The sequence below is a fragment of the Nyctibius grandis genome, chromosome 7 (assembly GCF_013368605.1).
Source record: "Nyctibius grandis isolate bNycGra1 chromosome 7, bNycGra1.pri, whole genome shotgun sequence".
NCBI classification, from domain to species: Eukaryota; Metazoa; Chordata; class Aves; order Nyctibiiformes; family Nyctibiidae; genus Nyctibius; species Nyctibius grandis.
The window spans coordinates 53113316-53257096 of NC_090664.1; the positions used below are offsets into that span (position 1 = coordinate 53113316).

At 44.7% G+C, this 143781-nt stretch overlaps 2 protein-coding genes across 2 annotated transcripts; both read left to right on the forward strand.

Annotated features, from left to right (window-relative positions):
* Nucleotides 1–10246: 10246 nt before the first annotated feature.
* ACVR2B (activin A receptor type 2B) lies at nt 10247–68662 on the forward strand. Its single transcript, XM_068405210.1, is given in 11 exon segments — nt 10247–10343; nt 48481–48688; nt 52381–52490; nt 53840–53991; nt 55127–55270; nt 56361–56504; nt 57399–57547; nt 62008–62122; nt 64012–64150; nt 66558–66688; nt 68468–68662. Coding segments are annotated over 11 exon segments (1584 nt in total).
* A 12392-nt stretch (nt 68663–81054) lies between these two features.
* EXOG (exo/endonuclease G) lies at nt 81055–107499 on the forward strand. Its single transcript, XM_068405073.1, has 6 exons — nt 81055–81202; nt 82547–82696; nt 86201–86340; nt 88102–88178; nt 91742–91856; nt 104948–107499. Exons 1-6 carry the CDS (start codon nt 81055–81057, stop codon nt 105407–105409), a joined length of 1092 nt encoding a protein of 363 aa, XP_068261174.1. The 3' UTR covers nt 105410–107499.
* Nucleotides 107500–143781: the final 36282 nt, after the last annotated feature.

Below are 143781 nucleotides of genomic sequence, written 5' to 3' on the forward strand. Positions count from 1 at the left end.
CTCCTGCTTCTGCCACACTCTTGCTCGTGGCTGATGCTGGAATCAAATACTGTCTCTGGTATTCTGGTGTGTGTCTGCTTTTGGTGCGTGGGTGCATGCAGTGAGTCTGCAGCGCTGGAAACTGTCATCTTTGATTTCTACAAGACATGTTTGAAATGCTTCTGGAGATGTTGTGTGGACTTCCTTTTCCGTCATCCGCTTCATGCATGAAAAATAGTCGTTTCTCCTTACCATACAGCTGTCCCTATTAAAGATGCTTGTTAACTATTTCCTGCTGGTCAATCCCAATGGATACGTGAATCTGAACATCCCCATCTGTGGTGAGCAAATGCCAGCAGGTACTTCTGATGTTGACTTTGACCCGCTTCGATATTTTAAGATGCGGCATGTTGCTAGCTGTCTGCGGTCCTCCTCTTTGCGCTGGTGTAGTGTGTGAGGAAGCTGGAGCAGTAGGCAAGCTGGAGTCTAGACTTTGAATTTTAAATGCTCGAGTGTGAGTTGTTTTGTTGCTGTTTGGGTTGCGCCTACCGCTTTTATACCCTAGTGCTACCCTGCCAGGATAAATCACTCTTGAGGTGACCACGCATTTCCCGAGAAATACTGTTAACTTAAGCAAGCAAACGAATGACCTGGCAAATTGCCGTGCGATGTTGGGCACTGATGATGGAGCCTTTGATTCTGCAACCCGGTGAATGTTCCTCTTCCTTTTCCAGGGCTCTAGTAAAGCTCTGTGATTGTGGTACCCAAAAAAAGGATGGCTAGATTTACATGCTACCAGAAATAGAGAGTGTCATGGGAGAAACATATGCCTTGATTCCTAAATGGGGGAAAAAGAAAATATTTAGGAAGGAAAAACAGTTCCGTGACTAATTATTTTTAATTGTTTTCTTTATGAAAAAAAAGATCAAGATTGTTAGAGTGCTTCTTCCCCTCCAAAACATCTACAAGTGATCAGGCTACCAAACAGACTAATTAGATGTCAAATAGACTTCAGTTCTTAAATTGGTTTAGTTACACAATGAAAAACATCACATTGGGAAGCAGATGGCGTGTCATTTTTAATATGTCTTGTAACTTGCCTGAAACCACTTCAAAGTTTCCTTAAAGAAAATGTTGCTACTACTGACCAAATGAGATGCCACTGAATATCTCAGCATAACAGCAAGATGTTGGGCCGGTCTCTTGCAAATATTGTCGGTGCCTTCAGAGGCTTAGGAGGAGAGGTATGTTTTTAAAGGGGCTTATAGTCATTGGATAAAGAGATGGTGCTGTCTTAGAAAATTGGGACCCTTTAAGACTGGACAAATTGGACACCAAAAAAATCAAAGCTATAATACAATTAGTTTTGAAAAATTCTTTCTCCATGCCCAGACTACGTAGTTCAATTGGAAAGCCTGTTGGGCCATGCCTTCCTTAGAAATGCCTGTGTTGCGCTGGAATCTAACAGATACATTGAATAGGAATCTGGAGACCCAGAAACCCCTCAGCAGTGGGGGGAACTGTTAGCCTCCTTTGCAAAAACATGAAAATGGCTCAATATCTTGTAACTTGAGTCATTGTGGCATTAATAAAAACAGCATTAAGTACTGCCAAGCTCTTCCATTGCAACCTCAATTACTGAAATAGAAGAAAATGTGTGTTTGGGTGAAAAACAGGTTTAGGATTGTGGTGGAGATTAAGTAATCCCAAAGTGGAGGAAGAGCTGTGCTTGAGTGATCAAAACTAGGAGGTAACCTCAGTTATATTTTGAATCCCTACCCAAATAATACTTCAGTGGCTTTGGAGGGTGTATTTGTTGCATAGGTGGAAAAGGCCATGAGATGCTGACAATGGCAATGAAAACGAAGTTGGTAGTAGCTGGAGAGATGAGATTTTTTTGATAGGCTCTGGTGTATATAAAAGGTCAGTTTAAGTATCCTCAGAGGATTTAATGCTTGAAGAAACACATCTTCGCATTACAGGTTTCATTAAATATTATTAGAAGAGTATTGGTTTGGGCTGGGGTGAAAACCACAAAATAAATCAGTAGAGGTAAAATAAGGTGGAGGGTTTAATTTCTCTCTAATATTCTTCATTCATACACAGCATTAGTTTTTTTTACTTAAAATTCCTGTTTCTAAAGGAAAGTGATAAATGCAAAGGATTAGTTCCAAAATAATATTTTAACCTGTTGTGCAAACTTTGGAAATTTCTTCTTCTTTTATCACAACATAATCCAAAATAGTGGAGTTCCCTCCCTCCCTTCCTGAGCTCATAAGCATCAGGAGGAGCAGGGTAAGCTTTGCCAAGGGGCATCCTCTTGTCAAAGATGCTTAATTGCCTCCAAGTCTACTAATCTAATATATGAACAAATACCAAAGCAATTAATTGTGTTGATTTAAAACCCGTTTCCTCTCTTTTATTTCCTCTTCCCCCTCCCCAAATCTCTTTCCATATTCATCCTCTTGGTGACAGACCATGAGTTGTGAAATTGGATAATGTATTGACTTTTTTGGGTTGGAAAGCTGTGCCTTGCAGGGTAAGTGCTATTTTAGAAGGGAAGGAAGAGATGGAAGAGTTGGTTTGGATGTGTTGGTGGTGGGGGATGCTTTCTGCTGGGATGAAGGGTGGTCCAAAACTGCTGTTGGATGTGGGACTTTTGGTCATCCTCATGGAGAAAAAGGAAAACCAAGCTGTATTACCCTTTCCCTCCCACTTCCCTGGGCAGGGAAGAGGGGAGCTGGCCCTTTTGAGTTGTTTTCGCACCCGTTAGTCCTCCTGCTGGTAACAGAATTTATAATTAACCTCATTAATATGGTATAAAGGACTTCAATCAATCTCTGGGAGATTGCTCCCAATGATATCTTGCTAAAGGACTATACAATAAACGTGTTTGGCACCAGAACGTGCTGAAAATCTTTGTCCATGGTGCTAATTGCTTTTGTCATTCTTCTCCCCGCTGCCAGCTACACACAGGTCTGGAAATTTTCCTGAACGGCAGAGAGTTTCCTTGGAAAGGAAAACAACCTTGACTGTATTTTTGATCATGTTGTACCTCAGTGGTTGGTTTTCAGTGCTGCTCTGGGGGATTTGAGGAGATGGAGGCAGTTTGGAGGGGGACTCCATGTGAACCCAGTGGAGAGCTGAGTGGTTTTGAAAGGTTCTTTTCATTTTTGGGTGCTTTAGAAAAATCTGTTTCTCAAAGGAAAGAAATTCTAAAGTGAAGGTGTAAAACAAAAGAAGCAAGGAGCAGAATCACTTGCCCTTATCTTTTTTCTTGCTTCCCCAAAATGGGAGTGCACGACAGTGTCGAGCTGCATCAAGGTCATGAAGTTTGTAGGATAGCAACCAGGTGGAGGAGAAGGGAAGAGTGAACACAAAAAGGCTGGGATTAGTTTGGGGTTTTGGGGGAAAGTGGTTGTCTGGGGTGTTTCTGTGGTAGGCTGCTTTCTGATGAGTGCAAATTAAGTCATCTCATCTCATTCAGCTCTTGGCATGACTTTGTTTTTTGGTACCCGGTGGGGTTTCATCCTATGTGGCTTTGTGTGGACCCATCCACGTTTTTACCGAGGATTTACAGATCTTGAGGAACACCTTTTAGTAGTATTATCAATAGAGTTGCTTTTATTTGTTTCTTTCCTAGACCCTTCACAAGTAGTCCTGGGATCCTTAAGAGTCTGTGCATCAGTAGCTTGAAATTCCTCGTCCCTTGAGTTAACGGTAGTGCTTCAGCTGATGGACTGTTCAACTCTTTTTTTTTTTTTTTTTTTTTTTTCTAAAAGGCAGAGCAAGGCTGGAAACTTTATTTTGTTATTTTGTTGCAAAGGAGTTACAGAAACTTTCAGCATGACCACACTTTTTATCTCGCAGTGGGAGTGAAGATGCTGGAGCATTTAAGAGAAATCTGCTGGCGGGGGAGGTGGGTTCTGGGGTGCCTTTGCTGATGGGTGGTTGTGGGTGTTTGCTTACCTTCCTGGTGGTGCTGGATTATTGGCTTTGTGTGATCCTGGAGTGGAAAACTGTGTCGGAGGAGGAAGGGAGGAGCAGCTCTTCTGCCCATCTTGGACACTGATCCTGCCTTGCTTGTTTTTTAATTTTAATTACAAATGTTTTACTCATCATTTTGTTTGCATAGGGGCTGGACTCTAGCACTACACCCTTGACCAGATACTCAAACGAACAAGAATGACCCAAGAAATCGGACTTACTGTTGTCTTTCATTCTCAAAGCTATTTTCAGTAACTGTAGTTCTTTGTTTGTGCTACATCTACAGAAAAAAACCTTTTAGCAGCCTCAACTGGTGAACTGCAGGAGGATGGGAAGGCTCTGTAACCATTTCCCCCCTTTTATTTTCCATAAAGTGTGAGCATTTTAAACAGAAAATCTGACAAGTCGTTTCCTATCATGCATTGTAATTATCTATTATAATAGGGAATAAAGGATTAATGAGTTTTCAAGCTGCAGATATGATTTAATTAGTTTTCAAGCTGTATCTGAAACACCTGTCTCGACAAAATAAAAATGGAAGAAAAATAGGGGAGAAGGAGAGAGTAAGTTCAGGGTTGCTGACGTTTGCTGACCCTCAGGGTTGCTCCCCCATTTTATACCCTCAGCAAGGTGTAAGGCATTTTTTCTTTTTAACTGTCCAATTTATGGCAAGTGTCTAATTGCAGGGATGTGCGCACGCGTGCTCAAGACGTGTCATCGCCAGTTTGTGCCACTGCTCCCCAAGATCTAAGAAATTTTGATTGTCCTCTGTAAGATGCATGTGCTGACCCCAGGGAGGTCATGGCGGAAGGGAAAGGACCAAAAAAAGACTGTTTTTTAGTGAAAATCTCAGCTCCAGTCGCTTTGCTGGGGGCGGGCAAAGCGGTGGCCTTGAAAGTCTCCTCTGGTCATTGATTTGGGGACAGTTCAGTGCTGAGTGGTCAATTTAGGTCAAAGGATGTTTTTGCCGTATGTGAGCAGCAGCTGAAGTCTCCGTCGCGGGCAGCAGCATCTTTCCATTGGGATTAAATGTGGTTTGGGAGGAAAACGCTGTAAACCAGGAGGACTGAGGGGTGGGTTTTACTGTGGCATCGCCGCTAGCTCCTGGCACGTGTGGGAAGATGAACTCCCTGGCTGTGGCTTTGTCTGGGGGGCAGCTCTGCCTGTGAGTGAAACTGCATCCTCTTGACTATCTTTTCCTTCCATAATAATGACGATAATAATAATAATAATATGCAAGAAACTAAGCAGCTTATTCCTCTCCCCCCCTATTTCAGGGTCACTCCCTGGGAAGAGGTTTCCAAAGGGACGAGAGTTTTGCTTTTTGGAGGTGGGAAAAGTGGACCGTTCCTGAAAAAAGCATGTGTGTTTGTTTTTTGTTTTTTGGTTTTTGGTTTTTTTTGCAATATCTAAAGATTTTTCTTGACGCGTATTTTTCCCCTCCATCTCCCTTTCTCCCCACTACTTTTAGCTTGAATTCTGCCTTACAAAGCAGAGCTGCCTACCCAGGCAGAGGCAGGGTGCAGCGTGCTTTCTTCCTGTAGTAGTGGTAAAGGTCACGCTTCCCTGCAGTGGCTTTTTTGGCTGGGTTATTTTTAACTCAGAACAGCCCATCCGCGCTTCTCTTCTCCCTCGCCGTCGTGTTCGCACGCGACGGGGTCTGCAGGAGCAGAACAACAAACCGATTGCGCTTGAGTTTATTTTCTCGTTGTTATTATTTTGGCGTGTTTTTTTATTTTATTTTATTTTATTTTTTTTGGAACCGCTGGGGCTCTGCGGTTGGGTTATGCCTGGTTGCTCGCCAGCAGCTATAAATAGCGTTGTGTACAAGCAAGAAGTGCCTGAATGAGGTTGAGCGGCAGGAAAGGAAAAGCCCCTTTTGGCTTCCAGCTGGCTGGCGGCCAAGCAGCGCATTGCTTCAGCAGATGAGTGTTTGGAGGTAGCGTGGGAAGGAGAGAGCAGTGAGTAAGATGGTCTTTCTCTGGTTAGAGGTGTGTGTGGATGTCTGCGTGCATGTCTTTTGTTGGGGTTTTGTTTTTATGAATGGCTGCCTGCGGGTAAGACGGTGCTGCCGGCGGGGATGCTGCGGGCTGGGAGCGGCTTCCTACCGAGGTTGGATCCTTCGAGGTGTTAATGAGCGAGTCTTGGGATGGACACAGCGGTGAGGATGCTCTGGAGGATCCCTGGTGGTGCTGGGTTGGGAATCAGGTGGGTTTCGGTTGTGGTTTCGCCTCTGCTGCTGATGTGTTTAACGTCAGTCAAGTTTCTTCTCCCTTTTTTCTGGCCTGGAAACGTGCCATCACATTTGAATTGGGGTGTTGCTTGTGTTTATGGGTGTCCCATCTCCAGCACTTCTCAGGACAGGTTGTGATCCTTGGTGGGTTTTGGGACTTTCAACCTCGGGAATGGTCCCTCTGCAACGGGAGGGATGGGACCGTCGTGCATCGCTCCCTGCGCCCCCATAATCTCAGCGGCTGAGCCGCCAGTTGGGCACCCCAAAGGGCACCTATGACCCCGAACCCACTTCCTTGCACCCAGGCTCTTCCTTCCCGGGGGGTGGTGATGATTTCTTGCATTACTCTAGCACTGAGCAGACCCCGGTGCAACTGGGGCTGTGCAAATAGACTAGAAGGAAACACTCAAAATCAACCCTTTATATATTTTTTTCCCTTCAATGCACAGATAACTTAATTTTAATCAAGGACTTTGCTTGAAAAGTCTTTTGTCTATACATATATTAAAAAAAGTGCCTTTAAGTGCTGTATATAGAAGCACAGATTAAATGGCAACGTTACTGTCAAATTAAATGAGTTTTTATCAGAACACTTAGAGACAGTTTTTCAGTAAAACCTGAATTGGACTGGGGAAAACCTGACTTTTCTCTGTCCAGTTATTTCGCTTCACAGAAAGGCTTTCTAGGAAGAGCCGCAGCTCAGCCTGGAGATCATGCCAGGTTTGTGGGCAGGAAAGAGGATAAGGGGAGAGTTTGCTGTCTTTGGCTTTCAGTTTTAAAAAGAAAAACAATAAAAAACCCCACTGAATTTCCTCTTTGAGTATAGTCTGAATTTGCTAAATTTTAGTCTGAAACTTGGGTATTTCAATGAGTTGTGAGATACTAAAAACAAGAGTGAGAAGTAGAAATATTTATGGAATTTATTCTCTCATCTCTCTCCCTATTATAATTTGTTTTCAAACTCAGAGACATTTATGCTAAAAATATATATTTTTTTAAGAAGTGCAATTAACAATTTACTTAACTGGGTAAGATTTCTTAAAACTCCAGAACTGATGAGTTATCACTACAAAAAAGTAAGCAGGATGTTCGGGGTCGACTGATGTGCTGATGAGGCAGCATTAGTTTTTAATAGTGATGGTAATGAGTTAATGACTGCTTATATGGCAGAACGATATATTCAGATGTTTATGGTTGTCTATGCTGTGTCGTGCTATGGGTTAGCAGTTACTGGAACCATCGCTGCCCAGAATAACCTCAGACCTGCACAGTCTGCTTCAGAAAAGCCGTATACTGTGACATTTGCTCTCTTACATGTTTTGGGGACTTTTTCCTTCTTGGAAGCTTTGGGCTAATTGTGTTGATTATCTTGCAATACAGATAATGCAGTATTAATTTAATAAATAAATAAAATCTCCCTCTTTTTGGTTTCATAGCTATTCAAATGCTATAGCTGCATGATACTGCTGGATGTTTTCCTTTCTGTAATTGAATAGTCCCAAATGCAGAAATGGCAGTCTATTTATTTGAACTGTTTAGAGGAAAATTAATTGGGCTATTTTTATGATTGGTCTTTTGTGTCACGGTCTTATGTTTCCCTGTATGATTTATGTAGCTAGATTAAAAAAGGACCAAAAAAAAAAACCTGCCTCATTTGAATTGCTGAGATTTCTTTTACTGAGGTTTAGGGTGGGATTTTGTAATTTCTGCTTTCGGAGCAGGAGACTGAGAGCTCGTGCAGGAGAACCCAAAATCCGAAATTTCTGTTGTGATATTGTGGCTGCTTTGATCTCCCATGATGAAATGTAAGATTCTGCAAAACGAAGGGCTGCTTGAGAGACCCAGGAGGATGTTTTTTCCCCCTTAAATTCTTCAGGCGGCTGGATCAGAGAGGGACCCTCCGGAGGGAGCGGGACGGGATGGGGGCCGCAGGCTGGAAATGCCATTAGGGGAGTTTGGGCGACGAAGGTCAGAAGAGCCCTTCCTTAAACCCAAGCAAAGGTTGCGACCCCCAAGTCCTGGTGCGTCACCGTCCCCTTTGAGGCTGCAGGATCGCTCCCGGATGAAACCAGGAGATACGGAGGGTCGGCTTTTCCCTTTTCCAAAGCAGACAATTTGTTCTGCTGGGTGGTGTTTGCTAACCCAGGTCAGAGAGCAGAGCCAGGCTGAGCGGGGAGGTTGCACGCGATAGTTTGGGAAGCCTACAGAGAAGTGGACATGGGAGCACCACCTTCAGTACCAGGTTGGAAGCCTTCTCCTGAGCTGTGTTTTCTCCCTGGTGATGGCACTGTGCGCGGTTGTGGGAGGTTTCTGGAGGTGCTGCTGCATTTACTTGAGCAAACCCAAACTTAGCGGGAGGTGGTTTGGTAGCTGGCAATCAGTGACTGCCTGACCATGTGTGTCCCCCCGATTGCTTGCAATGCCAAGAAAGCAAGGTGGTTTGAAGCCCTGGAAGGAGACACGGGGCTGATGTATCTGCCTGCGCTAAGGAGCAGGCGACTCCTCAAACCCAGCCCTGGCTCAGCTGCACCTGGGCAGGTTTTGGGGTTGAAACCCCCTTGGGATCGTCTGTCATTTCTCTGTCTCTGCCCAGCCGGGGAAGGGGCTCCCGGCCGTGCTGTCTGCACAGGCAATGTTAGAGGAGAACTGGGTGCTGCCTGCACCGTGCCCTGCCAGTGCGGCTGGGAGCAGCGAGCCCGCGGCAGCTGGACCCCGGTGTAACCACTGCCGTGGGTGCACGGTGTCCCATGCTGCCAGGTAAGTCACATCTGTAGTGATTTTCCTTCCTGTTGTGCTGTGACTTTAAGAATCCTGCTCTTGACTGATTCCCTCAGAATGTTTGCTAAAATATATATAAATCTGTGGTCTGCCATCTGGCAGGGTGACCTGTGCCAAGAGCTGGGGCTGGATCAGAGGCTGTGGCCCCATAGTGAGCAGCTCTGGTTTGATATAATCCATTTAAAATGTTAAAAGTTTCTTTTTTTTTTTTTCCTTTGTGATTGTCATGTAGACTATTTGAAGCAGATAATTATCACCAATCTGTGGTTCTGTCCCTTTCCTCCCCTTTCCTTGTGTGAAGGTCTCTAAGGACTTGAGCTGGGGTGCAAAGGGACGATGCTGAGCCGCTTCGGGACGTCACCGGAGGAGCCTTTTCTGACAGCAAGAACTTGCTGTCCAGGGAAACGCTGTTATCTTTGCGATAAAATGCTGTTTATGTTTTTTTTGGCGAATAGCCTTCTCCCCTTACAGTCACAACTACCGGAGGAGTTAAAATCATCCAGCTTTAAGGAGGCTGAACCAAGCGAGGCTCTTGGATTGCTGCTGCCTGGTCCCTCTCCTTAGCGGCCTTTGGTCATTTGTGGCAGGGGAGCTTGTTGATAGGGAAGTGTTGTTCTCTAATAAATGAGAGATAGCGGATAAGGACATGTTAATAGGGGAAGGTGCTGCATGAGAAACAAACACCAAAAGCCCTTTGGGGGCTGTTGGTGGTGTTTCCCTTCCCGTGCGGACTTCGGTGCGCTCCTGGGCTTGCACAGTTCATAGACAGCGTAAGGGTTCTTGGGAAGTTACTCTTAGCTCTAGAATCTACTTTGGCTAATTATGGTGCAATACCTCTACAGTTTACACTGAGGTTTTTTTTTAAACTATATTAAGTGTATTTTCTAGTTAAAACATCTCCTGGCCTGACATAGTTTTTTGTTCTCTAAGCACCTAATGGTTGTATTTATCGAAGGGAGTCAGAAGACCTTCTGCTTGTGGTGATGCCATGTACCACAATGGCCAAGTTTCACCAATCCAGAAGGGATTCACATCTCCCGGTGCAGCTGAGAAGGTTGTGCATCAATGGAGGAGCTCGATCGAAACCACACTGCTTGTTTGAACTTCAGGCAAAATAAAGTGTGAGACTTCATGCTTTAACTCCTCTGCTCAGTCAGAAAAAAAGGAGGATGACAAGATAAGCTCGTTCCTATTAGAAAAACCTATACCCATATGGGTTCTATAGCCATTATAGTCATCGTTGAGGGCCACCTCTGCTTCGTCCTGTTGATGAGAGGAAGGATGGAGTAGACATCAGAGCTCTGGGCACGTGGGAAATCCTGGGTTGATCGCCTGCTCTCTCACAGGCTTTCCCTGGTGGTCCTTGGTAAGTCACTTTGCCTTTCGAAGTCCCAGCCCCCAGTCTGTAAGCACAGAAAATCACAGAATCACAGAATGGTTAAGGCTTGGAAGGGACCTCTGGAGATCATCTAGTCCAACCCCCTGCTAAAGCAGGATCACCCAGAGCACGTGGCACAGGGTCGCATCCAGGCGGGTTTTGAATATCTCCAGAGGACACTCCCCACCTTCCCTGGGCAGCCTGTTCCAGTGCTCTGTCACCCTCAAAGTAAATAAGTTCCTCCTCATATTCAGATGCTGCGAGGCTGAAAATAACGTCATCGTGTGTAGGGTACTCAAACTATCAAGTGGAGGTTATGTATGCACGCAGCATGTGTGTGCTGAAATTGTCTCCTGGTTATGTGTACAAGAAATTGCTGTTGCAATAAATCCATGTGTGTATAGCGCCTATGCGATCAGGTGGTATCAGTTTGGGTTGGACTGAAGGACTACCAGGTCATGACAATGTGTTCAGTATGAGAAGAACAAGATGTGTCATCCCTGACCAGCAAATCTCTTATTTGTTACTACCGTTATGTATTTCTTGTGTTTACTTACATGTATGTGCATTGGAATCATGAAGAAGGTTTTTGCAGGGTTATTTCATGAGCAGAACACCGTAAGTGATCTGGATACCTGTAGTTGCTGTAGAGAGTGGGTTGCAAGCATTGCTAGATCACATTTTCTTTCTCTGTTTGAAACTTTGGAGAATGAGATTGTTCAAAGTTGTGTTTTTGAGACCTGCAAAGCAGCGTATTTGAGTGTACAGTGTAATTAGCAGTGTAATTAGCCTTCTAATTAATGAAAGCCTTGATTTTGACTTCCAAAATAGTGTCCTGGTGGTTGGGAAGAATCCATATCGATGCGATGGGGTCGCATGGTGTCCCTAATGACTGCACTGAGAACTGCAGGTCCAGGGCACTCCAGCTGAGCTGCCATCCGGATCCCAATGAAATATGTAGGGCAGGGATGTGTGCTATTAGGAGAATGATGCAGGCACACTGTCACGGAGATGGAGGTTAAATCACTGCGGCCTAATGCAGATTGGCACTAAACCTTGACAAATTAAATGTTCAACCTTTCCTCTGTCAGAGGTTGCATTAACCAATGGTGTAATTAAGAAAAAAACAGGACTTTTACTCTGAGAGAGAGTTGAGAGGGGTCTTGTATCCTGAGTTGCAACAGTGAATAATGCGGATGTCTGTCGAATTCAAGTGTTCATGCTAACGGTTTTTTACCAAAAATGAGTCAGTAGGGAGAATTAATTGTAGTGCCAAGCAGAAGTTCTTGCAGCAAAATACCGTGGCCTAAAGAAATTGAGAAGATGGAGTATGGTTAAAAGGAAAGGTAAAAACGCTCTTTTTGTTAGTGGACTGTCAATGATCATTGGGTGTTCGGTGGTCGCTCGCTGTGGCTCAGCGCTTCAGCTGTATCGAATGGGCATAGGGTCAGACTGTGCCTTCTCGTTATTTGTTTTTATAAACTATAACAAAAAACCCACTGATTTTAACCAGTTGAGCCATTTAAATTAGATTTTGATTTTGCTTGTTTCTTTGGGTCTGCATCATTCATTTGCACCAGTGAAGTCTACTGCTCTGGAGAGGGCAGGAGCTCTGCAGGAGCAATCGTGCTGCTGTTGTGGCCCAGACCTTCACTGGATTTTATGTTCCTCCTGATGATGCTATTTTTCAATTTTTTTTTGAAAGCTCCTTTCTGCTGTAGCTATTTGGTGTCATCTCAGCAAACTGTGCAAAACTGAGCGCCTTGGCTGTGGTGACTTTGCAAAGCTGGAAGGAAACGGTTTGGGTTTTGTGTTGGGATGAGCTGTTGAGTACCTGATCCTTTCTCTGCTTGGTGAGAAAACAGAGCTGTCCCATTGCAACTGATACTTTCCATGGTGGAAATAACACAAGTGCATGCATGGGGATATGGAGGAGGAGAACACCCATTTTCTTGGGCTAGAGAACCAGTGTCAGGGGGAGAAAAAAAAAAAAGATTTTCTTGGGCTGGAGGACCAGTGTGACGGGGAGTGAACCTATTTTTTGGGGCAATGCAGACTCAGTGGAGGTGGTGATCTGCTAGTGAGGTTACAATCAGCCAGTCTGCAAGAAATCTTCCAAGTGGAGCGAGACTCCCAGGAGCCACGTAGTTACTGATAATCAAGCCCAGGCTCCATGAAGATGGTCTCAGTAGCTGTGCTGGTCCTTTCGTCTTTCCAAGATGACCTGAGCACTGTCACGGTTGGTCAGGTATCATGAAAAATTCCTGGTTTAACGGCATGGTCCTGACGGCTGCAGCATCAACCCAAGCTCTGCCAGGACCAGCCCCTGTGGGTGTTGTTTGACTTGACAGATTGAAGGTGCTCGTTCAATTAATGCTGCATCATGGTTCGCTTTCAGTAACGCCGAAGGTGTCAGCAGTTTTGTATACGAGCCTCTGTGCTCTCCCGGTTTAAGTCATTCCTGACAAAAGGAAGTTTAAATGCTTGCATTGATTCCTGGCTCCGCAGCACAAAATATCCACACGTGGCGAAGACGCGGAGATTTTTCAAAGCAGCCTAAAGGATTTAAAGTGCTTTTAACATCTCAGGCACTGAGCTCTCAGGCCTTGGACCACTGCTTTTAAGCATCTGTAAGTCACAAATAGATTTAGAAGATAAAATGCTGGAGGCTTTTAGTTCTCTCAGTGTGTCCTTTAGTTATTGTTTCTTTTGAGGAGAGCATGCTTACTAAATTTATCCTTTGTAATGTTTAGAGATTGATATTCACAGGTTTGGCCTTTCTAAAAAGCGTGTTGGGTTTTGTAAAGAACATTATGGCTTAGAAGCAAGATTTCTGGAGACTTTTTCATAGTCTCCTCCCTGTCACTGAATAAACTACCCAAAAATATAGTCCTTAAAAATTTAATATGTGATACATGTAAGAAACTAAGATGCTTTTTAGTTTTCAAGTAAAAGCTGGAAAATAGTAGGGGGTTTTGTGGGGGGTCGTTTTTTTGGTTGGTTTTGGGGTTTTTTTTTTTGGAAACCCAAATTTTTAACAAAGTGATTAATTTTTCCCACTTCGTAATGGAGTTAAAATGTTCCATACTTGAATGCTTCCTTTGAAATTTTTTTGAAAAGGCTAATTCCATGTTTGCTGAAAAAAAAAATTGGAATATCATCTATTAAGAAATCCCAGTGTTTGGGGGAAAATGTGGAAGAAAAAAAAAATAATTTCCATTTGAAACTATTTTACATGTCAGATATATTGGAGTTAATTGGCTTTTATATCATGTTCATCTGCAGTGGATCTACCAAAATAGCCTAGATGATTGCTTTGCTCCATCTGGTTATTATCTTGCTTCTTGTGATATCCTTGTGCCATGCTGTTGTGGCCGGCCGTGGCTGAGAAAAAGCTTGCTGGAGATTCCTGAAGATCTGTTCTGTTACACGTTACCAACTTGTCAGGGACTCACTTGACAAATTGAAAATTAGCCAAATGCTTTTGCAAGCCAAAAGTAGCCTGAGATGTTGTCTATGCATCATACCAAAGAGCTCTTTTTAGTTCCTTAAGGTGACTGACTCCAAATACTCCTTGGATTATTAATAGTGCCCTAATAAACCTGGAGAGCGATCCTATAAATTTCTACACGTTCGGGGGTCAAGCGGTGAAGTCAATATTAATTAATAGTCAAATGCAGTGTTTTATTTCATGTAATCAGCCTCCTGACAGTCTGAGCAGTCTGGGAGGTTAGTTACGCTCAAAGAGTGGGAGCGATGCCAGAGCATCCTGTGCTCTGTTGCTATAAAATAGCAAATAATCTCGAGCTGTTGCATGTAATAGCTGCAGATTTGATACATCGCCTGAAATGCTCTGTGCCCCTTCGTAAGGGGTGGTAGGAGTGATGTTCTGGTGGACCTCGTGGTGGTTTCTCCTTGCCCTCTCCACCAGCTTTCAGTGCAGGAGCATTACATAGCAATGGAGAAAGTTGGCTTTATGATGAGGGTAGGAGAGGGCTGCAAAGACGGGGGTGTCAGGGCAACCTGGGGTGGGTGGTAGCTTCAGTGGCTTCATGGGGGCAGGTCCAAGGCCAAAGGAAGGACACGTGGAGAATCTCCGCACTCGTAGCACAGATGGAAAAGGAGAGGGACTCCAGAGAGAGAGAGAAGAGGGTGCCCCTCAGGATACCCCTGATGTCAACTCTTATTATAAACTAAATGACCTCAAAATTGTTTAACGTGCACTACTGGGAATATTTAAAGGATTAAAATTCTTTTTGAGGGGGAGTTGTGTTTGTGTACCAGGACTGTCAGATTACTCTGCTCAAAAGCAAATCCATTTATTTGAAGGAGTGATTTACAGATTATTCTGCCTTTCAATAGCTGATCTGCAGCTCCTAGAAATTCTTCATAAACTCTTCTTCTTTGCCTGGCTGGCAGTTGGCATCTCACCTGGATTTGGCTGTGGTTTAAAGACACCTTTGGTGGACAAGGGTGGGCGATACCTAAAGCTCGTTGTTGGACATATGATAATGTAAAGCCCATCTTATCCAAAAGTTCTGCCTTCGCTCATTTTCATGCTAGCTTGAAACTGTAACATGCCCCAGATGCTACCCTTCACCCCCCAAAAAGGGGCTGAGAGGTAAGAAAGAGGGGAAAAAGGACAGTATTTTCCAGGCAGATGCACAGATTCCTCTGAGCTGAGGATATTTGACAGTACAAAGATGGATGCTTCATCCAGGTATTTGTATTTTCTCTGCAATCCATTATTAGAGTGAATTAGGATACCTTTTGGCTACCATCTCTTCTCCAAGTGACAGGCTTCTCATAAGTTATTTATGTGGGATATGTCACCTTATTAATTATATTCCTATACAGCCTTATGAGGCTGATGCAAAGCGTTCCCCAGCATGAGGAGGATTCATGTGTGATGGAGCTGAGCTGGATCCACGGCGCTCATCTCTGAACCTGTGCCATACTTTATTCTTGGGGAATAAAAATAAAGAATTTTGCTGAGATTTGTGGCCAGTTAACCCAGGCAATACTTCATTTTTGTGGAAGAAAAAAAGAGATTTGTCACCAGTGAAATGTTTACTATTGAATTTTTAAAATATCATGTATATACACATGCATGAATAAATAAAGTATGTGAATATAAAATAAACATATATTCACTGCCAGTGCTACTGATGGTACATTAGTGTTTTAATTCGATTTAAATGCATTTCGCCTGCCATCCCATTGCAGCTGGAGTTGCAGTCTCCAGGTTGCAGTGTCCTCAGTGAAGTCCCTCACCGTAGGGCAGCCGGGTGGTGGCCCTGCAGCGTAGAGCCAAGCGTGTTTGCTGTTTCCAAAGCAAAACTCCTTTTTTTTTTTCCTTTTTTTTTTTCACTATTGAATCTGATTGGTTCATTCAGAGAAAATGAACTTTTCAATGAAGTCTTCCCATGTCCCAGTTTTGGCCCCTGTTCAGTAGAAAACATCTTGTGATTCTAGTTCAGACCTATCGTATGTTTATATACATTGTCCTAATGTCGTGTTTAAGGCCTTTGCTGAAAGATTTGGACTAAAGCACGTTATGTGAATGCTCTCTGAATCGAGGTCTTTAATAACGTTAACCAGATGTTAGGCAGCCTATTTTGGGGGGAGATATGTAGATGGAGGGTAGGAGTTGCAGCTCTTTCTATCATGCTCTGCTTTTCTAATGCTTAAGGACACAGTTGTTCGTCATCCACATTTCTATATCCAGATGAAAATAAATGTTCCTGGTTTTAACCATTTTTCAACAAAATTGTTTAAATCCTTTCTGCAAAACTCGAGGTTTCCTTCCATGACCTCTTCTTATCCCAAGAAGGTTCCTAAAGGAGATGTTAGGCGATAGCGTTACGTGTCTGCCCGCTCTGCTCCTGCTCAGCCTTTTGACGTTGGTGCCATCTCGATGGATGAAGATCCCAAAGGTGACGCATATTTCTACACCTATCCCAAGAACAGGCTGCTGAATTGAAAGAGTTGTGCTTCTTCTATCTTCTTGGCCAGGTGTTTTCTCCCATCTGGACTGTTTTTGGGTGCAAACCCCAGCTGTGGATGGAGCTGCAGAGGGATTGCCCCATGGTTCAGCAAGCCTCTGGCCGATGGGGCATCCCAGCGCTGGTGCAATCCTGCATACTTTTACAGTCACTACCTTTTTCCGCATTTTTTTTTTAATAGTGTTTTGGCTTCATCTCTAGCTGTAATGGATTTTGTGCAGTTGAGGAGATAAACTGAGAAGCTCCACTCGAAGGTACCTCGTTGGCAGCCTCTCCTCCGCTGCAGGAGTGCTTTCCCTTTTTGGCCATGTGTGGTTTTTAGCCGTAGCGGCCAAGTTTCGAGTGCGTAGTGTTGAGCACGTCACAAGCCTTTTCAGTAAGCAAAACAGTTTTCCTTTAATGCCAGCAACATCAAAACAGTTTAGCTAGATCCCTTCTTTCTACATTAGTGCAAAAGCAGGATAAATAACCGGAGATTGATTGATTTGGGAGACGGGCTTTCTGGGGGAAATTTTTTCTTCTAATCCATGGGGCTGAAAATTGGTCTTGGCTTCATGGGGATGACGATGTGTTCCTGTGGTGTGGATTTAGATTTAGCTGCAATCTGGTATGTCTTCTCCTAATGAGAAAGCTGGCTACCTCCTCTCCCCTGTAGCATTTCTTGCTCCATTTCTTGTCTTTTTTCTTTTTTTGTTTGTTTAAGTGTGCGCCTTCCATAAAGCCCAGCAGCTTGAGCATCTTTTAGTCTCAGTTTAAGCAAGTGCTTATGCCCTGCCTTGGATAGGGGAGGATTTAAGTCCTGAATTGCCACTTTCTACGTTGCCTGTTCCCTGAGGATCTGTCTAAAAAATTAACGCAAACCTCTAGCTTTTTTCAGATATGCTCCTGACATGAGTAAATAAACAGCTCAGTGTTTTCCTAAAGGACAAAATATATCCGTAACTATACCCAATAACTCTCATTGTGCAGACAGAGGTATTTCGGATGAGACCATCCAACCAGCTGGTATTTTTTTCACTGATATCGCTGTGCCAAAACTCAAGCTTTTATTGCCGTAGCTACATCAGCCAGGGTTTGGGCAGCTACAACACCGGGGGAAGCACCACATCAGATGTTTAAATAGCTGCTTTGGGAACTAGTTCCTCTGTCGTGGGATAGGTCTGAGTGGATGGAGGCTGATGAATGCCTATCGTTGAGTTTGGGCATTCGTGCCTGCACTCCAAGTATCGTTTTTATGATGAGGGAGGCAAAAAAGCATCTGTGTGAGCTGGTTTAACTGGTGAAGTGTTGGTTTTGTGTGGAAGTAAGGGGCATGGCAGCCAAGAGACTGGGGTGCCCACCTCAGCTGCACTTTGTTCTCTGGGGTAGGAAAGAAGTTGTAGTCCACAGCCATAAAAATATATATATATATATATATGCTTAAGCATCTCAATATCTTGGCAGGTCTGAGCCTTAGAGCTGGTTTTCCAAAGGGTGTCGGACCCCTTGTGTGTTTGTTGGGTTTAGGTGATACCTGCCCAGGCATGTCTAAGTTTGCAAGCAGGTATTGAAGTTTCGTCCTCCATCTTCATGCTTGTTTTTTTCCCAAGTGCTAAGAGGCTTTGGGTGGGATGCTGAGACACCCTTTCTCCAAATGGGTCCCTCCTGTATTTGCAGGGGAGCTTGAGTGCATGTGCAGAGACAGGATTTAATGCGAATGTGTCCTCCGTCAAAATCTGTATTAAGTGGAAATAGGGCTTGTTGGACTCTTCTAGTCTCTGGTTTGCGTGGCTGAGTGATGGAGAGAGTCTTGGCCTACTTTGATGTGAGAGAAAGGGAATTTGTAAGGGGAAGCAGGAGCGGGAGTTGCTAGGGAAACGCGAGCGGGGATGCTTGCATGGCTCTCACCTGATCCCTGCCGCAGCACCTCCGCGGCCCAGGTTCCCTTTCATACAAGTGTCATGTAGCCTCCTGGGTGAATTCACGGTCACAGAAATCTGCTTGAATTGTCTGCTCTGGGAGCATTTCTCCCCTGAGGCTCAAGGGGCAGCAGCGGTGCCCAGCAGGACCCCCAAGGAGATGGAGGACACATAGTGAGCCCCTGGGCTGCTCTGGGGATGTGCTGCCCATCGGCATTGTAACCAGTCCTCGAGGGTTGCCCTGAGGAATGAGGCAAATAGGGATTTTTCTCCTTCTGGGATCGCTTTTGGGAAATTGCCAGCTCTCCCTCATTAGGAAGAAACACAGCAGGTTCGGCGGTTTCTCCACTTGTGCCTGTATTGTGGGACATGGGGACAATGCTGGACCCATCTGGGTTTGTCCCCATTTTCATTGCTCTTAAAATTCTTGTTCCCATTTGTCCTTCTGGACTACGAGTCCCAAAGTACTTTGCTATTTGAAGAATTTTTGCCAGGCCGTGTACCTAGTGCTTAGAACACCCCATACCACGAAAGATGACTTTCATCGAATTTATGATTATGCAGGTATTTCCTTTCCTGCAAATGTTTTATTTAGTGCAGTGGTTATTGATAGCTGCACTTACCAATTCTGTTTGTTGAGGCAAAATAACCTTCTACAACTGCTTTTTTTTTTTTTTTTTTTTGGTGTGTGTGATAAAAATCAATCCTGGCAAAAATCTGAATATCTGGATTCCTCTTGGCTTCCCCACGCTTTGTAAGATTTAATAATATCTTGTAAATGTTTTCATCAGCTGCTCCTGCGTTCTTTAATTGAGCGCAGATGAATGAATGGGTTTTGTATGACCGGGTTGGTTTTTATTTTTCATGTTTGAGCAACGATCTGTTCAGTTTAAGTGGTGAGCACTTTTCAGGGATGGATGTGGGACTGTTTGGAGTGTGATTATTTTCTTAAGGTTAGAATTAAACAGTTGAGGAGAAAAGCAATTGAAACTTTCCTGTGCTGGCTGGTTCCTTGGGAAGCAGCCTGTACCGTGCAGGAATTGGAAGCAGCTGGCTTTGCTTTATAATTAATCAAGGCAGAGATTATCTTGCGATAATCTTGCCCCCTTCATCTCCTGTTGCATAAGTAAACACAACCTCAGCTTGTATAAACTGAGTTTTGGCCTTCCACCTGTTACTACCAGAGATGAAAATTCAGGCCGTGATGCCCCTCCAGCTCGTCATTCCCATCGCCCCGGGACGGTACAAGAAGGGGCTGAGCTGGGCTGGCCCTGCCAAGAGCAGCGATGGAGCCCAGTGCCAGCTCATGGTGGCCGTGAGTGAGCTGTCCCCGACTCGGTCAAGCAGGGACCATGTTTCGCCGCCAAACAGCCACATGAGGAGAAGGCGTTCGTGGGTGCTGTGGGGCTTCGGCTGCGTTCCAGTAGCTGGTTTTTTTTTTTCAAATGAAGCATTTCTGGCCAGAGGCTGTTGCTTTGAGCTTCAAACAGAAGGAAGGGACCAATTACCGCATCCTGAGCTGCATCAAAAGCAGCGTGGCCAGCAGGTTGAGGGAGGGGATTCTGCCCCTTTACTCCACTCTCGTGAGACCCCTGCCGCAGTGCTGCATCCAGCTCTGGGGCCCCCAACATAAGAAGGACATGGAGCTGTTGGAGCGAGTCCGGAGGAGGCCATGGAGATGATCAGAGGGCTGGAGCACCTCTGCTATGAAGAGAGGCTGAGAGAGTTGGGGCTGTTCAGCCTGGAGAAGAGAAGGCTCCAGGGAGACCTAGCAGCCTTCCACTACCAAAGGGGGCCTCCAGGAAAGCTGGAGAGGGACTTTTTACAAGGGCAAGTAGTGACAGGACAAGGGGGAATGGTTTTAAACTGAAAGAGGGGAGATTTAGTTTAGATCTGAGGAAGAAATTCTTGACTGTGAGGGTGGTGAGACACTGGCACAGGGGGAAGCTGTGGTTGCCCCCTCCCTGGCAGTGTTCAAGGCCAGGTTGGATGGGCTTTGAGCAACCTAGTCTAGTGGAAGGTGTCCCTGCCTGTGGCAGGGGGTTGGAACTAGGTGATCTTTAAGGTCCCTTCCAACCCAAACCATTCTGTGATTCTATGATTCCATGATTAAAAACCAAAAGGCACCTGCTAAGGGGTGAACGTGGGGCTGGTGCTGTGGAGTCAGTGTCTTCATGTCAGTGGGGTGGTGCTGGGTGAGGTTTGCTCAGATTAGCTGAACTCGTGTTCTTAAGAGCCTTGGTAACATCCAAACTCGTGATGGACTGGAGAGGCGGTTGGCACGCACATGGCCGGCTTTGGGGCAAAGCCTCAAATGTCTTTTGGCCAGCTTGTCTGAGTGCTGCCAGGGGTTTGGCATTGCCACTTCTGGAGAGCCCAGCACCCCAGGCTAGGGCTTTGCCTTTCCAGGCTGCTCTCAGGTCCCATTTAAAAGGAAGGAGAAGGCACGTCTGAGTAGCAGGCTCTGCATTCGTCTCTGGTTCTATTCATTACCATTCCCCTGCGATATCTTCCCACTGGGAAGATGAAACCATGAGCTGGAAGGAACCGGCTCCTTGCTTGTCAGTGGCGCCAGCATGGCCCGTGTGCTCGCCCAGAGGCGGGGTATGCTCAGTGCCAGCTCCCGGTCAAAATACATTTGGTTTCTAAATTAAGACGGGGATTCTGCAGAAACACTTGGCATAGGTGAGTTGGAAAAAGGTTTTAAGGGTAAGCAAGTTATTTGTACTCTGCTTTGCATGTCCAGCCTGTATTTGTGCTGCTAAGTCATTTATGTTTATTTTAAGGAGAAAGACCTCTGCCATAAATACTTCTCTAACCATCAGTCAGCAGCAAGCGCAGAGTGGCCGTAGGGCACAGTGTCCAGGTTGGATGGAGGAGTCTGACTGGGAAGAGGGGTTTAGGTGGGATACAACCCCTTCCCAAGGACCGTACCCTGCACCGTATGGCAATTAAGAGGGAGCAGCAGGCTCCCTGATGGTGAGGAGACAAGTGGTCCTGCTCTGGGTTAGAGGTTAGGGCATCCATGTGCACACATGTATGGGTGTCCTCAGCGTCCCTCCTCCGTCCCTGAGCAACTTAATTTTAAACACCGGAAAGATTTTCAGGCTCCTTGGGCTGGGAGCAATCACAGGTTCATGCATATGATAATTTTTTAGCAGGGTTTGGTGTGTTTATATGAACCCTGCTACGCTATGGCAATCACAGAATCATGGAATCATTTTGGTTGGAAAGGACCTTTAAGATCATCAAGTCCAACCATTAACCTAACACTGCCAAGTCCACCACTAAACCAGGTCCCTAAGCACCACATCTACAGATCTTTTAAATACCTCTAGGGATGGTGACTCCACCACTTCCCTGGGCAGCCTGTTCCAGTGTTTCATAACCCTTTAGGTGAAGAAATTTTCCTGATATCCAATCTAAACCTCCCCTGGTGCAACTTGAGGCGGTTTCCTCTCATCCTATTACTTGTTACATGGGAGAAGAGACCAACACCCACCTCACTACAACCTCCTTTCAGGTAGTTGCAGAGAGTGATAAGGTCTCCCCTCAGCCTCCTTTTCTCCAGGCTAAACAACCCCAGTTCCCTCAGCTGCTCCTCATAAGACTTGTGCTCTAGAAGTGATCCCGCTTGTGAAGTCCCTGGAAAGTAATGTTTAATACACATTTTCCTCCTCTGGACATAGGTATGAACTGGCCACTGGGCACTCAGTCTAGTAAAAGGGGTTTGGAGGTGCCTCTTGGTTCAGGGGTGGAGGAAAAGGGTGTGGCAGGAGCTGAAACCCGCAGGGTATTAAAGAAGATCCCCGTCTTCCCATAAAATGTCTGCAGGGACATTTATTCTCACATTTGTCTCATGGACTCTTTAGTGGGAAAGAGTTAAATGTCTGCTCACATGTGTTCTTCACCACAGCCTTGAGGACATTTCTCTTCTTCAAGAAATAAATGTCGCACGTGTTTAGCTAAAAATATTGCAGGAGGAATCCTTCCTTGGCCACAGCCCCAATAAGAGAGAGCAGCTGTGAGTTGTGGGGGTTTTGTTTGTTTTTAAACTTTATCTGTCTTCAAAGTGATGCTATGGCGGTCATGAGGCAGTAGAAGAGCCAAAGTCCCCATTGACCTTCTTTTGCATCTGAGGGTAGACACGGACTAGAACTTCTTGGCAGGTGTTTGCAGTGTGGGTTGGAGGAGGCTGTTGGTTTTGTTTGCAGTTACCTGCAAAAGCAGCAAAACTGGAGGTGACTGGGATGAGATGTGCTTAGGTGGCTGCAGGATGGAGCACCTTTGAGGTTGCTCATCAGTGTGATGACCTGCTGCTGCACAGAGGTGGAGGGTGAGGAGAGGCATCTCAGCCTAACTTTTTGCAGGAGTCAATCTGACACCAAACCTTCCTCATCAAGCAAGGCACCCAGTTCACTGTGTTAACAGATGAAATGGTTATTGACCCCGCGAACTGACTGTCTTCCTCTAACTGTGTGTACCTTTGATCAGTTCACTGTATTTGAAAAGTCAAACTGCTCCCATTCGTCTTACATTGGGCTTAACCTTCTTCTACTTTAGGGCCTTTTACCCCTGCAGGTAGTTTCAGCTTAGTGTTTCCATTTTTAAACCCATAGTGTGGGGTTATTGCTGCCTTGATACATTCATGGTGTGGGATGGGACTTCCTTGCCAGCTGTATTAACACTGCGGGTGGATGCTGCTGCTCATCATGAAAATGATCAGAGAGCTGGAGCCCCTCTGCTATGAAGACAGGCTGAGAGACTTGGGGCTGTTCAACCTGGAGAAGAGAAGGCTCCGGGGAGACCTTCTAGCAGCCTTCCAGTCGCTGAAGGGGCTACAGGAAAGCTGGAGAGGGACTTTTTACAAGGGCATGTAGTGATAGGATGAGGGGGAATGGTTTTAAACTGCAAGAGGGTAGATTTAGATTAGGTATTAGGAAGAAATTCTTTCCTGTGAGGGTGGTAAGACACTGGCCCAGGTTTCCCAGAGAAGCTGTGGCTGCCCCCTCCCTGGCAGTGTTTAAGGCCAGGTTGGATGAGGGTTTGGGCAACATGGTCTTGTGGAAGGTGTCCCTGCCCATGGCAGGGGGGTTGGAACTAGATGGTCTTTAAGGTCCCTTCCAACCCAAACCATTCTATGATTCTGTGATCATCATGAAGGTGCTGGGAAGCTGGTGTCAAGGACTGTCATGCCCTGTGCTATCTGCTCCCACTCTGAGACAGATCATTTTAGATTGTGCCTTACTTTGCATTGCAAAAGTAACCCTTCCCTCTTTTTTTTTTTTTTTTGTTGTGTTTTTTTTTTTTTGCATTGCTGGCCAGTCGCTCACCCACCACCCTAAATCCCAATTGAGGCCTGATGCTGAGGGGCAGATGAGGCAGCGAGTGTATTCAGCCCGATGATTTCCACATGAGCAGGGCCCTGTGCGGGTGAAAGACGTGAACTCATTGCAGAAACCTCCCAAGAACAAAGCTTTGGAGAAAGGATCAACCTTATTAGCACATTTAAGGAGAAAGGGGGTTTGTCACTGTATCAGTTTATGCTTCAGCACATTAGCGTTGTAAATCTCTTTGTGGAGGTATTGATTAAAAAACTGTATTTACTTTTCACCCTAAAAATCCAGAAAGAAAAAATTAAATCCCCAGCACACTAGATTGCTGTAACTCTTTTAAACAAAGTTTATGGGGTTTGATGGTTTGAAGCTTCCTGCAAGTTAAAATGTGGTTTGTTTCTTTTTTTTTTTCAAGCAATCTTTTGGTTTCCCAAGTATTCTTCTGGCCTTTTCACTTGAAAAGGAAAGGCAAACTTTCATGAATTGAGCAGGGGCACACTCTGAATGAAGCGGGGGTCAGTGCTTCTCCAGGCTTTTCTTCCCATTGTTTGAAGGATACACTGAGGATGGTAGGAGCAGATGTGCTGCTTCTATCCGGGCTTATTCTGCCCCTAGTATGGATATAAGCTGCCTTTGCATTAATTCCTTTGATGGTTGTTGCGGTTTAGTCTACATTACCTAATGTATCGAGGCTGTTTGTAAGCACAGGATGAGGCTCTTCTGATAAAGAGTTGGTGCTTTACATTAACACCATCCCATTTGAAAACAACAAGATGGAAAATACCAGTAGAAGGAAAAATCAGCAGAAATCTTTCGGTTTTGTGATTTATGTCGCGGGATGTATACCCTGTGCTTGTGACCCCTCATAGAGGTGTATCTGCCATACAGTCCTGCCTCAGCTGGGATCGGCAAACGTAGCCAGCTGTGTTAGCGACGGAGGGTGGACTAATGCGGCATCCAGCCCTTGACTGGTGAATGTGTAATGTTGTTTGTAATAGTACCTGCCACTGGGATTTAATTCCAGGAAAAAAAATGTGGAAGGTGGAGGAGATGATTGCATTTAAAATAAGTGTATGAGAATGATTTATCTGTATTTCATAATATACAGAAAGATTAGCCATGTTTTAAGCGCTACGCTACTAATGGCTTTTGTTTTGCCAGTGACTCTCAATTTAACTATGCTGTAAATGAAATGGAGAATGGGCGCTCGTGGTCACAAATGTTTTAATGTTAACAAAAAAAAGTATGGTTTTTTATTAGAGCAGAGGTTAAGCGGAGTCTGGCTTTGGAGCAGAGATGCTGCATTAATGAAAGGCAGCCAGAAACGTGGCAGATGTTTTGCTTTTGGGAGGGAATCCTCCAAAGAGGGGCTTGCTTCTGACTATTCAAATTGACATGAAAATCTTTGCCTTGTGTTAGTTACAGACATTGCATCCTTGCTTGGGCTCTGTCCCGTCATGGAAATACTGTTATATCCTTGCATGTTACTAGCTGGGGTACCACTGTTATGATGTCTTTTAATGTAGGTTTTTTCTTGTGGGCACACGTCATTGCAACCACTGTTTCAAGGACAGTGTCTCTTTCACAAGGACCATATCTCTTTCACCTTCTGAATCTCTCATCCTCTTGAAACAGAACAATTGTTCAGTGAAGAATGTAAAGTACATCCTCATCCCTACCTGTCACTAATGATGGAGGTGGTTTGTTTTGGTTGGGGGAAAAAATATAAAATACATATAATTACTCATCTATTCATCTCCCTTTTTGTCCTAGTCTCTTACCTTGTTCACGCGCACGTGTGGGATGTGGTTTGCCCAGAGGAGAGGGCAGAGCTGGGCTCGGGGCATGAGGCAGCTGTGGGAAATCCTGCTTGCGTGAGCGATGGCTCCAAAGAAGAGGGTCATGGTCTGTTTGTCCCCTTGTAGCGGGCGAGGAACGATCTTTACCCCATGAGATGCCCACATGGAGAGTCTGCAACGTGTGTCCCTCTTCACTAGAGGGGGGATGCACTGGGAAGAAATCCCACTCTGCTCCACCGGTGCTGCCTTTGCTGCAGCCCCCTCCTAAATCCGCCTCGTCTGGAGGAAATTACTGGTTTGTGCTTGGTTCATTATCAAAAAATATCCACTTGTTATGCGGCTGGATTAACTGTGGTATTTTACAAGGCCAGCTGGAAGAAATGCTTCATGATTAAGTGAAGCTAGTTTCTACCTGAGCCATATGCTTTACTCTCCAAAATGCCTCATTTTTGGAGGGCAGGGTGCATATTTCTCTCTTTCTGACAAGCACATTTTAAAAACAGGACTTAACTGCAACCAGTCAAACTTACTCCATCCCCTGGTCAAAAAGAGTTGAAGAGATGCTATCTTCACCAGCATTTATGATGCATTTGTGTGCTTGGAAGATGCTATGTGGTACCCAGACATAAGTTGACCATTCAGGAAAGCGGTCGGATGACGAATGGAGTCACCCAGCAGAAGGTTACTGTGATGGGCTTGAGATTTTGTAGACATTAAGATTGTTGAAGAGGACTGTGATGCACTAATTTAAACTTCTACATAGCATGGACAGAGGAACTTTATCTTCTGATACCCACAGCCTGTCTTTTTTCTACTGGCTACTCTTCAGGCTTAAAATCCATTCCAAGATAAGAGTCTACTTAAGCCTCTAAGGTTGCTTAGCAGTCAGTAGAGCTGGAAACAGCACGTCGGCTGAGAAGCAAAATGATACTAGGTATATCAGTTCCAAATCCTGTGAGGACACCCATGATATGGCAGAGGCTGTTGCTACTGATGGAAAGCTCTGCTGAAGGAATGGGACCAAGAAATCTGATTGTAATGAAAGCTGATATCCACGCTGATGTTTGAGTTGAAACCCATATGCTTGAGTTCTCCTGCTAGTCCCGCATGAGAAGTTTGTATGCTTCCAAGAGGAACTGTGGAGAAGTTGTGTCCTTCGTCTATAAGTGGAAGATGGAAGTAAGAATTAGGAGATAGAAATCTTCCATTCTAGGATACTGAGATGAGAGAATATTGCATCAGGAGAATATACCTGGAAGGCACATTTGGCTGATGCAGATGACTCCTCTGAAAAAAAAATTGTCAATCCTTAATCTCCTACAGAGGATGCCCTGAATTTGGGATTCCTGTTGTGCTCCAGAAAACATCTTGCGGATTCATCGGGCTTCCCTGTGCGTTGAAATGCATGAGGAAGAGTCGCTTGTGGCGTGCTCTGTTCTTGCCATCCCTCAGGTGGATGGTTTGAAAGGTGGAATTTCTCAAAAGCACTTGGTGTTGACTCAGCCCTACTTCCAGAAGCCAAGGGAAGTATCTGCTGAGGCACTTGGAAGCCCCTCCTGGAGTTGCTCAGGTCTGTGGGGACTTCCACATGTGCTTTGATCTTGCTGTCTGCTGCTCTTTGAAACAAAGATTTTGCGGAGAGCAGATAGTTGGGATTCCTGAAGACTTTTAACTTCTGTTCTGCAGCAGCTCTCAGTATGTCTTGCCTTTACGGTGACGATCCCCCACCCAATGCAACTTTGGCGCTGACTTTGGTGTATGCTGGGAAGACACAGAGGGCATCCCTGGAGCTGTGAAGGGGGGTTTTCGATATGGACAGACTCAGGACAGTGGCTTTCTGGGTTGCAGACTCTCCTACTTGATGAGCAAGAGGACACCGTGCAGAAGAGGACAAGAATTTGAGGGAAGTTGGATGCAGCCAGCAAGTCTTGGCACCAAAACACTGGGTGCAGTGGGGAAGATGTCCTCCTCTGAGTGCTGTGCTCTTCGAGTCCTCGAGTGACTTCGAGCCTCTGCGGGGAAGGTGGGTTGCTCTGTCCTTCACCAGTGAAATCGCATCCACGTGAGGCTTTTCTCCAGTGGCACAAACCTGCCTCGCACTGCTGCCAACAGCTCCTTGGATGCTGTGTGGGGAAGAGCTCTTTGGACTGCTGTTGTAATGCTCTCGCTCGACATACCTCGTGTTTGCCTACCCGGTTTAAAGTGTTACTAGTTCCTGAATACAGAAACTATTTGCAGGAACTCATTAGCTTCCCTGCTCTTGAGCGCTGCAGCTTTTAAGAAGTAGCTGCTAAAGATGTGATCAGATGTGCAACTGAAATTAAAACACAACACGAATTTAGTGTGAAATAGCTGCTCCTAAATGGCTACATGCACGTAGATATTCCTAATCTGGAGGGGAGATTAATTTTTAATCTGTTTTATTTCATTGCAGTATATCCACGAGGCTAAATTGAAACAAAACCAATATTATTCCAGGATAAACACGCTCGCTTGCGGGTATGCAGGAGGAACGGGAGCCTGAACAGCTCTGCTGGAACAGCTCCGTGTGCACCCAAGTCGCAAACTGATTGCAGGCAGCAATCGTCTGCTGAGATTTTGAGAGGGAACCCATGGTGTGGAAAATCCTTTGCAGCTGATACGTCAGTCATACCTGAGGATCAGCCAGGAGGGAGGGATAACAGCACATTTGCTTCCCAGTTGAGGGAGAGCAGCTTGCAAAAAACTCACGTGAAGCTGGAAACAAGCTGCTGGGACTTAATGGGAAATGGCAGTGCGGTGTGTAAGCAGGTATGATGTTGGAGAACAAAAAGTAAAAACACTTGGGGAAAAAAATGGAGCTGGTGTTCCTGATCTTGATCAATGTCTTAAAAGCAGTAAGGTTGATCAAAATTTCCTGCAAACCACCATTTTCTGGGGCGTTCAGCTCTAGGTTAGCTGGCTCTGCGGGAGGTGTCTCTGCAGGAGCCATTTGCACCGAGGGTCCTGCGAGGGGACAGGGGAATTTTCAAGGTGGTTCTGGGAACTCATTAGGCTAAAAAAAAATATTAATCTGTGGTGGGTGTAACTGGTCACTGTATTTTCCTTGTTTAACATGCCTGAGACGAGCTCCCCCACCCCTCCATCACCCTCTCCTCTTTTGGTGCTTGCCTGCGTGCGCGGCTCTGGACGTGCCAAACCAGAAACGTTCCTCCATCCCTTCAGCCAGATTTTGAGGTAGGGAAAGAAGTTCCTGTCTTGCAGGAGCTGAGATGCCTTTGGGATGCCTTTGCTCTGGCAGAGATTTCCACACACTGGGCTGCCTCCTCATCCTCTCCCTGCCTGTGCTGCAGGCCATGGAGGCTCCTCTGGCGACCGTGCTCCCCCAGGTCTGCTGGTTGGAAGCAGTGCAGGGTGCCACATTTTCCTTGATAGAGTTAAATAATGCTTTTTTTCTTCTTTTTTTCCTTTTCTTTTCTTTTTTTTCTTCTCTTTTCATGGGGTATTGGGACACTTTTCCACTTCAGCTATTTGCACATCCAGGCAGCCCTGCCCACTATTGCCAGTCCGTATTTTAGCACAGCCCAGCTCCTTCCTTTGAGGTTGCCCTCACTTGGTTTATTTTGTGATAAAACGAGCCCATCTTCACCCTGGCTTTAACTTCAGGGCTGTGAGTTACCCGAGCTAAGAGCTGTGGTATTTTTCTCTTAGTCATATAGAGATGCTCCAAGCCCTGTTGCTAAACAGCATCGATCCAAGCACCGGCTGCCTGGGGTTGTGGGCGCCTGTGGGAATTGGGTGAAACATCCCTTTGCTTTTTGGGTTTTTGTATAAATTGGTTGTGCAAATTGGAAGAAGCTCTAAAAAATTATTTCCTTGTTTTATTGCTTAAAAACCCACAAAGCTACCGCTTCAAAAGGGTGAAGAGGGACAGGTACAGGGCTGCAGCTGAAATTGCGGGTGGCGGTAGCAAAGCAGTGAAATGCTGTGGGATCCTGGACCGTCGAGGGTCTTCACACCCCTGTGGCATCGTCTTGTCATAGAGAAACAGTTGATTTCATCTTAGCAAAACCCGCCGAGTGGTTTGTGCTGGGATGGCACTGGTAGCACACCAGGTATATTCCTTGTATTTGATACTGTGCTGTTTCACCTCCCATAGAAATGGGATGCTTTTCATCTAGCCCCAACATCATCTGTGCTAAAATGGTTGAGGATTCATGTGATTTTTCCCCTAAATTCAGGGAAGTCTCAGCAGAAGGTTGGAGCAGAGCAGGAAGCAGCAGCAAATGCCATCTCTCCCTCATGGGAAAAGATCCTCTTCCTTCCATATTAAAAAATTAACAATAATGAAATAGTTCCTTTATACTTATAGCTGGTCAGAAATAACTTGCCCATCTCAGGAGTCTCCTTATGTGTTTGCTGAAAATCTTTTTCAAGATGTACGGCTCACTTTTTTCTGGTTCAAGAAAATTGTATCCTCGCTGGGAGCGATGCTGTAATAGTGTGTTGATGGAAAGGCGATCCGGGCACTTTGGTTTTCTCTCGTATTAAACCTTACAGCAGGTTTACCTGCTGGAATCGAGAGGATTTAAAATGAAAGCGGAGACGTTCAAATGAAGATAGCGCGCTGAGTGTGACGGTGATGGGAAATGGTAGTAAAACGTTAGGGATGGTAGCCTGAAATCTCAGGCAGTCAGAAGGCAAATGAAAAGTAAAGATAAAAAGTTCCTCAGAGGTGTTTGCTTAAAAAAAATTAAAAAAAAAAAAATCTTGTGGAAGCAGTTTGGTGCTCACGTGCACCCGAAAGATTTGGTAATTCAAAGAAAGAAAATGGTAAAAAAGGAAATTAAAATTCCTTATATTGTTTGAAAGGCAAGAGGCTGCTGCCTTAGAAGAAGCGCCATTGGCACGTGTGGTATGTTGTGAAATTGCTTGGGAGAGAATATTGAACTGGGGGGGGGCAGGTAGAATGGAGGGAGAGACTAATTATATATAATCTTAAAACGAATGAGGTGATATAAATGTAATGAAGGCAAATCCTGTTCCTGGAGAGACTTTTCAGTTTGCATTTTGATATCCTAGGGCAATGGCATGTTGCTCTCTGACAGACAACCATTTGATTTGGAAATATGTGAATAATTGGGAAGTGGAACCTCTTTGAATTTGTTACTTTCCCCTCTAGCGTTTGAAGGACTAATTATAGGAAGAGCTGCAGAATGCCCTATGCGGGCACGCATGCAGCCAATTTTGTACTGTGCCCGTTGCATGAGTCACTGCTCTGCATCCTGTGCTCTTTGATATGTGTCCTTGCTTAAAAAATTATATATTTATTTTATAGGTGGAGAGAGAAGCGCGTTGTACTCTGTGTCACTGAGCCCTTGCTAAAGATACCTACGGCAAAAAAATGCACATCAGCTCTGTGGTCAAGGCTGGGGATGGGCTGGGACGTGCAGGTGGTTGGGTAGGAGTAAATACACCTGCGGCTGATATGCAAAGTGAGTGGCTGAAAGCTTAAGCATCTTGGCAAGGCTTGTGCTGCCTGCTCGATGGAGAGGTACCGCCCTATTTATATATCTTTACAATGATCTGGACCAGGGGATCGAGTGCACCCTCAGTAAGTTCGCAGATGACACCAAGTTGGGCGGGACTGTTGATCTGCTTGAGGGTAGGAAGGCTCTGCAGAGGGATCTGGACAGGCTGGATCGATGGGCCGGGGCCAACTGTGTGAAGTTCAACAAGGCCGAGTGTCGGGTCCTGCACTTGAGGCACAACAGCCCCACACGCTGCTACAGGCTTGGGGAAGAGTGGCTGGAAAGCTGCCTGGTGGGAAAGGACCTGGGGGTGTTGGTCGATGGCCAGCTGAATATGAGCCAGCAGTGTGCCCAGGTGGCCAAGTAGGCCAACAGTATCCTGGCTTGTATCAGAAATAGTGGGGCCAGCAGGACTAGGGCAGGGATCATCCCCCTGTACTCCGCACTGGTGAGGCCGCACCTCGAATCCTGTGTTCGGTTTTGGGCCCCTCACTACAAGACAGACATTGAGGTGCTGGAGCGAGTCCAGAGAAGGGCACCAAAGCAGGTGAAGGGTCTGGAGCACAAGTGTGATGCAGCTGAGGGAACTGGGGGTGTTCAGAGAAAAGGAGGCTGAGGGGAGACCTTATCGCTCTCTACAAGTACCTGAAAGAAGGTTTAGCGAGGAGGGTGTTAGTCTCTTCTCCCAGGTAACAAGTGATAGGATAAGAGGAAATGGCCTCAAGTTGTGCCAGGGGAGGTTTAGATTGGATATCAGGAAAAATTTCTTCACCTAAAGTGTTACAAAACACTGGAACAGGCTGCCCAGGGAAGTGGTGGAGTCACCATCCCTGGAGCTATTTAAAAGATCTGTAGATGTGGTGCTTAGGGATATTGTTTAGTGGTGGACTTGGCAGTGTTAGGTTAATGGTTGGACTTGATGATCTTAAAGGTCCTTTCCAGCCAAAACAATTCTATGATTCTATTTTAAGATGATTTTAAAATGGGTCTGAGGATCCTCCTGTGTGCAGTTCTCTGCCTACCAGCAGCCGGGGGCTGACCATGCGCTGGGCAGGAGGAACCATCTCCCTGTGCCCAGTGCAGCCACTGCCAATCCCCAGATGGCACGAGCAAAATCAATGTGACTGACCCAAGCTCTCCAAGGAGGAGAGAGGGTTAATCAGCTGTGCGGCTCGTCTGGGGCACTTGATGCTTATTTATCATCTCTTGCCTGTGCCCAGCCCCAGGATGGTGGGTTTGAAGGGAGGGGATTAGGGCCAGCATCAGGGTGGTAGACACCGAGTGTGTGAATAAAAGTACTTCTCAATCTGGAAAAGCCAGTATTTCGCTACTTGGAATAGCTCAGAAATCCTAAATAATAATCCTGTTTAAATGTATGAATGTCTTAAAAATACATGAAGTCCTTCTCTCCCACTGAAGGTAACATTCATGATGTGAACAGAACCACTGCTGGGTTGGGCTGTGCAGGGGAGGAGAGAGGGGCGCTTACAGTGAGGTGATGGATATAAAGCCACAAGCCTGTGTGTGAGATCTGCAGTTCCCAGGCTGTGCTCTGCAGAGCCGTTATAGTGTCTTACGTTAAGCTTTTGTTGTTTAGGTAACAGAAAGTTTGGGATCTTCTGACACCAATGAGTCAAATATTCCCAGTGGCTTGTTCCTGACCCGATGTATAACCTTGGTCTTGGAGCTGTGCCTCCTCCTCCGGCTCTCCCCACCTGTGATAACTGGGATAATGACATTTGCTACTGTTTGTAAAGCAGTGCTGACATGGAGAGCTGCAGAGTAAACCGGAATGCTTCGCTGGGCTGGGATGTGGGAGGCTCTGCTCACGGTTTCGGCCGAGAGCTGATGTGTGAGGTTGCTCAAGACACGGCGCATCCTTTGTCTCACCTTCTTAGGCAGTATCCTCATTCGGAAGAGAGTAGCGCAGTGAGGACCAGATGTATGTTAAGCCCTTGAGGCTATGTTGAAATGCAAATGGAAATGAAATAGCGTATTACTTCCAAGAGCAGTAATGGTGGTATAAAGATGAAAACGCCGTGTTGGTAGACTGTGCCTCAAAAGGGGATAGCTGGGTATCAGCCCTGACAATGCTTTGTGCTGTTGGGAAACCTGTGTGCAATGCGATGTTGTATTCAGGGTTTTGAGGTCATTGTTACACAGATTATTTAAGCCTGGATGCATTTTTAGCTGGACTTTGTCTAAAGAATAAACATAGCCAGGGCTGTTTCCCAGTCATCAGCTAAACAGCCAGATCGAGGGCTTGAGTCAGCGATCCTTGCAAAACGTTACTGGCTGTCTTCAAAAAAATTTCCTAACACTTTTTGCTTTTGAAAATGTAATCGTGCGTAAAGTGATGCATGTTATTTTTATTTCGCAACCGATTCTGGTGCCTGGATTCTGTGTGTGTGTGTGTGTTGGCTCTGGTTCTCACTTGTGTGTATGGTGCTCTGCTTCCTACATGCATCCATGTATGCCTGAGATGGCAACCTAAAGATGGGACTAGTCCTCTTCCAAGAATAAAAGAGCTTAATTATCTCCTTCTGAAAAAACAGTGGCATAGGGACAGGAGTTATATTTTTGCTATGCTAGGGACGTGTGGCTTGTATGAGCATAACTAACATGTAGTCGCTATCCCACTAGAAAAGCCTGCTGTAAACAAGGGACTCCAGCTCTTGCTGCAAGGCTTATAGGTCTGCCCTTGCTTTTGATTCTATCCATAGAAATGCTTTTCAGTAGAAACACCAGTACCATTCAGATTTCACGGTGAGATAGCTAATGCCTATTAGTTATCCCATGCTAGAAATGTACCTTTTAGGGCAAGGAAGACAATATGTTAATTCCTCGTTATGCTGAGATCAAAGGTGGTTGTGAGATACCAGCTTGGACTGAGCACTATGGTGACTTCTTCTCTCTGCTTAGATTTTTCAAAACTGTGTAGTGACTTGTGGATACTTAATTTGAGACATTTTAAACATTTTTTTGTCCCTTCAAGAGCCAGGCACCCTTTCAAGATAGCTTAAGCTGGTACCCTGCATGAAAATCTTTACTCCCTTTGAAACTCTTGGCCCACATGTTCTTCCAAATACAGGCGGACAGGCACGGTGGCTTCCTCTGCTTCAGCGTAAAGGTCACTTAAGATGTGACAACACTACATGTTGTTCATTAATGATTACTACAGCATGTTTCCCTCTTTAAATGGCAGGGGCATCCTTGCTACATAAGACATTAAAAAGTTGTTAAGATGGAAAATACCAATGAACAGATGAAAACCACATGCAGAATCTCTGCCCATTGGGAAACGGTTGCAAGTGTTGATCGAAGGGGAGCAGCGATGGGCTCTGGCAGGGAGGAGCTTGTCGGGTGTTGTGTCCTTCTTCCAGCAGCTGTTGGCTCCAAATGGCACTTCTGGGCTCGGGGCAGTTGTTCGAAGGGATTGGGTTCCTCGAATCCCAACATGAAAGGAAATGCGGACTGTCTGGATAGGTCAAATGGAAATCAAGAACGAAGTGGCAGTCAATAACATGCTGTGTATGGTTTACCAGTAGCTGCTTGGGTCTTGCAACATTTGAAGTATTTTTAAATGGTGTTTTTTAGTTTGAAGACATTTAACATAGGAACTGGACAATGGCCAGACTGAGTCAGACCAAAAGCCCACCCAGCCTGGTGGCCTGACTCCATCTGTTGCCAAAAGATGCCTGGGGAGGAATGGAAGAACAAGCAAGAGCACATGGTTCTTAAACATTATGGGACATCTTCTGAGAAGGGGTTCCCCATGTCACTTGCGCTTTGCGTGAGGAACCACTTTCTCCAGGTTTGTTTTGGACCTGAATCCCACCAGCTGTGATTGTTTCACCCTTCATCACTTGTTGTTCATCGCGTGTTGTTCATCACTCATTTCACCGTTCATCAGTTGTCTCACCCTTGCAAAGTAGGGGCCATCTTAGAGATAGAGGAGATTGATCAGCGATATTATTCCCCAGTCTTAAGGTAGTGTTAAGAAGAGTGCATCTCTTAGTGCTCACCAGAGGTCCCAAGATAGCTAGAATAGTAGGTTATGTTTTGCAGGAGTTATTAAAGAAAGTGAATCCTGTACTAGAGTATTTGTACTGAAAAGCTTGAACTGTGACATGGTATCCAGGGGAAATGTGTACCTGTAGCGGTGGGCTAAAACTCTCCTATAGTCTTGTCTTTGCTCCGACCTTAAAAAGAAAGATATAAAAGGTGAAATTTTCCATCCTTGTTGCTGCTTGCCTGGGGCATGTGCATTCACCTGCTTGTCGGTGTGGAAACAGATGGACGGTCCTGCGCTCTCCGAAAAGTTATCGAAAGCTTTGTTTGCTCTTCTGGGATAGCTGCAACGCCTTACCAAAGTTCAGGAAAATTGGCTGAGGAGCGCTGAGACCCGTGTGTTCAAACCTAGTGGGTAGCTTAGTGGTTTTATTGCTCAACTGGGTGCTGTCTCAGTGAAACTTTTCACGTTGCCTTGTAATTTTTTTTGTTGTTTTATTTAGAGAAAAATGGAATTTATTGGTGGTATGTCTTCCATTTCTGTTCCTGCTGATTAACAGGAGTGTACAGTAATGTCACATATGATACTTTTTTCTTAGAGATATGGGAGTAATTTGCACGCCTGTGTCCCTGAGTACATCTGAGCAGGCGAGGCAGTGAGAAGATGTGTTCAGGGTTGCAGTTTACTCATCTCTGTGTGTATGTTCCTGTAGGCACTTCTCTCATCTTACAACTCATGGACGTGGAGGTAAACAAATGATTATTGCGTCTTGCTGCTGAAGCTTTTCAGGAGAAAGGAATGGGTTTGACTCCAGCCTAAAATGATCATGTTGCAGGTTATGGAGGGAATATTTCAAAGATTTTTTGCAAAGTGGTTTAAACAAGGATGAATTGATCCTTGGTTGCCCTCTTACTGAAATCTGGAGGAGAAAGAAATGAAGAAACATAAAGTATCTTCAAGTTTTGAAATGGTTGGTCTGTTGAGGTCAATGTTTGACCTACTCTCTGGTATCAGGAAAGGTCTCTCCACTGAGTGTTCAGGTTAGTAGAGGGGGGATTTATATAAAATGATTGCTTAGAAATTCAGCTAGATCTTACATAGTGCTTCAGACGTTGATGCCTGTTGATAGTCCTTTTTATCTACAGGGAAACCAAGGCATGGCAAGTCAGGGAGTGACCTGGGGCCTTGTGGTGGAATCAGAATGGTGACTTTGGCAGAAGAGCAGTGCTGCGCGGTCTGGGTCACAGCTGGTAATGCTCAGCATGATGAGAATCACCAGGGATCAAACGTCCTCTTGTCACCACAACAATTGTGTAATCAAGGCTGACAACCATATACTATTGTTTTTCTTTCAGAGACCCAACTGTTTCCATTATAGAATCACAGAATAGTTTGGGTTGGAAGGGACCTTTAAAGATCATCTAGTCAACCCCGCCTGCCATTGACAGGGACGTCTTTCACCCGATCAGATCGCTCAAAGGCCCATCCAGCCTGGCCTTGAACACTTGCAGTGATGCAGCAAACTGTTCCAGTGTGTCACCACCCTCATAAAAAATTTTTTCCTTATGTCCAATCTAAACTTACCCTCTTTCAGTTTAAAACCATCGCTCCTTGTCCTGTCACTGCGGGCCTTGGTAAAAAGTCTCTTTCAGTCTTTCCCATAAGCCTCCTTTATAAATTGAAAGGCTGCAATAAGGTCTCCCTGGAGCTTTCTCTTCTCTTAGATTCTCATTGCATTTCCAGTGATAAATCCCTTTAAATAAATACTTGTGGTGTCCCTGAAAGTGCCCAGACAAGGGCACCTCCATCTCCTTATTCTCATACATCAGCATCTGAATATGTGGGAGTGGCATCAGAGATGGGGCTTGTGGAGATTCCCACCTATCCAAGGTTAGGAAATTGGCTAGGGGTACAGTACTGAATCTTAGAATATTGCTTTATGTCATTTTACATAATATTGGAGCCTGGTCACCATGGGAACAGGCATCTAAATAGAAAGTTGAACTGGAAGGGGATGTACCCAGTTTCTGGGGTGGAGCTGTGGACCTCATGTCATCCAGAAAGCTTGGACACGGATGGAGGGTAAGTGCTTCTCCTTCCATGCCATGTGCGCGCTGTGGTCCAAAGTGGTTTAGTCTTCCTTATGGCTTGATAAAACTATAGAACACCAGGAAGGAGAATTGTCCAAGACCACACAATTATTTTATTGCTTTCCGCCTGTGTAACAGGCAGAGTTTCAACTCTGGGACAATCTGCACAGAAACATTTTTATTTCAAAGTGGAATCCGGACGCTGATGAGTGCCATGTAATCAAGATGAGAGCTAATAAGGTGACTTAATTTCCGCCCCCCCGGCCTTTACATAATATCTCTTCAGCATCTCTTTTATAACTTGGCTTTAGAGAAGCACTGTAGTTATCCAGCCGTTTCTTCCATGCCTTTCATTATTGTAATAGAAACAATCACTGGAAGTTGCATGATGGTATTGGATTGTGCTGCATTCCTTCCTCAGGTCATTTGACAGTAGCTTTTTTTCAATAGACCCAAAGGAGTAAGGTACATTTCTGTAAACACAAGACAAGTTCTAGATATGCTGTAGCCACTTGGGAGAAAACTCCATTGTAAAAGAGGCTTTTAAAATTGCTCATATGGGATGTGTCATTAAGAGCATAAAGACGGGAGAAATGGACTTCTGATTCAGCTGACAACTTGCTTCTCATCCTCCGAAGAATTTTAGGAATGTCTTTACTTCCTTTTGGAGAGCTTAAGGCTAGTGTGCGATTGCAAGGGCTGGAGAGTTGCTTTTCTTCCTGCCTCCCTTCTCTTTCAGGCTAGGTTCAGCCACCTTCTCTGCCTTCGAAAGCTTCGACTGAAGCTTGTTAACTCTTGAAATACCGGCGTACGCTGGGAAAGAGGCTTTTAAAAGTCAGTGGTTTCTTCTTTTGCAAAACTTGAATGATCTGAAGATCTAGGATGTAATGTAAAAGGTGTTGCTTGCTTTAAGGAGTTATGAAGCATTTTCATACATACTACAGTGGGCTGAACTGAGGAAACTCTGACTGGGATGTGGTAATGCATGCTTGTCTTTCATCAGTGTAATACTGGCTATAAATTGTACTAATGCTTGTTTGTGCACTGTACTTCGACCATATTCTTACTCTTTGAGCTAAAGTGCACCAGGGCATCAGAACATTGGCGATTGCTCATGAGCTGGGGAACACAGGTTGGACTGGCAGATAAAATTTGTGCATTTTATTTCCTAGAACATAGGGAAATATCGGAATTTTGTCATACTGTATTTTGGTGAGAATGGTCTTTGCCCAAAAGGATTTAATTACCCATCAAAACATTGAACCCTCAAGCATGCTGTAGGGATCCATGGTCTTTGCTGCAACTCAGGGCTCTATGTAAAGACCTGGGAGAGCATCCTTCGCATGGTCCTGCAGTGTTTCTGCTTGCTGAAGCCCTTGGTTCCTCTGAAGCAGAAGTTTGCTTTTCTCAGGTGAACGAAGTAGAGACCCCAGTTGGGATCAGCAGCAAACATCCATCATCACACTGGAAATGAGGTTTGAACTTACAGATCTGGTAGGATTTTCTCTGTGCCACTGCCTCCTCTTCAACTGGCTGGCAAGGAGATGCTCAGTGCCTGTAAAGCGACGGAGTAGCAGAAAGGTAGTCTTAGAAATGTGATTTCTAGATAGAGAGAATCTTCTTGTACTGACAGAGTTATCAAATTAATTCTTCCCTGAGTTTCCCAGTTGCTCATGTAATCTGCTGATTAAGTGAGTCATCTCTGTGGTGTATTTGAATTTTGGTCAATGATGGAGTTTAAAAGGGTGATTTTGAACCTGTCCCACAGTTTAGAGTGATTGTGCTTTTTTATTTCCTTTCTTCCTCCATCCTACTGAGAAAGCTGCCCAGCTCTGAGCTTTGATTATTCAAGTGGAAGAGGGTGACAAGAAGACAAACAAACATCATTTAGTTCTTGGGGGCATGCTTTCCTGATGCTTGACCTTTTGGACTTCCAACATCATCTTGTCCATTTACATGCATTACAGTTTTTCCAATTACCAGTGAATTAAATTTGGAATTGTGGTATTTGGAAATGTCAAGAAGAATCAATAGAAAAGCACTTGGGGCCCAATCTTAGTAGACTCAGCACATTTTAAAGCATATTTGAAATGTCCCTGCTGGTAAATCTCAGAGGACCATGTGTAGATTATGAATTGAGGTGCTGCTGTTTGGGTACCGAAGCTCTTTGTGGCTTGCCAGGTGGGCTGTTTCACCATTATTTTAGGTGCGTGGGGTGTGTTAGACACATATCAGTCTCTCCCTGGAGAAGACCTTTGAAATCAGGAGCTCTGAGAAGCATTTCCGCTGGTGGCAGTGGCATGGGAGGATGAGGGTGGTGGGATGGAGCAAGTACACGTGAAAGAGATGGGAAAGGTATCGCCATGTGGTTATGGCTGTTCCTTAAATCTCTGCGCTCCACAAGGAGATGCTCCCGTATCCTCATCCCTTTGCCGGGAAGGAAATTTCTTTTGTAGGCTTTTTTTGAAAGCTTTTCAAAACTTTCCTCTGTGGGGGGAAAATATTTACGAACATACATGATTTCATTTCCTCCTCCCATGCTCTTTAGAGACCTCATGCTGGCTCCTGAGGAGAACGGGAGAGAACAAATGATTGTGTTTTAAATGTCATTTCAGAATTTGCTGCATATTTTACTGAGTGATTTGTGGTGTCTGGTCAAAATCTGCCCTCTATTTGATTTTTAGGAGTGTAGTTGGAAATATCTTAATCTTGTAATTAATCTCTAGTATTTTTTGTCACTGAGGCTGCAAAGTTTGGGGGCTGAGACAACCTTCTTGGTAGATTATTTGCACGGTGCTTAGCCCACAAGGGTCCATTTTTCATGCCAGAGAGTAGTCGTTGCTGTTACAAGCCAAATAAATGGTCTGCTTAATGCTTTTATAAATGCACACTTAAAATTTAAAGGAAAAAAATAATCACAATAATTATAGGCTTGTTTGAAAACTCGTGGTCTGAGGAGAAAACACAACCTCTCCTCTATGGAAATCCTATATGGAGCGAGGCATTTCCTTGGTGTAGTGGTGCAAAGGAAGGTGGGAGGTGTCTCCTAATGAGCAGGGCCGATGGAGGAGCAGTTGGCCTTCGCCTGCTCGGCTTGTGACAGAGGTCCTGTACGAGGTGGCATCCTTGAGGATGGTCCCACGTGGATAGGCAGCAGCTCAGCATCTCGGGAAGCTGGGATGGGTGGTCTGCAGCTTCATGCTTTCTCCTCCACCCCGCGCCGCGTGCAGGCAGGGGCCCTTTCTGGTGACTTTCTGTTCACTAAGGCTGATTTGATTTTGTTTTTATCTTTTTGGATGTTGCGGAGGAGTGTGTATCTATTAAAAAAAAAAAAAAGAATTTAGGCCTTTTTTGTGTGTTATTACTAACCCAGTTTGAGCTCTGCTGTCCAAATTGCCTCGTTTGTGACCCAAAGTGCATTTAAACATGAACTGCAGAAGCGCCATGGCATTAAATGCTTTTGATTGATCTCCCTGATGGTTTTATTAAAGAACTAAAACCTTTTTTGGGGAGACAGATACAGTTAGCGATGTGAAGGGAGAAATCTAATTACATTTTGGCTTTGTCCTTAACTGAAATGCTACAAAATAGGATTTTTCTAATGGATAACTAAAATGATCTCTTCTTTAAATAAAATATAGAAATGACCAGCTGAGTTCAAGTCAAAAATGCACTGCTTCCAAAAATTGATTAACTGCTGGCAACGTTTGTGTCCTGCCGCACACCAGTCCAGCTGCTGATCTGGCCAAACCTCCTTGGATCGCTCTGCCTGGCCAGAGGAATGATTTACTAAACCTTTTCCTGATCCTCCCCTTTGGGCCAAGAGATTAATCTCATCAGCTGTGTGTGTGTATGTACACTCAGTATTTCACTAAATCGAATAACGCTGTCATCTCACTCAGCTCCGTCTTCCCTAAACAGGAATCTGCCTGGTTTTATGGACTTGTAAGGAGCTGGGATGCTGCATGTCCTTCTCCGGATCCTTCTTCTATGCACCCTATTTGACTTAAAATACCAGGGAAATTATTCAGAGGAATTAAATCTTTATTGCATCCTTTCCCTGAGCTGGTAGTAATGACTCTTAAAACATGCTCCCTATATTTTACAAAACAGATTTTACTAGGAGTTTGGGGGAAAATTCTAATAAAGATCTAATTCTTTTGAATAATTTCCTTGTTATCTTTTACTGACTTAAGCCCAGTTAAAAAAGAGATATACAGGGGGATATTGCTACACAGATGTCCGTGGAAGCTGTGAAGCGTGAGTCATGGTGTGAATATAGAAGCCCTGAGTTGTCATCCCTGGTGAGCAGGGAGGATGTATTTCTTAATATTAAAGTTCCTTTTTTAATTTTAAAAGAAAATGACTTAAAGCCTCCTGTCCTTTTGAGACTGGTTGTCAATGGCATCATTGCAGGTTACCATGGCAATATACGCTGAGATAATAGATTAACAGCCATTGATTGACTACGAAACTTAGAGCTCTTTTATCATGGGATATGCCAAATGTATTGATAGAAAACAAAATTCAAAGTAATATCCTCCCTTGGCGTTACACCTGTGCCGTTCTTGGTGCTGCATGGACCCGGTTTTACCTGATCTGGCTTAAGAGCCAAAACATTTTGAAATAGGTGATGCTTTACCAGGTTTTTTAATAAGTCAGGGCACTGCCTATCCCTCCACCTGGCCAGCTGGAAGGGGCAAGCCCTGGGTATTTGGTGGCTCCGTGCCTGGGTGTACGTTGGCCACGGGGGTGTCCAAAGGTGGGGTGAAGTTTTGGCTTGAGAAAGGGGCCCTGCAGAGTTAATGGGGCTCGTTTCTGTTACGTGGGGCTCCGCCGATTCAAGGCTTTTGTGAAAGGATGGGAGATACAAGCAACGAGTCTTTAAATCCTCATGTACGGTTACGTACTTGACCACAGATGTCATCGCTAGTTTGATGCTTTGCCTAAAACCGTATTTAGACCCTATTATTTAAGTACAGCAGGAACATAATCGCCCCGCTTGGGGAATAAGTGCTGGAGCAACACTTACTAATTGCAGATTCATTATCAGCTCTGTAGAGATGCAACTGGGTGGTCTTGCTAGAGCAACATTTTCCAAACTTTCCCAGTTGCAAGCCTTCCTCTGGCTTGATTTTGGGATCCGAAATGCTAGCAATAACTGTTTGAGTTTCTTTAATTTGCAGTGCTACACATAACTTCTGGGCAGGTGTCTGGGAGAGGGAGAGCTGGGGGGCAGCAGCCCTCTTTCCCTGCCTTTCCCTCCTCACCAGTGCCTCCCAGTGTGCTCTACACATGCTTAGTTCATGGTTCCCCCACTGAAAGATGTCCCAAAATGCAGCCCTGGGTTCAGAGGTGGCTGGTTTAGCATCCCTGCAGGCACTGAGCAATGGAAAGTGGTGGGTCTGAAGTGGCTCATCCCAGCAGATGCTGGGCTGCAAGGTGAGTGCCCAGCAGCGTTTTATTTCCCAGCTCTGCTCAACCATGCCATGGTTTGAGGGATAGCTCTTGAAAACAAACCCAAACCTCAAACAAAGGGCCCGACTTTCATAATCACACATGCAAGAATGCATCCGCAGTTGCTTAATTGCTACATGCAATTACCCTCCAAATTAGAGGGCAATTACCCCAATTCAGTATACAATCTCTGTCATTTTATATTATAAAATTACATGTACAAATAGCTATACAGGGACATAACCAAGTGTTTGCAAATAACTTCAGTTGCATCCAGAGTTTCATGTCTAAAGCCCGGTGGTTTTGACAGTTAGGCAAACAGACTGTCTGGTAAATCACTCAGTGTTTATGCAGACTATTTTGACACATCCCATCTTTTCGTATTTACTTTCATTTTAGGTTTTAAAAAGGGGACAGGCAGAGAGAAAGAGCTGAGATGTATAGCAGCCTTCAGCCTTGGGGAAGATATTCCCTATGTATCTAATTATGAGTTAGGAGCCCAGCAACTGCTAACACCTAGACCCAGAGTCGCTACACTGGATCTTGGCTATAATTTAGCAGCTGTTGGATAATGACACAGCCTCAGTGATCTGTCGGCAGCTCCAAATTAGGAGAGCAGAATTTAGTGGCAGATCAGCAGCGAGGTCCCATGCCTCAGCAGGCTGAAGTCCTTCAGTTCAAGAGGACCCTTTTTAATGAGCTCCCTCTGTGCATTGCAACTCCCAAGTAGAGGAGAGAGGTCTTCCCATGTCACACGGTGTTTCGACTGCTCTTCCCATCATTACGTGCCTCGGATAGGTGCTGGGGGTCTTGCTTGGCAAAATCCTAGTGATGTGTCAGTCATCTGGAGCAGAAAATTGACCCAAGGGAATCAACGTAATGATAGTTTCTCAGGACTGAGGTCAATAAGTTGTCTTCCACCCCAAAAATGGGTGATGATGGGTAGTCTCCCTCTGCGTTCATGATGTGTTGGGAGTTATTTGGGCTTGGTGGTGTTTTGTATAAAGGTATTTGTGTACGACTTTTGTTCGAGGAAGGTGTTGGGAGAAGCCACTCTGTGTCATCCCCGAAGTGCTGTGTGGATGCAGTGGGATGCCAGAAACCCATCTGCTCCTGCAAAGCCTAATTCTTCCTTAGACTTCGATTTCAAACGGGACTTCAGACTTTATTTCTTAAATGACTATTTGTGGATCGTGGTATTAAAATGTTTATCGGTTTTGCTTGGCTGCTGACACAAAGCTCTTTTCCATGGAGAGAACTGGGGCTGATAGCAGGCTGCGCTGCTGGAGATGCCATGCTCCTGCCCGACGTACGTGCTTCTGCTTTGCTTGCTCAGCGTTTTCTGCAAAGCGCTGCCTGTGCAGCGAGGCGGTTCTGGCTGTGGTAGTTTCTGCAGACATGGTTGAAACATTTCCCCTGCAAAATGCATACGTGTGGCACGGGCCAGCAGATCCCACCTGTGTTTGTGCCCCTTGCCTTTACCTCATGGGAGTCCCTGCTGGGTAGGAAACACTTTTTTTCCAACTTTTGCTTTGTGGCTGGTGAGTTGGGTTAGGTGGGAGGGAAATGGGGACCCAATGAATTAAACCAAGTTCTGACAGCAATCTTCCAACACTTGCTTAGCAAATGTTGTATATCTTATGTCCAAGTCCCACTGACTTTCTGGCAAAAGCTGGGCGTGGCGTTCTTACCAGGCAACGCCACCAAATGAAGGAGGTCAGGAGCTTTCCCACCACACACCAATGCTGGCATGAGGGAGACGGCAAAAGCCTCGTGGGGAGGGGAGGGCAGGACCGGGGGGACACAGCCCCTTTAGTCCATCTCAAGCTGTGGTTTCTGACTGCACCCAAAGGCTTTTGTTTCAGGAAAAGCTTTTGTTGCCAAAATTAATCCTGTCCCTTCCCTCAGCTGCTCAGATTTGGTTCCTTGAGCCAGGTTGTGCTGCTATAGGTTGAGGGAAGCCCACTCAAGTCCAACCCAACCCTTGTTGCACTAATGCATCAGCTGTGTCCAGTGGAAGGAGACAAGTGCCTCCTGTACCTGTTTTGGAGCAATACCCTCCAACTTTTCTTGCAGCTTGAAGTGAGAAGCAGGACATGGTTGATCTCTGCCTCTCCCACCTTTGTTGCTCTGCAGAAGCATCCAGCTCGGTGTTCCTTACAGACCTCCAGTGGCCTTGGGGGAACAGGTACTTCCATCCCCATTGCCAAGGGGGAAAGAAGAGGCAGGAAGACATGGCTTCCCAGAGATGCAGGAGCCAGAGCTCAGATTTCCTCCTTTTAGTCACTACAACCCCACTGTTCTCCCTCAAAGGGGCAAAGCCCTGTTTCAATGTCCCCTCCCTCCGTTCCGTTGAGGTTTTTAACACAGCGAGTGCAGATAAGGCAGTTAGGTACAGACTTTAGTCTCTGCGTGTTCCATTACAGAGCAAGGTGTGAGTGTTTCTTGATGAGCTAAAGCAGCAGGTAGATTAACACCCAGTCCTGGAGCCGTGCCCCTTCCTGCTGAGACCCTCTTGGGCCCAAACAAAAGGGTTTCTCGCAGTCCTCAGCACCCAGCGGGATGAGGATCCTTATCAAACAGCTTTTTAAAAAGATCTGAAAGCAGGTAGCAAACACACAGGTTTTTAAAGCGTCTGCTTAATTCAAGCATCCTTAGGAGCTGTTTTAAGGAAAACATACATATATTTAGTCATCCAAAACTTTATACGTGCTTTTGTTCAACTCATCTAAACCTTGACAGCGGAAAAAAAAAACCTGCGAAAGGCCTTTTTCCTGGCGCAGTTGCTGTTTGCAGAGTTTGGTTTGCGTGTTTGCAGGCAGATCTTAGTCTTCAGCTGAAACTTGTTCCAGAAAAGACGACTGTCTTGGGGGAAGGGAGCCTGGGCTCAGCGCAGGATTTAGCAGCCTCAGTTTGCGGGTCCCAGAGACGATATAGCTCCTGCTTCACATCTTTTTAACATTCCCTTTTCAAAGCACAGCGGAACCATCAAATCTCACTGCAGCTTTGTGCGTTGCATTGGTCTTCATTGCAGGTGGAGAAAACAGAGGCTACACAATATTGCTCGAGGTTATGGATAGAGGTGGCTGAGCCAGGATTAGATTTTGGGGGTGCTTCCCAGGCAAATGGTTCATTAAACCTTGCTGCTTTCTGGGAGATGGGGTTGGAGAGGGAGAGGATATTTCCATCTAGAGCAAAAGCAGGATTTGGTTTGGGAAATGAATATTAAAAAATGTATTTCAAGGACTGGCCCAGAAGGTCATAGTGAGTATTAGCTATCAGGTATCAGCTGGAAGCCATGTGAAGTATTACAATGAAGCTAAGATATTTACTCATTCCTTTATAAATAAAAAGATATCACCCTCCCTGCACACAGGACAATGCTCCTTTGCTTTCCTGCTGATTTAACCAGTATTTAGCAAAAATGCTTAATCTGCCCTAACAAAGTGCGGTGTAAGTATCAAGAGAACAAATATCAAGGCTTTAACAAGGAGTGTCAATATTGACACTGTTCTGTGTTGAGGGATATTGGTAGGTTGTTTTTATTACAGTAAGCAACTTGTCAGAGGGAAACTCAGATGGAGCTTTGCAAGTGCCGATAAAACCTGCAGGTGCTATTGAAGTTGAGCTCTTGTTTGTTGTGCTTTGAATATAATTTCCAGTTTCAGAAGTCAGCTTTATGACTTTCTCATACCCCTCCTCCCTTGCAGTCTCTCCCACAACACAGATTAAACATTTTTCACAAAAAAGAATTATTGAAGGATTGAACACCTCTTCAACTTGCAAAGAGATCTTCCAAGTCTGATGAGTTTGCTCTGTACCATGAAAATTGCCCATCACTGAGTCTAGGTGTCAGTATCAGGAGCAGGTTGGATACATCACCCCTAGCTTGTGCAGAAACCATGGTTTCTCCTGCAATCTTCTTGCAGTTCCGCTTCCACTCCGTGCCAGGTCATCTGCACTCCTTGCTTGATGCCTGTTGGCAGCAGAAGGGTGATTCCCTACAGCAGATCAAGCTACGCTGAATAGCTTGAATGCAATCTCTAGCTCAAGTGCCATCTCTAAAGGGCTCTCCATGGACTGCAGAATGGGAGGTGAATCCTGCCACCAGCTAACAGCTTGGAGACTTGGCAACTTGAGGAGTTCCAGGCTGTGGAAAGGCAGGTCAGGCTTCCCCAGGCATCCTGCTCACTTGGCACAAGTCGTTTAATCTTGGCGTGTTGGATCTTCAGTTGGGAGTAATGCTCCCTTCTCTGGCTGGGTGTTGTGAAGGTCCTTACATCGGTGGTGGGTACGTGTTCAGGTATGGAAATGATGAAGCTACGGAAGGTATCCTGGGCCTGGAGCTGGTGCCTGTATCCAGGCTGGGTGTTTTCTCTGCTGGCTGTAAGCCACTCACTGCTCAGTCTCTTATGAAGATTGAATTGCATCACCTTGTAGAGACCTTTCAGAAGTGGCTGGTTTGCCACGTTGAGTGGGAATCACAGGCTGGGTTGCATTTAGGTTGTCCGGACATGGCCTTGACTGCCTTAATCTCAACATTAAATGTTGCACGGCCTTTGGAGAAGATAAGAGTCATGAAAGCACCGCGAAATTTTCTAGCCAGAAACTTCATCCTGTGTTTTGCAAAGATGTGGCTATTCTGGGAGCACTGCACTTTCATTTCACCATCCTGCGGGACACATTCATGTTTTCTACCCAGTTGTCAGCACGTTTTATTGGGATACCTACATTTTCCATGAATTGCAATCCATCAAAACAATGGCCAGGTCCGACCTTGCTTTGGGTTGGGTAATCCCAAGGAGAGATGGCTGCAGGGCATCTCAGGATTTACGAAATCACGAGCTTCGTGGTACCTTTTCTGTGTGTCTGCTTACATGTCATGTGTGTGTTTCATTCTTCTCATTTTAAACTAATCCTCAAAATGCCACAAAACAGAATATTTCCAAATGAAGAGAGGATTTCTAAGGTTTAGGACAAAACAGGTCACCTGCAGACATCACTGTTCCCTTACTTGACTCCATTTTTAATGGATGTGTCTCTAATCGTGTCTCAGTTCTGTGCCATGGTGGCCATGGGGGAATTGTTTCATTAGGGCAGTAGGAACTCCTCGTTCCTTTGGTACAAGGCTGTAAAGGGGGAAAGACCCACAGGCTATGGAGACTCCTTTGTTTGTGGTAGCCAAATGTCCATTTGCAGTGGCCAGAGTTGTTTGGGGAACAGCGTTGCTTTTTGCTGAAGGTCTTGCTTGGGTGGAGTGGCAGCGTGAGCTGTGTCAGCTGCAGCTAAAAGCATGACATTTATTTTATAGAGACTTATCCAGTAAGCCTGAACTGGGATCTAAGTGAGGAACAGGCACTGGTCTGGCCCTTCTGTGCAGGATGAATATTATCTATTCTCAGTTATATCCTACCAGCATAAGAAAGAATTTATTTTTAGGTGACATTTCCTGAAGTAGCAGTGGAGAGGGAGGGTAACTGTTGTGTGACATCGCAGCAAGCAGCAAGTAGCACCCTGGGAGGTTGTCTTTCCTAAACAGGGTTTCTGTGGTTAGAATCATAGAATTGTTTTGGGGTTGTAAAGGACCTTTAAGATCGTCAAGTCCAACCGTTAACCCAGCACTGACAAGTCCACCACTAAACTATGTTCCTAGGCACCACGTCTACACGTAGATGGTGATTAGAAAATACTGGATATGGGTTGCCTTGTACATCCCCTGTTTGGGTTCTGTGGTTGAAGCACTGGCCAGAGGAGACCCGAGGGGGTGTCAGCTGAGCTCTTGACTTCACCGTGACCTCCTGTTGTGAGCCTAGGCAAACTTGACCTCTCTGTTCCCCATCTCACACCGGCAAAGGAGAATAACCCTCCACACCATGCTGAAGCCCACATTGATGAGCTGTTTAGCTCCCAGGGAGGCAAATGTATGCATCACCTAAAGCAAAGCCACATGGAGATGCGTCTCCCGGGATCTGTTTCTGATTTTGCTTGAACGTACTTGGGGTTTGAATTTTGCTTCAGGACCAGGCCATGGGGAGGCTGAGACAAGGGAATGCATTTACTACAACGCCAACTGGGAGCTGGAGAAGACCAACCAGAGCGGTGTGGAGCGCTGCGAGGGGGAGAAGGACAAGCGACTCCACTGCTACGCCTCCTGGAGGAACAACTCGGGCTCCATCGAGCTGGTGAAGAAAGGCTGCTGGTTAGATGACTTCAACTGTTATGACAGGTAATAGCCTAACTGTTTTTTCTGGATAAAGGTTTAATTGTTCCTCTAAGAGCAAAGGCTCGTGATTTTTGCATCGAGGAAAAGAAAGCAAGTCCAAGTCAACTGGCCCATTTGTCTCCTGTAATTACTTCTGTTGGTAATGCAGAGCTCAAAATTGTCACTTATCTGCCTTGACTTTCTGAATAGAAACTGCAAAAGGCACTTTTAGGGGTTTTTGTTGTGTGTGGTTTTTTTTTCCCTTAGCAAAGCTTTGATAATTCCGGCATGCGTTGAAAAACGTGTCCTGTACGATCAAATGAAGAGCAATGTGTTCTTCCAAGAGCATTTGGCGATACAAAGGAAAACTTGGAATCATTTGGAGCTCTCTAGAAAAGCACAAATATATATCTGGGGGTGGTCAGAGGTTGAGATATTCTGGCATTTGTGATGTTGCAAAAAGTTTCCGTCTTCTTTGTCTGAGTTAAGAGACGTGGCCAGGAGAAAGAGTAGGGCAGCAAAAGCAACACGCATGTTTGTGTGTCACTGCCTGTAGCGAGCTGAAAAGGAGCGAGGTTTTGTAGTATGAAGGTTCCAGCTTCATTAAATAGCTGAGAAAATAAACTAGTCTTTTCTCATTTCCCTTGATGCAGTTCTACAGAGGGGAAAAGAATTACAGCTAAAGAAAATAGCCCTCTGAAGTTTCACGGTTTAAAAGGACAATGCTCAGTAGCTCTGGACTCACTCAGTGTTTCTGTTAAAAAAAACCCAATGACCAACCAAACAACCCAAACCCATCCCTTTCCATAAGGATTAACAGAACATATAATTCAAGGATTTTCCTTGACATAAAACCAATGTAGGTTGACCTCATTTTTGTGCAATTCACAGCTGCGCATCTGTGTAGCTTCTCATTCCAGAAGTTTCAGGACATCAGGTCTTAAGCTGGGACTAGATTTGTTCTGTGGCTGGCGAGTTTTCTCCCTTCGATGCTGTACACTATCCCTGCTTTTGTGCCCGTTGTCTTAGCTTACCCTGCCTGTGAGTCGTTCCTCATCTTCCTTCTATTATTAGCGCCGGGGTTACTTTCCCACCACACCTATTCCCTTGCCAGTTGTGTAGCCAAGCTCTATATATAGTTAAATTTTTATTCTTTCTTGATAAATCAACCCTTCTTGGCCCATTAGTCATCTTAATGCCTATCCTGCTGAGAACAGAAGGTCGCTCTAGTTTCCTACTTCCAAGCAGAAGTGTTTACTGTAAACATATTTCTCCTTTCAGTGCCTGCTCTCGTGTACAGTGACACTTGTATTGTCACCGAGTGTCTCTGTGCAAGGATGTAGTGGTTCTTAAACTTTGTCATAATGTGTTGCTCTGTTACAACAGTAAAAAGTTTCCAGGGCTCCTCATAAGCCTTTTTGCAGCTCTGGGGTTGAGCATCCATTATCCTGCAGCCTGATTCTTCAAAGCTGCGGTTCCAGGGCAAAGATAAAAGATCTTCTGAGAATTAACAAACAGTACAAGTGTTGAAAGCAACATTTGAAGTAAAGGTTAGCTTTAATTAAATAAGGGCTATTTAAATGCAGTCTTTTTTTTTTCTTCCTTTGAGTGCCCTTGTCAGTCTTTGTGCAGGTAGTGTTGCATCCCAAGATGGCAAAAATGGCTAAAAAGATGATTTTTTGATTGATGGTGCTGTGCTGATGCTGTCTCTGTCTTCAGCACCTTTGGATGCTGAGCTCCTGGGTGCAGCCTCGGGAGATGTACCTGTATCTGCAAAAGAGTCCCCTGGATGCAGGGCACGGCCCTGTTCTGCCAGGCTGCAGCTCCTCTCTTAGCGCAGGCAGCACGTGCTGGTCCCTGCCAAGCCCTGCCTCCTTGTCACAGGAAGGTGAAAAATTCAGGAGTGCAAGGGTTGTGATGTTGAGGGTGATGGCTCCTTACTCTGTTCTTTATCTTAAGGGAACAAGAACGTGGCATATGTACATTTAAGGCTGTAGGAAAAAGGTAGTGTTTAAAAATCGACTTGTGTGCTCCTTGGTTATTTACACAGCCCCACCAGAGAGGTCGTGGTCACGTTCCCTCAAAGAGCACGTGAACCACTACGAAACGTGCCCTCGCTGCCACAGCAAAATGTGTCATTCTCTCCCGCTGTCTCATTTGTCATGTTTGCTGCATATAACATGTCATACGTACCTGGATGGCTGCCCTGAGCGCACACCAGCTCAAAGACAGGGATAATGAATTGCAGATGTGGAGCAGGCTGTTTTCACTCATTAGCTTGATTTCTTAACCAACAGATTTAGCAAAGGATGTGTTTTCTGTTGAAGACTCCAATACTGATGCTGTTAAATCCAAACGGCTTGTTAGCTGATTTCACAAAAAAAGCATCTGGAAACATTGCTTAACTTGTTGAAACATCTTTGTTCATCCGAATAAGTCAAATAGCCGCTTTTTTCTTTGAAGTTTAAATAAAATAAAAGCCTGAAAAACAAACCAAGTGCTTCGCAGCTGAGACCTTGCAGGAGACCTTTCGGCTATAGTTGCTTTTTTTTTTTTTCCCCCAAAAAGGAATAAAGCACCGAAAACTACCCTGTGTTCTGATTGAAGAGCGCTCTTTCTGTTCTTCTCGTGGCAGTATGTCAGTGATACCACAGAAAGGGAGGCTTGGCGTGGGTTCAGAAGTAAGAATGTCAAACACATATGATTGTTTTGCTGCTTCCTCCGAGTGGTCAAAGGAAGGAAGTTATGCATATAATTTAGCTGGGCTTCAGGAAAGGGTTTGATACAGTTCTTCGACCCTAATAGCTAAAAGCAGAGGGTAACTTAGCAAAAGGTGATAGGGAAGGGAAGCAGGCGTTTAAGAAAGAGAAAGAAATGACAGCTAGAGCACTGCAAAAATCACTGCACGTCTCTTTTGGCATTGATCTGTGGGAGAGGGAGGATGTGTGGAAGTGGCGTTGGTCTGATCCGTGGAAGTCCCCTAACGCCTTGCACAGTGTCGAAGGAAACCTCAGTGCTGAGAAGGCTGTAGCGCTACCTGGAGAAGAGGCAAATATGAAAAATGAGAGCTGCAACCTGATTTCCTTAAAGGCTTTTGTGCAGGAATTAGTTTTTTAAAGGAGAAGGAGATGGCATTTGAAAATTAAACTTTTAAAAAAAAAACCCAAACCAAAACCTGCAGCCTTCCTTCTGCCTGCAGCAGGGCTGTTGCTGCTGCTGGTGTCTGGTGCCCTTCTAGTGCGTGTAGTGATGCTCAAGGCTGTGAGAGCAGTCTTAGCTCATCCCTCGTCGTATGTGCTTTATGGCACAATCCTTAATTGCATGATCAAATACTCCTCTCCCCTGACAGCATACATACGGGCTGCGGGAGAGACACTGCTCAGGGAAGGAGGCATCTCTCCATCGTTTTCCTGCTTCTCATTCAGTTAGCAGCAGTGGCTGTTATTTATTACTCGCCAGCTAATGCCTTCGGTACATATGGAAGCATTTGTTTCCTTTACAGTCTTTTCAAGGATCTTTGCTGTCCACTGGGGTATTTGAGTGCCAAGTTGTTTTCTGTAAATGGAGACTGCCAATCTGTGCAGTGCGGCAGCAGGAGAAGGTGCATGGAGGAGACGATTCAGGGCAGGTTGGCTCCCAAAGACAAGAGGCAGGAGCTGGCTGACGTTGTTTTTTTCTCTTCCCTTCGTTGCCATGTCTGTCCCTCCCTGATGCAGGCAGGAGTGTGTAGCCACAGAAGAAAACCCTCAAGTGTTTTTCTGCTGCTGCGAGGGCAACTATTGCAATGAGAAATTTACCCATTTGCCTGAAGTCACCGGCCCAGAAGGTGAGTGACTGGGTGGACGGGGAGTTCAGGTCTCTTTGTCTAGACCCAGTTTGTGATGACTTTGAGTTGTTGGATGTTGAGCAAAAAAAATACATCTGACAGGACACTAAGTACCATGTTGTTTACAAAGTCCAGAAATTCTTCTGCTGGGATTCTTCAAGAATAGTTTTTTAATATTGTTTCACTCTGTGGGTAAAGTGTGTTGTACCAACACCTCGTACACCATCAGTAAGGATAAGGTTTTCTTCATGGCGGACGTTCACAGTGAGCTCTTGCAAAACAAAATCCTACACCAGGGGAAGAGGGCTGTGTGATATATACAATATGGATCAACTCAAACTCTTAAAAGGTTTTTGACACCTTCTTCATTAATTTTCATAGGTCTCCAAATACCTTGGGCATCAAGGATTTTTGCATTTCATTGGTCTTTTCTTGGTGTGGGGATTGAAAGGGAATGAGTATGTGTGTCATCTTTCAGAGTTTATGGATATACTTCAAGGAAGAAAAGTAATAGCAGGTCCTTCTTCAGAGACTAATAGAAAAATGATGATTCTTTTAGCTGTAGGCTTGCTAAAGTATCATTCAATAAAAAATATTAAAGCAGGTGGATCTTTTCCTTAGGATGGTTTCTTTTGCTATCAACTACCTACATTTACTGAGATGTTCCAGTAGACCATTCTCAGATTTTCCTGGGCTTTCCTGTTAGGTTTTTAATTGTTTACATGGGTTTTATTATCTCCTGTTATTAATGTACCCGTGGCAACCTAGTAGCAAATATTCTTTCTCTCACAGTTTTTTGTTTAATTTGGCAAGTCTTGCTATTTTTTCCTTCCCTGTCTCCAACATAGCAACATGGCTCCATTTAGTATTCCCATTGTTTGTGTCTCAACTGCACTGATGTAATTTGGAACAAGAACTACTGTGGGAATAGTGCATTTGATTGTGGCTCCGGCAGCATTTTACTAAAAACTGACATCTTGTCAATCACTGTAAAAGGCAAAGCAACGCTGCGAGGGATTTCGTGCTCGCTTAATATATTTGCGAGGGTTAAGAGGAGGAAATTTGCTGCTTTTACATATCCCAGCAAGAAATGCCCATCTTAAATAAAGGAGGCTCAGCTTGCAAAGTGTGGTTTGGACCATTGTAACTCCATTAGTAACAGCCATATGGAAGAGAGTAAACCGCTGAGCCTCATGAATACTGTTGGATGTGATGAGACGGCCACTAAGCATTGTCAGCTTTGGAGTAGAAGACAGGAGAGGGTTTGGTTGCATCTGGCTGTGTAGCTGACAGTGCTGTTGCATGCCTGAAGGGTCCTTTCCCTCATTTACCCTCCTCTTTTCTCGCAGTCATATACGAGCCGCCGCCACCAACGCCCTCCCTGCTCAACATCCTGGTGTACTCACTGCTCCCCATCGCTGTCCTCTCCATGGCCATCCTCTTGGCCTTCTGGATGTACCGTCACCGCAAGCCTCCCTATGGGCATGTCGACATTAATGAGGTGAGGGAGAAACGGTGGGCTTTTCCAAGTTGCTCCCCTGTATTTGGACCTTATGAAAGGCACGGAGGCCGCTCAGTATGTGTTCACATCCACTTCTGCTTCACTCTTTTCAGGTGGCCTGTCTTTTTGAAGCTGGTGGCACAGTTGGCTGCTGTGGCAGTGTTAGCATCCCCTGTGAGGCTGATGGGTTTAGATGGGGTTATCACCATGTCCGAGATTCCTAAGGGATGGAGTTACACAGCCCTGCTTGGTCACTACCCTTCCCCCCAAACACTCAAACCCCTTGCCTGATTTCAGCCAACCTTGCAGAGGAGCAGAGATCATAAAGATGATAAAGTTCCTGTCTGTGGGGTGAGGGGAGATGCTTTCCCTGTTGAAGCTCAGTTTTTACGAGCCATCAGAGAAAGCATGCAGGAGGTCATCTTCATGGTCCAAAGCCATCGGGAACTGGTCCTTGCTGGCTCTGCTGTGCCCTGAGCCTTCTGGTTTCTTCTGAAGGGCTGAGCAGCTTCCTCCCCCTCCCTCCTCTGCCCATTACAGCCCATACTGTGAACCTTTCCCATCTGAAAGCAAATAGGACAGAGCTCCAACCCCACACGTCCTGTAGGGTTGCGTTGTTCTCCTGGACAAATACAGAGTTTAAACAGATGCGATCTTTATGATGCTGACAGACCTGTTTACTGCCCATTGCTAGGGTTATGTGAAACATGCCTAATGAAGTGTAAAGTAGTGGGAGATTTTAGCTGTAGTTGGCTGTTGGGTCACAAAGATCAAAAAGTTCCTACTTTTGGCAGGAGGTAGCCTTGAGGTCATCGGTGTTTTACAGCCCAAAATAGCTCTTGCTTTGAAAACACGGGAGAACTCAGGTTTTGCCAGGGGATGGCAGGCAGTAGTTCGACACACAAAGTGACACTTGGAGGCATAGATTGTTATGTATGTTCTGTACAAATACCCTGCAGAGCAAGACAGGGGAATATTGCGCTGCTCTTGCTGCAAACAGTACATCTAAATAATCTGTACTCAATAAAACGTCACTTCTTTACGCCTCTTCCCCCCCACGCAGTCTCTCCATCCCTCCCCTCCCTTTGTTTTACAGTCCAGGTTCAGCTTGTGACAGTGTTTGTCTCTTGTGCAGGACCCTGGCCCACCACCCCCTTCTCCTCTAGTTGGCCTAAAGCCTCTGCAGCTCTTGGAGATCAAGGCAAGGGGACGTTTTGGCTGCGTGTGGAAGGCTCAGCTGATGAATGACTACGTAGCAGTGAAAATCTTCCCTATTCAGGTGAGAAGGGCATTGCATTAGGTTTTCACTCCTCAGGCTTCCTCACCAGTGCTGAAATGCTCTAAAGTGCCTATGGAGGTGTTTTTAAGACCATAACAAAGATGCATTTGGACTCTTCTGCTGGGGGAAAAAGTTCAAGGACCCTTCCTTCCTACACTTTCCTCTGTGTTATCTCATTACCAAATGCTTCCTGCAATAGTAGTTGTTGCAAGAAGGGCAAAAACAAGCACATTTTGAAACCTACAGGGTATTGTAACTTCACTGCAAGTGTCCGTGCTGTTAAAGTCCAGTGAGGCTGCATGCAGCTGTGATGCCCAAAGTGCACACAAAGGACCAAAGCCCCGGCTTGATGTGACCTGCCTGGGTAGATTGTAAATCTGGACCCAAACCTAGCAAACAGTTTGCAGCTTACAAAGGCACAGCCCCGGCGCTGTGAAAGCTAATTGCACTGAGTCAGCTCACATCTTCTGCTCTAGGAAACCTTTGAACGCTCCTGACTTGACTCTCTAGGAACTGCAGATGGAATGAGTAAAGCAATCAAAAGGCAAATGAAAGAAGAATGACTGAAGCATCTTTGTGCTCCTCTGCTATCTCCTTCTTTGTTAATTTTTCGCCCCGTATGTTGTCATAGCGTTGCTAAAGGAGATTTGCATGTCTTCTGTCCAAGCCAGCTGTGACCTCCTAGTAAATATTCAATAGAGCCTAGATTAGATTTTGCAATTGCAACAATTACAGCTACAATGCTGATCTGGGGGCTGTATGCACAGGCTTTATTCTTGCAAGCATCCCTAGGATATCTCGACAAATCTTATTTCTCAGTGAGGTTGGGTTTGGATTCCTCCCCCTCCCCACACATGTGCTTTAGGAATAGCTGAGGATAATTTTGAAGAAGGGAGACTGAGAACAGCAGCTTCCAGTCTTTCTCCAGCATCTACCCTTTAGGAGAACAGCCTCATTTCGAAGGGATACATCACATCCGAATGCTGGAGGATGATATTGAGAGGAACGTGAGCAGCTCTGACTGAGCTGAAGGAGCTGTTTGCTTTAAAGGGAAGCGTGATCTTTGATGGTGCGTTTCTCCCTGCTTTAGGATAAGCAGTCTTGGCAGAGCGAGAGGGAGATTTTCAATACTCCTGGCATGAAGCATGAAAACCTTTTGCAATTTATCGCAGCAGAGAAAAGAGGGACAAACCTAGAGACAGAGCTCTGGCTGATCACAGCTTTCCACGACAAGGTAATGTAATATTGCATGTACATTTTGGGAAGGCAGAGAGGTGATGGTTGTGAAGCAGCAGGATTTGGTGTCTAACGTTCTCCCAGAAGTTCCCCTGTGGTCTGTGCAGTCTGTCCCTGGTGAGCTGTCACTCAGTGGTCACAGAGAACTGCTCCTGCTCCCCTCATTCAAAGGCCCTTCCTTTAGCTTTCAAGGCTCTCCTACACAAACGTAGGATTAATAAAGGTGGGATCTGGGGAGACAGAGAGGCACAAAAGGCCACAGCTCATGTATGGGGTCGTCACCATCTCTTAACGTGCGTAGATGAGCACATGGGAGCTGGGGGTCACAGACCATCACAGTCCCAACTCACCCCTTGCAGACGGGCTCTGTGTTTGCTTTTGAAGCTCGGGGCATATCTCCCATTTCATGGATTGCTTTAGTTATCAAACATGACTAACACTTAAAATAAAGCAAACACACAAATCCGGGGTTGAGCCAGCAGTGTTAACCCTCTGTTTAATCCAAGGTCTACTGAATCAATCATTGCCACAACCAGCTGATACGATGCATCATCGTCTTGCATGGAAGCCTTTCCCCTTTCTTAGGTTAGATGAATTGCTCTGTTTTGAGATGATTTTGTCCCTCCCTCACCTCTCTCCCCTTCCCTGGCAGATTAGTAGACTCCTCTTAGACATTCAGATTCTTTCTGTGCTGTCAAGGGCTGAGGACTCATAAACGCTTCTGGGTTTTATTTCTTCTTTTTTTACTTTTGCGAGTGATTTTTTTTCCCTTGGTAAATCAAGGTTCAAATTTCTCAAGCACTCATTAAAACCACTTTGTGAACTGATGAGTTGGCACATCTGTTGCGTAGCAGGGTCTGCGATTAAGAACATACGATGTCCTGTTTTGCAGGGCTCTCTGACGGATTACCTGAAGGGCAATATTATCAGCTGGAATGAACTCTGCCATGTTGCAGAAACAATGGCCCGTGGCTTGTCCTACCTACATGAAGATGTCCCTTGGTGCAAAGGTGAAGGACACAAACCTGCTATAGCACACAGGTACGGCCTCTTTCGTTGATGCCATTCAAGTGCTGTGTTCAGACGTTCACAACCTCTTTAAAATGATGCTGTTGAATGGAGGAGGAGATTGTGCTTTTAGGAAGCAAATACCTTTTAACCCAACAAATCCTATGCTGAGACAAGAATTTTTTTAACCCGCATATGAAATGGTGAAGGGCAAGTGATCAGCGTCTTGTCTGTGAAACAGTCAGTATGATTGGTAGTTGTTTATGGCAAATGTCTGAAGGATAGGTGCTTCCTTCTGCCATCAACTCTTCTCTTGACATATAATGCAGAGGGAAATCTGGTTGCTGCAGAACCGCTCTTTGAAAGGACTTTGCTTGATAAATCACATTATAATCCATGTATTTCTATGGCCGTAACAAGATTTGGACCCTGTTTTTCCCTAAGTGTTTTAGACTGGTAACTCCACTGCGTGTCTTCCCACAGAGCTTTTGATCATTAGGTAAGAAAAGGAGAAAATGTAGAAATGCAGAAAATGGCTGCTGTTTATTTTTCACAGTGGTTTTATGGTGCCCATATCGTGCTAGGATGCTTATGAGAGACACCAGAGGAGACACCAGGGTCCTTCCGAGACCTCTTGGCACATGCTTCAGTCCACCTGGGTGACAGCAGGAATCCAGAAAGAAGTGGGTTAAACCATCCTCATTGCAACAATACTTGTGTTAGCCCTTCTCCACAGTCCCACATTGCTTGCCCTGGACTGAAGCATCGCTATTGAGCGGTTTGCTAGTGGCACGGCAGGAGGGGGGAGTTTTCCAGAAGGGATTTACGCGGGCTACACGCCGTAATCCACGGCCATGCTCCCCCACCACCCACCGCATTTCATCTAGGAGGGACTTAAACCCCACGTCCAGCTGCAGCAATTTGTACCCGACCTAGCGGGGCCGTCTTCAGGCAAGATAATCCCTGTTTTTGCAAGGGTGTCCCTGCCCCCAAAACAACCCCCCTCCCCAAACCTAAAGGTTTCTGAGAGCTGGGTGCTGTTGAAAGAGCCTGCAGCTGCCTTTGTGCTGCTCCTGGAGCTGACCCCTGTGTCCCTGACATTTGTCCCTGTGGAATAAAGGCAGCGGTTTATACATGAAAATTCCTGAGGGTGGGGAACAGAGAAGGGCTATAGAAAGGCTTTAAAGCAAGAGATCGTGCTCATTAGTGTCCCCATCCATTTAGCAAATGATAAAAGATGGAGAATGCACCATTTGTGTGAATTTAGCACATATCTACGGAAGAGGGATTTCAGGACGCAGGGGATTTCCCTTGGATTACCCCACTCCTTTTAGTTTCGTTTTTGTTTTAAAAGAAAACACCAAATACATTTTAAATACGGGGGTGGGTATTTTTGAATGGCTTCACACAATGCGTGCGAAGATGCTGGAGGTGCCAGGTGGGACCCCCCGGAGTCACTGCTGGGCAGGGGTTCAGCCAACTCCTTACCCGCCCCCGGCACTACAAGGAGCATTAAGGTTATGGGATCGCTTGTTGGTGCGAAAGTGCCCCCACGTGGAAGCTGAAAATAAAATCTCTGGTGTCTGAATCAAGTTAACGCACCCATCCGCTCGCTCTCTTATTCCCTAGTTTGAAGAATTACATGGAAAAGGTTATTTTCACAGAATCACAGAATCAATCAGGTTGGAAGAGACCTCTGGGATCATCGAGTCCAACCCTTGCCCTGACACTACCATGTCAACTAGACCATGGCACTAAGTGCCATGTCCAGTCTTTTCTTAAACAAACACATCCAGAGATGGTGACTCCACCACCTCCCTGGGCAGCCCATTCCCATGTCTAATGACCCTTTCTGAGAAGAAATTCGTCCTAATGTCCAACCTGAACCTCCCCTGGCAAAGCTTGAGGCTGTGTCCTCTTGTCCTATCGCTAGTTGCCCGGGAGAAGAGGCCGACTCCCACTCCACTACAACCTCCCTTCAGGTAGTTGTAGACTGCAATAAGGTCACCTCAGAGCCTCCTCTTCTCCAGGCTAAACAACCCCATTTTATTCTTTCCAGGCCACTTTCCTTTATCATTGACCATTTTAGGATGGTCTAATGCATACGGTGTTGGTCGGAATTCTATTTAGCACCGCTTGGATCAGGTCTTTCTCCCTGTCCTGGATATGTTTGCGTTGCAGCTCACGCTTGCCAGTTCAAGGTGGTTTGTGGAAGGAAGAAAAGCATGGAAAAATGGGGAAATGTATGGAAATAGGGGGAAAAAAAGGAAGTGCAAAGGGAAATCCCTGCATCACGTATCAAGATGTAGTTGTTAACTGTTGCACTCCCAAAGGGCTGTGCAGGTGAACAACAGCAGCAAACGCCCATACAGCAATCCTGGTTTACTTCCCGCTTCACTTTGGAAACGTATTGTTCAGTCTAATAATTTCTGTGTGGTCCTCGCTGAGCCGCTGTTTTGCAAAAATCTCATGCACCATCTGTACCGTCCTGGAGGGCGTAATCCCCTAATGCTGACCGAGCAGAGGAGTTTATCTGTGTCGTTAGATGATGGCTGTGTTCTAATGTGGGGAAACTGCTATAGCATGGAAGCAGTCAGTCTCTAAGGTGACAGGTATGAGGTAAATGGTGTTTTTCTGTGTAACGGAGGGGTACAAATGTTTTGCAGGCTCTACAAAACTGTACTGTGTCCCTAGAAACCCCATGTGTCCCCTTGAGGTGATGGAGGCTGGGTTCTGCTGGCGTTCCCTGGCTGTATGGTGCTCTCCAACTCCACACTCCCTTCCCCATCTTAATCCTCGAGCCAGAAATGCCCATCACGCTGTGTTTAGCTTAGAAAGGAAAAATCCTTTCTTCTGATTTTTTTAAGCTCACAATCAGGGGCTGGGTGGCACAGGATGATTTTTGCTCGTGGTGCTTTGAGCTCTGGCATCCGAGGCCGCAGCAAGCAGCCCTTCTCTATGGTCCAGCAGTCTCTCTCTTCCCAAAGAATTTTGACAGGTCTCTCTAGTGCGGAACAATTGTATCTGCCCTCATTAATTATTTTGTGCAGGCTTGCAATGTCCTGCAATCAGCAGGGTCACCGAGTGAATTGATGATAGGGAAATTATAATGCTGAGCATACAGGACAATTGCCATCTGCTGTCTAAGGTCTGTAATTTAATTAGATTGCCAAACATTCCTTTTCAGATGAAAATGCGGGAAGCCCAGGGAACAGGGCTCGACTGGTGAGGCATCTCGATGTGGCCCTCCTCCACCCCCACTTTCAAGCCCCTGCTGATTTACCTGAGCTGCCCCGAAACTATCCTGCTGCATCACAGGACTGACACAAATGTCCCCATAAAGCCACGCTCAAGCACAGACCCACCATCCCTACTGCAGATGCTTACACCTGCCCATCAGCTGCAGGTCTGATCCTGACAGCTTGTCTGTGTGTGGGCTCACCCCCTTCCCTGCTTGCTTTCCAGCCCTCCAAGTTCTCCGAGGAAGATCGATCCAGCAATTAAAACATAAGTGTAACAGATGACTATGGCAAAAGTCTGTTGAAGCGTGTAGTCAGGGTGAAGAGAGTCCCACCAGCCATCTGCTGATTTCCAGGAAGATCTAATTTTGTCGATGGGAGCAAACATCCTTGCTAGGATAAAGAGTAAATGCACCCCCTTAACCTGTCTTGCATTTGTTGTTGGGAGTGAGAAATATCAGAAGTGCCCAGAGGTGGGGGTCCACAGCTGGTGCTCAGAGCAAGAAATCTCAGAATCACAGAATCAACTAGGTTGGAAGAGACCTCTGGGATCATTGAGTCCAACCTTTGACCTAACACCAGTGAGTCAACTAGACCATGGCACTCAGTGCCATGTCCAGTCTTTTCTTAAACACCTCCAGAGACGGTGACTCCACCACCTCCCTGGGTAGCCCATTCCAATGCCTAATAACCCTTTCTGGGAAGAATTTTTTCGTAATGTCTAACCTGAACCTCCCCTGGTGCAGCTTGAGGCTGTGTCCTCTAGTCCTGTTGCTAGTTGCCTGGTAGAAGAGGCCGACCCCCACCCCACTACAACCTCCCTTCAGGTAGTTGTAGAGAGCAATAAGGTCTCCCCTCAGCCTCCTTTTCTCCAGGCTAAACAATCCCTGTTCGCCCAGCCGCTCCTCATAGGACATACCCTCTAGACCAAATGGTGCCTTATAGCACCTGCTCTAATTAAAACACCCCCTTCATATCTCTCCTTGCTTTTATTTTGTGGTTAATTCACTGTAGAGTTCGTCTGACTCTGTGCCGGGTAGCACAGAGCTGCTTGATTGTGTTTTAGAGACACGGCCAGTGGGAAGCAGCCAAATTTGCCAGTGCTGGCCATGCCGGGCAGCCGGGGAAGGAAGGAAGGAGCTGATTTACTGGGGGCTGCTGAGCCTGTAGACTTACACCATGGCACGTTGCAATGTGATTTAAACGCGTGCCATAATAAACCCTTCCCAAACTTGCTTCTTGGCTTGTCCGTAGGGACTTCAAGAGTAAAAACGTCTTGCTGAAGAATGACTTGACGGCAGTGCTGGCTGATTTCGGACTAGCTGTACGGTTTGAACCTGGAAAACCCCCAGGGGACACTCATGGACAGGTAATCATTATCTTCAACAATAACATTTTACAAAGTTGAGCTTGCCATAGCTCCTCGGGAGTGGGGGGTAGCTTGTATAGATGCGTTTAATTCTCTTTGAGATACGTATTTTCCATAAAAGCTTGTGCTCAGACATAAATTCCAGGAGCTGCTTTGATGTGGGTAAGCAGGGAGAGTGCTTGGACCTTCTGGACCGCTGTGCAGGTGGGGTCCCCCCGGCCTCGGGGGCAGGCGGCTTCTACCTTCAAACACGGGACTTGCTGCCTCCCTATTGTCTCAGTATTAAATATTAATACTCCTAAAATTATTCATTTAGTTTTAAGAATTCAGCCAGGCTGGCTGCTTGGGTGACCTTTAGCAATGGCAGATCTTGCGAGCTGGCTGTGCGCTGCGTTAACAATTTACTACATTTTTATGTGTTCTTAATTTTCTGCCTTTGCATTGCGGCCAGCAGCCCCTCGTTCTGCTCTCGTGCCGCGGCACAGCAAGGCCGGCATCCTCTTCATGTGCCTCTGGGGGGTTTTTGGATGCCCATCTTCAGTGCAGGCTCCCTTTTTACCTTTATCTCAGGAGTGAACATTTTCCTGGGTTAGCCCCTCCCATCTTTCCTCATTTTTGCCCTCCTTTTGGGGGCTTTTCCAGTATTTTCCACACCTTTTCACGTCCTGGCTTCACCCTGTCCCCACTGCCTCAGGTAACAGCAAGAACACATGATAATTTCCTAAAGGAAAATATTAAAGGCATTTCAATTCCCATGTTAAAAAGGTGGGTTGTTTTCCTTGCTCTGCTCTCCACTCTCCTACATTATGGGCTATAATTCTGCCACATATATAACCACAAGCACATGAGGAGCTCAGTATGGCTCTGCCTGGACTAAACACAACAAGAAAGGCACTATAATGAGGACTCAATCCCCTCAAAGGGAGAGAGGACCTTTTCCGAACAGATCACAGCAAGCCAGGGCAGGGTAGACTTTGCAGGGTTCATGCTTTACTACTCCTGTGGGTGCAGGAGACTTGTTTTATCCCGGGCTGTCAAACCAATGCGTTTTCTTACAATTCCAGGATATATTAATTTTACTCTTCTCTCTTTTTTTAATATATATTTAATTTTTTTAGTGATCACAGACTGGTTGGGGTTGGAAGGGACCTCTAGAGATCATCTAGTCCAACCCCCTGCCAAAGCAGGGTCACCCAGAGCACATCGCACAGGGTCATGTCCAGGCGGGTTTTGAATATCTCCAGAGAAGGAGACTCTCCACCCTCCCTGGGCAGCCTGTTCCAGTGCTCTGGCACTCTCAAAGTCAAGAAGTTTTTCCTTATATTTATATGGAACTTCCCATGTTTCAGTTTGTGCCCGTTGCCCCTTGTCCTGTCACTGGGCACCACTGAAGAGTCTGGCCCCATCTCCTTCACACCCACCCATAAGGTACTTGTAAGCATCGTGAAAGGGGACTGATCTTTCAACAACTATGATAACCAAGTCTGACGTGACCTCAGGATGTTTTGTGTGTCTCCAAAGACAGAATTTTCTGATGGAGCGTGTCCTGCTGGAGCAAGATGCGGTGGGATGCAGAGAAGGCAGGATTTCATCCTTACTCGCCGTGCCGCGCTGCATTTAAATTAGACCCGTAGCGTACGCTGAATGAATATCACACACATAGCCGTGCACTTTGGCTTTTTCTTTCAGGTAGCTTATCTAGACTCAAGTGATCTTAATGAAAATCGGTGTCAGAAAAAACAGCCCCCTTTTGCTTGTTTTTCAAGTGAGGTGCAACCTTAGCAGATGTAGCCTTAAGGCTAATGAAACCAGCTGTCATTCATCTCCAACCAGCAGGGGCTGACAGGCCCAACTGGAATGTAACCTGGGTTGTTTTTTTATCTCTGTAGGTGGGAACAAGGAGGTATATGGCTCCCGAAGTGTTAGAGGGAGCAATCAACTTCCAACGAGACGCCTTCCTGAGAATAGACATGTATGCAATGGGACTGGTGTTGTGGGAGCTAGTCTCCAGATGTAGAGCAGTTGATGGTAAGAACAAAGATCGTCTCTTCCCTGGGGAGGGCTCTGTTTCAGCGTGGTTTAGTGGTCCAGAGAATGGGCCTGACTTTGTTTAAAAAAAATAATAATCAATGGCATGTTTTTATTAATCAGATAATGTGCTTTTCTCTTGCTTGCTTTCTGACATAAGCTGCCATTCACTGTAGATAATGACCTTTGTAGTGCTTAAGTCTCACAGTGCTTTTAACTACAGTGGTTACATTGCAAATTGGCTGAGAACTCAGAGGGAGAAGGAGCAGGTGATTCCTCCATCAGCGGTGGGTGTCCTGTAGTCCTGAGCCTGCTCTGTGCTGCTCTCCGTGGCACTCTGCATTCCTGCCTGTGACCAAGGCAGGCTTTGAGCTCTGGAGAAGAGCCGTGCTCAGCTCCAGCTTGGCTGTCACACCTCACTTCTGCAGGGCAGTATGGTAGCCTGGATGGAAAGCCCAGAAGTGAAGCCACCTCGGTGAAATAGCAGGAAGACAGGGCTGGAAGGATCTTACTGGGTCAGCAAGCCCATTTTCCTGCTATCATAAGTCATTAGGTATTAATCTTTGACTTTTGCTGATCAAGCCCTCTCTCAGCAGTGGGCTAAGTTTGTTGTTCCACCTACAGCTTTGGAGGATCTCACTTTCTTCTGAATGATCCAAAAGAATGAACTTTCGTGGTGTCTCTTTTCTCAGTTTTTTTAATCCTAAAATGATGCTGCAAAATGGGGCATCTTTTCTGTCTGAAGAGCACATCTGCCCTTTGGTGACACCCTTGACATTTACAGGACCTTGCCCCGGTGAGGGAAGCAATCATTTCATTGTAGTAGCTTCAAGGCTGCTTGCTCCACCTTCTTTCTTCTTGTATAGATACGAGTGCTCTGGACTGAATATCAAGTGCATAAATTAACAGTACCTCACTTGGACTTCAGATGTTTTTGTTAGTTTTACAGTAGGACTGAAGGAGTTTGATTATAATTAGGATGTCTGCATAGGTGTGCGGTAAGAGAAGGTCTTTTCTTCAAAAATTTACTATCTAACTAGATAAAATGTGAGAGGAGCAGGGAGGTAGGAGCACAGTGGGGTGAAACACTGGTACTCGGATCACTCATGTAGGAATAACCCTTCTCTGTTGAGGCCCCCCCAGATATCCACTTGGACTTTTGCCTGTCATGTTCGTGATCTCCTTCCAGCTCTTCTCAGGCAGCAACTGGACAAGATACTCCAGGTGCCGTACACAGCACCGTTAAATCTGAGGGAAGGCTTCCTTTGGGATGACGGGGAGTTACACTGAACCTCATTTGCACTTCTAGCTCAGAAGCGATGTTGTGTAAACAGCAGATTTGGCTTGGAGATCACCAGTGCAGCTCTTTATAGCCTTGATTCCTCTTAGAAGAAGAGGAAGGGAAGGTCGTGAGCGTTACTGTGCCATCCATTGGAAAGATTGTTTCTGTTTGGTTCAGTGACTGGCATTGTGTCAACAAGAATAATGATAAGCCGCTTTAGTGATTTCATTTTTTTTAGACATCATGTTGTTGGTGTCACAGTCCATGACCAGCTAAAGTGACCAGCTCTTTTATTTTAGTCTGGAAAGGCCCTCTTGAAATATCTCCACTCTTGAAAGAGGTCACTCTTTGCTACCAAGAAACCGTAAGTGATGTCGTGGAGGACCCTGAGAACACCCATCAATTAAGCTGGGCTGCCATTTGTGAGAGAGCATCTGCGTGTTGCCAAAAGCCAAAGGACATTTCAATAAGCAAAAGTTATTGCTACTGTCCGGCATCTGCACTCATACTCATAACAGTTGTCTTATTCCCATGGCCCAGGGCAGTTCACAGCCATAACTGTTATAACTAAAGCATTCAGAAATAATTTTGCACTTAGGAGCTAGTACTTTGGGACAAGTGCATGTGGCTCCAGTGTGTCAGGGCTGACTCAAACCTGTGAACAAGCCAGATCACAAAGCAAGAAATTATAAGTGTTGTATATGCTTGACCTTGCTAGTCAGTGCCTAAAATGAAATTATGCTCACGCTGAAACCTTTCTCTAGGTTATTGTAGGCTGAATTGCTGTGCTAGAATGTGAGGAGGACAGGCTGATTTCTATTAAAATAAAACACAGACTACCCGCCAAGCCTCCTGAAGGAGAGCAGTGGGATCGGGAGGCCTGGCAGAGGGTTTGAATTCATAACTAGGTGAGGTGGAAAACGCGTGGCTGGACAAGCTGCGGGGACAGCAAAGTCCATGTGCAGGAGGAATGTAAATCACATTTGTTTGCAATGACATGTGAACTTCAGGCTTTGCTGCAGTGGGTTGAGGTTGCTCTGGAGCCGTAGCTCACTCATGCATGGGGAGGACGTGGCTCTGAAGAGGACATTTCTGTACTAACCCGGTTCTCCATGTGCACCTTAGGTCCAGTGGATGAATACATGCTGCCTTTCGAAGAAGAAATAGGTCAGCACCCATCCCTTGAGGACCTGCAAGAAGTGGTAGTTCACAAGAAGATGCGCCCTGTGTTCAAGGATCACTGGCTGAAACACCCTGTATGTCCCTCCTGGTTAACGCTGGAAAATGTTTTCCTGTGTGATGGGAACAAGGGATGTGGTTATGCATCACTCGTTAACTTCAGAGGGAAGCTAATCAGTCCACCCTGGTGCACAGACCTTCTTCCCAGGGCTAGAAAGAGTCAGCGCCAGGGAATGAGGGGTTGCTCAACACCTTCCATTTGTCCCTTGTATTCAGAATAAACTGGCTGATTAAAGTGAGCCAGTGCTGAACGTGGAGCATGTGGTGGTTTAGTAGGACTCTAATATGGCGAAAGAATGGAAAATAAAGTCCCTTTCATTAAGAAAAAGAAAATGATCCATACCATTGGAGACGTATTCCTCACAAGCTAGATAGCATGCAAGACTTGAACAATTTTTTGAGGAAAAATTAATTAGACATGAAGGCAAGCAGACAATGAAGCAAAATGCAGCGTGGGTTTCCCAGAGGTAGATAATTTCAGGCTTGCATTTTTAATAAAAGAGGTGATTTTTTTTTCAGACTGGGAAACTGAGCAGATGATTAAATCTCACAGGGCTTCGGTAAGAAGCTAAACGCCTCTGTCCTGACCAAACTGCCACTGTTTTGGCTAGACTCAGGTGTACTAACTCATTGCCTGGAAGTCAAGGAGAACTGTGGCTTGTAGATAAAGATGAGTGTTCCCGTTCAAATGAGGGTTCAAATAAGAGCTGCGCTCTTCCAGCAGTATTGAATTCAGTTATTTTGGGGATATCTACAGACGTGATGGCAAACACAGTTACTGGTAGTAACTGATATGGTGCTGCCAGCTCTTGTGTTTTTATCATGGGAATTGTAATACTTGATGTCTTTTAAAGCTTTAACTGCTGAATCTCAGGCTGTATTTTGATATTAAAAAAAGTACTTTTGAGGCTATGAAAAAGAGCTGGATGTGACCAAGCCCTACAGCCTTAGAAAGCAGAAGCTTAAAAGAACCCGAAAACACATATTTAAAGTAATTCTTAAAGCTAATCTCGTGATAATGTGCACTTGCAGCCCAGAAGGCCAACCGTATCCTGGGCTGCATCAAAAGCAGCGTGGCCAGCAGCTCGAGCGAGGGGATTCTGCCCCTTTACTCTGCTCTTGTGAGACCCCCCCCGCAGTGCTGCGTCCAGCTCTGGGGCTCCCAACAGAAGGAGGACATGGAGCTGTTGGAGTGAGTCCAGAGGAGGCCATGGAGATGATCAGAAGGCTGGAGCACCTCTGCTATGAAGACAGGCTGAGAGAGCTGGGGCTGTTCAGCCTGGAGAAGAGAAGGCTCCAGGGAGACCTTCTAGCAGCCTTCCAGTACCTGAAGGGGCTACAGGAAAGCTGGAGAGGGACTTTTTACAAGGGCATGGAGTAACAGGACAAGGGAGGAACGGTTTTAAACTGCAAGAGGGTAGATTTAGATTAGATATTAGGAAGAAATTCTTGACTGTGAGGGTGGTGAGACACTGGAACAGGTTGCCCAGAGCAGCTGTGGCTGCCCCCTCCCTGGCAGTGTTCAAGGCCAGGTTGGATGGGGCTTGGAGCAACCTGGTCTAGTGGAAGGTGTCCCTGCCCATGGCAAGGGGGTTGGAACTAGATGATCTTCAAGGTCCCTTCCAACCCAAACCATTCTATGATTCTATGATAATTTATATACCATGGAGAAAATATTCTTAGTTTTTCTTTACAGCATTAAGCTGTGTTAAGTGGACCTCCCCCGTCCACTGCAAAGATGGCCCCTGGAGCAGACTTTGTTGCTGAAGGTGCTTTCTCACTCTTGTTGTCCGCAGGGCTTGGCGCAGCTCTGCGTGACCATTGAAGAGTGCTGGGACCACGACGCGGAGGCTCGGCTCTCAGCGGGCTGTGTCGAGGAACGCATTGCGCAGATCCGCAAATCCGTAAACGGCACTACCTCGGACTGCCTCGTCTCCATTGTGACGTCCGTCACCAACGTGGACTTGCCACCCAAAGAGTCTAGTATCTAAGTCCTGGTTCACTTTTGTCTTTCCAGACTCAGTGGATTTAAAGAAAAAAAGAAAAAAGTTTAAAAAAAAAACCCACACAAAAAAAAAAAAAAAAACAAAACTACAAAAATCCAACAAACACATGAATGCAGCTGCTATTTTATCTTGACTTTTTATTATTATTGTTATTATTATTATTATTATTATTTTGGATTGGATCAATTTTACCAGCACATTGCTCTACTGTATTAAAAAATGGACATTTCAGCAAGCATTCAGGTGCCGACTAATGAATGCAGAAAAGGTGCAGGTACCTCAGAACCTCAACAAACTCACTTCAGTTGTTTTTATTTTATTCAGTTTTCTGGGTTTCTCTTTATCGGTCTGTCTTCGGAGCGGAGCATCTGTGACGTTAAGGAAAACCACCTACCATCTTAGAAAACGCAATACTGCAAACTGTGGAGGAAACTTAAGACTGTTATATAAAGAATACACCTTCCTCAAAAGGATTTTTTCCCCCATTTTGTTTTGGTTTTGGGTTCATTTTTTTTTTTTTTTTTTTTTTTTTTTGGAAGTGAGCTTCAAAAAAAAACAGCAGATGTGTCTTTTACGGATCTAACGGGTGTCATTGTAACATGGAAAAAAAAGTAACTGGGCGGAGAATGTTAATTCTTGATGGTAGAATTGAAGGGGGGAGTGTAGAATAGGGGAGGGGAGAGTGACGTTGGACTTGGCAGCATTTGGGGAAACATCATTTGCTATGGAGCTAGTTCTCAGGTAACCTTTAGAGGAGGGGAAGGAAATTTCTGGGCAGAGTATTAACGGCCGCAGCGTATGGAGAAAGCTGTTAAAGAACCAGTGGTTGTAAGCGAGGTGCTAGTTCTTTCTTCCTCTGGTATTTCGGGCTTGGGTGGTAAAAGAAAAAAGCAGAACTATAATTACCTTTTATTTTCAACTCCAGGTAGTAATGGGAAGGATGCTTTTAAGCACCGTAATGAAAAGAGGTGGGAAAGTGTGTTTTCAGAAGGACTTTGGTAAAATACTGGAAGATGGGAAAATTTTTGCATCTGGCTTTAAGTGTGAATCAGTTCAGGAAATTTGGCCTTGGGGCTGATTGTCAGCCCAAGCTACCGGTGCAGATGGGGGAAAGAGGAGAAGTGTGAAAACTGGCTTTATAATTTTTTTTTCCCTTATTAGTTGGAGGTGGGGGGGAAATACCTGAACCGGTGGCAGATGGCTCCTGTAGCATGCGAGAAGCCCAGTTGTGGGATGCAGAGGCAGCTGAGCAGCAGCAGCAATTATCGCAGCATCTCTCCAACTGGTTTCTTTGACGCTGCTTTCTCCTTACTCTGTGACGAAACTCTTTTGTCTTAACGTGGTGCATATTCTAAAATACCATTACACTTCTTATGCCATAAACTCGCTCTAGTCAGTGAATGTTCCTAATGCTGCTGATTCAACATTGAAATATTTTTTTAATTTGCAAAACATGCAATGTTTAAAAAAAAAACCTAAAAAAAAATACCACAAAACACACACACACACACGTTACGTGGCTTCCGAGGTTTAAACTGAAAAAAAAATTAAAAACTTCATGACCACAGACCACCTCAAACCAGAAATACCTCAGAATTTTCTACTTGTATGAGTTTTATTATATATTTTGTTAGTTGTGTTGTCTTGTAGTAAGTATATTTTAATGTAAGTTGGCTTTTATGACAAGGGAGTTTTAAAAAAAGAAAAAAAAAAAACAGAAAAAAAGTTCCAAAATCTTTAGGAAGTGCTACCATTTTTTTGTTTGTTTTATAAAGCACCATTGTAAATAACTGTATACAGTTGTAGAATAACTGCCTATATAAGGTACCTGGGCATTATTCACTCTTATTTGTGAAGGCTGTTTCCATTCTGTGTTACTTTTTTTGGTCTGTTTTAGTGAAAGGACAGTACATCTTTTTTTTTCTTTTTTTTTTTTTAATTATTCTTTTTATTTTTTTTTTACTTTGAATATAACATGAATTCTGTGTCTTGCTAGACTGACAAAGTTATGTCCATTGGATGGCCAGAACTTCTAAAGTTTTCTTTGTGTTAAGCCAAAATGCAGTCCTGAACTAATCACCCTGTAACAAAAATGTAAAAAGTCTGTATTATATAAACAAATTGGACTTCTTGCCACTGCCAAATTGTCAGCGTGCACCCTTGCACAGATATAATTTATTAAGCAAACAAAATCGCTAATTGGAGAAAATATAAAGAAAATTGAAATATATTTCTTGAAAAATATAGCTTTAAAACCTAGAGGTCACAAATGAGGACACGGTCCTATATCTTGAAGAGACATTAAGATAATTGCCTTAATTTGTCTATCTGAATAAAGTCTTAACCTATTCTTTCAAGTTACTGAATGTATATTGCATATTAATATGTACACACATGTGACTGTATTTCCGTGTGTAGGTGTGGAAGTTTCTGTTTCCTAATGTGCTTCTGTTGAGAACCCCTTGACAAAAGCAGACAGAACGAGACCATTTTGACCTAGTCGATGTCCCTGGTTGTGGTTGGCATCTTTGGGCCTGATGCTGCAACGTACCCGTGCTTAGCATTAAGCGTGTAGGTAGCTCTTCTGGTGTCATGACATTAGGCACTCGCTTAATGTTAAGCACAGTCGTAAAGGTTTGCAGGATCAGTATTTGTTCATGTTTAATACATTTCTGCACTGAGTTTTATATAAAAATGTGACTATGTTTTAGAAGTGAAGTGATGTAAGGGTTGGGGTGGAGCGTAGAGCAGTTAAGGTTGAGTGAATACTTGTTTCGAGGTGGGCTTGCTCCCGTTTCCGCGAGAACGGGAGCCAGTTCATATTGCTGCAGAAAGAAAAAAGCTGTACTGTCTTTTACCTGTTAATATCTGTTTGCTGTTCCGGATTTTTTCCTTCAGCATTATGTATTATGGCTAAAACAGGCTTATTACAGCAGTTGCTTTTTTATCCTGATTTCTTTAAGAAGCTTTAAAGTATTTATTGAAAGTGCCATATGATTTTAATAGCCTATTAGACAGTCTCTGAAATCGGCTCTTTTGAGAAAGCATAAACAAAAATTCTCACGTGGAGCTTATCTTACTGCGGGGAACTGTGCGACCGTACCAACTTTGACCAAATGTTGATTGTAAAGTATTACATCTTCCCTGGTGTCACGGTTCCTTATAGATCATCTTGTCAGGATTCAGAAAGTGGTTTTAAAGAGAATTTCCAAATTGCGTGTATGCTCCGTTACAAATTTTAAATGTGTGTAGGTATGTGTGTCTTGCTATCGCAGCAGAGAAGGAAATCCTGGACTTTTGCATATTTACAAATTTGTACCAGTTTAGCTGAAGCTGTTCTTTTAAACTGGTATTTATTTATTTTTATTAATGAAGACAAGCTCTGATTAACTTACTTGTCTTTCAATACTTGAGCTGTCAAGCAAGTCATTTCCTCACCGCTAACCTAGCGTTTGAACTCTCATTGACAACATGATTTTGGTTTTGTTCAGTACTGCAGAGGCTTTTTCCAAGTCGGCAATCAGGCACGTCCATAGGTATAGCTGTAATAAGCAATTGCGGCTCTTTTCTTCTTAACACTCCCTTGAGTATGATGGGTACACCACCTCTTGCGTTACTTCCCAAGCACTAAATTTCACTTCCCATTCAGACTTAGAGGAAGTAGCTCTTCAAAAACTTGGCTGCAGAATTTTGTTGACCTTCCTCTCTTGTGTAGCAGTTCTTAGGCGAATATTAACCTTGAATATCCTGGGTAAAAATTCTCCTTGACTTTAGGAGCCAGGACTCCCCATCTCTCTGGTGTAACTCCCTTTGTGAATTTACTGCACTGGCTGGGCTGGTTTCCTGGGTGGAGGAAGTTTGAGTTCACATTTTCAAACTGGAAACACCACAGGAACTAAAATTGCTTTTTTTGAGATGATAAATCTGTGACTTGCTAATGAAATTGCATTAGTAGAGCAAAGCTGGAAAGTGTATGGGGCTCATGTTGAAATATACGTGCATGTTATAAGAGATGGCTATAAACCAATCTAGCCATCTAACTACTGCACCTAACTAGACTCTAAACCAGTCTAACTACAAAGTAGTACCAGGCTTATTCGTTACGATTAAGGATTTTAGCTAGTCCTGATCATAAAGTTTTCTCTATTTTAAGACAAAAGAAACCCGTGTTTTATTCTGCCTCATTCTGCAGCTGAAATTCTCTTACAGAATATACTACTCTAGATAAGGTTACACCAATGGAAATGCCGAGATCTTTGTGTGTGTTTCAAAGAGAAGGTCCATGAGTGCACCCCAGTAACTCCACTGCATTTTACTGGTGTCTCCTGACTCAGCTGCTGTTTCCACTTGAAGTTGTTGGGTTTGGTAGAAGCAGCAGAAGCCTTGGGTCCACTCAGTGCCACGTTGCTGCGGGGTATTTCCAGGTTGGCTGGGTCAGGCCTCGCCATTAGGAATCCTGATCCCCCTTAATATCACAGCACAGAAACCAGAGGACACCCATTTCATTCCTCTTGTGCTACTTTCTAGGCAGACTGTCAGAATTTACCCTGTTTTGCAGGGGAAAGATCTAGTTTCACTTAGTATGGAAGAAACTCGTGTTGCAGAGGAAGGTGCTGGTTGCTAACGTTGTGATGGTGCTGTTGTTGCAGTCCTCTTCAAGCCACACTCTGCTTGAGAAGTTGCTAAGCAGGAAGTGTCCCGCAAACTATTATCACTTTTACATACAGAATATTGTTTGGTAACATTGTAAATAAAATAGACTATATAATAGAGGAAAATAAGGACATTTTGACTTTTTTACTTTTGGAAAAATATATATATATATTTTAGTTACATATACAAACAAAAATTCTACATTGTGTGAGAATTCTTTTGTACCACAAATTATTTTTGTAATGTCTAATATGTTTCTGCAGGGAAAAGGGAGAAAGGTCTGTGTACGCACAGCAAATAAATAAATAAATATATAATGTTTAAATGAAGTGTGCACTACAACAAAGTCTAGAGGATAGAACAAGTTTAGCCTGAAACCAGTTTGAGGAGCAAGTTTGGATGTACTTGGACGTGCTTTGAGGATGGCACTGAGTGTATGTTTAGGTTATCTTGCATGTCACATCCCTTCTGCTAAAGATGCTTATTGCTTTTCTGTGACCATCTTCAGTTTAACCAGGAATATTTTTTTCATGTATTCATGCAAGTATCCATGTGTGAGCAGAGTGTCTTGGCATATGCCGTGATGCTGCAGTGAGTTGTGAAGTCAGGGTGTTAAGAATTTCCTTGAGACCAAATAGCCGGGCTGATCTCGCTCACCGCCGTATCCGTTTATAGCAGCCGCGTCTGCTGCATTGACAATATGATCTGTAAGGAGCTGTTGCCAGCAGAGTCCTGATAAAACCCATTCCTAGAAGTTCCTTCTGTCTGAAGTGACACAACTAATCAGGCTTCACCAGAACACGCAGATATGCGCTCTGTGTTCCCAGCGTCAGATTTTACGGGCTGGGTCAGAGGCACTAAAGGAAAGGAGCACTGTCACGTCCAAAGTCCTACTTAGAAAAAGAGCATTCCAAATTTGTGTAACCGATCCAAGGTATTCTAAAAGTATTAAATAAAAAAACTTAAAATGTATTCTTTTCACTTAAGCTAACTTTTCCCATTAGACCAAAAATTCACCTCCGGTCTTTTTGGTTCCCTTAACCTTGACAGCATGGTGTCAGTGGGGTAAGAGTTACTGAAGAAGGCTTTAAACCAAACAATACATTGTGCTACCTTGAAGCCGGTCTGACAGCGTGCCTTTTGAAATTAGTGCTTAAACGACTTCGAGCAGACTCCTGCAGTTGCTGAGTCCTGCTTCTGTGTTCTTGGTGAAGTCCTGGCCCTGTGGAAGCCAGGGAGAGACGTGCCATCCAATTCAGTGGGACCATGAGTATGCTTGTGTTCCTTCCTGGAGCATTTTTTAGACACACCTGGTCCCTTACTTATGTGGGACTTCTTTTTTAAAACTCTAGTTGTAGGGTGACGCTCGGTTCCCTGACTGAAGTAGTAACCTATCGAGTAAGCAGTAATCCTTTTTGTCGGGACACTTCCACAGAAAGAGATCATACTTGTGTTATGTCCATCCAGCTCTTCTGAAATGTGATGCTATTCTGTTGTGCCTTTATTTTTCCATATAAAAGCAACTGCTGTAAGTTTTTTTTTTTCTTTTACTAGTTTTTTCTGTCTGAAAAAAACACTTTTCATTGCCCAGCTGTTATTTCTGGATGCAGTCTGTGATCCAGGTATTTCAAGAACCAATTACCTCAAACCTCATGTTAAACAGTGTTGCTATCTGGATTCTCCTTGATACTACAATATTGTAACATACACAAACAGGAACCTTGCTATATATGGGTATATGGGTGTTTACATATATGTATCATATACATATATCGATATATATATGTAAACGGAAAGTGATCCCCAAGGACTGAAGGAAAAAACCAAAACCTTTTTGTTTTCCAACACTGAAACCAAAAGGGCTTCTCTGAAGCTCTCTGATGGCATTGTGCTGGATATATATCAAGAAAGTGTTTACTGAAAAGTGCTTCCTTTGTTAGCCTTTTATTTCAGTATTTTAATGGGACAGATGATGTGATTCAAACACTATTTCTGCATTTTTTGGCCCATTTTGAAGCAGAGGCCTCTTAATCTTTCCAGTTGTTAAAAAACAATAACAAAAAAAAACCCCTCAGTGTAGAACATTCCAGTAAGGTTAGTATTGCAAAACTTTAGCATGTTCTGGGAAGACTTCATAGCTTCTGTTTTTGTGAAAAGGCAGGCATTGGCCATACTTTATTCAACTTTTCCACTGTTGTGAGGAACTGAAGTTTAACTAGTAACCATCCTAGTCAATTAAAATCCTAAATCAGTAGTCACTGGCATCTCTGCATTGCCACCCCTGTTAAAAACGAAACACCAAAAAAATCCCCCAAAAACAACCCCAACCAAAAATCAAACCATGGCAGAGAAGGAGGTTGGAGCAGTTCATAGCTCCTGAAGGTGGCCTTAGCACCAGGGCGGCGTTGTGGATAGCAAAAAACGTGTTGGCGAGACCTAGAACCTGTCTAGCCCTTTCCTTTTTGTAATTGCCTGCTCCCAAGAACCTTCTCATAAAAGCAGACCTTCAGCCACAGTGACTTCTAATGGTACTTTGCTGAAGAGAATTCTGTTCAGGATATGTTTTCTGGGGAAAAAGCAACAAGTTAGACTGTTCTTTTCATTAACGTTGTACTGTACGTGTTCCCCTCCCAAACATCTGTTATGACAAAATGTATCCATGTAGCTGATGCAGCATTACAGTCTGTATTTTACTTGGACAAAATAGTAGCTTTCCAATCCAAATAGTAATGAATTTACTATTACTAGTAATTAATGTAATTAATTGCTAATGATTAATTTACTATTACTAAAGGAAGAAAAGGAGATGTTTCTCTTTCCCCATTTTTTCTTTGACTGTCTAATGTTTCTATGGCTATTGACGGTTTATGATTATCTTTGGTAAATCGTTTACAAAAGCACTAAAATCTCCCAGAAGGAGGCATTTTGCAATGCTGCTGGCCTTCCAATGGAATAACTATGATGCAAAAGTCGATCTGTCGGTGGATGAGAATTGAAGGAGGTGGTTACTGCAAACTAGGTAACATTCTTGACCTCAATTCTATGCCATAAATCCGCACAATGCCATTGTCAATCTGCTCAAACTATCTGCTTATGAATTCTGCATGATCCTCATGACAGAGTTGAAAGCCTGATCTTTCACCTGTTAGTATTTTCACATGCGTCCTTAAGTTTGACAAATTTTATACTGTAAAGTTGACTTAAGTACAGTTTGATGTCAATTCTTGTGGAAAGAGCTTTCTGCATGTAACATTGGACACATACAGTTAAACAACACAGCATAGTACAAAACTCACAAGAAAATGTTTTGGCACCAGCAGAAAGAAATCTCACCCTAACCATTTGTCATTTTAAAACCATCTTATTGTAAGTTTTACCAGCTACTTCTAAATTTGTGCTTTATTTAAAGAAATAAAATAAAAATCCTAAGACTTGTCTAGCGTAGTGAAATATGTGTATATCAGTTTTAGGATAAATAGCTAAGTCTTATTACGCTGTGTTACTTAACTTGTATATATAGAGTATACATAAGAGTTTGCAGTAACCTGTTTCTCCAGGATTTCCAGTTTGAATGGATTTAAACTCAAACTATGAGATTAAGTAAATGATTTAGAAGATTGCAGAATAAACTGAGTGTAAATTACAGGAAGCTCTATCAGATGGTGAAATAATTTTTAAAGAGTCTTTTGGTCCTTGGCTCAAATTCAATAAGTACTGTTTGTATACCAAGATATGTGAAATGTAAATGTTGTAGGTTATATTTCACTCTTGTAGCTATAAAAATGTAGAACAGAGATAGCTTGTACTACTGAGTTAACAAAAGTTATACTAAAGTATCCTGTTAAAGAAAAAAAGTATACAGAGAGTTAAGCTCGTTGCTGTAACCCCTTTTGGATTGAAGTGTGCTGATTTTTTATATATGTATATTATATATATATTCTGCAAAAGTATATATATATAAAATGTATATATAAAATGGCCTAATGCAGACATCCATTGTATTGCAGTTATGAAATGATGACATTTTGGAAAACATTGTATCATAGTTCATGAATTTGCAGTGAATCTTTGTTCCTTTTTACTGTGGTATTTTAGAAATGAGTCTCAAGTTTGAAATTAGATCTGCCAAGTTGGAGTTTTGCTGCTTCGGCTTTGCACTGGGTGTCCGAATAAACCAGTATGAATGTAGTATTTGCCCTGTGTGAAGCAGCTACACCCCAACAGATAGGACGAAAAAAACTAGAAAGAACTATTTCAAGTTTATCTTTTTGTATATGAAAATAAACGGTAAATTACAAATAATTGCTTCTCTTGTTGGTGCGACGTTAAAAATCATTGTTATTTTACTGTCTTTGGCATCTAGCTGGAGTATTTCCTTTTTTATAGAAGAATGTTTCGGTGTTTTAATGGCATCTCTGACATCCAAAATGCCTAATAAAATCCCTGCAGAGGCATAGCTGCGGCCTTTACTACCCATCATTTGCTAACTCCTCCAAAGGGATGATGGAATTAGCTCGAATCGCTGCACATCCTTTGAAGTGTGTTGCCTCTTGTAGCACTGTGGTAACACTGCTTATCATTCCCAGCAAAGAACTGTTCGCACGGAGTATTATGTGCATGTTAAGCTGTATCTATACAAAGTCTAGCAACGCAGCTGCAACTGCCAGTGATGGGGGGTTTAAGCTAAATCCTAGGACCTTGCAGTGAAGCGTCTGCCCTTCCACCAGCTCTAGCAGAGGAGCGGAGCAGACAGCAAGGGACAGTAATTGCCTGAATGGTTCCAACCTGACTTACAAAAACTTGCCCGCTAATACCTTAACAGTTGCTGGAAATGGAAGTTTCACTGAATGTGCAGCTGCTATTAGAGCTGTGAACAGTATGAAGCAGCACGCCGCTGTTCACAGTGTGCCCACTGCAACTGCACAGCCATGTCCTTGGCAAAGACGGATGGATATCTCCTTGGGCAAAGGAGGCTGACATTTCCTTGGGCAAGGGAGGCCGTTAGCAAACACACAGTGTGCACAGTGCTGTGGGGTCTGTTCCCAGTCAGGGAAATACCTTTGGCGCGAGATACCAGTCATCGGGCCAACATCAGACCTGGGACTGAGGTGCAGCTTCCACACACCATGGGTTTTGGGGTTTTTCCCCATCCTCAGCTTCAGCTAAGCACCAGACAAGATTCAGTGAGGCTGGGGGCTGGACCTGGAAAACGATTAAAAAAAAATAAAAAGCCTGAGCTCCCTGTACTCGTAAGTGAGCTCTGTAATCCCCACAACATGAGGCAAGAAGATGCCCTCAGCCACAGACTGAAGCGTGGCCGGACCTCTCCAGGCAAGCTGCCTGCAGTGAAGTGATGGCGTGTTGGTGCAGCCCTGTCACGGTCTAAAGCTGGGCCACCTATTAAACTCGTGGCAGACGCTCTCTGTTAACCCTCCCGCCCCCCCACCCCGAAGGGAAAGGGAAAGGGAAAAGGGAGAGAGACTTACAGGTTGGAAAGTTAAAACAGTTTTAATAAACTATAATAATGAAAAAGAATACAATAATAATATTGGAATAATCAAATATATATACAAAACCAAGATCGAGCTCCCCCAATGTCAGTCACGTCACCACCGGCACTGCAGGGCAGGCTCTGGGAAGGCCCAGGCTGGGCCTAGCGACGGACGGGAACTGGATTTAGGGATGCACGGATTGGGGGCAGCAGGAAAACGGACAGAGTCCTCCTTGGACACTGGCCATAGCAGAAGGGCGAGAAGGGAGAAGAAGGCTCGAGAAGAAGGAGACCGTCGTGATCCCTCCGCTTTATACCGAGAATGACGTGTATGGGATGGAATACCTTCGTTGGTCAATTTTGGGTCACCTGCCCTGTCCGCTCCTCCCTGCAGGTGCGACCCCCCTCTGGCTCTTCACTCGTAAGCAGTGAGGAATTTAGCAGTGACCTTGGTTTCTCTAAGAATAAGTACAGCAAGAGCCTTTCTGCATAACATCCCTACTGGTGCCTCAGCGATAACTACAAACTTCGAGCGTTATCAGTCCTAGAGGCAGACACTGTCTGCAAAACATGCAGTTAGTTTCAGAAAGTGCAGTTACTTAGAAGAGACTTAGCTGAAAGTAAAAATCACTGAAAGGAAAATTGGCCTGGTTTAGGCCAAAGCAGGACATTCCACCCCTTATTCCATACCATTTACATCATACTCAGGCCAAACCAGGACAAGCCCTCATGTTTTGGTGTATTCCATCGCTAAACTGGCCCTGTTTTTTAGCAAAAATGCCTCTCACTTGGTTCGGAGTTGGAAATGCTTACAGTGGACCCACATGAGGCCGATACGAACATTAAGGGGCACCTGTGAGGGAAAAATAGTAATAATCGCACTGGTGGTTTTCCTGACAAAAAGCCTGATGTCAAATCACCCAATAGTGACTAAACCCAACCCTGCACCATCACAGAATCACAGAATGTTTGGGGTTGGAAGGGACCTCTAGAGATCATCTAGTCCAACCCCCTGCCAAAGCAGGTTCCCCTAGAGCATGTTGCACAGGGTTACGTCCAGGTGGGTGTTGAATTCATCTCCAGAGAAGGAGACTCCCCACCCTCCCTGGGCAGCCTGTTCCAGTGCTCTGGCACCCTCAAAGTAAAGAAGTTTTTCCTCACATTTAGATGGAGCTTCCCATGTTTCAGTTTGTGCCCATTGCCCCTTCTCCTGTTGCTGGGCACCACTGAGAAGAGTCTGTCCCCATTCCCTTGACACCCACCCCTAAGGCATTTGTAATCATTGATAAGATCCCCCCTCAGTCTTCTCTTCTCCAAGCTGAACAGCCCCAGCTCCCTCAGCCTCTCCTCCTAAGGCAGATGCTCCAGTCCTCTGATCATCTCCGTACCCCTCTGCTGGACTCTCTCCAGTAGTTCTTTGTCTTTCTTGAACTGGGGGACCCAGAACTGCACACAGTTACTCCAGGTGTGGCCTCACTAGGGCAGTGTAGAGGGAGAGGAGAACCTCCCTCGACCTGCTGGCCACACTCTTCCTAATGCACCCGAGGACACCATTGGCCTTCTTGGCCCCAAGGGCACATTGCTGGTTCATGGTGAGCTTTTTGTCCACCAGAACTCCCACATCCTTCTCTGCAGAGGTACTTTCACCAGATGAGCATAAAACCTGTTCTTCTGTTGCTACGTGCACTTGATTTTTACAGTCAGGAGATAAAATAAAGAGCACATAGTCCAAGACACTGCTGGGATTGCACTCAGGCCTTCATGCGTGTATCCCAGGAACGTGGCTGAACTGCAGCTGCTCTCAGCACACTCACCATGCTTCCTGCAAGGGAATTACCTGCTTCCCCTCCCAAAAAAAGTGGAGAGAGAGAAAGGACCAACAGCATGTCTATTTGGACCGTAAAGCTCCAACTGGCCAAGCGACTCGAGGCTCGCTGTCATACCTACAGAGTTCATGCATTGAGCCTTCCAGTAATACAAAGCCTGGAGCCCAGGGTTATCACGCCTGGACTCGTCGGCTGGGGACCACTTTACCCGCCCCTCTCCGGGCTCTCCCTTTGTCACAGCTCTCGGGCGAATCCAGCTTCGATCGTTCCTCGAGTGTCCCCCCCACCGAGCCGAGGCGACGCCGCCATGGCAGCCAGGCGCTGTCGCGGGCGGGCCGGCAGGGGGCGCTGCGGGGCAGCGCGGCGCCGCGGCCCTCCCGTCCCCTCCTCCTCCTCCGCCCTCCGCCATGGCGGCCTTCCCCCGCCACCGCCGCTTTCTGGGCGGCTTCGTCTGCGGGGCCGCGGCGGGTGCAGCTGCGTCGTGTTGGGCTGCGTGGAGGCTCCTCCGCAGCCAGAGCCAGCCGGAGACGGTCCCCGGGCAAGTCCTGCCGGAAGGTAAGAGGCGCTGGCAGATGGGAGGCCGGGCGCGGCGACCCTGTGACTCCGCGGGGCGGGAGCGGCGGCGCCTCAGCGCGGCCCCGACCCCACAGACACCCACCCCAGCCCCTAAACCCGCTCCCTCCCCTCAGAGCAGGTCAGGGAGCTGGTTTCCCTCCTTTTCCCTGCTGCCTCCCTCCTGGGGTGCTCAAAGGCAGCCGGGAGGGCGAGGAGTACCCCGGTACCTGCGCCGGGCTGAGGGGCGAGGAGGTTATTTGGGGATGCTGGGCTGTAACTTGCATTAAAAGCGCAGCTTCCCCTTGCTGCACCTGCTCGCACCGAAATGTGGGTGACACGCGAGGAAAGCGGTTTCGTGTGGCTGCCACGACGGCTGCAAATGCCCTGTGGCGTACTGGGGTGTGGAGAGCAACTGCCCTGTGTGATCTGGTAACGTCTGCGTGATATATACATGCCTGTATAGATATATGTTTACTTTTAAACACACAGCTCAAGTCAGGCCATAACTAAATTTCAGCTCTTGCTTCCCCTGTGCTTCCCCAGGGACACGAGGCCAGCACGGGTGGTGGCTGTTCACTTGGGAAGGACCAGGCCTGGGGAGGGGGGGGGGGGGTGGGGGTGCGAGGTGTGGGGAGAGGGCTGTTGGGGGGCACCAGGGCCTGGTGGGAATGAATGGTTTTCTCTGCAGCTTGAAGGCTTTAAAAGTATCAAAGTGTTGGAAAGCACAGGAAGAGGGGCTCTAAAAATGTGAGTTGCTGTCATACAGATGGCTGGAGGACAAGGAGGTCAGCAAGATGGATGTAAATATTCCTCCGTGAGAGAAAAATGTTCCTTGAAAAGAAAAATAATCTCAAAGTGAAGCTTTCATTCATTCAGCAGAGTGTAAGTGTTCCCAGTGAGGGCAGGACTCGCGCTTGTGCTCAGCTCGTCCATCTCAGTTTGCGAGGAGGAGTGTGATTTTCAGCTCTAAAGGGTGAAATGTGTGTGTTGATCTCCTGTGTCCGTAACTCCTTGTTGCCTGATTTGTCCCTAAATGTCTGATAGCTTTTCTTCTGAAGGCCAGCCCAGAGCGATTGCTAGGTAGATGTGTGTAGGCATGAGAGTGGATGAGTTAGTCTGGGAGCCGAGATGCTCATGTGAGGGCATGATGTAAAGCACAGCTTTTGTGGTAGAAGGGAGTTTCACTGGATAGCTCTCTTAATATTTTTTTAGGCCTTAATTGTCACAGTAACCTTAAGTAGTACCATATGCAGTCTGTTTATATCCTCTGAGATGCTTTCCTTACTGTCTTGTTTCTGATCACCTTTCATCTTTGGATGGCTTTCTGTTTATTTTTCTCCTTAGAACCAGTAGAAGAGTCTCTGTTGGAAAAATATGGATTCCCTGAAGCTGGAACAGAGACCAGATGTTACACAAATCATGCACTGTCTTACGACCAGGCAAAACGGGTGCCTAGATGGGTGATTGAACATATTTCAAAACAGAAGACACTGGGTATGTAGGTATTTCTTATATTTATGGTGCCCAGAATGGGCTTTGCAGTTCACAGAAGGTGGACCCAGGAGCAGGCAGGGAGAAGAATCCTATAGTGATCTCTAGGTGTATTTTTCCACCCATTCACAGTCCATCTGGAGGCAGCAGGCCTCTGGGCGGATGTCAGCTTTGTGACAGTATTAAGGCTGATGTTGTCAGTGATGTAAAAGAGATCTCACTGCCGGTTGGCAGGCTTCTCCAGTATTCTTTCTCTTGTTGGGACTAGTCTGGTATTGAACGTACAACAGCCTGAAACCTGCAGGAAACACTTGACCGAAGGGCTGAGTGTAAAAGGGGGGAATGAAGAAGAACTAGAGCTACCTTCCGTGAGAAATTTCTGTTATGAATTTATGAAACAGTCTATAAGCACCGGATCTATCTATCTGTGTCAGTGTGAACACTCTATGTCATGTTGCAGGAGGGAAGCTTAACTTCTCTTTTACATGAATAGAAGGAAGATGAAAACCTGAAAATTAAACTTTTCTTACCCGATTCAGACCTGCAAAGTTCAGTGTTATTGCTCAAGCGCATGAAATTGCTCTTGCTTCCTTAACTGGTGTAGTTAGCTCTGTGGGCCAGTTTACGTCAGTTTGGGTACTGCCCCATATGTGTGAATGCTTGTGGAGTCAGCGCCTTTAGTGGGCAGACTGTTTCATTTACAGGTCCTGAAGAGATTTGCTCAGAATGGGAAGAAAAGATGAATGTCCATTTCTGAGACAGAAATGGAGCAAAGGGCATCAACAGTTGTAATTGTTCAAAGCTAGATAGGGCATAGCTACTCACTGCAGCCATTAGTTACTTTGATGCAGTTCTGTTGTATTTTCTGGTGTGCATTATCTAATACTCTCTCCCCTGTTCTTTATGCAAGACAGAAGCTCAGTGATTTTTTGCTGTCAGTGGTGAATGAAATATAAGTGTTATACAGTCATTGTAAATTAAGTTTATAGCATTAGTTCAGTTTTTATAAGGCAAATTATTAGTGATGGAGGTAACTGCATAATTGTGAAGTGTTTTATGAACGCAGTAGCCCTCTAAATATATCTTAATCACTGTCTTCAAATTACCTTTCAAAATTAAAAGCGTGATCCTGCAAATATTTATAACCTACCCCTAAGTAGCATCATTGATTCCACTTCTTTCTGAGAAGAAAGCAATAATTCCACGCTTACTTTCAAGTGGACCTTAATAGCTGAATTGCGAAAATGTTTTCCAAATGATCAGATACAACTAACCTGCAAGTTGAAATAAAGCATCTTGAGGCATTCAATTCGGGTTTATGTCTGATAGATACTGTAATTGAGATTTCAGGCAGAACTGTGTTTTTCAGGGAAGGTCACAAAAACCTTTCATGTACTGGAGCTTTGAAACCATGTGATGTAAAAATATTTATTGATAAGTAAGAACTTCAATGTTTAAGAACATGGTAGAAACAAATCAGCTTTACATGTAAATGAGACGTACAAATCTGATTACAGAAGAAATTATCTGTTTTTATCAAATCAGTGAACAGAGAATAAATGAGGATATGTGTTCCATTTTTCAAGTTTAATTGATAAATTACACTGTGTCTTAAATACTGAGATTAAATATGATTTTTTAAAAATGAGAGTTCTGTTGTTTTGCATGCTGATAAACTTGTCAGTGTTGCTTCCTAAGCATCAATCCTGTGTTAAGGTATCATGTCACATGCTTTACCAAAAAAGAAAAGAAAAGTGAAGCTCCTTCTTTCTACCTGCACTGCATAAAGATGCTCTGACCACCTCTCTGTTTTGACATCACCTCTGTGGACATATGCACAGATGGTCAGCAAAGAAGAGGAAATTGCTTACAGGCACTGGTTTCCAAGAGATGCATTATCCATATGCATGCTCATTTTCCACCCCTTCCCTTCTTCCTTGTGGTCCTTGCATATTCTTGGGTTCCTCAGAGAGCTGCCAAGTGGAGAGCACGTACCACGCTTTGGCCTCGGTACGGAGCACGAGGAAGCGCAGGGTACATATATGATAATATTGACGTGACAAAAAAAGCTGGAGTGCACGCAGTTTGTGTGTCTATGCAGAGTCAGCTATAGAAAAAAGAGTAATTTTAACAGCTAGCAGTGATTGCTATTGAAAATTGCCCCCCACGTTGTATTGCAACAGGAAGTACTTTGTAAAGTGCCAAGTTTGAGGAAAATTCTCTGTGGTGTGTACAGGCCCTGATTCTTGCTTAAATGAAAAGAGAGTTTGTGATGGTCCTGTGTATTGCATCTGTGAAATTGTGCCTCAGATGACACCCTGAATTTCATAAAGAAAACGATCAGTGTGCTGTACATACTTTAAATTATTTGGGAAAAGAAATGGTGAACAACAATGACGGTTCTCTAAGCCAGTTATTTTCCAGCTGCACGCTGTGCTGCTGCCTGGGCGGAGCCATTGCGCAGGCACGGCTGAGTCAAGCCCTTGCACGTGCCTCCACTGCTTCTCTGGAGCACCTTCCTCACTATGGATGTTTGTGGGTCCCAGACCATTCCCTAAGACAGATGGTGTCTCATTGGAGGTTGTCAGTGCCAGAATAATTCATGCAAGTCTCTTCTGGCCATTGCTTTTCCAAGGAAGCGGTCAGTGTTTGGGATGAAGTCTCAAAAGCTGCATCCTACTCAGTAATTTCTTTTCCAAGGAGGTGACTGGGACTTTACACAGTGCAAGGACACAAATATAGATGTATGGCCAATAAACCTGGGAAGAAGTCACAGGCCCCCTAGCAAAGATAGCAGCTTAGAATGGGCTGCCATCTCTGCAACAGTTAAGTTAGCTCCCCTCACAACCCTCCCCCCCCAAAAGTTTTTTGTCTTCCAGAAGTCTTAGGCCTAGACATTTTTGTGGACAATTTCCAAATGTCTGAAAAGGCAGAAGGGGAATCCTGGAAGGGAAAAGGAAAGCTCTACACTTATTTCTGTGCCCATGAAGAACAAATGACGTAAGACTTTCTCTTCAATGGGTTTATTATTTTAGCAAGTGTAACTTTATCAAGATACACCCATTCTGTTTCCAGCCTAGACTTGGAAAAAGAAGAAATACTTGTAGTGGCTCAAACGTGAAAACGGAATTGCAGCTGGTGAGGACCTGTACATCTTCATTGTCCTAAAAAGTGAATCTGTACTGGTTTACATCTTTAGTAATCTTGCCTTTAATATTAATCTGCATTTATGATAAGGCAAAAGTATTCTGGTTTTGTTTTTTCTCTATTAAACGGTAAGCATGTTAGAATTTCTAGTGTATAATGGGGAAGAATTTAGAACTGGATCACAGATATTTAAGCAGAATTATTCTTTTTTGTGGTTGAGGAGAAAAATACCCAATTTAGATTAATGTGTTCAATCCTTAAGCATAGGTCATTAGGCAAGATGTGGCAGAACCAGTTCTTTTTGTCTTGTTGTTATGATGGTTTAATGATAACCTAACAATTTAGTGTGTTATTCCTCAGGCAATGCAGACCGAAGGCACTGTAAATTCAGACCAGATCCTAACATCCCTCTAATGTTTAGTGCTGTCAATGAAGACTACCTTGGGAGCGGGTGGTCACGAGGACACATGGCACCAGCGGGAGATAACAAATTTTCAACAGTAGGATTTTTTTTTTCTTTCTTTTTAATTTGTGTTTATCAGTCGGAAAGGGTCAGAAGACCCTTAAAAGTAATGTGTAATGTTCCTTTTGCAGTTTGTTTTGAGATGGAACATGGTCTCATTATTGATGCACAGATCTGGACTCGGAGTTACAAAGTCTATTCCTGGCTGAGCACTGTAGGATGCTCTCACAGTCTGCTTCAGGCATCTAAATCAGGTGCATCCTCTGGTGACATACCTCTCTTCATTAAATCACACCTATATTAACTTGTTTGGCAGAGGGGGTGTGAGTATATCTTGTACTGTATAGTGTTAAGCAAGTCTTCTGAACCCCTTATATGTCACATTGTCTGCCTGTAAAATGAAGATGATAACCTTCACCAAACAAACCTCGAAAGTGTCTTCCAAAGCTCAGTTAAAGGGAGGCAGGGAATGATGACTTCATTCTGGCCAGCAAGCGCTGAGATGTTTACGGCTAGATTGGGCAAAGCAAAGATGCTGTTAAGTACTGTTTTGTATTGGCAAGGGGATTGCCTGGGTGATTTAAAAGGCTTTTTCCTTTCTGGCAATGTGTATGAGGTAAATTAGAACCTTCTTTTGCCATAGTTCTTTCAGTCTATAAAACGTCTTCACCTGCCATTTATTTGAGCTGTAAGAAAAGCATGCCCTAATGCCTTGGCTGACTAACAAAGCAGCCTTGGATTTATTGGATCCTCTTGTGAAATGTGCCTAATGCAGCAATTTGTCGATTAAGAAGCAGTTTGAATTTGTATTTCTGCCAGGCAGAATAGTATGCACTAGGGCAGAGTGACAGCGCAGTGGCATGTGGTGGATGAAAGAACCAGTCGTTTTATTTCTACTGGAACTGTCTTTGTGATTTTTTGTTTGTGCTATCTGGGGATTTTTTGCTGGTGAGCTACCTGTGAAGAGAGATCCTGGACCTGGCTTAAAATGCAATGAGATGATACAATCTTTCAAATACAGGACTATAATAATTTAATTTCACAGTTTTAATTAGTGCAGGTAGTATTTGCTCATTATCCTAAGGAGTTCTGTCAGCCCCTTCACTTTGAAGAAGTAGTATGTGAAAAATATTAACAAGTACAGGACGTATGAAGATTCTGGGTTAAGATCTTGGAAATTTTTTCTCCTATACTTCCCTGCATATGCATAGTTTTTTAGTGCCAGGTCCTTCATGTCTGGAGATACGTGGGCTTCAGTTCAGAGAGGTTTGTGACAATTTTTAAAGATAAAATCAAGCAGATATGTAGATGTTTGACCATTACAGTCTCATAAATAATTTCATCACCTGAATGTTATATATTTGTAAAATATTGATCACTATTTTTAATGAAACTTTTTCTTGTAAGGGATAGAAAAAGCTAGCCATTAGGCAGTCAAAACAATGAAAAGCATGGGTGAAAGCATCCTTCCCATTCAAGAAGAAGAGTAGCTAGTTGCTTCCAAAGGCATTACAAAACTGACACTGGGTAGCATAGTAATTCCTGTGCCTCTAGAATTGGACGTTCTTGTACTATGTTTCTGTCAAAAAAAGAAAAGCAGATACATTTTATGAGGTTTGCACTCTAGTTCTGTACCTCTTAATCCAAAATAATTTTGTAGCTGTTTTGACTTAGGTTTTATCTGACCTTTTATGTTGATAATGTTAAGGCTAAACTAGAAATGGATTCTGATCCAAAAAATGTATTTTCAGCTTGTAAATGTTTCAGTGAAATTATATTATTCTCTTTCTCTATGCAGAGAGCCATGGCCGAAACGTTCTATCTGTCTAACATCGTGCCTCAGAATTATGAAAATAATGCTGGATTTTGGAACAGGTGAGAAACTGCTTGTAAGTAAACTAAGTGAAAAATACCAGGCAGTGGCATAGATCAAAAATGCTACATCTATAAAACTTCACACCAAAGTATTCCAGAGCACTTCATAGGCTATCTGTAGAGATCATAGCAACTTTCTCTGAAGTTAAAAGCACCTCAGTCCTCACAGTGTAAGAACAGTATAAAAACTGCTTTAGTTCTTTATCCAATCAGATTGTAGAGGACATTTATTTAGAATACATAAAATTACTTCTTTTGGCTGATGTGGGTAAAGGTACCAGGCTCAACATCTCTGTCCTTCAGGAAAATTCAGTAGAAGCAAGGAGAGTGTTTAGATCTTGCTTTAACACCTCTTCCTGAAAAAAGCACTTCCCATGTGAGAGTATTCACAACTCTGTACGTGGACGTTGGTTCACTTTGGAGAACTGAGTGCTCCCCACTGAATCGTGACTGCTTCAGGTCCTCGGTGTTTCTGGGAGTGCTGGCTTCCAAGTAACAGTGAGTCAGGTTCTCTGTCACTTGTTGTCACCATTTAAGGCTGGGCGGGTGGTTAAACGGACGGCAGATGCTCTCTGTTAACCTTCTCCGTCCCCAGAGAAAGGAAAAGGGAAAACGGAGAGAGACTTACGGGTTGGAAAGTTAAAATAGTTTTAATAAACAATAACAAGGAAAGGAAAGAGTATAATAAATAATGAACTATTTACAAAACCGGTACTGAGCTCCCCCCGATGACAACCACGTCACTGCTGATGCTGCAGGGCAGGCGCTGGGCAGTCCAGGACCACACACGGCAGCAGGTGGGAACCTGGGATAGCAGGAGCACGGGCAGGGTCCTCCCAGAATGTTTGCCCTAGGGGAAGAGAGCACGACCCTCATGGTCCCCCAGCTTTATACTGAGTATGCCGTGGGTGGGATGGAATACCCCCTCGGTCAGTTCGGATCAGCTGTCCTGTCCTCCCCTCCCTGCAGGTGTGGCACTCCACAGCCCCTTCCTCTGTGGGACAAAGAGATCCAACAGAGACCCTAGTTCCTGCGGCATCAGGCCGTGTAGTCTGTTAAGAAAAGTAGTCACTTAAAAGAAACTTGACTGAAAAGTCTGTCCTAGTCCAAACCAGGACACTTGTGAATGCTGGCTGGATTGGCTTTGAGGTGAAGTGACTGGTTGATAAATTTAAACTTCCTTCACATAGGGTTTTTATTCTTTCCTTCCTTTGAACTGAGAAAAACATTCAGCCACTGCTTCTTGCATAGGACTTACAGAAAGTTAAGACTCAGAAACAGCAGGAGGGGAAAATGATGAATTTCACAAGGTTCACTCAAGGGAAAGTTGGCAAAATTATGCACAGTGTTGTACTAAAAGCCTATCAAAAATGCATCATCATTCAACTACACACTGGTTTCCAGTTTTATAAGAATGCATATAAAATGATACGAGGCGTTCAGTAAGGTTATGCTGTTTTATAGACAAATAAAATGCTATAGCATTTTAAGAGATTTTTGTGGTATTGTTTTAATACCTCAAGTGTTTGAGCATAAAATTTCCTTATACTAAAGCTAGGTATTTGTACCAATTTAAGGTTGGAAACCCTCGTTATTTCCCTTGAGCAGGATCTCTGTGTAATCAGGAAATCACGGTTAGTGTTTGAAAATTTCCCCTGGCACTATCAGCCCTTCAATTTAAACAGCTGTTAGCACTTTCTCCCAACCCCAGCACCCTATCTCTCTCCACAGTGTAAATACACAAAGGAGGTATTTGTGCTGCATGTTTTGTCAGTCACTTGTTTAATGATAGTTTTAAGGATACCATGTTTCACATGTGCTGTGTTCCTTCCTGGCTTAAGTACTCTCTTCCTTTCTCTTTTTTTTAATTGTTTGCTTCTTGAATTGTCTTTTGAGGTGCAGGTAGACAATACAGCTTAGTCAGTTTGTCAGTCTTGTTTTTTAAAGTGGTGTTTGCCCTCCAGCCATGTGTTTTTGCTGCTTTCCCAGTTCCAGCTCTGGTACTAGCCTGACTGCAGCGAGTCAATTCCATTTGCTAACCCAGTTAAACTGATTCACGTTTTGTTTTGCTTGGTTATGTTTCTGCCAGATTAGAAAATTGGATCAACTGGTGAGATGAGTGCCAGAGCCAACACAGAAGATGGAGTGGGACTGTTCAGCTGGGGCAGACAAGGGGAGCAGTAGGAAAGGGGAGAGCAGGACTGCATCTTTTAGCAAGCTATTAGATAGTAAGCTGTTAGATTGGTTCAGTGGTGTGTTCTAACTGCACCTTAGTATTTGTTCCTCATTCTCTTCCTACCAACATGCATGCTTCTTTCTTTCCTGATGTTTAACTGTCATTTTCTGTCTTGCTTTGAGTGCGATTTCATGGTTGCTGTGATCTGATCCCTGTCCCTGCTGCCGCCAAAAGCAGTTTGCTCCCTAGCTGCATTTATTCCCATTCTTTCCTTGTGCCAGGTGGTGTTTGTATTGCCATGCCGTGAGACAGCCTGAGGAACTGAGCTGCTTGGAAGCACAGCTGACGACAGCAGGAAAAAAATTAGCTTGTGGTCAATGCTTTGGCATATCAATGGCAGCTCACTATTACCAAAGAAGAAAGGGCTCATTCCTGCTAATTCTGATTTGTGTGAGCTGTTTTAACTTGCTAACTCAGCACAAAAAAAAGACTGGTTTTGTTCAGGGTTATTGACAGATGAAGAGTGCTAAAGGTGGCCCAAGTGAAAGGTGTGAGGAACAGGGATGAGACAGAGAAGGGAGTGAAACCTCCCCCTTTTAGAGGCAGCCAGATTAGCTAGGCTCATCTGTCTCATGTTCTGGTCTGTCCACTTGAGTGAAGTGCGACTCGATCTTTAGTAAATGACCAACGGGTGCTCAATGCATGTGATTTCTGTAACACTTGGGGTGGTAGATCAAAGACAGGCTATAATCTTTTATTTAAAGTAGGCGTGATCCAGAAACCTTCTTATTTGGAGAAATATTTTAGCTATAAACTGAATCAATTAGTTTAAAAAGCGAAAATGATGTATTTCTGGAGTTACTAGTTTATTTTTAAACAGTTTTATATAAAAAAACAATAAGTAGACTTAGTGGGAATGGCATGTAGAAACTTTCCTAAGTACTTTGAGCTATGGAAAGAGCTGACATTAACTCCTTGGGGAGGAACATGCAAATCCAGTAACATTGTAGAACCTTTCAAAGAAAGAACACCACAACCTGCTGTTTAAAAGAAGTATCTTACTATCCCAAGTGACCATCAACAGTATCTTTCAAGTGTGGGAGTAAGTAGAGAACTCAGATTTTCAGGACAGGTGGTAAGGCTACAGAAACCAATTTCAAATGGGTGCGATAACACTTGCCTGTCTGTAAAGAAGTGAACCTGGGACAAGTGGGAATGATGACTTGGGCCTGCATTCTACCTTCTTTGGCTTGCCAGTCAGTCACATGAGTTTGGAAGAATGCTCCTAAACTGTCAGTAGTTCATCTTGCCCTTTACAGTATGTTTCAAAGATTATTATGTTAAATTTTCTCAGCTGACTTCTCCCTATCTGACAAATATATTCCAGAATGGAAATGTATTGTCGGGAGTTGACGGAGAGATTCGAGGATGTGTGGGTAGTTTCTGGACCTCTGACCTTGCCTCAAACAAATGATGATGGAAAGAAGAGTGTTACTTATCAGGTATGTGGATATGTTGCTGGGTTAGCAGTGCAGTGGTAATACTTTCTTTATTCATTCATTCATTTATTTATTTAAATTTGATATTATAGCTTGATAAACATCCTAGTACATGCAAAATTCACAAAATGTCCAATACTAGTTGGGACAAGTTCAGTAGAGATGTTATATCTTGCCTACACATGAAAAAGTATGATTTTAAAATAATTTGTTTTATTTACAAAGAGAGATCTACTAAATGTCCGTTCACAATCTGCAGTAAAACTGTTTTCTGAATTCTATAATACATGACAGTATCTATGTGAAGAGTTAGTGGGTTTTGCTAATGTGTATGCATTTATTCAATCATTGATTGATATATTTTAGAAACAGTTCAATACAAAGGTAGTGTGGGTTTCTCAGAACTATACAGAGTATTGGAATGCCTGTGCTTCATTAGTTTCAAAAGCAGTTGTTTGCTGATATCCCATATGGATCACTTTGATGAGGCCTTGAAGCTGAGATTCTGAGTATACCAAAGTCAGTTGAAAGGCTTCATTCAAGTTCAGTAGGTTTTAGGTTAATGCAGTGTAGTCGCTGGTCCATGGTACTGGTACCCCCCCGCCTTCTTCTTTTGGTCCCCCATTGTTATTACTTGCTTAAAATACTCAAGATTTTTAGGATTGATCATGTACAGTCTCTAGAAACCATCACTGATGGACAGATAGGAAAGGCTATCAAGTTGAGAGGTGAATTTATTATTGCTTTTCTTGACTTGCTCTTTGTAAGCATGTGTTTAGACATCTGTAGGATCTGAGCGTAGCAAGATATTCCAGGGAGGGAGAGTTACCTTCTGCCCCTACTGTAATGAGATATTATTGCTGTTTTCAGTTGCTAGATGAAAGCTAACATAATGCAAATAATAAATGCTGTATTTTGCACCTCTTGAAAAAACACTTTTCCTTGAAAATAAGTACTCGGATCAACTGCAGCTTCAGCTCATGAGTGATTCAGCTGTCCAACTAGTTCTCTGAGGAGCAATGAATGAGCTTGCTATAAACAAGCCCCTGTTTCAGAGGGATATGAGAGACACAAAAGAGCGAGGTGTTCAGCTTTCAACGCTGGCTTGTTTAGCAGTAAGATTTAGGCACTATTTCTCCATTATAAACACACAGCTGATTTCCATTTGATTGAACTCGGAACTCAGTCATGAGAGAATGTAACTTTTCCTGTTCACTTTTACCTTTTTACTTCTTTAAAAACTGTCCCTTGTGTCCCCACCCACACATGTCTATAACCTTGACTGTGATTAAATCACGGCTTTGGTTTTGCGTTTGTTGTTATTTTTTTTCCAGACAGTCATGTTACACACATGAAAATGCAGTAACAATAATTTATCTTTTTCATGTTCAGTGGCAGTTCCAAACTTCGGCTTTCACCACATCTTTGTGAGGTGGGTGACAACTGTGCTCGTTTTCAAGTGGATAAATAAGCTGTGGTTAGGGGATATGACCAATGCCACATGAGAAGTTAGTGGCAAAGCCAGCTTTAGACTGGCAGTGGTCCCTTGCCACCCAAGGGGAGAGTGCTGACTCTGCTATTGCCCATTATACTTTCACAGAATCACAGAATCACAGAATGGTTGGGGTTGGAAGGGACCTCTGGAGATCATCTAGTCTAACCCCCTGCTAAAGTAGGTTCCCCTAGAGCACGTTGCACAGGGTCCTGTCCAGGTGGGTTTTGAATGTCTCCAGAGAAAGAGACTCCACTACCTCCCTGGACAGCTTGTTCCTGTTTCCAGTCCTTCCCCTTGTCTGCCAGTGCTCATGACTGTCACATCCTTCCACAAGATGCTTAATTACCCAATGCAATAGAAAGCCATCCATACTGGACTCTTTATGTGCTTACTGGGCTTGTTTTCTGCTGCCATAGAAAGATAGAGCAGCACACAGAGGAGTCCAGTGCTTACTGGTGACAGCATGAGATATGTCCAAAAGCACATAAGTGGTAGCAGGAGGGTGATGTTCCCTTTCAACAGCCTTGAGCTGAGCGTTTGGCTTACTGTCATGCAGGATGGTGCCATAAGAGTTCTCCAGGCTTGCACATAGCTTGCTGGAATTTGCCTCCTTGTAGCTGTCAGGATATTGCATTTATTTTTTATCCCTAAAAATATATATTCGTCTTGCATAGCAAAGAATTAAAAATCTTGAGCTGACTTGAACATTTTAGAACTGGAAATGATTTTCCAGGAAGCAGTTGAATCATCTATCAACTGCTTCACTTCAATCTTGGTCATCTTTTTCTAGTTTTTCTCTAGAGAAAGTGTTTACTTAGAAGAGAAAGATTACATTTCCTGAAGAATGATTGTGGCTCTCCATTTTGGTTTTGAAATGTAAATTTTAGGATACTGCAGGTAAAAATAACAGCAGGCACTGCATCTTACTGCTTTTATTCAAAGTAACTTGATACCAGGATACGGTGATGGAATAATAGTGGCACAAAATGTCCATGCTGCTTTGATAATCATATCGTTCTGTTCCTGTCTGTTGCCAAGATGTCTTCATCATCTGTGGGTTTGATGACAACTCTGGGTTTTTATGAAAGTTCTATCAGTTTTGGTATTAATATAAACTATGAAGTGAAGTTCAGTGTGAGATTGAAAACAGTGGAATGATAGTATTCATGTTTTCATTTGGCCACATTCATAAATCCTTTACTCAGCTGCCTAGGGTGAGATTCATTATGTAAATTGATTAGTATTTAAGCTGTATTTAAGTACAGACCATGCTGTCTGCAGGTGGGAAAAGTAAAATGTTGATTTTGGTGGGGTTTTTTTGTTTTGTTTTAAATATTAAATTATTTAATTTGGGTCCTCTTTGGCTACACTCCTAAGTGTAGATAAATACAGGCTGAGAATTGTTTTGGTATTTTGAAATCTCTTTATGGTGTAAGTTCTTGTGCTTGCCGAAGTTGTCCTTTGGGGAGAGAGACTTCAGAGTGGAGTGGTGTGTTGTTGTGTTTTTTTTTTTCTTACATCAACACATACACTTAGAAGAGGGAACACGACCTGTCAAAGCACTGGAGAGCACTTCTTTTCAAACTGATACCTTGGATATAATTGCAGTCATTGCCGTTGATTTTGGCAGTCTGGGATTCTGCCCCTAAACCAAGAACACTAAGAGTTGGCAGCTGGACAAGAAGGAAAGGTACCTCTTAGCTGTCTTTCCGAGTGAACTCTGCTAGTTTCAAACAAGTGACTTAGAAATAAAAGGCTTTTAGTCCTCATTGTTTGGGCTCATGCAGCTGATGTGAGAAGATGTCCTTTTCTTTGTATGTGCTGTTTAAGGAGAAGTGCTGTAGTATACACAATAGTGCTGAAACTCACAACCTGTAATCTGGCAGTGTGGCTGTTAAGGCTGAGCTCCTTTCTAATGTTTTTCGTCTCCTCTGAGACTAGAACTGTGGAAAAAAAGAAAACACAGAAGTACTCCAGTGAATGTGTCTGCACTGATTTTTTTCAGATCCTCTCTTCAATCTTAGTTTCCTTGTTTTTGGCTAAAGGAGTGGTGAAATATGTATCCGTGTCTTTACAGGCTGGTGTTTTTCTCATCAGACGTCCAAAAAGGTTATTTTTAGATCACTATAGAGGAAAAACAGAGCATCGGTCATGGCATTGTTCCCAGTTCCTGCTTGGACTCTGGTACCATTTGCTGTTTAATTCCAGAAGGGGAATTAACCTTGAACTCCTTAGATGCCAGTGTTGTTCTATCTATTGGCTGAACTCGCTGTATCCTCAGATACGTTCTGTCATTTCATCTGTCTCCAGTGGAGGCTTTTATTGCAAATAGTAGATTGATGACCATACTTGGTATCTTAAAAACATATTTTGAGAATATATGTAAAAGAGAATGCCAACAGGAAAAATCTGTTCTGTGTCATTGGAGAGGCAGATGCAGGTTTTTCATCTTTGTCCAGATCAAATCAAAATGACATTGTCTTGTTTTATACATTACTGTTCTCCAGTGACTGTCGCTTTAGTGATTTTTGTCTGTCAGCAGATTTGGAGTTTGAAATACAAAGTTTGCAATAATCCTAGTGCATCATGCTCAATGCTCCACCCTTCTTATTCCCAACACCTTCGTAGTAAATACTAATGTAAGAAGAATTGGCTATGGCTGGCGAATGAAAGTACAGCTTAGATAACATTTTATTTGTTGTTTGAAGAAGACATTTTTCTGTCCTTTTTAGAGATATACTGGTTTCATAGTGGAATCATGTCTGCTGTTTAATTTTCAAAATTGAATGACTAGGCTGGGCCAGAGATGCACAATAACTGTACCAGAAGATACACTTACTTGTCATCTAGTTCTGTGGCAAATAAGTCCCTGGGAAACAAATTGCACCTCTCAAATATAAGATGGTGCTTTATGGTTCTCCTCAGTCAACTGTCAGAAGTAGTAGAGGTTTTCTCCTAGCCAAGATACTATAGGGGAAGGAATCCTTGTTAGAGGAGGAAATAAACCTGGGGACTACTACTGTTTGTTGCCTGCTCCAAATGGGCTCAACGGTACACAGGCAACTAATGGATCAAGGTCTGTGTACGTGTCCCATAAAACTTATGTTCAAAGGGCTCGATCTTAGATCAGCTGGTGTAAATGGCTGGAGCTCTGTCAGCCCTAAATTTAGACATGATGTACAGATGAAAATAATAGACACTGGGTTAAGATTGGAGGGGAAGAGACACCAAAGGTGCAGGATAGATTTATGGGGTTGCTTTTATTTAGCACTGTACCCATCCTGAAGGTTCTTTTATTGTAGGAAGAATGGTGGTAGGCACTGTAGTGGATTCAGTGTTAAGTAATCTAAATGGATTCTGTGGCAGTAGTAGTCTGTCATCGTGTAAATACAGTATCATAATGTATATACACACCCTCTTTATTAAAAAAAAAAACGGGGGGAGTGTTGGGGTGTTTGTCTTTTAATGCCATAACTATGTATTTAGGCACAGCTTTTTTTTTTTACCATCTCTTCTTTTTTTTTTTTTTAATCTTTCCGTCTTTTTTAGGATTGCCAAATGATTTGGCAATAGCAATCAGACCAGCCATAACAAATAACATTTTCCTGAAGTACATACATTTGCATTTTGGAGTGCTTGACTGTGCCATGTTGTTGCAGATTGTTACTGTGATTTTTATCTGTAGTATTTTCTATTTTCTGTATTGCTAGGTCTGCCTTCACACCCCTCAGTTCTTCTCAATGCCATCTGACAGAGTTCTCTCAAATATTGGGGAAAACCCACTATCAACAGAATCAGCGCTGCTTAACACAAATCTGAAAGGAACTGAAGTGAAGGCAGTTAATGCTGTCACAGTGATCAAGTAAATATAATTATACTGGTAGCAAAAGGAATTTTTTATACTGCCAGAAAGTCTGTTTCTATACAGAATTTAGTATCGAATTATAATAAAGCTCTGGATTGTCAAACCTGGGGTAATATCAGCAGGACTGATATTACCTACACTAAAACATCTGATGGGCCTGGTCAGTATCATGCCTCAAGTTACACCTAAAACAAAATGAATGCCTATTCAGAGAAAGCTAGTCTTATTTGAGGTGACAGGAATGATGTTCTTGAATTCTGTCTATCAAGAAATGTGACAGAAGTCTTAATTTTGTTACTGACAGATGTACATGGAAGTATCGTTACATAGAGAGTTGTGTGTATGCTTGTTTTCAGTCCGTTCTGGTTTGCAGTATGGCTTAGTTCTAAACTCTGGTTGTTACACAGAGAGTGAAGAAACGGTTACTGGAGTGTAGAGGGAATTTCTGGAGCTATCATTTTAATTTATTTGATGATGGTACCCTCTGATGCAAGGACTCTTCAGTGTATGCTGGCAGTTAAGGCATGATTGGATGTGATTTCTGTTTACCAGGTTCTAAGAGAATCTCAGATAATTGCCAATCCAGAGCTGGCTCTCGCTGATGAAAGGCTAGTCCCTTCTGCTCATTCTCTTCACGGTTGATTTTCATTTTCTAGTCACTAGGTGGCAAAATACTACTTTTAGATTCATGAATCTTTTCTTTTAAAAATTATTCCTACCCTTTCAGAAGAAGATAAATTTTCTTATCACTCTGGGAAGCTGTAACAAGTCCAGTTTAAAATGAAAATATGATAACATTTGTGTGTGTTTTAAAATTTCTAGTAAGAGTAGCACTCCTGTTTTCTTCTAATATAATCTCAAGTGTGCTGCTGTTACACCTTATATATTCCTGTTCTCCTGTTTATGTAAGAATGGAGTTTTCTTTCTCATAAACTCCAAACTGTCATTTTTAGGAACTGCTTTGCCCCGTATTTATCTGACTACCACCATGACGGTGACGTTAGTTAATGCCATATGCTTAAACTTACCCTAGATGCCATTAGCAAATGTCTTCATTATTTATTCTGATACTTAAGCACTCCACAAATATTATCAGATTTTTCCTTCCTCCAATTTTAAAAAGCTATGACCAAGAACAGTTTAATGATTTGGCCAGAATCGTGAGGAAAGCCAAGCTTAAGACAAATCCCCATTCAGTGACTTAGCTATGCGACCGAATTTATCAAAGCTCACTGAGTTCTCTCTGTTTTAAGAAGTCATGTTGCTTCTGCCCTTATCTTTATTTGTCCCTGTGAGCTCTTTAAGTTTGTATAACTGCTTACCAACACGTTTATTGTTTTAGCAATATGTAAACATCTCTAAATGTCAGGAATTGCACACATTTTAATGGCCTGTCCTCATGACAGCTGTCCATGTTTAACTGGGCTTGGAGGGGTATAACAAATTTATACCCACTTGCGGGATGTCAATAACAATATCAATAATAATAAAAAGCAATAAACACTATGCTGAAAATGGCATTATCATAACGTTGCATTATTAGACGACACCAGTTCAGTCATAGGGCTTCAGCCAGCACCAGATCACCAAAGAAAACGAGAACAAAGCAAAAGTGAAAGAAACAAGCAACTGCAAAAAGTTGGAGCAAGGAACATTTTTATGTTGAGCTCATACAGACAGCAAAGAGAAAGAGTATCTGAAATTTCACATTGGTTTTCCAAATGATGATGGGAGAGGAATGTATGTAATGCTATAAAAAGAAGGCTTTTAGCTTGAGTGCTTTTTTTTTTCTATTATGAGGCTGTTGAGAATTTGAAAGATGTAAGCCAAATTTTATAGGAATAGCAAAATGGAAATTTTCAAAGGATTACACAAAAAATTACCTTGTGGCCTGTTATCAACATGGTGTGAAAGCGTGTGGGACAGCAGTGATTTTCAACAGGCTATTGCTGTGTTTTCTTGCTTATATTAGTGCATGAGATTTTTTTTTTTTTTAATCACAGATACAATTAAAAACTGTTGCTCTTTTCCAGCTGGGACAGAGAGCTGTTCAGTCATTGATTGCTGAAAGATCACCTGCTGCCTCTGGATAGACTAGCACAAATCAAAGTCAACATCTGTGCATGGATAACCTTAACCTATTTTCTATTCTGTTACAATAGGAGCATATGCTATCTGCCTCTGTTAGGCATGCATTGAGATAAATGGGTGGTGCAGGTCAGAGTAGTGATTCAGATTGCTGTAGTTAGGTAGGAAAATCCTCTAGGTGGCAATAGGAAATGAATTGCTGAGTTTGTTTTTCCTGCCTATTGCTTCTGTTGCAAACTTCACTTCTGCAGAATCCTGCTTTACTTCTTTCCCTGGCTGTTGAGCTGGGTGGCGGTTGCAACTCTGTGGAAACATTCATCTGCAGCTTCTCTGTCTACTCCCATAAAAAAGCAAATTGTGGTCTATTACAGAACATAATGATGGAAATATTATGGCGTGCTCCAGAACTGCATTTCCTTTTTTAACAGAAATCATTGGGTCACACTGGCTGCATAAATTACTGGTGATGCATCCTGTGCATGGTTCATATAAGCATTAAACTGCAGAAAAAAAAATATATATTCTTTGTCATGCGTATTTACTCTCTCAGAGAAATCAGGCACCCTCCTTTGATGGTATTGTCCTCCAGCAGAATGAGCTGGGGATAGAATTTTTATGTCCCATTTTGTGTAAGGAAAGGACACTTGTGGGTTCTGGCCATTTGGCAGGTTGAAGTTTGTTTTAATCATTTTAACCATATTAGAACTCAGTGAAGTAATTACAGAAGTAGTTTACTGCTGTTCAGAGGACTATTATAAAGCCTGAGCACTGCTTAAATTTTATTTAAATCCTCAAAAGAGAGCTTACATGGAACTGAAGTAGTAGATAAATTACATATATGGCCATTGCCTCTGTAGAGTTGAGTTGTATTTGGAACTACATTTCTCAAAAGCCCAACCCTTCCTTAATTTTGAACTAGTCCTCTTTTTCCTTCTTTTCCTCCCTCCTTCATAGGGGCATATGCTATGCATAAATGTGCATTATTTTGCATAGAATATATATATTTGCATAATATTACATAAGCACAGTGTCTGTTTTCCTTAACACCCACTTCAGGCATTCAGCATTTCCATTTCATACCTATTCTATGTGCCACTCTATTCATTCCCCAGCCTTTCTATCCACCCACTCAGTCCTCAGACTCAATCCCCTCTCCCTCTGCAGCTCACTCAACACGAATTCACCTGTTTGTTTTACATATGCCATATACCCCCTAATTGGAGAGACTTGTGGCAGCTCCATCTGCGTGTTCACCCTCCTCTAGTCTTTTATACGACAGACAGGATGCTGCTATGTGTATGTGTGTGGGAGGTGTTGAGAAGGGGAGGGAGCCAGGCTAAGGAGGACCTAGTATGTATATACATGTATTTATAGTGGAAAAAAAGTACGTGAAGAGGCCTGGAAAAGGCAGTGCCGGCCATACTGCACAGGAGCGTTGCAGGTCAGGAGGTTGTTGGCCCAGGGAGAAGCTGGGGAACAGGGTTTAGTCTCACTACTGCCTTCTCTCAGGAGGCTACAGCAGCTTCAGGGTGCAGTGCAGCTCTGCACAGCCTCTTCCTTCTCTTCCGCTCTGCCCTAGGAGTGGGCAGAAGGTGGGATTGCAGTGCAGGCTCTGCAAGCTCCCTGCTCCAGGGGGGAGAAAAGGAACTCCAGCCTTCTGCCTTCAACAGTGTCAGTCGCTGCCTGCACTTTGGTGAATATGGAAATATGAACTCCCTCCTCTCCCCCTCAGGGCTTGTCATGCTTCTTGGCTCCTTCCCCCTCACCCCCAACACATTGCATGTACTCCCCAGTTTGAGTGCCATCCCTCTCAAGTAGGTTAAACTCCCAACACCGTTCATTTTAGAATTCAGTTTTAAGCTACCGGATATAACAGTCTGTTGATGCACAGGTAATTTGAAAATATACTAAAAACTATGCATCAGTCAGTTTTGATTATTTATGCAGTTGATCCTGAGGAGCTGTAACTCTGGTTTCACCCACACGGAATGCTAAATGCAAAAGTGCTTTGACACTCAGGAGCTCTAATTTCCCTATCAAGAGATCTGTCATCGTTGAAAGGGAAAGTAGATTTGGCATAAGGCATTTATTTATTGCTTACTAGTTTCAATGACTGTTAGATGTCTAGGCAGAGCTTTATTTAGGAGAAGGTTGGTGGCATAAGCAAGATAATTTTTTGTAAAAAGAAAAACCACAACCAAAAAAGTTTAAACTACAGCAAAGACATTAAATAGCCTAGTTCAGGGATGGGGAGGAAAATATTCTGTAAGAGTGAAGAAATCTAAGAGCACATGTTTGCCAGAGGCAGTAGTAATGTTACTATTGTACAAAACATGAAAAAACTTTCTTTATCAGAGGTTTCCCTTTCTCCTAAAGGTACTTTCTCTGGTTTTGGTAGGACTTAAAAGACGGGTCACTTAAGAAACTGACAGGAGAAGTAGAAGACACACTTCAAGCACTGAAAGAATTCATAACGGAACTTAGTTAACTGTTGGAATAGACTGTCGTGAACCTTGGTTCAGTAGCCACAGGCAAAGTTTAGTTTTCAAAACATGTTTTCTTTTGCAGAGATGCTGAATGCTCTCAGAATAAAGCATACATAGGAGGTGTTTCTTTTGTGATTGAGTTATACTGAATATCTGAATCACAGAATCACAGAATGTTAGGGATTGGAAGGGACCTCGAAAGATCATCTAGTCCAATCCCCCTGCCGGGGCAGGATTGCCTAGACCATATCACACAGGAACGCGTCCAGGCGGGTTTTGAATGTCTCCAGAGAAGGAGACTCCACAACCTCTCTGGGCAGCCTGTTCCAGTTTTCGGTCACCCTCACTGTAAAGAAGTTTTTCCTCATATTTAAGTGGAACCTCCTGCGTTCCAGCTTGCACCCATTGCCCCTTGTCCTGTCAAGGGATGTCACTGAGAAGAGCCTGGCTCCATCCTCATGACACTTGCCCTTTACATATTTATAAACATTAATGAGGTCACCCCTCAGTCTCCTCTTCTCCAAGCTAAAGAGACCCAGCTCCCTCAGCCTCTCCTCATAAGGGAGATGTTCCACCCCCTTACTCATCTTCGTGGCTCTGCGCTGGACTCTCTCTAGCAGTTCCCTGTCCTTCTTGAACTGAGGGGCCCAGAACTGGACACAATACTCCAGATGCGGCCTCACCAGGGCAGAGTAGAGGGGGAGGAGAACCTCTCTCGACCTGCTAACCACACCCCTTCTAATACACCCCAGGATGCCATTAGCCTTCTTGGCCACAAGGGCACGCTGCTGGCTCATGGTCATCCTGTTGTCCACTAGGACCCCCAGGTCCCTTTCCCCTACGCTGCTCTCCAACAGCTCTGCCCCCAACTTGTACTGGTACATGGGGTTGTTCTTGCCCAGATGCAGGACTCTATACTTGCCCTTGTTATATTTCATTAAATTTCTCCCCGCCCAACTCTCCAGCCTGTCCAGGTCTCTCTGAATGGCTGCGCAGCCTTCCGGCATCTCAGCCACTCCTCCCAGTTTTGTGTCATCAGCGAACTTGCTGACAGTGCACTCTAATCCCTCATCCAAGTCATTAATGAATATATTGAATAGAACCGGTCCCAGTATTGACCCTTGCGGGACTCCGCTAGACACAGACCTCCAACTGGACTCTGTCCCATTGATCACCACTCTCTGGCTTCTTTCCTTCAGCCAGTTCACAATCCACCTCACTACCCGATCATCCAGACCACACTTCCTCAGTTTAGCTGCGAGGATGCTGTGGGAGACCGTGTCAAACGCTTTACTGAAATTGAGATAGACCACATCCACAGCTTTACCACCATCTATCCACCGGGTTACGTCCTCATAAAAGGCTATCAAGTTGGTTAAGCATGACTTCCCCTTGGTGAAGCCATGCTGAGTGCCCCTAATGATCCCCCTATTCTTGATGTGTCTAGAGACAGCACCAAGGACAAGTTGTTCCATCACCTTTCCGGGGATGGAGGTGAGGCTGACCGGTCTATAGTTACCCGGGTCCTCCTTCTTGCCCTTTTTGAAGACTGGAGTGACATTCGCTGTCCTCCATGGACAAAGCATGTCTGAACTGATATACTGGATTAGTTTGTGAAATACTTTCAATTAATGTGATCAGTTGTGGCAGTGAAATAAATACGTCCTTTCTCTGAAATTGTATTTTAACCGTATTTAACAAAAGCTGTCAGAAAATCAAAACAAGCAGTCTTTCCTTTTGCAGGTGTTGCAAATACTGAAAATAGTACAAAATTACTGGATTTTATTTATAAAACAAGATGCCTTTGTGGTTTTTGTAAGATGTCTGCATCTTCTGTTGCCATTAGAATAAAAGCACAAATTTTAGAAGCGTAGTTACACAGAAGGGTTATGCAAAACTCAGATTTTCCATGTGTGAGCCTGTTATACTTTGTTGGCTTGGCAGGTTCAGTTCATCAATATTGAAGAAAAAAAAAAGCCTAATACAGTGCATGCATGAGCATCCCTTTTTGAATATGGGAGAGATTCCATTTCTCATCAATAGGTATATTCCCTTGGACTTATTCCTGGCACAGGGTGGGGTGTCTACTGTATACATCTGTATGTGAGCTTTTAACAGATTTCGTGTGAATTCAGAGCCCTGATCCTCCCCTCCTGGTGCTTCAGTTAAATCCCTGGATCCTGGTCTGAGTGACACAGCAGGAAACCCAACACGTACAAGCTCTTAAGTTGAATCATAGTGAATTTATGGAAGAAACAGGTACATTTTTTTGGGTAGACTTCTCTCCCAAGATACTGAGTCACTGAATGTACTTGTTGTCTCCAGGTCCCCTCAAAAAAACGCTAACTTAGGTAACGTAGCTTTTAAATGCAGCCTGCGTATGGGTGATAGAGATACAAAAAATAACTGACAGAAGGTAAGTTAGAGCTGATTTGAAATGCATACCAAAAAAGACGTGATTTGGAACTGTCAGGTGGGGAACTTAGTGTAGAGCCACTGTTACTGAAAGCAGCTTTCCAAGCATTAACGATGTGATGCAGTATGAGAAAGGAGCTCTACCATCCCTTCAACTAAGCTACGCTTACAGATCTGCACCAGGATTAGGGAGCTGGGGTCTTGGCTGACTCCCTGTTTCCAAACGTGTTTTTCAGATTTGGTTCCAGTTCAGTTTCAGCTGTAACTGAAGTTGCATCTGGTTGGGAGATTTGAGTTCATTCTTCTACCAGAGCTCCTTGTCACAGGTCTTTACAAATATTCAGGCAATTACTGACTAACCTTTTGAGCTTTTGTCTACATCATTGTTCTTAGCAGTATAATAGAAAGTCAGTGGTGGTGTAGGAGAAGAGCAGAGAACCTCCTGGGAAAGTCTCTTACCAACAGTGGCTGAATAACCCTGCAGTGAAGTGTTCTTTGCCCTGCTTTTCCTGTTTGAGGGATTCAGGCATCAAATAACTAGCTCATTCCTGACCTACTATATAAGGAGCTGCAAGGAAATGGAGCTTTCCACCTCAGCTTCTAGTCTGATAACATTGCACGTGATTTTGATGTGTACTTACATGCTGGGACTCCTTTTTAGAGATAGTAGGATTATCACATCTTTCCCCTCCCCTCCACCTCAACTGATAGATCTGTATCTGTAACATAACTTTCCTTTTGACAGGTAATCGGAAAGGATGATGTAGCTGTGCCATCCCACCTATACAAGGTGATCCTTGCCAGACGGAGCAGAACGTCTACAGAACCCTTGGTACTGGGGGCTTTTGTGGTGCCAAACAATCCCATAGGCTTCAGTCACCAGCTGACCGAGTTCCAAGTAAATATTGAAGATCTGGAAAAAATGTCAGGTTTAGTTTTTTTCCCACAGGTGGACAAAACCAAAGATGTTAAAAACATCTGTGAGGTGGATACCTGTAAACTGATGGGCTTCAAGGAATTTACATTGTACATCACTGCTCGAAAGGTGCAGAGTGCCCGAACATTGCACCGGTTGGAGAAAGCCATGGCAGAGTTAAGGGAGGCAGGAATTGAGCCTGATGAATATCTTCTAAAGCTTCACAAGAAGAAGGAAGAAGAGCTACTGCAGGAAAAACAAGTAGCAGCTAGAGAGGGGAAAGCTGGCTGAGTACTTGTTCAGGAAGATGTTTGGGGTTTTGTACTTTGAAAGGGGAGCTGCAGGCAAGCACAAAGGCAAGGGCTCTACGAATTATCCTTTTTTGAATTGTGAAAACAATAAAGAAACATTTGGGAGCTGATGGGTTTGGAATAACATTCATTCTCGTGTAACATGATGCACGCACATGGTTTGCTGCAGTACTTCGATGTGGGAAATGAAAATGACCCCTTTCTGGCATGAATAGATTACTGGACCTCCAGAAAAGGCTTTGTGCTATTTTCCAAGTGAGATGTCAGACTTGGGGTTTGTATGAAACCCCTTCTAGGAATATTATAAGAATAGACAATAGACACCTTGGAAGTATAACTGGAATGTGTTTAAATGTAGTTACGCCTGCAAATGTCTTTCAGTATGATGCTGTAGAAGCAATGGTACTTTCTGGGATTTTTGAAAATTAAATTAATTCAGAAATATTTAATTTAACTCTCTTTTATTAGAGACCTGTAAGACATAATCTGATTCGCTTTCAGTCTTTACTTAGTTGTCTTAAACAAGCCAAATTGTCTCTTACCTCTCCTGAGCTTGTGTGCCTCGGATACTTTAGCATGTCAGTAGCTGTCAACTGTTGTCATTTGCAGCAGGCTTCTTCCATTCATGTGTAATTCTGCAACATTTTTTAAAAACAATAGAAGCAGAGTTTACACAAGTTGCTACCAGTGTAGTTTGGCTCTTCATAAATTAGTGTAAGCTTAATATTTCACTTTCACCACTAAGTTTGGATAAAAGTGTTTTCCTACATATTGTTTGATTTAAGAGGTGAGCACTGCTTTCTTTTTGTTTGTCGTAGTCACTCACTGGCTTTTTTCTCAGCATCAGTCTTCGGTCTGTAAGCTTTGCAACAAAACTTCTACATGAAAGCAGAAGACGATTAACTAAAAATGCATTTCCAGTTCTGTTTCAGCAGCAACTGAAGCTGCTCAGATTTGCATCTGCTTGGGAGATTTAATGAAATTAATTTTTTTCATTAGTTTTATACTTTATTTGTGTATACATGTTGAATTTCAGACACATTTGTGTATACATCTTGAATTTCAGACATAAATTAGTGTGACTTGTATCCTCTAAGATTTTTCATCTGGAAAAAAAGGGTAAAAACTGGAAATATTTAGATTTTTTTTAATGGTGAGAATCTGTATAAATTTGGAGTTGCACCATAAAACACCTTCAGCAGTTTTAACATGACAGTAGATTCTGAGAAGGGTCGTGTAGTACCAGGCTGAATTGGGCTGTTTTCATAAAGGATGAATCAGGAGCGTTATTTGGATGTTGTGAATCATCGACTGGATGTTCTAAAAACTGTATAGTTTCCTTCAACTCAGTTCAGTTGCAGTAGATCACTTCATAAAGCAGTGATGGTTCCCATGACACTTTTGTGTTTGCCAAGAACACATTTACAAAATCCAGACATTTAAAACCAGTGCAATGTGACTAGCTAAGGACATCGTAAAACCTTACTGCTCACATAAATCAGAGAGAAATTGGGTGAAATCCTGACAAAACGTTGCTCATTTCAATTTTAGCCCAGAATTTTGGTTGTTAATCCTATCAAATGTAACAAAAACAGTAAATCGCAAAAAAACGACCCACCTCTCCCCTTGCAGAACATGGGAGATGTCAGTAGGTGTTGCCTGGAATAACAAAGTGCCAGATACTTCACGTGCCTCTTGATGGTCTTGTGTGTTGTCCTGATTTTGTGGGGATAAAATTTATAGAATCACACTTCTGTTACGTTTTGTTTCGGTTTGTGGCCAGCTATGGTGTGGTGATCAAGGCCATTAGCAGTTAAATCCGGGGCAGCTGCCGCAGGCTGGCCCACAGGTGTATTCTATAATGAACATCAGGTTCACTATAAATGGGAAAGCTGCTGGGGATCTGGGGCTCTTTGCTCTATTCTCCCTCTTTCTCCTTCTCCTCTCTTCTCAATGGTTGTGATCCCTGGAGGGACTTGCCACCACTCTGTAGGCTGAGTATAACTTTGTGTCTTTTGTATTAGCATTGATATTGGTTTTCTTATTTTATTAAATCTGTTTAAATTTTAACCCATGAGTCTCCCTCCTTTTCCCAATTCCCTTTCTCAGCTGGGGAGGGGTCTTGGGTGGTAGAACAACTGGTTGTTTAGCCCTGGGTGCCGGCTAAAGGGAGACGTGTGTGCTTCACTAGAGTCCAAGCAGCCTTTTGGCACTGTGATGGTGTCACCCTTTGGCAAAGGTAGGTACCTGTAGGTACAGGTAGGCCTGTGCTTGCAGGATTGTGCTCTGTAGTCTCTGTTGTGACAGTCCTCTTAAGCTGGGCATGGATGAAGGAATATATTAGAGGAATTGGATTTTACTTGCTTAGCGCTTTTATAAAAGCAAAAACAAAGATCATTGTTCTTTGCATTGTCTTTTTCTTTTCCCCATTATTTGAATTATTTATGTTTTTTTTAATTCAGCCTTCCACCTTCCTTTTCCTCTTGATCTTTTCAGCTGAGAGATAACAGATCTCTCTTGCAGTGCTCACGCACATCTTCTACAAACAGCTGAAACAGATCTCAGTGCTATAGATAATGTATCTGCCTAGCAAAAACCTGGTGTTGGGACAGCACCAGCTGTATGCGAGGAACTCCAGGTCTCTTCCCTTTCTGCTGACAGCTTGCCATTGTAACAACAGCAGAAGTGCTGAGTGTGACTCCCCTGTGGAGGCTTGCTCTAGAGACCAGCTGCTCCCTAGCTCAGTACCTCGTCGGGCCTTACGTGCCCCGTTGAATTCCTGCGAGCCCCAGTTACCATAATTTTCATGCCTCGTGGCTTACCGCGTGGGCTAGACTCCCTACTCCCTATAGCTTTCAGCAGGTGATGAACAGTGAAACCACTTCCAGCACTGGTCTGTGCCGAAGAGTACATTCACCTGCTCGTCTTCTGCTGGTTTGCCCATCTGAAGTGACTGTGGAGTCTAGCATATGGCAAAGAAACGCGATTTCTTTAGAATAGGAAATATAAGACAAGTAATAGCAAGGGGGTGAGGCTTCACACACTTGTTTGATCCTTCTCCGTAAGTAGTTGCTTCAAGATCCTTCATGAGAAGTGTGCTTGTGTCCATCTGTCATTCCTGTTGCACACTTAATCACTTCCCTGTGTGCATCTGTAGCGGCAATACGAACCTCTGTGATGCAGCAGAGCAGCAGGAGTCCTGGAAATGGAGAAGTCTGTCCTTTGTCCCTCCACTGTTTTAATATGTTTGTTTTTAAAGCTAAATAACCGAATCTTGAGAGAAGTTGATGACTAGGCTGTCCGCAGCCTGATACAGTGATTTTCTGATATTCCCTTGACTGTCTGCTCTTGATTGTTACTGCTAGTCTTGAATCAGGGTGTGATGGTAAATAGGAGGCAGACGGGAGTGCAGGAGGAGAACTGCTGCTGTTCTCAAGGGCTTCGGGCTGCAGCCCACCGGCTCGGCTCCGTGCACTTTTGGTACTTGGCCTTTTGAGGGCAGACTCTTTCTGCAGTGTCAGCCTTGGTGGCCAAAAATGATGGTGAATATGAATCAAGTGTCTCTGGCCCATAATAACTCTCTTTCTGCTTGTGATACTGAGATACCCATTTAAAATGAATTGTTTCGAGCGTTATATTGACAGCAGTGCCGTATGAAGCTAATGATTTTTCCTAGATAAGGGTTTTGACAATAATGTTTGAAAGTGTGTTTAGATTGACTGCCCAAGTTGTGTATCCAAAGACAATTTTGACTCCAGCTGCTTCCTGAATCTCATTCTAGGTGAGGATTTAAACTGCACTGATGTCTTGCAATGCTGTTGTTTTTGCATCTGTAAACACAGTTTGGGGGTGCGTGTGGAATTTAAAGTTCTGCCTTTTATTTTTGTGTGGTTGGTTCACTTTGGAGCACCATTTTGCAATTTTCAGTTTATCCTGCAGTAGTAAAGACAGGTCTCATTAGCTGGTTGTGCTAAGTGCTGCACTAACCTGTGGAGAAACAGTCCCTGTCCTGAAAAATGTAATGTGTTAGATAGCAGGCTTCAACTGGAAGGGGAGAAACTACACACCCAGAAATTTGAAAATTTCTTTCAGCAAAGGGCTTCAGAGGTGCTGCAACACCCAACATTGAGTGTCCTTTCTGTTGCTGGAATCATCTTCCTGACAGAGACACTCAGGTGTCCTGTAAAATAAATCACAGAATCACAGAATGGTTGGGGTTGGAAGGGACCTCTGGAGATCATCTAGTCCAACCCCCCTGCCAAAGCAGGTTCCCCTAGAGCACGTTGCACAGGATCGCGTCCAGGCACGTTTTGAATATCTCCAGAGAAGTAGACTCCACAGCCTCCTTGGGCAGCCTGTTCCAGTGCTCTGTCACCCTCAAAGTAAAGTTTTTCCTCATATTTAGATGGAACTTCCCATGTTTCAGTTTGCACCCGTTGCCCCTTGTCCTGTCGCTGGGCACCACTGAGAAGAGTCTGTCCCCATCCCCTTGACACCCACCCCTAAGGTATTTATACGCATTGATAAGATCCCCCCTCAGTCTTCTCTTCTCCAGGCTAAACAGACCCAGCTCCCTCAGCCTCTCCGCCTTAGAGAGATGCTCCAGAGGGAGGCAAGTAGGTAACAACCAGAATTTGCAGAAGCCAGTGGATCTGGCCAGCAGTGATTGCTGGAGGAGGTGGGCACTGGGTTTCTCTGGGGGTTTTCAGTCAGGAGCCTTTTTTTGGAATTGCCTAGACAAGCTAAACCTCTATTGTGGAAAACCATTAAACAGAGATCCTTCTGCCAGAACACCACCTGTTTTAGCAAGATGTCCAAGCAGACCTACTTTCACAGCCTGCTTTGATTTTGTTCATGGACTTGCAGCCACTGATCTTTCCAGTGGAAACTTCCAGTTTGTAGAAACTAACAAACTGGCCAGCTAGGGCCGTGCTGTCCCCAGGACTGCTCACCAGAGAAGCAGCTGTATCAGCCCCGGAGAATTTGAAGGTCTCCTGCCTGCCAGGTGCCCTTGTCATCTGTGCCAGTGGGTGGAATGGGCTGTTGAAATACGGCAGCCTTACTTTGGCTGGTTTTGGTGGAAGGTCTCCATGGTGAAGGACCTGCCAAGATGCATCCCAGGTAGGGCCAGATGGGTGGGTAAACCAGAGCTGCTTAAAGATGGGATGGCAGAGGAACAGGGAGGGGGTTTTTTGGTGGCAGCTTGCAGAGAAGTGGGGACCTCTGGTACTGTAATATCTGGGTCTCTTTACATGTTTAACCTGTGCCAGCTGATGTGAAGAAAACCCCAAAGTCTCCTGTGCCTATCCTGGTCCCATGTGTTTGTTGCCCAGCACTGAAGCTGTAGAGGAATTATATATAAAGCCCAAAGTGCTCTTGCTAGTAACCTGGCTCAGTGGGGAAGTGAAGAGCACTTTTGCTGTTATTTTTGAATTGTCTTCTCCTGCAGTCACACAGGAAAAGCTTTTCTCACCATGCAGCAAAGGAAATGTAGGAAATGTTCCCTTTCTTTTTTTTTTTTGTTTTGATTCATGTCCATCTAATTGGCTTCACCAGCACAGTGGTGGTATAGCCAGTTCTCACATGCTTCCTAATAGCCATCTGTGCACTTAATGGCTTGTCTGCTTTTGCCATAGCTTGGAGGAAAAGACTGAACAAGAGCTTTTGAGTATTTGCTTAAAATATCTGAAGTGTCTGTGGATGCTCCAGGATGGATACTCAGCTCTGACTACAACCAACCATCGCTTTCCCGTGTTGTAAAATATTACAGAGCAACTGACCTTTTCCGTTGTGCCCTTCAAACAGGGCAGGTTTCCCACCTGCTGCCTGAAAAATTAACAGCTGTGGCAACATAATATTCCCAAAATACTCGCTTCCAAGAGCTGAACGTTGAGGCTTTTGATGTTGGTTTGAGAGGTACAATGACTGGCATCCTGCCTTCCCCACCGGTGCATTCGGTGGGTGGGGAGAGAGGCCGAAAACAGCTCTGGAACGAAGTGCTTCCAACTCTGCTTAAGAAACAGTGTGGCGGTGTTTAGCGGATCACAGAAGTAAATTTGGTTTGTGTCAAGAATAAATATTTCCCAAGACAACAAATCAAGACCTGTGCAAATTTTCTCTAGTAGATCTCAGCAGCTGATGGGGCAGGGCTTGGTATCGAGGGAGGATGGAGCCAGGGAGGCAATGGGAGCACCTGTCGAGCTGCCAGTGCTCAACAGCCTTAAGTCCTGTCTCATCTTTGTGTAGATGCGTCCATCTGGAGGAAGACCAGCCCGTCTCCCTGCCAGCCTCCTTTTACTCCCATGCATTAAGAAAAATACGCGTCCCTCCTCCCACGGCTGTTTTGTGACCCAACCGATGCCCTTTGGTGCTGCAGTGCCTCCAAAAGCATGGTGGCTGTGCCCGAGCACCTGGGGAGCCCCAGTGGGACACAAAGCATGGTGGAATGACACCATAGCTGGATTAGGCAGCCTGGCTGTAAAAGTGGGCTTGAGCTTGGTTTTGATTTACTGGAGTGTTGCAAGATGCAAGGTAAGGTAAATCTAAAGGGTGTGAAAGCAAGGCGAGGAAGCTGACCTAACCCATGGCAGTGCTAGAGAGGAGGGTGCCAAATCGTGTCCCTCAGCCATCAGTGGATCCCTTGGGTTGAACTTCAACTGCTTCAGTGGCAGCTGAAGGACCTGTAGAACATCAGCCCTGCGATACCGCTCTGTGAGGTGGCGGAGTAGGGTTATCACTCTGTACCTGTGCACGTATATACGTATACTGGTCCCAAAAGGAGATGGGAAAGAAATATGAGGCTTGTTGCAAGCACTGCATCAGTGATACACACAGCCTGTTTCCTTGCATCACACGTGACTTCATTTTTCAGTCTCCTCCAGCTCTGGGTACTGAGGCTTCAGCCTTTACCTGTCTTTATCTTATCTACTCCTCCACAGGCTGAATTTCGTCATCTGCAAGGAGACACCACTCCTCTCCCATTCCTGTGAAGAAGGGAAGGGGAGAGAACATAACCACTATCCTGCTTATTTATTTGGGACGTAGCATTGCACCTAACTGAGCTCACCTCGAGCTGTGCTGTGCAGCAGCTGGAGCTCCAGAAAAAGGTGCTGGGATTCACCTAACTTGATTTAGCTGCATCTTGAGGACAGCTGTATTGCTATTCCTATTGCTACACTACTACTGACTGTATTGTTATATCAGACTGACTGTCCTTCTCAGTTGAAGGAAAACTGATCAGAAGATCCGGTAGTGCTCTCGTAGAGCTCAGGACCTCATGGCAAGAGATGTGCTGGCGATCGGGCTGCATTTCCCCACTGCCACCCCCTGCCCGGGGGGACTTTGGAGCTCTGCAAATACCTGTCGGGGTTAAAGAGCAAACAGAGCGATTGCTTGGCGTGTGGTAGCCTGGGTGATGTCTTAACCTTTCCTTTTGCTTTGTCACAGGCATCCTGTAACGTCAAGCAGGTGTAACAGGGAAAAGCTGCGCAGGGAGCAGCTGTGCAGGACCAGCGAAAGATTGTGGTGAAATTTCACCCTCCTCCTTTGTCCTAGCTCCAATCTTCAGGTGTTTTCATGTGTGGGGAGATTCCTGTGGGTGGGAATGCAGAATGTATGTTCACGTGGAGTTAGGATCAGTGTGTGGCTGTGTGGGAGGAGAGTTTTGGCTCCAGGGTTACGTTTTTGTTACATGAGCTCTGTGCTGTAGCGAGTAGATTTCAGGAAAGAAATTGATGTTCCTCCCATCAGGATAAGTCCCATTGGTAGCAGAGCAGCACCCTCGCCATCTCTGGGCTCGCCTGTTCTGAGCCCTTGCTGGGAATTAGGTGTCCAAGGCAGGCCACATCCTTCTTGCAAAAGCCATGTATATGAAAAGCAGAAATGTGTTGGAGATGCTGGAGGCCAATGTTCAAACACCCCTGCACCCGGTTTGCACTGGGGATTTGAGCTCCGGGTTCACACTCCCAGGAGGGATACATTCGCCATGGGAGTGTAGGAAGAAGTGGGACGTGAACTGTCCTGCTAAAGCGTTTCTCTCTTCCTACATTGCTCAGCGGCTTTGTCTCTCCTTGGGCCAACGAGGGAGGATGCGCTCCTCACTGCAGAGCTTATGGGTGGTGCGAGGTGCGAGTCTGCCCCACGGAGGCTGTAAGTGCGGTGAAGAAGTGGGTGAGGCTGTGTGGGAGCGTGTTTGGGGGCTCCCACAGAGCAGCACCCCTGGCACTGCAAGTGTGAACGGGAGCCCCAGGGAGGTCCAGGATTTCCCATAGCCGTGTGTGTCCTGAGTTAAAACCAGAGATGCTCCCACTGCACGTGCTCAGTCTTCAGGGACCTGAAGATTAAGCCAGGTGATATTTTTTTTTAATGCAAGGTGTACTAAGCATGTAAAATACCAAGTCCAGCCATTCCCACGCTCCTTTGCATGCCAAACCCTCCCCTGAGCATGACCTTCCTCACCCCCACGGCACTCCTCACCCCCACAGCTCTCCTCACCCCCACATACTCGTTCAAAGCAGCCGCTTCGCTTTGTTCTCGCCCCTTTGTACTCCTCCTCAGTCGGAAGCTGCCATCCCCAAAGCGAGCGCGTTGCTCTTACTAATAGCAAAGTAATCAATTTGAGTCACTGTATACATTAGTAATGGCCATGTAATTCTAGTGCAAATTAGGTTTGGGCAGGCTGCGAAGCCCGAGACATCTCATCTTCCTGAGCAGAGCTTGGATTTACTGTCCTCTGGGGAAGGCCACAGCAAAACGCCCCCCTACCCCCCTCGCAAATCCTCCCTTGATTGGATACAGTATGGTCGTCTGATTGAAATTGTGCAGTGGTTCAGAAAATGATTTTCAGTCAGTGCTTCACAGTAAATTACTTCTTTTTTTTCCCCCCAAGACAACAAATTTTTACAAGTACAGCTGGACACTGAAACAAGATGCCAGCGAGGTGAAGATGAAGGGGGGTCAGGGGAGCAGCCGGCAGCGGTGACACCCTGCCATGGGCCATCCCCAGTGCACAGATGTACATCTCCCGTGAGCCCAGAGTATGTGTCCTCCCCTCCGCCCCAGCATCCACTGCTGCCTCTGGGACAAGAAAAGCCCTGGAGCTACGTGCCCACCAGTGCCAGCCACGCAGCATTTTCCAGTCCCGAGTGTTAAAACCACCCACTTCACTCTGAACAGTCACTGAAGGTAACGTGCAGTTTTTTCTTCAGTCCATGGTACGGAGTCTCCTGTTTTGCACATGATGACTCCAATGACACCTGGAGCCCTGTCTGTCCCTAATGCCTGACCCTACGCTAGCTCGCTCATCCCAAACACTGCTGCTGCTCTTCTGCACGGGGAGAGCTGCCCGCTCCCTTCCATGCTGCGGTGAGGGCTTGGCAGAGAGAGGTGCGTCTTCCAAGAGGAGTCCAAGGTGAATCTCCCATTTCTTGGGTTGCCCAAGGGAGGATCAGGCCGTGCACAACCCTGCCAGGGTTTCTAAAACAAGGTGTTAAGCATCTGCCTGCAGGCAGGTGTCTTTGGTTGTGACTCTGGAGGTGGCAATACTGACCCAATTTTAGCGTGTTCAAGCGTCAGGGAGGAGTGAGATTTAAGCCTACAGCAATCAGCCCTTCCTGGTGGCCTTCCATAGACCTTGTGCCCACCTAATTGCTACCTACCCTGCACACTGGGTGCAGGGCTGGGTCTCCAGGCATTGGGCACCCAGCGGTGGGCACATCTGGACTGACCCTTGATCTAAGCAGCTCCTGCCCCATGGCAGGGGGCTGGGGCTGGGTAAGGAGGTAGGATAAGGAATTACAAACCAAAAAATAAATTCTATGTAAATGCTGCAGCAGAAGGAGTGGTTGGTTGTGGGGAAAAGGGAGATGGGATTTTTTTAATTAGATCTGGATAGTTGTGGATGCCCCCTCCCTGGCAGTGTTCAAGGCCAGATTGGATGGGGCTTTGAGCAACCTGATCTAGTGGAAGGTGTCCCTGCCCATGGCAGGGGAGTTGGAACGAGATGATCTTTAAGGTCCCTTCCAACCCAAACCATTCTATGATTCTATGATAGTTTATTGACTGTGGGCTCACGTGTCAATGTGTGTCGTTTGAAGTGTCTTTCAACAAGTGGTATGGCATTGCTTAGAGGTGGTCATACACTGAGCTGAAGTGTATCATCATCCTTTTTTTTTTTGTTTTCCTGGAGGGACTACGACAGCCTGGGGGAGTGGACAACAGGCAGTAAACCAGCTTTATGTACACTATATTTAAGATGTATGTTTGCGTTCAAATAAACGTAAATCTGATTTCCTTCCTTTTGAGAAAAAAAAAGATTAAAAGCTAACTAGAAGTCTATAGATGGCAATGAACCACCTGACTCTTTTAACAACCCTGGAAGGAGAAGAAAATTTGCATGTGGTGCAAAATAGTGGAGAATCTTTATCACAACCCATCCCAGCTTCCCACCTTTGCTGCGGCACAGGCCCTCTCCGCTTTGTATTTGCTCCATGAGAAGTGGGTAGTGTGGCGGAGGGAAGGGCTGTTTATTAAGTTAAGAAAATATGTTTCACAGCATATGGGCACTGAGCTGGAAAGGAGCAGCTCGTTTGCCCACTCCCTCTCCCGGTCCCCGCGGGATTGTTCCTCACCGGGGATAATTAGTGCCTTCGTCCGTCCAGTTTGAAATGTCACATTTCCTGCTGCAATTAGAAGGAGCTTTTATCCGTGGGATGTATGTGTGTGTGTCTGAGGGGGTGTTTTCATTCCCTCCAGGTGAATATTTTAGTAAGCAACGTCCAACACATAACACAGATACTCAAAAAGAAACATTTTACTATTACTAAAGGCTGTTATTGCAGCTCTCACGACCTTTCAGAGATCCCTGGGAACCTGAAAGGAGGAGTGGACTTATAAAAGGAAGCGTAATCTTGTTTTTCAGCTGGAGCACAGGAGAGGGGTGGTTTCAGTGTGCTCAGTTCCCAAAAGGAGCTGCTCTTGCCCTTGCAGCGCTTGCCAACGCCAGCCCGCTGGGACACAGCAGCAGTGGTTGCTCAGACCCTCCTGAGACCACCTCCAGGCAGCTGGCAGCGAAGGTCCACCACTTTTTGGTGGTGATAGGGCAAGAGACGCCAAAGGGCACATACCATAGGTGAAATACTCCATGGTAACGCATCAGCTCCGTGCCCTGCTCTGAGGGTGCTGAGCATCTCTGCTGGAGGGGGTTGAGCCCAGGCAGTGGGGCTGCCTGAGCAGGGCAAGGGGCTGGAAAACCTGCTTCTGGGGACTCCGAGGCAGCAGAAAGCATGCTAGGAAAATGCACGGTCCAAGGACAGGGCTTGGGTATGGGGCTGGCAGCATCCAGGCTGTGCAACATTTGGCATGGTTTCTATCACAGACCTGGCCCATGCCATCTAGCACTCTTCTGTACAATGCCTGGACATGGGCAGAGTGATGACATGGGCCTAGGACATTTCTCCTTGAGAAATCTGGATAAAAGCAGCCAGTTTTGGGGGGAAGAGACACATTACTGCAAGCCACTCTGTATTCTTTGTAATAACCAGGCGACACAGTATTTAGTTTCCTACTACAGACATATCTAAACATGCCTTGAAGGTCATGAAAGAACAGTCCTGCTCGAGGATTTAATCCTAAATAAAAAGTCCCTCCAATTCTGATTCAACAATGTATCTGCAAACATAGAATGAAATTTTCAGTTCTATTAGCGATCGAGTAGACCCACTTTTTATAATGGAGCAGAGTATAGCTCCAAATGAGCCAACACAGCAGAACAGAGGCCTTGACTGTGACGTATAATTTCACAGGAATAGGTGTTTGCTTCCTGCATCTTGTGTATGCATGAGAAGGTGAGGTTCCTACCCAAATGATTTAAGAGTGTTCAGGTATGATCCTACAAACCCTTATTCACACAAGTAGTGTCAGTTGCTTCAAAGGGGGCTCTTCACAAAGAGGAAATTTGCCTCTTTAGAGTTGAGAAGGTAGAAAATGAAACATTGAGTCAGTCACGGTGCACCACCTGTGTAATTTAGGTTATACATTTAACAATATAAGCACTAATATATTGGGCTTTGTGGCCAAGACTTCCAAATTAGAGCCCTAATATTAGATCTCTTCAGCTATATTTGGGATGCAAAAAGCCCTGAGGCATCACGATACAGAAGGAGATACCTAACTTCAGGTGTATGAAGGAGTTGTTGACCTTCAGGACATTATATGGGGTGAAAGTTCAGCATTCTGAGAAAGGGAGGCCTGGGAAAGTGCTCTGGTTTTTACAATTACTGTACTCCAGGCTGCTGTTGTTCTTTGGGCATTTGCACATTAAAGCACTTTTTACAGGGTAAAGCAGCTCTGAACTTGTGGTCAATTGTGCTGGCTCCTTGGCCCACGTTACCTTCTTCATGGTTTTTGACTCCATCTCTGGGCAATGGTGCTACATCTCTCCCAAGCTGGTTTTCAGCTGCTGGCACTGTCCTGGGTTTGGCCCCTGGTAGTGCTGGCTTTAGCAGGCACTACAAAACAGGAATGTGGGAACAGAGCAGGATCCACCCATGGAGCGCCAGGTTGAACTCCTTCATATGTTGTCTTGATGTTTGAGTCTCCAGAGCTCTCATGATCAAACATCTAATGTAAAAATAATGTCTCGCTGATAAAACATTGTCGTCTTCTTCTGTTGTGTCATACGTCTCAGGGTTGCCTAAACAGCCTCTTTCTTGTGAATAGTTTGGCAATTACTCCTGCTCATCTGTGGCCTTTCCATAGCATCAGCTGCATCATGAAGGTCAGGAACCATGTACAGAGAAAACCTATTCTGTGTTTGGGTTCAATGCTGTTGGGCTAGCAGGGAAGAGGTGCACTTGCTGTAGGAATGTCCATGCTGCTGCTGCATATAGCTTGAGGACGGTGCTGTATCCTCCACTCGGTGATCCCCAGCTCAGTAAAAGCCAAAATTTGAAGCCTTCCAAGAAGAGTCGTAAGAGCCATCTGATACATTTACATAAATACCCCACTTCATATAACTTTCAGGAGACACTCTGAGAGATCAGATCCTCACTCTCCTACCTCAGAGACAAAATGATTAGAAGTCACTGTACTTGGACTGCATTAGTTTGTCATCAATCTTATGATAATGGAGGCTGAAGTGGTTCTGCTATTGACCTGATATTTATATTAAAATGTGCTTATGACATAATTTTAAATATTAACATATGAAAATCCTGCTCTTGGTTCTCAAAAGAAAGTCAAAGAAAAAGAGGATGAGGAAGAACATAATGAGAAAGGAAATTTGTGAGGAGGACTCACTACAAAGGGAGCAGATATCATGAGTCTACCAGCAATCGTAACTCTCTTGCCTTATAGCCACTTCAGAACGCAGGATGGAAGCTCAAAAGTCAAAAGAAAAGACTTTGTGTACAGATTAGACATCTTTTCTAAAGCACTGTTATTTCATGTTACCTGACATTTGTCCATGTGTCCTACTACATGCGTTCTGGGTGTCCTGCTATATATTTCCTCGCACCATGGGGGTGTGTGTTGCCTTTTCACCTTTGGGATGACTTTGCACGGGTCTCAAACAAGACACAGGGCAATGGCCTGGGATGCCTGTGGCTTGCAGGTTGTCCCCCTCCCATTTTCCCCTCTATCTTACTGTTTTTCATGTACTTCTTCCTCTTCCGCTCTCATTTTACTTGTCCTTCCCTCGTTCCTCGGTGTTCTGGCACTACCTTCACTGTGCAGCTCACAAGGTTTTGTCCAATTCAGACAGGGCTGATCTACAGGGAAAAACGACTAGATTTTGAGTATACAAAAGAAAAAACATGAAGCCAAACATGTTAGTAAGGGGCAGGCTTTAATTACCTAGCCATTATAGGATTACGCTAGAGTAGAGGAAATACGACTAATGCTATGTCTGTGCTTCTGGCATACGACTGCTGTCAAATTCAATAAGGACTTATTAAACATCACAGAGGTGTGAGTAAAGCAAATGACGAGCAGAACGTGGAAAATAGCAATCATGGTCCTATTGTGTGCACTATGAATTTCTAATCTGGGAGAGCGGGGAATGTCTGTGAGGGAAGAGCAGGAAGAAATTGCTGTATTTTGCCGTCAAAGAAAATCAAAGTTAGGCTTCAGGGAAAGCCATCCTAACTATGAAGTGATGGTTGATCCTTTGGCCCAGGTGACCCCAGGGTGCTGCAGAGTCTTCTCTCGTGGCCTTCCTGGGTGTTGATCCCTCCTTCAAGCACAGCTATTCCCTTTACAGGAGACAGCTGTTGGCTGAAAAACTCAGGAATGATCCTGAGAGGAGAGATCAGAGTGCAGGTCTGTCCTCCTCTGTGTGGCCAGCACTACAGGGTGATGGTCTCATTTTCCATCTCTTTGGCTTAGGTGTGGTGCGCCTTTTTTTGCTGCTTAGAAACTCAAGTCTCCCATCTGTCAACCCCCCAGGGTACCCAGTGCCAAAATATACCCATCCTGCACAGGCTGCATGGTGGCTTACTGGTGGTGGTTTGGAGGGCAGGAGCCTACGTTGATGACTGTGCTGGTTTTGCAGGGATAAAATTTATAGAATCAATTTTCTGTTACTTTGTTTCAGTTTGTGGCCAGCCGTGGTGTGGTGATCAAGGCCATTAGCAGTTGAATCCAGGGCACCTGACCCAGGCTGGCCCACAGGTGTATTCTATAACATTAACCTCAGGTTCACTATAAATGGGGAAGCTTGCTCAGAATAGGGAGGCTCTTTGCTCTTCTCTCCTCTCTTCTCAACAGTTGTGATCCCTGGAGGGACTTACCACCACTCTATGGGCTGAGTATAACTTTGTGTCTTTTGTATTGATATTGGTTTTCTTATTTTATTAAATCTGTTTAAATTTTAACCTGTGAGTCTCCCTCCTTTTCCCACTTTCTGTTCTCAGTTGGGGAGGGGAGATTGAGTGATAGAACAACTGGTTATTGTTTAGCCCTGGGTGTGGGCTAAAGGGAGACAATGACATAAGAGAATGCAAAGTGTCTGAAGATGTCTGATGTGAGATCCGAGGTCTGAGAGAGGCAGGAGTTCAGGTACATATGTCTGCCTGGTGCCTCCTACCAACTCCTGACTCCTGCCAGCTCCTCCTCAGCTTTCTGGCTTCACTGTTCAGAGGTATGTCTCCTACCACTGAAGGCACAGGGAGGTCCCCGATTTAGGCCATCTGGATCATCCTAGCACATCAAGGCACCTCATATTTTTGCTGTCACTGTGCACATGTTAATCACCTAAGCAGGTCATCCGACTTGTGCTTGCTGCCTCCTGAATCAAACTCTTCCAAGATACACTTTTATTTAGGAGTCAGCAATGCAGACTGCTCTGGAGAGTCAGGGCCTGCTATGAAACATGGAATTATCTCCTTGGAAGAGGTATAATTGTAGAGACAGATTTGCTGCTAATGTAAAAACTGCCAAAACTGTGGTGACTCCATAGGGGGAACCATGCCAGCCCATGCCAGTGGTAGTTGGCTCTGTCCTCCCCGTGTCTCCCCTCGTGTTACTGGCTCTGTCTTTAAAACAGAGACATAATCACCAAGTGTTTGCCCATTAACAATGTTTAACAGGCATTGCTGTGTGCTAAAGAAGCCCTGAGAGAGAGAAAATCAAAGCTCGAGCTTAGCTCTCTGGTTACCTGCTTACCCCACCTCTGCTGTGGAGATGCCTCACCTGAACCTGCTTGGTGCATAGACCGCCTGGGAGAGAGCAGGGTTGCATATCACAGTGTGAGGGTGTCCTGGCAGGCAATCTAGCTTGGATCCTCTGCAAGCTCTTCCAGGGAAGGAAGAAACCCTGACCTCTGCTGAGCGAGCCACACAGAACTCAATTTATAATCAATGGAGAGATATGTATGCATCTAGTCCTTTGTGCACACATTTTAGGGTGGGACGAATAGCATTTTATGTTCCACTGTCTCTGGTGACAAGATTTCCCTGTAAGCAATGCTACAGATTCGATTTGTGATGTGCAGGGAGGTATAGCTCATCAGATGTTCTTTGTGGACCTTCTAGGCAGGACTGCAAGTTTGCAGCACACCTGTAATGCAGTTTATAATTTTGAAGGCAAATGAGCAAGTAGACACAACTGTGTCAAAGTCAAATATGAAGTCAATGAAACCCAGAAGTCCTGGCCCCATTGAGCAGGCTTTGCCACTTGATTAAATTATTGCACTGATTTTTTTTCCTTCTTTTCCTGTTGTAATGCTATTATTTTCTGCTTAATAATCTGCATATATTAATGATCCATGAACATCTTCTAGAGAAATAAAATTAATTGGGAATTTCAATCTCTTGAAACTTTAACCAAAACCCTAAAAGCAAAACCTTAAAGACTCAAATTTCAACATAACCAAAGCTCTCAAAGCTGTAACTCAGCTGCCATCTAATCCTTAGGTGCCCCGAGGGTCTATGTATCTTTTGGTCTACATTTATCCCCTCTTTTTGAGTTTATACTGAACAAGATATATTGCTCTAGCCTATCAAAAAAAACCCATCTACATAGCAAAATACTGTATTTTAAATGGTTTCGTGCACAGCAAGGAACTGTACTTATCTGCGTATGGATGACTGAGATGTGAAGAAGCCCATTGAGTCCCTCTTTTGCTGTATTATCAGTCCTGGTCAGTGACAGTTCACATCAAAAGAGCCTGGTGGTGGGCAGTAAAGCTGTTGTAAAAGATCCAAGAATCAGGGAAAAAAAACCCAGTTTTCTTTCAACTAAACCCGGCTAATGCATTACACCCTGCTGTAAGGATTAAGTGCATTGGCTGAATCATTAACATCACAGTGTCCACAGTGAGACTCTTATTTTAGATGTTAAACTTCTCCACCAACCATACATTGTAAGTACATCAGAGGAAGGTTTGCTAGAGCACAAACCTCAGCTCTGGAAAGTCTTTTATTGCATGGCAGCAACTGTGTTTCTGTGCTATTGCATGCATTTAGCCAAATTTTATGGGTGGGAAAGAAATTAATCAGGCACATGTAACATGAGGAGAAAGGGAGCTATGCTAAACCATAGCTGGAATTTGTGGCTGAGTCATGGGAACAGTTTCTAGATCAGGAAGACAAATTTCAGAGATATGAGAGACATTCATCCAAATACTGTACTTCCTTCTAAAAGTATCTTGCTTTCAACCATTATAAATTGAATTATTTCTGATCAGGAAAAAATGGGAGGACATCATCCCATCTTATTTATTTTGTACAGTTTGTGAGAAATTTGAGCCTAACTCTTGCTTGCAGTTATCCTGAACTTGTGGTGGGGAACCAAGATGACTTTACACCTCTCTTCTATGCCTGACTTTCATTATGACCAGTTTAAGGATTTTTTACATTGATGGAGGATTAAAAAAGGTGCAAGCTAACCGATGAACTCCTTCATATGGTGTTTACTTAAGAGATCTTAAGGTTTTGGGATCTGATGTGTTCAGGCAAACAGTGAAGCAGAGTAGTTTCAACATTCATATTGTAAGGCAGGAGCCGTTAACAGAGATGGGTACATTAGGAGGCTCATACATTAGCAGAGATTCACAAAGCTTGCCCTAGTGACTTGAAATACTCAAGGCTCCAGCCATGGATGCTTCACTGTGGTCTCTTCCCACAAAGCTGTCCAGGGGAAGCAGTTGGGATGGAGAGGTTTCCTCCAGCTCTGTGAGAGTTTCGCATGGCCCTGGTCCAAACCATAGCAGATAGGTACCCCTGATTTTGGTGCAGAGGACGTGTCTGAAGGAGAAAGGGAACATCTTTATCTGCTGTTATCCGTGGCTTTGGCCATGGCCTGTAGGAAATTCTGGCAACGTGTTTGGAGCAACGTGCCCACAACAGAGAGGAGGACAAAGACTCGCTGGGCATTTCCAGCTTGGGTCTGCATGTGCTGCTGATGGATGGCTCAACACTCTAGCACAGGGGCAGCCTGGTACTCTTTTTCTTTCTCCTACATTTCCTATCTGTTTCCCAGCATTTTTCATGCTTATCTATATGCTTTTGAATACAATTCTCTCATTTCACAAGCAGGGAGACTCTCACGGCTTGCTATGAGGTTTTTAGCATTTGGGACTTTTCTTGGCAGTCCTCTTGATGGTGCACTGGAAAATTAAAGGTTCAAATCCCTCAAAATGAAATGTGAGATGAAAGGGGCAGTGGCCTGTGTCTTTCCATCTTATAAATACCCCCAGACTTCTAGCTTTGTGGAGAGAGACAAAACAAGCTACTTGCTGAGTTGACTCCCCCTTCAGACATCAGTTGACAGTCTTTCTCCTGACTTGAGGAGTAACCTGAGAAGGGAAGAGAGATTTCTGAAGTGAAAAGTGCCCTGTGATGAGATACGGGAGCCAAAGAGACACAAACTGCTCCTGGACTCCCAGCCTGTGGATAAGAAACTCTAACTGACACTTATGAGTGAGTGGGGAAAAAAAGCCTTAAATCCATGTGACACTTATATAACTTCAGTCTCGGGATGTTTTTCTTACAAAGGAAGGATGAGTATTGCCAGGGGCAGCTTTCATGATAAGAGCAAGCCAGTAACCTCTGAAAATGGAGAGTTATTAAAAAACAAGCCTTCAGGAGAAGCCAGGACATTCCACATCAGGCTTGTGCCCCTCTTGACTGTAGCGAGGCAGTGAGCTTGGGCAGCTGCTGGTGGTTCCCAAAAATGGCATAAGTCAAGGACCTGAGATGAACAAGAGTTTTGGGTGATACAAGAGACAAGTAAGCAGGATTTCTTGGTGGGGGGAGATGCTGAAGAGTGGGGGTACACTAAAAGGAGGGGAGGAAGGTGCCGTGCTGGGAATGGCGGCTGACACACTGTCTTTGGAGCCAAGGGGTCCTTACTTTGCTGGGTGAGGTGAGCCAAAGGCAGTAATTTTTTTCCGGGAGCTTCCTAAAACCAGCAGGTCCTCCTTACTCCTTGCAAGACTTTCAGTCCCTTAGAAGAAGCAGACTGGGAGAGCACAGGAGGACAGGAGCAGATGACCTCCTGAGGCCCCTTCCCACCTGAGTTTTCCTCTGAACCTATTGGGATAGTGTAAAGAAGTAGGTGCTTAGGAGCAACCATTAATACTGCACCTTTGTAGATATATAATATATGACAAAGACAGGGAAGGGAGATGGGGAGGATGATCACCATGGGCCACCTTTGAATGTAGACCCCTACACAGGACTTTTGCCAGGTGATCTTTAAGAAGCTGTCATTTGGTGGCCCGTTAGCTGATGCTGGTGAGGCAAGTCTGGCATGCTGCACTCAGGAGGTAACTGTCAGACTGATCCCAACCTTGTATGAACAAATTTAGGCAATTTGGGACAGGTATTGTCAATGGAGGGAGCTCAGACCAACTACCTACTTTAGATGTTTGCTCCCTTCCTAGTTTTGGAAGAGCAGTAGATGCCTCCAGAGGGGTGGCTTGGCGCATCTTACTCAGGTGTAGGTGGATTCCTGCTCTGAGTCTCCTCTCAGAGCTTTGCCTTCCCCCTCTATCAAAGCACAAATATTAGCACCACAGTTGGCTTCTGTGTTCCTCATCAAACCACGTGCTGCAGCCTTCATGCTTCCCTAGGAGCAGTGGGCCCACAGCAACCTGAACAGGGACCGGTCTTCAAACTGACCTACCCGACTGCTCGGGTGATTGCTAAATCACTATTTACATGCACTAGAGAGGTGTCTGGAGGCAAAACATGTAGCTGCAGAAGGTAACAGACAGGCTGAAAAAGGATGAGCCTTTACGCTTTCAGAAAAGTAAGTGTCCCCCGTACAAATATTTCTGCATAGTCCCGTCTACTGATATTCATAGTATCGTAGAACCATAGAATCGTTTTGGTCGGAAAGGACCTTTAAGATCATCAAGTCCAACCATTAACCCAGCACTGCCAAGTCCACCACTAAACCATGTCCCTAAGCACCACATCTACATGTCTTTTAAATACCTCCAGGGATGGTGACTCCACCACTTCCCTGGGCAGTCTGTTCCAATGTTTGATAACCCTTTTGGTGAAGAAATTTTCCTGATATTCAATCTAAACCTCCCCTGGCACAACTTGAGGCTGTTTCCTCTCATCCTGTCACTTGCTACCTGGGAGAAGACACTACTAGTCTCTTCAACACTAGTGGGTCCCAGCTTGCTCCAGGCAAAAAAGACACCCCAGTGCAAAGAGACTATACAAGACTTGGGTAAGTCTCATACAACTCGTAGGTCTTACCTCAAAGATACATTCCAATGTCAGTGTTAGGGTCCTATGTACACACTTTTTGCTCTCTTGCAGTTGCTTTCCTGCCCTGTCTCTGTGCATACCGTCCTTTTTGCAAACCGATACAAGGCGGCAGCAAAGCATGTGTCATGAGCGTCTCCTGTGCAGCGACAGCTCTCTTCCTTTGTAAGCTACACCCTGAGAAACTGAAGCTGCCTGACCCTGGCATCTGCATTTGAATCACTCTCCTGTTCCTCCTCTAAATCCCCCACCTGAGGTCAAGCTTTGAAAGAAAGGTCAGTTCTATTTGAAGGCTGTTCAGAGAGAGACTGAATCACTTAATGATGAGTCATGTGAAAATTAAATTGATGCAAATGTTAATTTGACAACTTGAAAGTCTGGAGGGAGTTCCAGCCAGACCACAGGCTTTGTGCTAATGCAGCTGTGCTTCCACTGGCCTGGAGGAGGCTTTGCAGCAGGTAAACACAGGGTGGGAGAGATGTCGCTACACCAGAATTAACTTTTCTTCCCAGAGTCTGACTCATCGCGGGTATCTCACAGGAGGGGAATCTCTGCAAAGAGCCTGTACCATCACCGTGCCACCATCCGGCAGCACTCCTGATTAGTGGCCCTGGTTCTGGGCTGTTGGATTTTTTGTTATTGGCATCAAAGGTGCTGGACACAGCACTGCTGGCTGACTTGCAGAGCGGCTGAACACTTCCAGCTCTCCTAATAAATCATTAATGACTCCAGAACGATCACTGAAGTGTACAAGGAAATAAGCAATTACCTCCTGCCCTAGAGGAGCAGATCCTGTCGAAAACAAGAAAGTGTCTGGGGATAACAATATAACTAGAATAATTAAATGCTCTTTTATGTTTGTTAAATTCAGGATTATATTAATAATTTTACCCCCCACTCAAAGTAGGGGATAATTAACTTTGAGGCATCGTTACTGGCATTGACCGACCTTCGCATCGTTTTCGTGAGCGCAGTCATGACATTTGGCACCTGCTTTGCACGGACGTGAGCGGCTAGAGCGAGTGTAAGGAAAAGGAGAAATAGGATCTGTATTTGCCACATACAGACAAAGGTCTTAAGGTCACACAGCCAAGCTCACAGAAGTGTGGAAATGCCAGAATTCAGGTTGTCTCTGTGGTTCTTGCAGCAGAACGTCAAATGGATGCTGAGTCCTGTACAAACTTTTAAGAGAAATCTAGCCAAAGATAGGTTTCCTACCAAAATATAGCCATGTCAGAGCACTACATCAAGTGACATTTGAAATGCCCTTTATTTTCACATTATGATTTAATGCAGAAATCAGATGACTTGCTTCGTCAAAAGTAGAGTCCACTTGGAAAGCCTGAATTCTTTCTGCCTTTAGAAGTGACTGCTAAACCTTGGGAGCTTTGTTTGCCCTTTCTCAAAAGGAAAGTTCTGGCCTGCTATGATTTGGGTGGACCTTTCATTCTTTTTAATTTTTTTAATTGTCTCACTGCTCAGGAAGCAGTCAGAAAAGACTTTCAAATAAGGTTTATTATATTACTTGTATACCTAATTAAGCAATTGCTATACTTTTCTTAATCGTGTATATTTATTTATTTCAACACTGGTTCACTTTGAATACCATTTCTGGGCATCATTAGTGCCTCCAATTAGTAAACAAGAGTTTAGAAGAACTTCAATGGGTAACATATATAATTAAATATTAAATGAAACACAACCCCAGCTTCCTTAAAGATGATAAAACCATATCTTCTTTATATATGTAAAGTTTGTCTTTATACAAATAAATAACAATAGAGGGCTTCATCAAAGCTCTGTAGATTTCTTACCTCCTTGTTTTCTACCTTTTCTGACTGATCTGGATTATATGTAACTGTGTTATTATTTCATTTAGGAACTGATAACTGGTGCAGGTTAAACACAAGCAGTTCTGAACTTTGGCCCAGGAGGTGAACAGTATTTCTGGAGTCTCTCCTGCCTGCTTTCCTTGTGGAAGCTGATTTATTTGCTCCAGAGCAGGCTGTGCTGGCAGTATTTTATGGCTGGAGTAGAAGTCCTGGGATTCCCATGGGGAGACTGAACTCGACATACTTTCAAGCTAAGAAATGCTCAAGACAAATAATTTGGACAAAGCTGGAAGAAGCTACTGAGATAGAACTGAAATCTTTGATAATCAGCCAAGGGCAGGGGAAGTGTAAAATACCAAGGGATGAGTTCTGCTCTTTTATTCAGCATCATCTCTCTGCAAATAGCACCAGTAACATTCCTGCAGGGCAGGCATGCTGGAGGCGGCTAAAATTTAAAATGTTTAATTTGCTTAAGCAGGAAAACAGGAAGGAACAAAGTTTCTCAGCGTAAACAGAGATTTCATGTCTGTCAGGCTGATTTTGTCCCAGAAAAAAACAATCGGAGAAACAGAACATATGAGATAAAATATCAAAACCAGAGAAGTAAAATTTTCCAGACTCAACCACTCTATTGATTTCCTTTCAGCAACATGTAGCTCATTTGCCACATTACCAGCTACTACGGATTTACTGTACTCTGCAAAGTAGCCTGGTGTTTGACTTGGTGCTCCCAGTACCAGCGACAAGACAGAGCAGAGTTTAGCTGTCATTACAAGGTCTCACCCCAGATAAAGCCCAGCTGCTGTGGCTGAGGTGAAAGTATGAGAAAGTCCAGCTCTCCTGAAACATGAATTCTCATCAGCTAGGGAACAAAGAACTAAAAGTGAATTAGAAAATCCTGGGCTACATCAAAAGCAGCGTGGCCAGCAGGTTGAGGGAGGGGATTCTCCCCCTCTGCTCTCATGAGACCCCACCTGCAGTGCTGCATGCAGCTCTGGGGCCCCCAAAGTAAGAAGGACGTGGAGCTGTTGGAGTGAGTCCAGAGGAGGCCACGGAGATGATCAGAGGGCTGGAGCACCTCTGCTATGGAGACAGGCTGAGAGAGTTGGGGCTGTTCATCCTGGGGAAGAGAAGGCTCCGGGGAGACCTTGTAGCAGCCTTCCAGTACCTGAAGGGGCTACAGGAAAGCGGGAGAGGGACTTTTTACAAGGGCATGGAGTGATAGGATAAAGGGTAATGGTTTTAAACTGAAAGAGGAGAGATTTAGATTAGGTATTAGGAAGAAATTCTTTCCTGTGAGGGTGGTGAGACACTGGCACAGGTTGCCCAGAGAAGTTGTGGATGCTTGGTTCTTCAGGGTCCTCTTCGGTGAGGTTTAGACAGGTGGGACGAGGAGACAGGTATTGACGGTGGGGTTGGGAGCATCAGCCCTGGGAAGAGCATCAGGGGAATGCACGAGTGCTAGGTGCAGGGTGCATCATCCCAAATTTATCCAGCAGCGGGGCTACCTCCTCCCTGGGACTCAGATTTATTCACACAGTTGAAGGCTTAGCTGGCTTGCACAGACTGAAGATGAGGATGAGGGAAAGATCAACATCAGTGGGCAGCAGCACTGTCCTCGCAACACCCACATGGCCCAGGAGTGGGGGGGCCATGTCAGCAGCCCCCCAGGGATGCAGCACAGCCCGAGTCACGTAGCAGCATGCAGCAAATGCAAAGCATCCGGCATCCAGTGCCACGGTTACTTGTTTGTTTTTTGCTTTTGTTGCTATTTCCTTCTTTTTAACTGAAGGTGTGTTTGATTTTTTTTTTTAAATTGGATTTTGCTGAGCCTTTGTAAGAGAAGGGAAATACGTGTGGGAGGAGCGAGGGGGAGGTTATGGCACGGCTGTTGTTAGAGACGGGGCTAATGGCCAAGAGATTTGATAAATAATTCTGTTTAATTTAACCCTTGGAAGCTTCAAATCGAATTGCATCACCTGTGGTTCTGCTGCTTTCTTCCAGGCCAGAGAGAGGGAAGAAAAAAGCCCGACAGAAAACCCCGACCTTTGCTATAACCAGCTGCGAGCGGAGGCTTTCCAAGCCTCAGGGAGCCGGGCGAAGTTGAAGAGAAGCATGTTCTCTCTAATAGCCCTGTCCCCTGGAGAGCCCATGGGATGGATGCTGCAGCCAAGGCGCTGTTTGAGGAAGCCTGGGCAGCTGGCGAGGTTATCGTGGGCACCAAGTCAGCCAAGCGCACCGGAGGGGATGTGGAGCAGCAGCTTTGCCTTGCTCAGAGGCAAAGCAGCTAGCACACGGTCCCCCAGAAAGCTCACCCCAAAGTCAAACACCAGCTTTTGCATTTCCTTCCATCAGCTCATGAGTAGAATAAGCCTCAGGGTGAAAGGGAGAGAATATGGCTTGATACTGCTGACATGGATGTGTTGCAACATGGATAGGGCAATAATAGCCCATCCTAGAGTGATCATTTTAGTAGCTACTGTTAATTTAAAAGAAAAAACGGAGTTTTCAACCAAAACACTGATTTTTTAAAGGTTTGCTTCCTTACGTAGGTTAAAACTGGGAGCTGCGTCCGAGAAGTTGCATCTGCTTTGCTGCACTGTTTTGAAAATACCTGGGGCCTCGGGCTTGGAAAGCAAAGCTTGGAAAGCAATGCTTGGAGAAGGCTGCTAATGACCTGGAAGATGACTGATATTTATCCTCACTGAATTGGCAGTGAATCTGAAAGGGATAATGGCATCTTGATTTCAGTACAAATTCTGTAGGTTTCCAGCACCACAACCGCAGGGTTAGATCCCTGCCTTGCAGGCTGTACAGGGCACACGTCTTTTTTCACTCTCAGTCATCCATGCAGATCTGCTGAGGTGAGCAGGGACAAGAGAGACACAGAGTGGTCCCAGAAGCAGATGCTGCTGCACAACAGCTTTTGCCTCTTCTGCTCATGCCACTCAGCATCCTTCTCTCTCTGTTGCTACTGAGAAGTGGCCCAGATGTAGCCTGCAGCAAAGCAGGCTGCAAGCAGTATAAGCTAAACCAGAAAAAGGCATCCTTATTTTAGGTTAAAAAAAAAAAAAGGAAAGAAAATTCTGCAGAGGCATTTAACTCTAGAGGGATCACACAGCTAAAAAATGTCCCTGTTTGAGCCAGAGCTTCAAAACCTGGTAAAACTGGACACAATGAAGGGAATGGTGTGGGAAGGGCAGAAGGCAATGGGTAGGAAAGGGAACAGATTTGCAGAGGTGACTGCACATCAGGGGGGACAAGGAAACCCAGTGAAGGGCTGAGAGCATGCATGGCAAGGCAAATTCAGTGTGGTCGGGGGAACAACGCATGATGTGCTCCTTTTGGGGCACAGGAAGGAAAACCAGCAGGAATTACAGCACGCAGAATGTTTTTCTGATCTCAGCTTTTGGCGCGCATGAGTGGGCTCAAAATCAGCCCTGTGGCCCGAGGCAGCACACAGGGAATTACCAAGGAGGGGTGGGTGGAGGGACATGGGACATGGGCACGAGAAGAGGCAGAAAGATGCAGTGACAGAGACCCGTGGCTGCAGCTGCCTGCGGTGAAGCACCTGCAGAAGCTGAGCTGGAAATACCCGTCCCATCCACAGAGATAAGATGGAGCAGAAGTCATTCTGGTGGGTCATCTCAGTTGCCCCAGGAGCACACTGTCATGAAACTACTGTTCAGGTCACTAACTAATGCTTTTCTCTTAGGAGAGGGCTGTCACTGGCAGAGAAAGGGTGCCCAAAGCCAAGACTGAGGCACATTTGTGTATGTGCATGGGTGAAGCTTGCACCGAATCTGCCAAGGGCTCACGTTGAGTCCCATGCCCTCAGACTCATTTTGAGGGATGCTTTTTTTCTCTGTTTAGGCCAAAGACCAGGCCAACCATTAAAACCAGCCCTATCCCATGCAGCTCCACTGATGGCTGTCTTCTGCAATCAGATCAGGACAGGCAAAAGCCCCCATCCACACTGCGACGCATGGGCTTTTTAAGATGCCATGTGAGAGCAGGCACTTACCTTTGGGAACCAATCGCAGGGTGAGGAGCGGGGTGACTTTTATTTTAGCAAGGACAGGGACAAGAAGAGACCACGGCGATCATCTGCTTTGCCTTTCTGCACAGCAAAGGAAGGTCATGATAACGTGCCAAGAGATCCTGCAGCCATCCCAGGCTTTTGGGGTGAGGTGATGGGCACCAGCAACAACATTTATAACTATGTGTGCCCTCCCCAAGTGTGTGTCTACCCATAGCTCAAGGAAACAAGAGCTGAAAGCAGATTTCTGAAGAATAATACTATAATTACAGTCATCACACTAGAGCTGTATTGCTTACGTGGATGTGCTTGGGGGGGTGTCTGTTATCATTTGGGGGGATTGAGCACATGCACATGCAATATTGGCCCCATCATTTTGCTGCCATTGATTTTTTAAAGGAAACATTCAATTAAAATCCCATTTAGTCTGGCTAAGCAGGAACCTGTATTATTCAAATGACAAAGAGAAGATAAGGCTTCAGAATCTTCACGTGTGTTACAGGACTAACTGCTGAAGTTTGCGCTAGGGCATAAATCCTCCTGAAGATCTGGCTTGCTTGGATTAAACGCCACAATATTCAGCCTGACTCTATTTCCCTGACATCTCACGGAACCCGCAGCCTTGAGCCAGGCACTAGGGAGCTGCAGGCAGAAACTGGAGAGATTTGATGCCTTAGTGTGGAACCAAGAAAGCTGATGGACAAAGAGCTCCCTAGGCTGGCTCGGAGGGAGCGGGGAAAAAAGCGCCATGCCTTCAGTTCTACCCTTTGCCAAGAATTACAGGTCTTCCAGCGGGTGTTCCTGCGCACTCAGGCTTTGTAAACTATAATTAAGGAACTGCTGAATAGCAGTTTTAAATAACCACATTTTCAATGTAGCTCTCTGAAGTTGGAATTAGCAGTAATTCTTGTGTAGATTTAACCATTTATAAAAACATCATGCCCTCTGTGTAAGGAAGCCCTGGCTCAGACTTTTTTCAAGTGTTTGGACCTACGTTATCAGAGGATCTCCAGGCTGGACTATCATAAACACTGACCATTTATTTTAGTGCCTGTACAGAATCTCTTTAAAAAATGCAGTCCTAGTCATACAGAATCACAGAAATACAGAATGGTTGGGGTTGGAAGGGACCTCTGGAGATCATCTAGTCCAACCCCCTGCCAAAGAAGGTTCTCCCAGCACACGTTGCACAGGGTCGTATCCAGGTGGGTTTTGAATATCTCCAGAGAAGGAGACTCTACAACCTGCTGAAGTTCCCCAAGAATAATCTGCTTATAAATATCCCCTGAAGTCAAATATACCAACCATACGTAGCCTTCAATTTGAAGCTAATTTACTTTCCTTTCTTGTATGTCAGACTATTTGAATTACTGAAACAACCATGGAGCTGGATGATTAGTGCAGCACATATGCCCATATTTTAGTTGCAGTTGAGCCAGTTTCATAAAGCAAGTCACTCTTTCTGAAGCAAAGTTCCTAGTGTATTTAATGAAACCAAACACTTTATTTCCAAAAAAAATGAGACTGTGCAAATATGATCATTATAATCAAATTCCAGAAGAAATAAGACAAAGATCAATCCAGGGATTCATTAAATGCCTTATATGTCAAGACAACCTTTAAGGTTTGCTAGTAATCTACATTTTCAAATTTTTAGGCCTATTTTTACAGACTCTCAGAGTGAACAAAGACTCACTGATCACACTTGTTGCTTAGGAAAGGGGGAATTTTCTGATGATTTTATATCTACATATTTTATTGTGCATGGTGTTAACAGTTATGGGCTGCAGATTATGAGAGAAATAAGGTGCACTGGAAATGCAAGTATTGTGAGCTCTTTTTCTTCCACAAAGGAGTAAGAGTTATACCAAAGCATCAGGGATTGCATCTGCCATCCACATCCCTCAAAAAAGCATATACTACATTTTCTCCCCCTTCCACCCAAAGAGAGAGAATTTTTCTAACCAGAGAACCAACCTGCCCCAAATCTGGCATCATCCTTGGGGTGCTCCTGAATGGAGTCTGGCCTCTTTCCCCAAAAAGCTAAACCATTTTGAAAATTAGTTGGATTTTACTGAGAAGGACTGTGCTCAAGTCTTTATTACATTCTGTTGGCTTCCAGGAGAGTTACTTACTGTAAAATTGAGTATTTCAGTTATCTGGATTCTAGGTTAAATACAGAAGCCCAAGTCAGGAAAGCAAACCAAGGACAGGATTTGCAGAAACAAGGCTGTTGCACAGGGCAGCCACCCACCAGGAGAGAGAAAATCACTGTGCTCCTGCCTACTTTGTCTGGGTAAAAGCTCTGAAACCTGCTGATACTAGTGACCAAAACGCTGGCTTATGGTGTGGTAGCTCCTGTGATGTGGGAGACATAGTCTAAAGTAGGAGTTGCTGCTGGATCTCATGCCTGCTGGGGACCGCAGAAGTCCAGTCCTTCAAGGCAGACCAACTCTACCCCATAGCAGGTCCCAGCCTTGCAATTTTTGGGGGGAAGAAAATTGGATTTTGCCCACACAGCTGATAAGTCATGAGACAATGCATTAGGCATGACTCAATGCTCCCAGGGTCCTCGATAAGCATCTCAGCTCATGATTCCCACGTGCCTCCCCAGGCCAACGCCTGGCCACCAGATAAGGAGAGACAATTATTATTTGCTTATCAGGGATGGGAAATGATAGGGCATCAGGCGGCTTTTTCCTGTGACCAAGACTTCTGCTGTCAGAGAGAAAGGGTCTGATTGACAGCACCAAGGGTGAGAGCTTGCCTTCCCCTACAAGACAGGTACGTCCCTCTTACAAAAGGACCAGCTGCTAAGTCCTCAGCCTCTCTGCTATGGCTATTAATAATCACTTCCCGTGATTTTCATAGCTTTCTGATGCGGACACTTGACCTCTTGTAATTGTGTTCAGATTCCCCACTCAGGTTACACAGGATATCCAGCAGCCGTGGTGCTGGCGACGAGCTGAACCTCTCCTCCTTGCCGCTCAGCCCCAGAGCCCCTGTGCCGGTATCCCCACTTTCATCTCAATGGGCATCCGACACGCCGCTTTTCTCCTCGCTGCGCTGGCAGCTCTCCATTATCCGTATTCAAATTTAAACACCAGGTTGCACCTGTTAGTTTAGCCGCTGATTGGGAGGAACTGAAGCGGAAAGTGACCCCGCGTGTCCGGCTAAGCAATCCCTCTCTGCTAATGGAAAAGAGCCGGCTGCACTAAAGCCGCCAGCGTGTTCCTCCAGGCTATTTGTATCGCCAGTGTTTCTGCCTTATTGACTGCCTCCTTGGAAAATAATTCTGTTGCTTAATTGATCATAACATTTCTTTCTTCTTTTTTTTTTTTTCCTCTGCCAATCCATCAGCCTCGAGACTTTATTTCTCACTTTTATTTGGTTGCTGTTGTGCAGCAGGAGCTGATTTTAGGATGGTAGGCAGCACACACGTGTTCTTCCAGGCCATGCATTAGGGAGCTTGATATTGTCCCAGCACAACGTCTTTCTTCAATGAAAAACAAGTGGGTTTTATGCAGCTCTGGCTTTCCAGTCCAGCTCCATTCACTTCTGTCCTTTGCTTTGCACAAAGACTTGCATTTTCCAAAGTTGTTTCATGATTGCGTGGTTTCCTATGTGTCTGTGGGTGAGCCCCAGAAATGGGGGCTTCAGAATGAAAGGATATGAAAGAGATGTTGGCTGGCCACCTTCACTCAAGCAGCACAAACCACAAGAATTGCAGTATCAACACAGCAAGCCGGGTCCTCACTGGTGGGAATAACCATCAACCAGGAGAACATCAGCCTGGGCCCGTGTGGCAGCCCAAGACATGCTTTGGGGAGGAGTAGAGACAGCGCATTTACTTTTCCTTCTGCTGTTAAAAACTTCACAAGTCGTATATTAAGCTAGCCCTTGTATCATCCTGTTGCAGCCCATATCTGGATACCTCACAACAGGCCATAAGGAGCTTTCAGAGGTCCCTCAAGCAAGCCTCTTCCTATCTCCCATCAGCCAGCACCTTCTCAGGGTAGCTCAGCTCAGATAAGAGATGTTCTTATTTTCTTCGAGTTTGTAGTGTGACATACGTATTCCTCCCAGTCCTGCTGATGAGGGATGATATCACTTGTACTAGGCAACAAGGAGAGTGGAGAGGGAGGGCAAAACAGCTTGACAGCTGCTTCTCAAGTAGACCATTGATGACAAAATGCTAGCAAATTTAAAATAAATCAGGGAAGAGTTCTCGTTTACAACTTTTCTGCATTTTTCCACTGGCTAGCAGGCAGGCTTTTGCATCCAACAAAATAACAAGCATTTCCATGAGCTGTTTATTTGACAGGGCATTGGAGGAAGATGAATGATTAGGTCTTGGGGGTGTTAATGGGGTCATTTTATGCTGTGGTTATTGGTGGACTGATAGAATGGATTATGTGCCTATAATTATATTTTTTTTTGCTACTGGGTTGTCGCCATTTCCCATTGTAAATCTGCTTGTCAGGGCACCAAGACGTTTTTCCGTGGGTGTTTCTTATTGTTATTTAAAGGCAAGGAAATAATTTCAAAAGTGCAAATTAAGCTTGGTTGCCAACAGGAAGGAGATAAAGTTGACTGAAGGGAAAAAAAAAAGCCACTAGGAATCTGACCATCCTTCCCACGTGCAACCACACTCCTGTGGGGTGGGGGGGTGCGTGGGCTGCTGCCGGCCCCCACGCTTGGCTCTGATGTGGAGAGCTGGGAATCAATCACTTTGATGTCTTATCTTATCCCTGAAGATAGACAGCAGTGGCTTGTTTGCTGACTGCCGTAGTGCTACTTTAACAGACCCTTTTGAAGTACTAGAGCAGCACTTCAGTGGCTGTTGTGAGAGCGGAAAAGCTGACACCAATGCTGCTTTGGGAAATGGCCACCAGGGACGTAGAGAGGATGATGGGTTTGTGCTGAACGGCATCTTTCCTTGTCACCCATGGGTGTCACGGCTGTGGCTGTCAGAGGGTGGCTTTGTGCATACATCTCCCATCCACATGCGCCTCTGCCCTGGGTGCGTTTATGGCTCTGACATCTTTTGCTCTAGCAGAGATGCACTTGCTGAGTGTGAAGACGACAGCAAAAGGCAGGGAGGTGTTCAAACATGTTCCTGTGTTTCGTGGGGCTTAGATATCTCACTCACATTTTGGGTATCCAAACTGAGCTGCTGACTCCATCCCTGGCAAGTCTCTGTGGACAACATGAACTGGGTTCGTATCAGTGCTCTTAATGAGAGTCATCTTCTACCCCTCCAACCTCTCCCCACACGGGTTATTTCTTGTTCTTTCTGATTTGTTCTTCCTACCATCCAGGAGATACAAACTTTCTAATGCTCCCCCAGAGCTAAAAGCCAAAAGTTTGCTCCAAGTTTACATTACCCAAATTTGCAGCAACCTTTTCCCTAGCCTGGGCAAGCACAGTCCTACTGGGCACATACCTGTTCACAGCATTGCCCCATCCCTTTGCTCTGGCTGGCACATCTCTCTGCTTTTTTCTTTCCACTGGTTTGCCTTGCCTTTTGTGTAAGGCACAGCAATCTGTCTGTATTTTCAAGACCCTTGTTGCCTGTTTCTTGCTGCCTCTACTTCACACCAGCCTCTGCTTCTCACTCTTACGATTTTTGAACAAGCACCTTTGTGTTTTCCTGTGGACACCTAGAAACTATCTGCAAAGGGCCCTCATTGCCCTCCTTTGAACTTGCCTTTGCTGCAATAGAGCCCTTGGTAGTAATTAAGTTGCTGATGGATGAGTATCACGGCCATCATGCTGACAGATACCACTTCATGATTTCCCAGTAATCTATTGTACCTGTTATCAAATGTTGTCTTTTCTTTAGGTTGAAAAGTCTTAGGAGGGGCTTTTTATTTGGCAGTTTTACAGTCCCCAGAACAAAGATATCCTGGACTCTCTTGAGCGCTGTAGGAACTCAGGTAACAAATAAAAGAAGAGTAATTTAGAGCTGACTACTTCTGTCTAGTTCAGTGCTGAGGATAAAAATCAGCTGATTTGCTTTCAAAATTTTCTGGTTTATGCATCAGTTGAATGAAATCTGAAGGCTCTGTTCTTCATTAGCTTGGCTAGTTCATTTACAGTGTCACTGTGAAATTTCCTTTCATTAATGAAGTACTTTTTTTTTTTAATTTTTTATCAAAGACTTGAAGCCCTGAGTTTTTAACCGAACACATTTTCCTGCCCACACCCCAAAAACACCTCCATGGTGCATCATGGTTTTCCCTCTCCCTCTGTTATCATGCAGAATAAAAGCAGATCCTGGAACCGGTATGTCAATATATGACCGTGCCTGATTCACAAGGCATCAACTCCTGCCATCTGCCAACAGAAACCTTCTGAATGGTAGTTTTTTTCTTTCTTTAAGTAATCAGTCCAAATGGAAAGGACATAGCAATGGAAAGCAGACACTCTTTGCTTTAAAAAAAAAAAGAAGTGTTTTGTCAAAACCCCAACACTGAGTTGCTGAATGGATTTCACAGAAGGTACCTGATCAGCCTGACTCATAGGCAATATTCAAGCTGCTCTTTGCAGAACTGATCCAACGGTGATTCCTGGTACTGACACAAACCCATTGCACCAGGAGGAGCTCTTCCCAGGTCTCTGACCCATTTCAATGTCCTTCCTCACACTGGTGTTTTTGGTTCTTGTGCCACGTCACCCACTGTGCTCTTCTCCCAGCACCTCCTTTGGCTCCCATGAGTTTTAGAAGAAAGACCCACAAACTGCAGCGATTCTCCCAGACCTTGGTGGATCACCATACACATTTATCCAGCCTGGGCCTCCTTTCAAGCATCATCTCTGGTGATCACCAGTAACAACTGCACAAATGGCACGCTGAATTAAAGGTCTGCCTGCAGTACCCCTGCTTGCAGTATAAAGTCTAAAGTACAAGTATAAAGGCAATATCTGGGTAGTACATCCACAAAGCTTTCTGTGTTGGGCCAGCTACACTTGATCATTCTCTTTGTCAGTTCAGATCATTTTAAAGTGTCATGTTTTCCTGACCTTACATGAGAGAGCTCATTACATTTTGTTCCTTATTTTTTCTTTTTATCCTGTGTATTCAGAAGTGAAATTGTTTAATATAAAAGACCCAGTTCTGCTTCTGTGTATTCAGAAGTGGAATTGTTTAATATAAAAGACCCCAGTTCTGCTTCAATTTATATAGCCAAATATTAAAATATAATGCTGTGAGACAAAGTCACCCAGATCCTAATTTTCATCTGGCAATAGTATTTGCTAGCGAATCATTGCTGAAAATGGTTATTCTCAGTTATTTTACGTTGTGGAGAAAAAGTGACTTGGTGGCAGGATCCCCTCAGATGCCTGGACAAAACCGATTTTATCTTTTTCTAAATTACTGTTTAGAAATCCAAAGACGTTCCCTGATATTTGCTGGCGTGTGAAAAGGCACACTAAATGGCACTTGGGGGTTAATTTTCATGACCCTGACTCTACCTCTCAACAAGATAGATTACATTTTCAATTCTGTTCCTTGGTGTATAAGAGAGAATCATTTTGTAGAAAATGAGAATTGATCCAAATCTTCACCCTAAGTCAAACTGCAGCTTTATTGACCAGAAAGGAAAAAAAAGAAAAAAAAGGATGTATTCCTTTAGAATAGAGTATTCCCCATGATATCCCCCATGCCAAAACAGCATGAAACAGGAGTAGAGCTGTCACCTCAACGGGGAAACCAAAGACTGGAGAAGAGACTGGGAGACCCAGCTCACTCCTACGGGCTCATTTGCAGCTTGAGTGCAACCTTCACGCCTTTTCTTTTCTTCCCACAATTTGGCTCGCTGCCTCCCTGCCCTCCGTGCCCCTTCGAGCCTGACGCTGCAGCCATCAGGGACCATATATGGCCCGTTGCAGATAAAAGGCCAAAGGGATTTTCCAAGGTGTGAACAGGAGTTAGACGCCTCCCTCCTGTTGAAAGTCCCTGGGAGCCTGCATCCATGCTGCCCTTCGGGAGTCATGGGGCAAAGGGAAGCGCTGGAGCTCGGGTGATGGAGAGAGAGTTGTCCAGGGACATGGGCAATTGGGCACAGCTCAGGTGTACCTTCCTGGGGTCAGGCTGGGGAGACCCCGCCTGCAAGGCAAGCAAGCTTTGGGACTTCATCCCACTGTCCTGGCTGGGCAGAGGCACAGATTCTGCTTCTGGCCGTGCCCCTGGCTGGCTGTCACTTTGGGAAAGGTCATTTCATTTCTCTGCTCCTATGTCTCCTCACTCACCTTTGGCTTTGCTCCACATACCTGCACTGCCAGCCCGCCGGGGACACACTGGGAGTCACCCTGTTGAAGCAGCATGGCCAGGTGTCTCAGGTTGGGTATGAAGTCTGATGCCGTTTTATCTTCCACTTCCCTTGCAAGATTCAGTAAAGTTAAAAACAACAAAAATATTCCTGTCCTTTACCCTGGGAGAAAAATGCTTGAAAATATGAGCCTACAGGGCGAAACAAGCCCAAACTTCTCCCTTTCTTAAGATGTATAAGAAAACCCTCAAGTTTTACTTATTGTAGAGCTCAAGACTTTTACAGCCCACTCAGCCCAAAGCTCAGAATATTTGGACTGGCACTACCAGCACCGAGCCAGGCATGCCGGCGTTTCACTCTCAGCACCTTGTGTGCTGGCGTGTGGCCAGGCTGGAGAATGCTATTTTATCATCCTGCTTCACAGGAGAGGAAAATAAAGACCCCAAGAGGTCCCCGATGCAACAACAAAGCCTTTCTGCAGGAGGCAGAGGGCAGTGTTTGCACACACATAGTAATTATGAGCACAAGCAGGTCAAGTTCGTCCTGATGTTCTCCCCACCATCCTCTTTGGGGTGACGGTGGTGGCCCACTGGGTTTCGGTGAGATGACAGACAGATTTATGCCTGGATGCGTTTAGGCTCAGATGTGTTTGGAGAACCTCGTGGGAGTAGTTGCAGTGCTCACTTCTGAAAAACTGCCACAAATCCCCATGTGAGCCCCTTGGGACAGGGGGACCACAGCTCCTCCCCGGGGGGTGACCTGTGGCAGGGAGTTTTCTTTTCCCCAGCTGGGGAAATTGCCCTGCACCAAGCAAGGTCAGGAGATGCATCACAAATGTTACAGGCTTCACAGAAGGCAGCTGCTCACAGGTTCAGCCCTTTGGTCCTATCCCTGAGGCACTCATGGGTCTGGAGAGAGGGAAAAATTGCCCACTGCCCTATTCTGTTTGTTGCATGTACTATGTTTTCTATGTTTTGCATGTACATGTATTCTGTTGCATGTACATATTAGCTGTATGGGGGCAGCAGGTTTTACACCTCACCATGATAGACAGAAGAGGGGCAACGTGCCCATGTGCACCTTCGCCCTGGGTACATGCCTAGGAGGCTGATTTGATCTCCTCCCTGCCTCCCCCCCGCACCACCTCAAAACAAACCCACGGCTCTGTGCTGTGCCTCGCGGATTAGCAAGGGGGGACTGCGGGAGAGTCTCCCTTCTGGGAAACGACACCGGCTGATAGCACAACACAGGGCGCTCGCAGCCTTGGAGCCGACCCTTTGGCAGCAGTCCGTGGGTCTGAAATCAATACCCTCCTCCTGCTCATCCTCTCCAGGGATGAGCTTTCCCAGGGTCACAGCCCAGCTTGGAAAAGATCTGCCTCACCCAGATACCCCCTGTGGCAAAACAGTCTCTAAAGGTAAATACATTGAAAAAACAGAATGAAAACTTTTTCCAGGCCAAACTCGGTTTGCGTTTACAAATGGGGCTGCTTTAGAAAACTAATAAATTTCACACTTTGCTGCTGGTACCCTCCAGGGAAAAATGTCACAGCTCTGAAGCCCTGTTCCTGCAGAAACAGTTAGTGTGTGCCTGTGGAGCCCCTTTGTTTGTATTCATTTGAACAGGGAGTACATAGAATTATCCTTAGTATCTCTTTGATGTCACCTGCAACCTACATTGCAAGAGGCAGCTTCCCCTCACCAGCAGCAGCTACATTTCACATCGTGGTAAAGGTGGCAAAGGGAGATTCTTCTGCCACTCGATACTAACTGTCCTGTGATGAAATTCATCCTTACTTCATTTTCATTGTACCGCTGGAGATGAGTCAATGATTAATTTATCCCACATAGTTTATGAGGTCCTCATGAGTTTATGGCAGAAGAGAAGTACACCACGTGCCAGCTGTACACCCAAAGAGCTATTCAAAAGTCCCGGCTCTGACCAGAGCAGGCTCTAGAAGGAGATTGCTGCAGCAGGTGGTATTTAAAGAAATGCATAACACAGCCATGCCTAACTAGTTGTTAAACCCTGTGTCTGAGAAATGCAAAGTTATCTCTGAGATAGCATTTCATACCCATCAGAGATGTGGCACTGCTCTCATTGAAGTGTGGGAATTAATGTTCCCCTTTCTGAGTCAAGCAGCTATTGAATGCTGAGGGATCTCCAGTCTGTTTCCAGTAGGGATGGGAACTATGATCAGGTACTTCTTTGATGCAGTCTCTGATGCATGTTTGGTCCACCAGTGCTGCAGGAACCAAACGAGTACATATCTCCTCTTCCAGGATCTCTCCTCAATGTTTCTCTATTATTTTTTCTAAGGGACATCCTGTAAATGCCTTCTCACTCTGCTTAGCAACCTGCTTGCTCATTTTCTGCCAGCCACATCTAGCCAAACACACACATACACAACACACTGCCAACACCAGTGCACACGTTTCTGTTCTGGTGTCCAGTCCCAAGGCCAAGGTCTTCTTATATAGTTTAATTTTGATCAGCCTCATATGTTCTTCTGATGATAGTCTTGCAACTTCAGCTATTTTCATTGCGAAAACTTATCTACCACCTCCATCTATCCTGAATAAAGAATGACCATCCCACCTACATGGCACATCGTTGGCACCAGGTCTCAAACCTATTAAACCCCCAGGGGTCTCCCCAGTGGGAGGGTGATGCACCCCAAATGGGATTTGTTTTATTAAACATTTAAGAAATTATAGAAAAGCAATTACTTTTATAGTGTGTTTCTGTTGGGACATTTTGACAACACAGGCTGATTTTAGTCCTGTCCAAAGATCCTCAGAGCTCCTGTGCTACTCCATGTCCATCCCAGCTGGCCAGGAGGCCTCTGCACAAGCTCCTTGCTGCCCTCATGCATGGTGATGGCTGCCTGGAGCTCCAGCCTTTTTGTTGGAGAGGAACCTCATTGCCCTCACATCTGCCCCAGCCTTTGCTATCATGGAATCATGGAATCATAGAATAGTTTGGGTTGGAAGGGACCTTTAAAGGTCATCTAGTCCAACCCCCCCTGCAATGAGCAGGGACATCTTCAACTAGAGATCAGGTTGCATAGAGCCCTGTCCAGCCTGACCTTGAATGTTCCCAGGGATGGAGCATCTACCACCTCTCTGGGCAACCTGTTCCGGTGTCTCACCACCATCATTGTAAAAAATTTCTTCCTTATATCTAGTCTGAATCTCCCCTCTTTTAGTTTAAAACCATTATACCTTGTCCTGTCCTTACAGGCCCTACTAAAAAATCTGTCCCCACCTTTCTTATAAGCCCCTTTAAGTATTGAAAGGCTGCAATAATCTTAATTGTATTCTCAGTTTTGGAAGTTCCCACTGTGAAATTCTATCCAAAACCCTGTCCCCTTCATACCTTTTTGGGTGATCCTTAGGGATAACTTGGAAGGCAGACCTGAACCTTGTGACCCCCTGTACAGAAATTCACTTTTTCAGGCAGCACTAGACAGTCTCTCCCCCACAGTTTATCCATCTTAGGATTTCTAGTTTTCCTTCTTCCAGGGTTGTGGAAGCAAAAGTGGTCTTGGGTTTTAAACATTTCACAATTTAAACTAGCTCCCTATAGAAAATGAACTAAAATCTTCTACCTATAGAATTATTTTAGTAAAACGTCTAGCTTTTAAAATCCCTTGAGACCTCAGTGGGAATTCAGAGGGCGGTGATGGCTGGGAGAGCCTGGGGAGGCTTTGCTGCAGGGTGGTGAAGGGGTCACCGGTACTTTCATGGGGCAAAAGCAGCATTTGGGAAAGCACCACACCCATGGAAGGCTTGAGATTGACATGGGAAAAAGGGAGGTGAGAATGGAGATTGGAGATCTTGGAGGCTTTGGGGGACTTGAGGGCTGACAGGGATTGATTGGTCCCTCTCCACTGGTACTCGAAGTCTCCCCTGAAGAGGAGGAGGAAAGAGGGCAGAAGCTGATGGTGGTGGACAGAGCTGCCCATGCTGTCTTACACCTCTTTT

Excerpts from the sequence above, each read along its gene's own strand:
- EXOG (XM_068405073.1), top strand. The coding sequence starts at position 81,055 with ATGGCGGCCTTCCCCCGCCACCGCCGCTTTCTGGGCGGCTTCGTCTGC. Across the intron at positions 81,203-82,546 it reads CGGGCAAGTCCTGCCGGAAG|AACCAGTAGAAGAGTCTCTG; the intron begins GTAAGAGGCGCT and ends TTTTCTCCTTAG. Across the intron at positions 88,179-91,741 it reads AATGCTGGATTTTGGAACAG|AATGGAAATGTATTGTCGGG; the intron begins GTGAGAAACTGC and ends AATATATTCCAG.